General features: G+C 53.5%; 6 protein-coding genes across 11 annotated transcripts in view; 3 read left to right on the forward strand and 3 right to left on the reverse strand.

Annotated features, from left to right (window-relative positions):
• Positions 1-1198: 1198 nt before the first annotated feature.
• On the forward strand, positions 1199-65046 carry CLUAP1 (clusterin associated protein 1). 4 transcript variants are annotated; one of them, XM_054270659.1, is made up of 13 exons: positions 1199-1258; positions 1712-1823; positions 2986-3070; positions 8530-8709; positions 10476-10571; positions 21533-21616; positions 23200-23333; positions 24840-24981; positions 43094-43166; positions 54704-54808; positions 62546-62601; positions 64222-64263; positions 64542-65046. In XM_054270659.1, the coding sequence occupies exons 1-13, from the start codon at positions 1237-1239 to the stop codon at positions 64695-64697; spliced, it is 1287 nt and encodes a 428-aa protein (XP_054126634.1). In that variant the 5' UTR covers positions 1199-1236; the 3' UTR covers positions 64698-65046. The 4 variants fall into 4 exon arrangements, with proteins under 4 accessions (XP_054126634.1, XP_054126635.1, XP_054126632.1 ...); XM_054270660.1 differs by lacking the exon at positions 64222-64263; XM_054270657.1 differs by lacking the exon at positions 1199-1258 and having other exon boundaries at positions 1401-1823.
• Positions 65047-66854: 1808 nt separating this feature from the next.
• NLRC3 (NLR family CARD domain containing 3) lies at positions 66855-77901 on the reverse strand. Its single transcript, XM_054271160.1, has 17 exons — positions 77876-77901; positions 75189-76979; positions 74569-74655; positions 73806-73889; positions 73506-73589; positions 72600-72683; positions 72411-72494; positions 71508-71591; positions 70702-70785; positions 70208-70291; positions 70021-70104; positions 69705-69788; positions 68989-69072; positions 68797-68880; positions 67944-68027; positions 67703-67786; positions 66855-66945 (listed from the first exon to the last, which is right to left on the reverse strand). Exons 1-17 carry the CDS (start codon positions 77899-77901, stop codon positions 66855-66857), a joined length of 3087 nt encoding a protein of 1028 aa, XP_054127135.1.
• Positions 77902-85973: 8072 nt separating this feature from the next.
• Positions 85974-90083, forward strand: NMRAL1 (NmrA like redox sensor 1). Of its 2 annotated transcripts, XM_054270662.1 has the most exons (6): positions 85974-86022; positions 86217-86282; positions 86488-86726; positions 87463-87712; positions 88136-88326; positions 89141-90083. In XM_054270662.1, the coding sequence occupies exons 2-6, from the start codon at positions 86243-86245 to the stop codon at positions 89309-89311; spliced, it is 891 nt and encodes a 296-aa protein (XP_054126637.1). In that variant the 5' UTR covers positions 85974-86022; positions 86217-86242; the 3' UTR covers positions 89312-90083. The 2 variants fall into 2 exon arrangements, with proteins under 2 accessions (XP_054126637.1, XP_054126638.1); XM_054270663.1 differs by lacking the exon at positions 88136-88326 and having other exon boundaries at positions 89141-89222.
• A 100-nt stretch (positions 90084-90183) lies between these two features.
• DNAJA3 (DnaJ heat shock protein family (Hsp40) member A3) lies at positions 90184-100037 on the reverse strand. Its single transcript, XM_054271161.1, has 12 exons — positions 99821-100037; positions 99558-99691; positions 99098-99181; positions 98340-98552; positions 97448-97600; positions 96462-96609; positions 95809-95873; positions 94850-94978; positions 94336-94451; positions 93957-94054; positions 91918-92034; positions 90184-91237 (listed from the first exon to the last, which is right to left on the reverse strand). The coding sequence occupies exons 1-11, from the start codon at positions 100035-100037 to the stop codon at positions 91931-91933; spliced, it is 1461 nt and encodes a 486-aa protein (XP_054127136.1). The 3' UTR covers positions 90184-91237; positions 91918-91930.
• A 1072-nt stretch (positions 100038-101109) lies between these two features.
• LOC128933654 (mitochondrial import inner membrane translocase subunit TIM16-like) overlaps positions 101110-136743 on the forward strand; it is a 39467-nt gene continuing 3833 nt past the window's right edge. The window contains exons 1-28 of one of the 2 annotated variants that reach the window (XM_054270650.1): positions 101110-101215; positions 104099-104195; positions 104425-104499; positions 105871-105941; positions 106274-106457; positions 107117-107193; positions 108296-108346; positions 115625-115711; positions 115958-116040; positions 132057-132111; positions 132260-132317; positions 132409-132554; positions 132955-133050; positions 133126-133278; positions 133390-133522; positions 133600-133775; positions 134582-134690; positions 134783-134869; positions 134961-135103; positions 135175-135279; positions 135403-135488; positions 135562-135703; positions 135801-135890; positions 135968-136084; positions 136164-136299; positions 136394-136485; positions 136566-136652; positions 136730-136743. The exon at positions 136730-136743 is cut by the window's right edge and continues 75 nt beyond it. In XM_054270650.1, the coding sequence (XP_054126625.1) occupies positions 101156-101215; positions 104099-104195; positions 104425-104499; positions 105871-105941; positions 106274-106457; positions 107117-107193; positions 108296-108346; positions 115625-115711; positions 115958-116040; positions 132057-132111; positions 132260-132317; positions 132409-132554; positions 132955-133050; positions 133126-133278; positions 133390-133522; positions 133600-133775; positions 134582-134690; positions 134783-134869; positions 134961-135103; positions 135175-135279; positions 135403-135488; positions 135562-135703; positions 135801-135890; positions 135968-136084; positions 136164-136299; positions 136394-136485; positions 136566-136652; positions 136730-136735 (2802 nt within the window). In that variant the 5' untranslated portion in view covers positions 101110-101155 and the 3' untranslated portion in view covers positions 136736-136743. The remainder of the gene's footprint in view (positions 101216-104098; positions 104196-104424; positions 104500-105870; positions 105942-106273; positions 106458-107116; positions 107194-108295; positions 108347-115624; positions 115712-115957; positions 116041-132056; positions 132112-132259; positions 132318-132408; positions 132555-132954; positions 133051-133125; positions 133279-133389; positions 133523-133599; positions 133776-134581; positions 134691-134782; positions 134870-134960; positions 135104-135174; positions 135280-135402; positions 135489-135561; positions 135704-135800; positions 135891-135967; positions 136085-136163; positions 136300-136393; positions 136486-136565; positions 136653-136729) is intronic. The other variant, XM_054270653.1, reaches the window with a different exon arrangement.
• Positions 121964-128863, reverse strand: VASN (vasorin). The gene is made up of 2 exons (XM_054270654.1): positions 128751-128863; positions 121964-124464 (listed from the first exon to the last, which is right to left on the reverse strand). The coding sequence occupies exons 1-2, from the start codon at positions 128861-128863 to the stop codon at positions 122445-122447; spliced, it is 2133 nt and encodes a 710-aa protein (XP_054126629.1). The 3' UTR covers positions 121964-122444.

The raw sequence follows: 136743 nt of genomic DNA on the forward strand, positions 1-136743 counted from the left end.
GCCCAGCCTCGGCACGTCCTGAGCCGACTGTTACGAGCAGAAAAGTTTATTTTTAAAGGTTGCAGAGTTCACAGGTTGAGCCGCTTGCTGCCAGGGTAGAGTTCTAACTGTTTGTTGTTGTAATCACCTGTTGTTAATAGTTTTTCGTTAACTACCTGTTGTTGATGGTTGGGAATTCCCCTTTTTGTCGAGTAACACCCTGCTGCTTCCCGGAGGATGGCACCCGGACGGTGAAGAGGAGGGGACATCGGAGTTGGCATGTAAATGAAGAAGCCCCTCACCAAACCTAGCAAAAACCCCCGGAATTGAGGGATCGAAGTGATGTCTAGACGTGAGGAACAAAATCCAGTATCCACTAAGACCCTTTTTACCCCTCACCCTAACCTAAAAAGATGTCGGCTGGACAGAGGACCTCGAATGTCAAACCGAAAAACTGTGAATCTCCTGGTGCTCTCGTGAGGATGGAACCCCCAGCTCTGCCCACAGACCAGCGGACAAAGCTGCACTTTCTCCTCCTCCTCTGTGCTACTTCTGGAAGCAGCGGTGTGAGCGCGACCCGTCGGTTTCTAGTAAAGGCATTAAAAGGAGAAAGATGTTCTGCTCTATTTATTTCACGGAGGGGCTGAGGGAGCCTGGGGGACTCAGCCTGGAGGACGTGAGGGGGGACAGAGACACCTTCTCCCTCTCAGCACCTCCGTGCCCGGAGGGTACAGCCGGGGGAGTCTGGCTCTGCTACCAGCGAACAAGAGACAGGACAAGACACAGTCTTAAGTGCACCAGGCGAGGTTTAGATTGGACATTAAGAAGAATTTCTTCCCTGAAAGGGTGATGTGATATTAGAATGCACTGCTTATGCGTGTGGTGCATTCGCTGTGGCGGGAGGTGTTTAAGGAAAGCCTGGAAATGGCACTCAGTGCTGTGGTCTGGCTGGCGCTGTGAAATTATTGTCCAAATTACTCTAATTGTATTACTATTTTTTATAACCATTTTATTACTATTAAACTTTTAAAATTTTAAAGACAAGTGATTGGCGTTTTTCACACACACATTGCCTGTACGTACCTGACACGAAGCACAGCTTTGTATTTCACACTCTCACCCTCAGTTTATCCCGCCATGCCGTGATTCAGTGGCCGACGGCAGCGCCTTTCGCTTCCCGCGGGGTTTGTCCCCGCCGCGCCGCCGTAGCGCCCGCAGCGCGTTCCCTCAGAGCGGCGGCGGCCGCGGCTCCCGGCGATGTCGTTCCGCGATCTCCGCAGTGAGCGCGGCCGGGGCGGCGGGGCCGGGCCGGGCGGGACGCGGCACCCCCGGCTGGGCCTCCCGGGGGACCCCGCTGGGCCTCACGTGGAGCTGCGGGGATGCGGGGCTGAGCCCGCCGGTCCCTGCCGGGGAGGGGTCCCCGCTGCCGGGGGTGGCGCAGCCCTGCAGGGAGGGATTCCCCCGCCCGTAGGGAACAAATTAAATGCTGTGTGTGCAGGACAGGCTGTGTCTGCCTTGTTCCAGCTCAGGGAATCTCCTTAAAAACCCCTGTTTTCACTTGGGAGTGTTGTCTGTTGAAATGATAAGGATTTACATTAATTATTGAGGTTTAATTTTCTAAACAGTGCTTATATCGCACGGTAACTAAGCAGCACTCTGTGGGAGATGGCAATCTTAGCAAAGCCCTTATTGGCTCTAAAAGAAGAAATCCCTGCTCTTCCTCATTTTTCAGATTTTACTGAGATGATGAGGGCGCTGGGGTATCCTCGGCTGATATCCATGGAGAATTTCCACACCCCAAACTTCATGCTCGTGTCAGAGGTGTTGCTGTGGCTGGTGAAAAGGTCGGTGATGAGGCCAACAAATGTTGGGCTGATGCTGAGATGTGGGGAGTGTGCTTGGGAACTGATGGTGTGCTGAGAAATGAGGGAACTCAGTGATATTTATTATTCTATGAGCTCTGCTCTTTAAATACCAGACAGAAATGTGGTAGTTTGCAGAATTTTAGCTTAATGACACAGTCTGGAGTAGCAAACCTAGTGACTGCCAGAGGTTTCACCCTGACTGTGGGCACACTCATTTAAAAGTAGCCTTATTTCTCACATATTCTCCAAATTCCACAGCCATCCTGTCCAAACAGGGTGATCTGTTGTGGGAAATTCAGCAAAACCCAGCCAATTCTTGCCCTGTTGTTCAGCCTGATATTGTCCTGAATCCACAACATATTTAAAAGAAATAAAATGGTTTGGTTCTAACCTACTACTGTCCAGTTGCAGTTTTACACCCACTTAACCCATTGATAGACTGTGGTTAAATATGTCTGGATCTTGAAGTGTTATTTGAATTATACATTAACTTCTCTCTCCTGATTAAATGTAAAATTAAGAGGTTTTAAATGTAAAATTAAAGGGTTTTTTAAAGATTATAAGGTAGAACATTATAATTGAAACCAACATTGACCAGTTTTCCTGATTGCTGTTTTTTGGCCTGGGTTAATAATTAATATCCATTAAGTTGTTAGAAATTTGCAGAATTCTCTTGCAGTTGAAATTAAATAGGGATATACTCACAACCATTCAGAATTACTTGGATTAAGTTGCCTAAAGAGTCTTTCAAATGCTGCTGTCACTCTGAGGGTCCAAATCACTGAATTTCCTTTTATCCTTCCCTGGTTCCTGCAGCCTGGCCACTTCTAGCAGTTTCTGCATCTCACTGATGTTTTTTTTAAGCATTTCACTGATTTTGGTTTGTTTTTCCATAAATTTCCTTCACTTGTGAAAGGAGGATGTTGGAAATGATGCCTGGCTATGAACTGGTGCAGTGTGTCAGCTTTTACAGCTCCTGCAGTTTGTACACCCCCTGTGTGCACCCAGCTCTGGATGCCCCAGTCTGCAGCAGGAATTTATTTACACATTTATCCTCCAGCCTGTGCTTGCTTGGAGTTTGATTCTTGCCTCACAGATGTTGCCAGAAGCTTGTTCTGATCTCCAGCTGTTGTTTGCACAGGTATGAACCTCAGAGTGACATTCCTGGGGACGTGGACACAGAGCAGGACAGAGTTTTCTTCATTAAAGCCGTGGCTCAGTTCATGGTGAGTCTGCCCAGGAGCTGTGCTTGGGCTGAAACCCTGAAAATCTGAAACCCTGAAAATCTGAAATCCTGCTTCCATGGCAGCTTTAGAGCTTTCTCTTAACCCCACAGAGCTTCCCTGCAAGGGCTGGCTGAGTTTGTGTTGCATTTTCCTGCTGCTTTATCCCTGCAAGTGCCCAAGGCCAGGCTGGGCAGGGCTTGGAGCTGCCTGGGACAGTGGCAGCTGTCCATGCCCATGGCAGGGGTGGCACTGGATGAGTTTTGAGGTCCCTTCCAACCCAAACCATTCCATGATTTTGTGATCCTGTGTCTTGTGCTGCTGGAAATTTGAAGAGGCCAGGGCATGCTGTTACTGACATTCTGTACTTCTCTCTGCTGAGCTGGGATCTAAATATGATACTGGGATGTAAATACAATATTGGGATCTAAATTGGGATAGAAACCAATATTCATTCCAATATTCACTGGGATCTAAATACAATATTGGGATCTAAATTGGTATCTGAACCAATATTCATTCCAATATTCATTGAGTTCTAAATATGATATTGGGATCTAAATACAATATTGGGATCTAAACCAATGTTCATTCCAATATTCACTGGGATCTAAATATGATATTGATGATATTGGGATCTAAATACAATATTGGGATCTAAATTGAGATCTAAATCAATGTTCATTCCAATATTCACTGAAATCTAAATATGATATTGAGATCTAAATACAATATTGGGATCTAAATTGGGATAGAAACCAATATTCATTCCAGCATTCACTGGGATCTAAATATGATACTGGGATCTAAATACAATATTGGGATCTAAATTGGGATCTAAACCAATTTTCATTCCAGTATTCACTGGGATCTAAATACAATATTGGGATCTAAATTGGTATCTGAACCAATATTCATTCCAGTATTCACTGGGATTTAAATATGATATTGAGATCTAAATATAGTATTGGGATCTAAATTGGGATCTAAGCCAATGTTCATTCCAATATTCAGTGGGATCTAAATAAAATATTGGGATCTAAATTGCGTTCTAAACCAATGTTAATTCCAATATTCACTGGGATTTAATATGATACTGGGATCTGAATACAATATTGGGATCTAAATTGGGATCTAAACCAATATTCATTCCAATGTTAACTGGGATCTAAATACAGTATTGGGATCTAAATTGGGGTAGAAACCAATATTCATTCCAATATTTACTGGGTTGTAAATATGATATTGGGATGTAAATACAATATTGGGATCTAAACCAGTATTCATTCCAATATTCACTGGGATCTAAATGCAATATTGGGATCTAAATTGGGATATAAACCATTATTCATCTTTATCTCTCCTAATTTATAAAAGGTAACAGTGGAAGACCCAGCTGTAGATGGGAAATGTTTTTAAACCATTTAAATTGTTTTAGAAGAGATCCCACCTTGGTTATTGCTAACTTTGGATGCCTGATTCTTTTCTGTGCTTGACTTACCATAATTTCTGGTGTTATATTGGTTGTATGAGATTTCCCATAGATCAAGGCATGTGGTTTTTTTCTCAGATCAGTTTTTTTATGCATGAGCATATTTGGATTGGGCCATCAAATTTTTTAGACGTATGGAATAAAATAACATCGTCCTTCACAAAATTAATGTTATTTGGAAGCAGTGGGAGCCTTTGGTGTTATCACACATTTAGATTAACACTCTTCATTATGTGAAAAGAACTTTCTGGGGCTGCAGCTGGGTCTGGAAGCAATGGAAGTTTTTATGCTAATACCGAAGATGAATTACAGTACTTTAAAAAAAATCTTAAGCATATTAAAATGTCATTTTAACAACATTTCCCTTGTCATTTGTGAATAGTGTGCACCATCAATTCTCTTAATTTTGCCATGCTCAGAGCAGGGTACATTCCTGTACATATCAGAATGTACTTTTGAGCCTTGGAGCATCTTGAGATGGAGTGAGCAGGTCTGTTTTGTTTGGGAGGGTTTCCCCCTCCAAGCACAAGTCTGGAAGCAGAAATAATGTGATGCTTTTCAATAGCTGATTTCATGTCAGAAATCCCAGGGGTGTTGGAGAATTACATAATATGATTCAGAAAATGAAATGAATGGAAATTAGTCATCCTGTACTTAGTCTCAGTTAATATTACAGGTTAGTGTGGGGATTATTGAAGGTTTTCAGCATTTTCAGGATGAGAGAAGCTCGTAGACATTTCCTTAATAATTCACTGGCCATGCAATCCACAATTATCTTCCCCAGGAGTTAATGGCTTTATGCATCCGTGGGCAGATGGGAGATGTGGTGGAGACAGAATTGTCTCAGAAGAGAATGGCAGGACAGATCCATCACAGGGGATGTAGCTGCAGCTCTGCTCTGCCTTACTGAACAAGGACTGAGGAGGTGTTAATTTTCCACACAAATTAACTGCTGCTCTGTGCTCCTGGCAGTTTGAGAGCTTACCAAAAGTCTCCTTCCCAGACCCCAAAGTTCTGAAGTGCCTGCTAGGTGGCTTTAGGTGGGTTTTTAATCAATTCCCCCCCTAGAAGTGCCCTGATCAGTGGGGCTCAGTACCTGGCTCCTGCCTAAACCCACCTGGATGCAAATTTGAGGTACAGTGCAACAAAAAGCCTCCAATGAGTTCATCCCATAGAAATTCATTCATGAAAACAAACTCAGCAACCCAAGGGCACAAAACCTTTTGCAAGAGTCAGATATCACAGAAAATTTGGCTTTATGATATTAATTAAGCAGATTGTGAAGTTAAGCAAATTTTCTGGCTGTGGCTGCTATTCTTACTGAATATTTATATTTTTTGTTGCATTTTAACCATCTAATCTTCAGAATAAACAGCTGTGGTTTTAATAGTTCTGTAAAACTAAAACTGTTATATAATAAAACAGCAAATCAAATAGGCAACTCAAAGATGAAGTGATGGAGGTGACTTCCCAAACATGAAATTGTCTTCTTAACTCCACAGTGCCACTGTGCCAGTCTGAAAAATATATATATATACTTGTCTGTGTATTTTTTCTCTTTTTAAGTAGCCTTTGAATGAAAAACATTTTTTTTCCTCTTACTAGACATTGATTTTACTCTCTTGAGGGTGAATGAAGCTGAAATTAGAACCTCTGTCTCTAACAATATCTTTTATAATTTAGTGCATCAGTCCCCTTTGGATAGGGGATGTTTAACAGAGTCTGTCAATTTAATGACCACTTCTCCTGCAATGGAATACTTGCTGTTTCTGCAATTAATTTTTTAGATTGCTTCTACTGCAAGGGAATGGAGATGAACATACCTGGCTTTTCACTTTGTCTTGGCTCATTTGAGGTCATTCTGAGAGCAGCATTTCAAAAGCAGTTTGGGATTTTCTGTACTGTGGGTGTTGTATTCCCCTGGCTCAGGTGCACAACACCAGAAACCTGTTCTGGAAGTTTGGGCTTCAATTTTCAGGAGCCACAGAAGATCCTGAGCTGGGATCTGGAGCTCTGGCAGCCTTGGGGCTGTGCCCATTCCCTGGGGAGCCTGTCCAGTGCCCCAGCACCCTCTGGGGAAGGAGCTTTTCCTGAGATCCAGCCTGACCCTCTCCTAACACAGCTCCAGCCATTCCCTGTCTCGGCACACAGACGCAAAGAGTCATTTTCCTCTGCTGGGTTGAGATTTTGAGATGAGAGAGGCAAGAGGAAAATATTTATTGGGAATTAAAATCTGATTTTAAAGCCAGCATCCATTTGCTTTGTTTCTGTGGAAAAGCTGGAGCCAAATCCATGGTTTGAAGTGTGGTGCTTCCTCTCTTTAGTTTCACAGGATTTTTTCCTTCAGTCCATTATTCATTGAAGGTCAATGCAGAGTTTATAATGGTATTGTACCAAATATTTTCTGAGTCTCTTCCCCCAGCTTGAAGATCCTGCTCTGTCAGAGCCTGAGGAAATGTGAATTCCTTCCAGGAGCACTGAGAAACCAAAGCTGTGTAATAGCACCAGTGACTCATGGATAAGCTCTATCTGCTGCAGCATTCCCAAAGAAGAAGCATTTCAACAGAAGTTTCATCTTAAAAATACACTGAAAAGCAGATGTTAAGTCACTTTTGTACTTCAAGTGTCATTTTTAAGCTTCATTTTTGGATCCATAGATGGTGATCAATTTATTTTTTTTGCTTCCTTGTTTAGTTATGCCACCACAAAGACTCCCTCAAAGTTTAATCTGAAATTTGTGATTGGTTCCTTGAGGCTATTCATTTATAATATAAACTTACCAGGAATTTCAAGAACAACATTTGTGTCCTTTCTGTGACAGATAGTAATTTTCCCCTTTATTACTTTGAAGCACAAAAAGATAATATTAGAATTTTTTGTACTTTTTTCCTTATTGTTCTGTCTGTAGCTTTCAGAGATGGAAGGCAAGAGAATAAAATCACTAATATCATAGCAGGGAAAAAAATTGAGAGAAGCAATAAAACATTTGGAAGGTGCTGCTGGAAGAGAAGACAGTTAAATTAGGATAACTGATCTCATTCTTGCAACTCATTAAGGGTGAAATTTACCTCTCTGCAGCATCATCACAAGACCTGGGCAGCACTTACTTTCCACTTAAACTTAATTTGAATTTAAATGATGCATAGGGGTTTTGCTGATCTTTATTCAGGAAAGAAATGATGATAGTTTGAGGGTTTTTCTGCAAATGTTCTGACATGCAGAAAGAGCACAGCTTTCAGAAAAATTTCTTCTAGAAATACCAGTATTATGATGAGGGGTCCAAACAGGAGGAGTTACTCTGTACAGCAGAATAATTGGTGCCCCTAAAAAGAGCTTTGAGTGCAGATAACTGAGGATTTTTATCACTGGCTGGGGGTTCTGTACAAATCACAAACAGGACAAGACTGCTGGAACGTGCCTTGAGCTGTTTGATTTTTCAGCATCAGTCTCATTACATGGCTATGACAGTGGGAAAATGCCAGCAGCTCACACCCCAGGCAGCAGATCAAAAACTCAATGTTACAACTCACTTTAAAAGTTTTCTGCCCAATCACACAAAGCAGAAGCACATTGACAGTAGTTCTATCCAACCACTATAAGCACCCAAACCTTTGGTTAAACACTGCTTGCTTATTTTGGATACAATACCTGCTTAGAGCCTTAAAACACAATGCACAGAGCTCCATAATTAAGCTTAAAACTTCCTAACATCTCACTAGATAAACTTTTCTGCAGCTTAGGGAGTTATTCTAGACAAGCATTAATACACAGACCATTGTTCTATTTGTTCTTACTTTTCTAGTTTTTACATAATGTTTCTGCTGACCAATCTCATGGCTGCTGCTCAGCTCCAATCACAGTTCTGCTGTCTCTGAGGCTGCCTTTTGCAGCTTTCCCAAACCCCTCTGATTTTATGGATTCCCACAGATTTTGTTCTTTGTGAGTGCTGAATTGTTTCTTTCTTGCCCAGGCTACCAAGGCTCACATCAAGCTGAACACCAAGAAGCTGTACCAGGCTGATGGCCACGCTGTGAAGGAGCTGCTCAAGGTGACCTCAGTGCTCTACGGGGCCATGAACACCCAGGGAGGGGAGCGTGCTCAGCTCCCCGAGGAGGACAGCACCAAGTTCAAGTTTGATCTGGGCTCCAAAGTAAGCAAAAGTGCCACTCTTGTGTTCACTTGGGAAAACTCATCTGTTTGCTAGCTGGGATTTAAGTGGAGTGTTCTGGCAAGGGTTTTAAGTCAGACTTTCAGGAGGTGGGGTTATGTCACTCTGTGATTTGTTTTTAATCTGAATTCTCAACAAGAAGCATAATACAAAGTGTCTTGGTTTGGAAAGAGAGGTATCTGCTAAGGAAGGCAGGAGCCTCCCCTGCACTGGAAACTGTAACCCCCCTCCCTCCCAGTTGTTAAAAATTTGAAATTAAGGGGGACTCTCAGGCAAAAATATGGGAATAACAGTTCTTTTATTAGGGAGGAAAATAAAAAAAATAAAATAAACAATGCAGCAAATCAAAACAACTCTGACAGAGTCAGAATAGGCCCTGACACTATGGGTCAGGGTGTTGGCAGCAGTCCCATTGGAATTGTGGCTGCAGCCCTCCTGCAGTGTCAGGGGTGGTTCTGCTGGAGCAGGGATCCTGTAGAAGGGTGGAGTCTTCCTGTGAAGATCCAGTGGAAGAGGCAGCTGCTGTTCCTCTGGGAATGCAGTGGAAATGCTGTGCTGGTGTCCCAAGATCTCAGATTATATCCAGTTGGGAATGCTTGGCTCCTCCCTCTGGGCTCACATCTCCCAGTGGGATGCTGTAGTTCTTATCAGCCATGCAGGGACATTCAATAGGTGTTATCAGCAGGTGTCTCCTCTGAGGGAGGAGTGGTTGTGGAAGAGATAAGGAAAACTGCCCAATTAACAGAAGACAGCTGCCATATCTCTAACAGATGGTAAATAGAATACATACTGCTTGGCAATCTAGGACCCAAGGCAACAGTGGCAAAAAACTGGTTCTCTTTGTATTGAAATCTCTTGACACCATAGATATACTGGAGTAGGCTGGAATAAAGATTATTTTCTACCTACTAAACTTTTGCAGCAGGAGGAGCTTGCAAAACACTGACTGAAAGTTGATTTTCTGCATTGAAAGAAAGGGTAATCTTCCTGTGGCCCTAACAGACATCAAAGCTGTTCAAGCCCTTAAAATAAAAGCTGTCTCTAGATATTTTAAAAGCACCTTCTCTAAATATAAAAAAAAACCCAAAACCCCCCCCCCCCAAAAAAAAAAACAAACTAAAAAACAACCCAGCACTTTGCTAAATAAGAGGATTTTCTGTTACCAATTCTGTGGAAGATGTCCCTGCCCATGGCAGGAGTGGGACTGGATGGGCTTTAGAGTATCTTCCCACACAAAACTATTCTATGATTCTCTGTTCCTGTGGTTCTTGAGGAAATGGCAGACCCAGAAGTGATTTTCCTCTCTGTAAGTCTGATGTGTCTCTCTGAAAAAATAACAAAAAGCCACTTGGGAGATGCTCAAAAGTTCATTACATCCATTGCAGGCTGGTCCCATTCCTTTTAGTATATGAAGTTTTTACTTCTGCTCATGAAAAAGGAGATGTTTCCCTTTGTCCTGGGCAGCACATGAACCAACAGCTGGCTGAGCCACAGTTCTGAGGAGATTTGTGGGGTTTTTTTCCTTGGTCTGAAGTATTTGGGGTTCCCCTCAGAAACCTGTACCTGACAGAGCCTCACCTGGACTGTTTCAAGCCAAGGGAGACTCTGTCCACCCTGATTCTGGTGTGCAACCTCTGGCAGAGTTTAGACCTCCAGTGCAATTTTGACATCAGAATGAGAAATGCCATGGGTATTCTTTGTGATGTTGGGGATTCTCCTGCTATTCAGTGCTGTTGCTGTGTTCCCAGATTGCTGATTTGAAGGCAGCCAGACAGCTTGCTTCTGAAATCACCTCCAAAGGAGCAGTCCTGTATGACTTACTTGGCAAAGAGGTGGAGCTGAGGGTAAGTACACACTGCTGAGTGTGGAAAAACTTGTGTTCACTGGGTGCCTCAAAGGAAAAAGGGGGAAAAGTCTCAGTTCTTATTAATGCCTGCATCTGACATGAATTTTCCATGAGTTTGAAGGAATGGGCTTGACAGTTTGCATTTCCTTCCTACTCCTGTTCATGGCTGCACTGCAGGCAGCCTGAGAGAGCAGCCTGGCATTTTCTCCTAAGCAGAAAACTGAATTATTCCCTGTTTGGAAATACATGTGCAGGCTGTGCTGCTGGGGCTGGATATTCTAACAGATAAATGATGAGTGCTGTTAGTTTTCCAAGGGCAAGGCTCATTATTTCTGTGGCAGGAGCTGGAGGCATCACAGCCTGCAGGGTTCATGTTCTTCAGCTTAGCTGGAGAAGAAGGAAAATCAAAAACTGGTGTGTGAAGTCACTGCCAGGAAGTCTTGCCATTATTTTCTTCAGTGCCTTTATCTGCAGTGCTGGAGGTTCTTCATTTTCTGAAGAGGGACTTGAAAGGAGGGAGACCCTGCATGGTGTTGGAAGTGTTCAGATGTCTGAGCTGGAGGGAGTGCACCCTTCAGAGCTGTAAACTCTGATCCTCCACAATTAATGCTCCCACACCCTTGTGTGATGGAGTACGGGTGTTTCAAAGCCTGGGAAGTTCCTCCTTGGAACACTGCCTTTCCTGCTGGATCCATACATCTCTGTGCTGTGCAGGGTGTTCGTGCTTCAAAAGAGAGGGAGAAGTGATAATCCAGTTCGACTCAACATGCAGCACTGTCACAGAACTGTTAACCAGTTACTGCTCCTCTTGCACTCTGCCTGATTTCTTGGCTTTGAAGGAATTTTCACACAGCTGCTGTGTGATGTGTTAATATTTGCTTTAGTGGAGCATTGGACCCTTGTACTCTGAGTACAGCATCCCTGTAACTCTGCTAAAAGTCAAATATAGATCAGTTTAGGCATTTTTAAAAGTGTCAGGACCCAGGACATCCCTCTGGCTGACCTGAGCAGCCCAGACCCCTGCCAGGGGTCTCAGAGACCCTGGCACAGAGCCCAAAATGCCCCTGTGGTTTTGATTATGACCCATGGAGCAAATTGCCAGCCTTAGATGAAGATCTGCAAGCCACGACAAATTAAGTAGAATGACAGTGAATTTATCACAAGGTGAAAAAGCAGATTTTGGGGTTTTTAGAATGAGGATTCAGGGGGGTAAGATGGAAAGATCTGGGCATGTCCTGCCTTTCTCCTTCTTCTTCTTCTTGGCCTCCATCTTCTGCTGTGATGTTGGCACTTAACAGATTGGTTTAGAGTAGAAGCTCCCTGTCTAACACAGGTGATAGGTATTGGGAAGTAATGGTAAATATTGTATACACAGTTTTTAGTATAAAGACATAACAGGGGGCAGGCAGAGTGCCTCTGTCTGTTTTGCTGAATGGACCTTGGCAGGACAGGAGAAAGAATTTTATAGATAAACTATAAACAACCTTGAGACTGAGAAATGAAGAGCTCTGACTCCTTCTTTGAGCACTGGGCTGGGAAAAGAGACTTTTTAAAGTTTCTCAGGGTCACAGTGACCAGCTAGAGACCCCGATTCTCAAGCATTGGTTTGAATTTTTGGGTGTTGTTTAGTCACTTGAAATCAAGGCTTTGAGGACACTGAGTTTAGAACTGGGCCCTGGAAAAGGGCCAGGCACAAGTGGAGTGTGCTGAAAGCAAGAGCTGAAAAATGAGGAGATGAGAAAGTGCTTCAGTGCAGGCACTTGTCAGTGGGGCCATGAAGAGCTCTGGAGTGGGAGCCTGCTCAGAGGTGCCATTTCTGAAAGGATTGGATTTCTTAGAGAGAGCAGGGAGCAGTGGCTGAGCATAGAAGATGGGGCCAGCTGATCCTGTCCTGGTGCACAGGTTGTGTTTTGCAGAAAGGATTTGGTAGATGGAACTTGTTATCTTTAGGAAATGCTGTCCTGGGAAAGGTGACCTCCTGGCATGGGCAAATTCATTCTTCAGGTGAAAGGCAGATTTGGGGGATGATAATTAAAAATTACAAATTCCACTGCCAAACTGGTTCCTGCAACCTCCTGACTTTTAATCTGAAACCTGTTTGCTTTGCTACACACTCAAGTTTGTTGCATGTACCAAACTTGGCATTTAATACTGACAGCCAAAAATGCCATTAGCTCTGAGTGCATGGCCTAAAGGCAGCAGGTGACAGTGACAGCACAGGGAGAGCCTCCAGAGAGCTGCAGAAGGTGCTTTTGGGCTCTGTTCCTTATGATTTGGGGCTAGTTCCAAGGTTTTTCAGTAATTTGTTAAACCTAAAGGACCCATTTTTGGCTGAAGTGTTAAATGCCAAGTTTGGTACATGCAACAAACTTGAGTGTGTAGCAAAGCAAACAGGTTTCAGATTAAAAGTCAGGAGGCTGCAGGAACCAGTTTGGCAGTGGAATTTGCAATTTTTAATTATCATCCCCCAAATCTGCCTTTCACCTGAAGTATGAAATTTGCCCATGCCAGGAGAGGCTTGGAGCCAAACACTGCTGGGTTTTTCCATCACTGTTGGGTCTGAGCTTCTTGTCAGTGCTGAGGGCAGTCAGGAATTGCCCTTCCTCATCTTCCTCATCCTCCCTGGATCCTTCAGGGGGAGGATCAGGAGAGCTCAGCAATGGCATCCTCTGCCTGCCCTTCCCACCCCATTCCAGGTGGGGAACAATTGAAGCTCATTCTGGCTTTGGGTGGGGAGTAGAGCTTTGCTGGTACACACCAAATTAGTTGCCATTAAAATAAATATTACTTTATTGCTTTTTAATGTGCAGATTATTGATTTCCGTTGGTTATTTTCTTCTGGCAGTGCCTGGCTAATTAATGCTCACACTAATTAGCACTGCCAGAGGGTTTGTGCTGTTGGAGGGCAGGGGAGCAGTGGTTTAGTTTTTTTTATTCCATTTTATCTCCTGAAACCTGTTGCATGTGCCAGAATCTATCAACAGCTGTCATAGTGTTTAAAAGAATTTGAAAACATGGGAGTTTTATGTTCCTTGAACCTCTTTTCTCTTTCTTTTTCCAATCCATTAATTTCCAAATATTTAAATAAAAGCTCTTCCTACCTAAGCCTCAACAGGCTGATGATAAATCTTATTTCTATCCTAAGTGAAGATTTTCATTTTCCAGGAACTGTAAAGGAAATGCCAGCATTTGGCACTAATGGGTTGACTTGATCTGTTTTCAGAGTCTGAGCAGCTATTGGGGAAAGATCATTGGGGAAAAGTGAAGTAAAACTCATTATTTCCTTTGGAAATGTTGACTCTAATTTGCTCCACAACCTTTACCTTCTTTGTTGGAGTCTTTTTGTACATAATTTGGATAGAAACTGTGTAGAAGAAATTCATGCATTAGATAAATTTCACATTGCTCCTAGTCATGAAACACTTTTTTAAATAAATTACTTTCTGAATGAAAACAAATTTCAGCTAGAGAAGAATTTAGGGGAATGGTTCTGTTAGATTTATTGGAGGTAGAGAGTGCTGTAAATGTATGTACATATTTTTGGGGAAGAGTTGAGGTCTGATTTCTTGGAAATGTGGTTCTGTGCCTTTCTGAAGCTTTTGCAAATACCTTATTCCTTGACTGAATATACAGTTCTATATACTTAAACTGCTTCCCAAGTTAATCTGTAATGCTAAAAAAGAATCTTTCATTAACAACAGAGGAACAAAACCTACAGGGTTTGCTGAATTCAGATCATGGGAGAAAAAAATCCCAAACAGCCCCCAAAGCTGGATTGTCAGATGAAAACCCAAATATAATTATGAGTTCTGGGGGAGCTGTGTTGTTTCTAGCCCAGCTGTGGAGGAGCACAGTGCAGGTTATTGGTGTCCTGTGGCAGTGCTGGAGACACAGAATTTTTATTTAAAAGCACATTGAAGCATTACATTTGGAAGATAATTTGCAGCTTCCAGTCTTGCTGGTCCAATCCTGGAGCACAGGAATTGCAGCTGCGATTTGTGGAGTTTAGTGGAGCTGATGAATGAGCTTGGTACCACACAGTGAGATCCCTAAATGAAAAGCCAATTCCATGCAGATTCCATGCATGGTAAAATAAATCTTCATCTTTATTGTTTCCTTTCGTGCCAGGGGCACTTTCTCTGCATTTCATTGCTGTGTAACTTTAATTTTCAGAATATTTACAGTTACCTTTGCAAGAATAACCAGGCATGGTGAGATTTTGCATGGGGAAGGTGGGGTTGATTTGGATTTGATATGGGGATGAGAGATTTTGTTTGGATTTTTTTCTCTGTCTTCCTACACAGTACTAAATGAATGGAGAAAAGAAGCTGTTGAAAATACCAGTCTGTGATTAAGGCTGTCAAACCCCAAATCAAGAAAAGTAGCAAGGGAATTAATGTCAGCACTCAGGCAAAATGCAGCACTGCTTCCCTGTGCACTCCCTTCTCTGGGATTTACACAGCTGCCATTCTGCACATGGAAAAAGATGCTGGAAAAGCCAGTGGTGCTCTGTACCCTAAAAACATGGCAAGGTGGGGGAAATGGCCACATTAACCTTTGTGGGAAGGGAGGGGTGATGAGCTGCTCCAAATCATTTCAGCTCAAAATAAAGCATCAATGAGACTTTCAAGGGCAGTTGGCCCCAGCTGAGGAAGGGTTCTCTTGAATTATCCTATAATGGAAATTCCTGCCTGTTTTTAACTCTGAGTGCCTCCCACTCTGCTTCTGCCAGAGGTCCTGGCCACACTAGCAGGAGCCTGTCAGGGAGCTGCCCTGCTCACACTTGCTGAATTACTGGACATGGGAAGATAATGGAGCAAAAAATATTCCAAAAGAAAGCTGCCACTGTGCTGGTGGCAGGCAGAAAGATTTCTGACCTTCTCTGGCTTGTTTTCATTTTATTTACCTCTTAATTAGCTGGAGGCCCTGTAAAACTGAAGAAAAATGAAAATGTTTTCTTTTAAGGCTTTTAGCTTGTGCTGAAGATGAACGATGCAGTGGGTTTGTGTTCTAATGCTCCTCTTGGCACTTTTCCCACCTGTGCCCTTGAACAAAGTGTTTATTCCCTGTATCCACTCCTGTAAATACAGGAATTGCTGAATTTGGTGGGTTAAAGCTTTTAACAGCCATGTGAAGTGTTTGCCACTCTGTGGAGGATAAATTCTGGGCACTGCTCCCTGTTATTGTTATGGATGCCCACAGCACCAGCTTGTTCCCAGACTGATGGAGGACACTGAGAATCTTGTTACAGCTCAGCTGGGAAAGGCTGGAATTGAACTCTTCACAGAGCCTGAGGCATTTAGAGCCAGCTGGGGAACTGAGGCAGTGTTAGCTCAGCACCAGCCTTGCCACTGAGGACATTTCACTTGGATCTCTGTATTCCCACTTTTTGGATTAAAGAGCTTCTCCTTTTTCCCCTTTCCTTTTTCCCCTTTCCTTTTTCCTTTTTTCCTTTCCTTTTCCCTTTCCTTTTCCCTTTTTTCCTTTCCTTTTTCTTTTCTCTTCCCTGTTTTCCTTACCTTTTCCCTCTTTCCCCCTTTCCTTTCCTTTCCTTTCCTTTCCTTTCCTTTCCTTTCCTTTCCTTTCCTTTCCTTTCCTTTCCTTTCCTTTCCTTTCCGGAACCTTCCCAGAACCTTCCCTTCCCTTCCCCCTTTCCTTTCTCCTTCTTCTCCTTTTTCCTTTTTTTCCTCTCCTTTTCCCTCTCCTTTCCTCCCTTTCCCCTTCCCTTCTTCTTTCCCTTTTTCTTTCCTTTTTTCCCTCCTTCCTTCCCTCCTTCTTTCCCCCTCCCAGCCCAGCTGCTGGGGGCAGAGGGAGATGTGATTTCCGAGGTGGCTGCCTCACTCCCAGCTCTTTGGAACTGTACTGCAAAAACTCATTTATTGGGAATGTTGGAAGCATTTTCCTGCCTGCCAAATGTTCCTTCTGGGTATGAGACACTGCCTGAGGGAGGCTGATAAATGAATTTCTCTGATTTCCTGGCCTTTGCTTACAGAGCTGCCACACACACAACTTGTAGTGGAAATTTGTAACTTGAAATTGCCACAACTCTGGAGAATTACTTGGTTTTCTTCTGTTTTTTTGAACAGTCCTGCTTCTAACCCAAGCCTAACCCATCACTCTGAGGAAGAGGGCTTATTGCAAACTGGGAATCCAAAATTAACCCTTGCACCTGTGATCCAGTGTTGAATCAATGTAGCTTTAACTAGAACTGCAGTTGTGTGTGTGTATTTAAAGTCAGAAATCATTTTGTATTACCTTCCCAGGAGTATTTAGCTTGAAGAAATGGCATCAGCTGTAAAATAGTGGGTGGCACATTTCTCCTGGCATTTTGGGAATGTTTATGTCCAGTGGGAAGTGTCCCTGCCCATGGCAGGGAGCTGGAATCAGGTGAACTTTCAGTCTCTTCCAACCCTGCCCTTTTTTCCTTTGTGAACCAACCAAATGAGGCCATTTCTAGCTGATTGCATTTGGAATTTGTTTGGAATTTGGAATTTTGGAATTTAGTATTTGGAATTTCACTCACAGGCTTAGCTTCTGCTCTGGAACAAGAAGTTCCTTGTCACATTCCCACAGTCTGGAGGAGACATCCCAGGCCACCTCCTGGCCAAGGAGCCATGAAGTGACCTCATGTAGTGCTGAGGACTGATCCAAGCTCTGCCAGTGCAGTCTGCCCTCAAACCTTGCACAAAGTAAATGAAAGGTGAGGATTCTGAGGGTGTGGAAAGATCACAGGAGGCACATCCTGGGGTTTGTCAGCTGAGGGTGAATCAGTGGCATCAGCTCCAGAGCCAGAAGATGGATGGAGCTGGTGAGGGAGGGAACAGAGCAGTGTGAATTCATCCCTATCAGAAATCTTTTAAGTTCCATTTCCTGCCTCAGCAGAAGCACATGCAAGTTACTTCTGATTCTTTCTTATCCATTGAAAAATTACATTTTCCACTTGCTTCTCTCTCCCAGACCTCTTTGTGGCATGGGTTTTACCTGCTGGGATAGCTGAGGGTTTGGGGCACTGATTGAGGCCCTGCATTGCTGAGCAGGGAAATATCTTTGTGGACACCCTTTGGAGACTGCTGAGATGAGCTGGACACCAAGCAGCATAGTCTGGAAGCAGCAAAATTCTCATTTGCCATTATTTTAATGTCTTGAGGAGGCAGATGGGCTGTTGGAAGGGTCAGATTCCTTCAGAATGATGAATGTCCCTCATGAGCCTCCCTGTTCTGATACAACAGTGCCAAATCACCCCTGGATTGGCCAAATGTGATCCCAGCATGGGTGAGTGAACTCCCTGAGTAACAAAACCCTTTGTGGCCTGCAGGGACAGCTGGAATTGCCTGGGAGCAGGGGGTGTGGGGCTGCCTGGATTGAGGCTGAAGTGGCAGTGAGGAATGCACAAACTTCCTGTGTGCATCAGGCTTAGAACTCCTGGAAAGCAAAGATAGATTTAACCTGAACTCCTGGGAAACAAAGAAATATTTAAGCTGAAAAACTCAGAAAAAGAACCATGGAATGGTTGGGGTTGGAAGGGGCCTTGAAGATCACTCAGTTCCACCCCTGCCATGGGCAGGGACACCTTCCACTGTCCCAGGTGGCTCCAAGCCCTGTTCAACCTGGCCTTGGCACTTCCAGGGATGGGACAGGCACAGCAAGACCAGTCTGCTAGGAAAAAAAGCTTTATTTTCTGTTCATTACCACAAAAAATGTGATTAGAAACCTCTGCTAGACCTTGAGCACATCAGAACATGTTATTACACCACATTTATCATCAGTGACTTGCATGTTGGTCATGCCTAATTACTTCTCTTGGTCCCTTCCTGCAGTTTAGAGGAAGAGTGCATCCATTTTTCCATACATCAGGCACACTGAAGCTGCTTTATCAGCTTCTGGTTCATAAAATTGGAAATCCATTGTCAGTTGAAAATGCCTCCCTGGGCATATTTGCAGAAATAGTGGTTCTTCATTGTTAACTGGGAGTGAAGCTCTTGGGGAGGGATTCCCAGTAAGGGAAGTGGTGGGTGCATTTGCAAAGGGCTCTTCTTGAAAAGAGATATTAAAGATAAAACTTTCCTCTCTGAGTGTGTTCACAGGGTAACAGGAAATGGCCCAGTGACTGTTACCCAGGGAAGCTGTGACAGACACCCACAAAAATATCAGTGGTTTGATAGACTTAATATATATTTATGTTTCCATTGTATTTCCACTATATATTACTATTTTTCCATAATATTTAATATATTTTCCACTTATACTTGTTTCTCCAGAGAGTCAAAGTCAGGTGAGAGGCTGTGTTTTAACACTGAAGTTGCTCTGCCTATCCCAAGGCAGAGTTTTGGAGATGAGCTGTGTGCACAGAGGATTCTCCTCTCCATCTCTTGGGGTGGGAGGGGTTAATTGCCCTGAACTTCTCCTTTTCCAGGAGTCTGAAAATACAAATTCCAGCATTTCCACTGCTCTGCATTTCCCTGACAGATTTTTGCAGGCAGGTGTGGCTGGAGGACTGAACCTTGTAGAAAATGATGTGGATTTCTGTGCAAGGCTGTGGTGTGTGCATGGAACTTCAGGGTTCTTAGAGGGAAGGCAGAAGAAGGAAAGAAATTAAACTTGCATCAATTATTCCACCTCAAAGGGCAGATCCTCAAAGTTTCTCCAAACCCATCAGCTCCCTGCCCTGTGCATGTTTTGGGGTGTTTCACCAGGAGCTGCTCAGGGAGTTGTTTATGATTACACACTGCAGTCCTTGCTGTTCCTTTGACCTCTTTGCAAGTGGAGAGGACAAGAATTCTCATTCCTCTGCTGTTTTGTTTGAAATGTGTTTGCTCTGTGGCTCAAACCTTCTGAGCCCAGTTGGCAGGGCAGTGTGTGTGCACCAGGCTGGTCCTGGCAAGGGCCTCACAAATAAATGGGATTTTGCTGGTCCTGGCAAAAGCCTTACAAATAAACAGGGACTTTACTGGTCCTGGCATGGGCCTCACAAATAAATGGGATTTTGCTGGTCCTGGCAAAGGCCTCACAATTTATTTACAGGGATTTTACTGGTCCTGGCATGGGCCTCACAAATAAATGGGATTTTGCTGGTCCTGGCAAGGGCCTTACAAATAAAGAGGGATTTAACTGAGCTTCTGAAATGGTAAATGTTCCCAGACAACTGAGCTACATTATTCTTCCCCACCCTCCTCCAAAAACATTTATGTATGGAATTATTTGGGAATTTGTGTTGCACGTTTTGTATCTTACTGCTGCCCAAATAAACTTGCTGCTTTGGAGTTTGTTTTTCTCTGCACTTCACGAGGTCTTCAGGCACTGTGAGCAGTCACTGCCACCAACAGATGTACCTGCTGTCACTCTCCCCAGCAGAATGTTTGTTCTCCTCCTTTTCTCATGCCAGGAAAATGAGCCTTTGTGCAGCATGTGCTGGGGTTGCTCAGACACCTGATCCAGCAGAGGAATAAGCTGAGCACAAAAAGCTGCTTTTATTGTTTTGCTGGATGAGCTGCCAGGTTGGGTTCACCCTGCAGTTCCCTGGAGTTGGTGGGAAGGGATCAGGCTCTGCTGGAGCTGAGCTGTGCAATCTGGAGAGTCTGGCATGGCATCTTAGCAAAATTATTCAATCTGCTTCCAGAATTCGTCCTGTGGTGGGCTGGGTACAGCTTGTGGCAAAGTGCACAAAGCATTTTTAGGTTCTTAATCAGATATTTTCTAGAGAGATGCTTTCTCCATCTTTATCCACCTGTTACCAAGTGTTTTGCCAATGTAAGATTGTTTTATGGAGCTGCAAAATTCCCTCTCCTCCCTTCCAGTGCCAAGCTATTAATCAGAAGTTTTTATATAATGACCAGGTCAGTGTTTAACATCAATTAGACAAGTGCACAGCCAAACCCTTGTGTCCCCAAATCTGCTGAGAGGGATTTTTAAAATCCTTTAGGATCTAAACAAGGATCACTGGGGGGTTTTGAGGAGTCTGACTCACTCAGTTGTCAGAAGCAGAGATGCCCATAACATCTGCAGTGTGCAATTTTCACATGGGCATGGGAGGCACATGGAATCATGGGTGGGAAGGACCCACAGAGATTATTCAGTACAGGACACTCCATAATCCCAGCCTGTCCTGGGAGCATTGTCCAAAGGCTCCTGGAGCTCTGGCAGGGTCCGTGCTCAGTGTCCACCTGGGACAGTGTTCACAGGGGTTTTCAGATTGGGGATGAGATGAAGAACTGACTCCATGTTTCAGAAGGCTGATTTATTATTTTATTATATATATTATATTAAAACTATACTAAAAGAATAGAAGAAAAGGTTTCATCAGAAGGCTGGCTAAGAATAGAAAAAGAAGGAATGATAACAAAAGCTTCTGTCTCAGACGGAGAGTCCAAGCCAGCTGTGATTGGCCATTAATTAGAAACAACCACATGAGACCAATCCCAGATGCACCTGCTGCATTCCACAGCAGCAGATAATCATTGTTTACATTTTGTTTCTGAGTCCTTTCAGCTTCTCAGGAGGAAACATCCTAAGGAAAGGATTTTTCATAAAAGATGTCTGTGACATCCACCTGCCTGGCACAGTTTGGTGCCTTTGTAGTCCTTGTAGCTCCACACTTTTGGGACACTGAGCTCCTCCACCTGCACTGGTGTTTTCATGGGTTGTACAGGTGATGGAATCTTCTGTGCTCCCCATGTAAAATCACAGCAGTTGCCAAAAATCTGCCTTCAAGAATAGCTGCAGTCAGACACAGCACTCACCTCGTTTGGGAAAGATGCCTTGATTGCTCCCTCCTGCTCATCTCAACTCACTTTTTCATCATCTCCTGGTCTCTAAATCATCTCAGCCTCGGTGAATAAACACTAAATCCTACCCCATTTATTATGCAGATGATCCTATCATTGTTGCTTGATCACTCTCAGTTCTGCATAAATTAGTTCCTTTGTGTAGTGTTTAAATATATTGGTTCATTTTATTTCATAGGAAGCAAGGACAGAATCTCTTGGCAGACCTTTGGAGATAAATGAGGCTGAGAAGGTGATGAAAATTGCCATTAACAGCGTTCTGGTAAGCAAAATATCATTTATTTGATTGCAAAATTATAATTTTTCTGCTGCAAGAAGAAATTAGCTCTTTTTATCAACAGCCTGGGGTAAAGAGTGCCAAAGCCATCACCTGCAGCTGCAGTTGATGCATCTCAGAGCTGCTCCAAGCCCCTCTTGTGAGGGAAAACACATTGTAGTCACATTCCCTGCCTCTGTTAGGGGCTTCACTCCAAAGCAGGGCTTTTTATTTCCCTACAGGAGGGATAAAAATTGCCCAAATCAGCCCAGAAATTACACCCTGTACCTTGTGTGAGCCCTGTGACCTCTGCAGAGTCAGGGCTGCAGGCAGGGACCTCAGAGGTGCCTGGGCTGTGGGAGCAGCTGAGCTGGCCAGGGGTGGGTGAGAGCTGCACTGTGGCACTGAGATCTGCCAGGGCACCCTGAGCTGCTTGCTGGGAAGGGCTTTGTGTCTGTCCTGAATTTTCCAGCTCTGTCCTTGCTCCAGTGCCTGCCTTCCTGAAGTTCTGAGCCTTCAGCTGCACTCTGTGAGGACGGAGTCAATTAACTCCCAGTTAATGAACTCCCTCTCAATTATTTCACTGCAAACTGTATCCAGTCCAAGTGTTTGACTACAGGAATGGAGTTCCAGGTTTTAAACAACCAATGGATAACCAAGAGAGATTCCAGGAAATCTTCCCTTATGTTTTGCTCCTGCTCACAACCTGTGTGAATTATTAAATGTTGTTAATGTACATTTCTTATTCCTCTTCTCCATGAGAGAGGGACTGAATTCCTGGCACACAGCACTGGCACACACTCAGCTCATTAATCCTGGCCCAGTTCATGGAATGGCCTGTTGGAGCTGAGCAGCACCAACACTCACAGCTGGAATTCCAGCAGTGGAATCCTCTCTCTCCCTCAAAAGATGCTCATGGTTTCTTTTTCTTGAGCCTGAGCACACTGGATGTACTCAGCTCATTTGAATCAATTGGAATATTCCCATTTTACCTCCTGGTACTTGTAGCACATGCTGAAATGTTCAATATGGTTCCCAGATTTTGAAAGAAAAATATGGATAAAACAAAACTTAGGAAAGGATGAAGATATTCAGATATAGGAAGTTCTTTATAAAACTGATTTGTATTTTGAAGAGAAAAGAAACAAACTATGGAAGCTTAAAATTCCCTAAAATAGTACCAAGAAACAAATGCATTTCTCATCTGTTTATTCAGAGAGAATCATGGAATCATTAAGGTTGGAAACAACCTGAATGATTCCATTAAGATAAAATCCAAAAAGACCTTAATGATGCCAAAAGAGAGGCTTCTTCCTGCCTTCTGCTGCTTCCTCAGTGAGGAGGAAAACTCAAGTTACAGCTGTGGGGCTTTTCCTTCTTTAAGAATGTTGGCAAAAAAAAAAAAAAAATCAGGTATTTTACATTTGCAAATGTCCAGTTAATTCATTATCCTGGCCACAAAGAACTTTTGAATTTCCACTGCCTTCTTGAGTAAACACAGATGAGATTATCCAGAACAATGTTCAGCATCTGAAAGATAAATGTAATTATCCCAGTGCCAGCCATGGTTCACCATCCTTCTCTTTCAGGAAGAAGTCCAAAAGACCAAAGACATGTTGAATAATGTGGCTTTGGATGAAGCCAATCTGGAAGCCAAGATTGAAAAACGAAAATTGGAGCTGGAAAGGAGCCAGAAGAGGCTGCAGACCCTGCAGAGTGTTCGGTGAGATCATGAACTGTTGCCTACTGCAGGGAGGAGTACAGGGAACAGAAAGGGTGGAACTGATGCAAGCAGCCCCTCTGTGCCCACAGCCTTCTGGTCTTCACCACCAGTTTGGAAAATTCCTTCTGCAGCCCTTGTTAGGATCAGATCCTCTGGGCACTGCTACAGTCTGCCAGAAGATTCATAGAATGACAGAATCATGGAATGGTTTGGGCTGGGAGGGACCTTAAAGCCCATCCAGTGCCACCCCTGCCATGGCAGGGACACCTCCCACTGTCCCAGGCTGCTCCCAGCCCTGCCCAGCCTGGCCTTGGGCACTGCCAGGGATCCAGGGGCAGCCACAGCTGCTCTGGGCACCCTGTGCCAGGGCCTGCCCATCCTCACAGGGAGCAATTCCTAATTCCCAAAATCCACTCTAAACCTCTCCTTCACTTTGAACCCATTCCCCTTTGTCCTATCACTGCAGTCCCCTCATGCTGAATCCCTCTCCCTCCTTGCAATCCCCATTGGAGTGTTCAGGTTCACAGTTTGGGTTGATTTCTGGCCCTTAATTAACTTGCAGGTTTATACAATCTCCAATCTGACCCAATATTAAAAAAGAGGAACTATTAGGCAAGGGAGTGGTGGAAGGAATGACCTGGATTCACATCCCTGTTTTATCAGCACCACTCTGCAGGATGTGGATTGGGTGGGTGTGAAGCTCTGAGCAGCAGCAGTGGATTTTGGGGTGCATCACTCAGCTCTCGGGTGTAATGACACCATCACTTCATCATAATGTTTAATTAACCCTGTAGTGACCCAGGACACTTTTGTAGCAAGGAAGTCCCCAGCAAAATCTACACACTTAGTGCAGTTATGGAACAGCAGGATAAATAATCTAACATTGCCTTCTGAGGGGGCCAAAATGCTGCCTTTGTGCCTGTGTGAAAGGAAAAGGGAGTTGTACACAAAATCCTTCTCTTTGCTTCGTGTAATTCACAGGATTGTTTAGTGAGGGGCTTTTCTTGAGCTTTTATTCTCTGAAGCAGTGTGAAACCTTAAAAAAATGAGTTTTTTTGGTTTAGTGGATATGGAAGGGCAGCTGCAAAGCCAAAGTTAACCTTAAAAAAAAGGAGTTTTTTTGGTTTAGGGGATATGGAAGGGCAGCTGCAAAGCCAAAGTTAACCTTAAAAAAAGGAGTTTTTTTGGTTTAGTGGATATGGAAGGGCAGCTGCAAAACCAAAGTTAACCTTAAAAAAAGGAGTTTTTTTGGTTTAGTGGATATGGAAGGGCAGCTGCAAAGCTGAAATTGCATTTCAGAATTCTGTATTTCAGAGCAATATTTATAGAGCCCTAGAACCACTGAATGGCTTGGGCTGGAAGAGACCTTAAAGCTCCTCTCATCCCAAATCCTGCCATGGGACATCTCCCACTGTCCCAGGTTGCTGCAAGCCCCATAAAACCTGGCCCTGAGCTCTCCCAGGGATGGGGCAGATTTCACTGAGTCCCCTGTGCTTGCTCTCCCAGGCCTGCTTTCATGGATGAGTATGAGAAGATTGAGGAGCAGCTGCAGAGGCAGTACAGCACTTACCTGGAGAAGTTCAGGAATCTGACCTACATGGAGCAGCTCCTGGATGACCACAGACGGACAGAGCAGGAGATGTTTGAGGTAGGAAGGACACTTTGGGAATGCTCAGCAGGACTTAGAGCCTGCAGAGCAACAGAAAATGTTTTAATCTCCTTTTCCAAAGCTGCACATCAGGAGTTGATTGAGTCACTGGCAGGTGAGGGACAGTGCAGTGACTGTAGCTGCTCCTGGCCAAGCTCAGCTGCTCAAGTTAAAGTGAAACCAGTTAAACCAGTTCACTGATGGCTCTTGCCAGTCTCTGCCCCCTGACTCATTTTCAGCTGCTGGCTTTTGTTCATGAAGAATGTTTTCAGAATTTCTGATCTTCCTTTTGCTGCATACAATGGATGTTTACTCCTATTGTGTGCTGATGTACAAGGGTGTCTCAGCACAAGGCTCTTCAGTCTCCTCAAAGTATCAATAGAAACAGCCAAGAGCAACACTGAGGAAATCAGATGTGCTGGGATCTGCCCCCTCACAGACTTCACTCTTGTTTGGCAAAATTCTGCCTTCTCTTGACTTGCTGAGTAGTGTCAGGTCAGTGTCATTCTCCTCATGGATAATCTCATCTGTATCCTGTTTTGTTCCAGACTTTTCTTTGGGGTTTGCTGGACTGCAGTGCTCTCAGCTGGCTTTTCCTTCAGCTTCCAGCAGCTTCTTGTTTTATTTTCATCTTTCTCACAGTCATTACCCACTCTGTCTTCTGTTCTTCATTGAAAACACATCTGAGTGAACCCTCTCCCCTGGGATCTAATGCTGCTGGGTGTGCTGAACCTGAAATTACAGAATCACGGCATCCATGGGGTTGGAAAAGACCTCTGAGGCCACTGAATCCCACCTGGGACCCATCCCCACCTTGTCACCAGCCCAGAGCCCTGAGTGCCACATCCAGGCTTTCCCCAGGAATGGGGACCCTGCCACTCCCTGGGCAGCCCCTTCCAGTGTTTAACAACCTTTTCCACGAGGAAGTTCCTCCTGATGTCCAACCTGGACCTCCCCAGCACAGCTTGAGGCCATTTTGTCCTGTCCCTGTTCCCTGGGAGCAGAGCCTGACTCCCTCTGCTGTCCCCTCCTGTCAGGAGCTGTGCAGAGCCACAAGGTCTCCCCTGAGCCTCCTTTTCTCCAGGCTGAGCCCCTTCCCAGCTCCCTCAGGAATTCTCCAGACCCTTCTCCTTGTGCTGCAGACCCTTCCCCAGTGCCCCGGTCCCACTCCAGCCCCTCAATGTCCTTTCTGTGGTAAGAGGCCCACAACTGGACACAGCACTGAGCTGTGGCCTCATTAGTGCAGCCAATTAACCCATTGTTCATCCATGCTTCCTCATTCCACCACCACCTTTTGGATACAGGAAAAACCATCTGTTGAGAAGTCTCAAATATTTTGCTGCATTATTTGCTTGAGGGATAAAATATCTTTTCAAAGCTGGTGTGGGCATTTGGTACCTTGTTAATCCCTGTGAAGCAGTTTCCCATCAAGCCTCTCTTCACAAGCACTGGCTCTGTACAAGTTTTTTCATCTCCTATCTGAAGTCACTTCCAGCTCTCTGTTCCAGTTCTTCACCATATCCTTACCCCCCACTCAAAAAAAAGCCTTCAATTAAATCATAATTTTGAAGTGAAGCCTAAAATCTGATTTATCCCTTCTGTTCAAATGCCATTGAGACTTCACAGCCAGAGGAGAAATGCTTTGAACTGAGCTACCTGAAAGTGTTTATGAATTCAAGTGCAGAACTTTGTTAATGAGTTGGTGCTCAGCTCTTTGGGGATTTTTGTTAAAAGATAATAAGACAAAGAAAAAGCCTTTGTCATTCACGGCTGTGCCGTGATTAGAATATGGAGAGCACACTTTATTTCCCTTTTTTCTCCTTTCTCTGACACTCCTGGGACCCTACCCATATGGTTGGGCTTGTGGTTGCCTAGGATAAGCAGGGAACAATGCTTCAGTCTAGTGCAGAATTAAAAAGTATAAAAGCTGATGACAAAAAAACAATTGATTTGCTTTGCACATTTCTACCAGTTGTACCTAAAAATACTTGGAACATATAAAAGGATGAGACTGTGACCGTCTCTTTGTGGGCAGGAGCAGTGACTCAGGCAGCTTTTGCTGCAGAAGAAGAGGGGTGTGTGTGTCTCTGTGTGTGTGTGGGGGTGTGTGTGTGTGTGTGTGTGTGTGTGTGTGTGTGTGTGTGTGTGTGTGTTTGTGTGTTTGTGTGTGTGTGTGTGTGTGTGTCCCTCTTCCAGCCAAATATTCAGAAGTGCTGGAGTCCAAACTGGAATTTGAAGCCATTATGAGATGTCAGTTCTCAAAATCAAACTCCAGCACTTGGGGACTGAAAGAGGCTGAAGAATTTCATCTGGAGAAGAGAAAGCTCTAGGGAAACTTTAGAGCAGCCTCCAGGGCCTAAAGGGGCTCCAGGAGAGCTGCAGAGGGACTGGGGACAAGGGATGGAGGGACAGGACACAGGGAATGGCTCCCGCTGCCAGAGGGCAGGGATGGATGGGATATTGGGAATGAGGAATTGTTCCCTGTGAGGGTGGGCAGGCCCTGGCACAGGGTGCCCAGAGCAGCTGTGGCTGCCCCTGGATCCCTGGCAGTGCCCAAGGCCAGGCTGGGCAGGGCTGGGAGTGACCTGGGACAGTGGGAGGTGTCCCTGCCATGGCAGGGGTGGCACTGGGTGAGATTTAAGGTCCCTTCCAACCCAACCCATTCCATTATTCTAATTTGGGTCCCAACTAAACCAAGAGACTTGCTGGGGCACTTCCAAACCAGTGAGGGGATGCACTGTTTAATCCCTTTTGGGTTAATCTCTGGCCAGCCTGGAGCACAAGGATGTGTCTGTCACTTCTTTCAGTCTGGATCTGCTTTTCAGATTCTGCTTGGCTGCTTTATGGTGAAGAACTGTGGGTTATTACATGCTTAAAAAAATAGAACATTTTGCTCCAAAGCAATGCTTTGCTTGTTGTCCTACAGTTTATAATCTTGTGTCATTTTCAGCATCAACAGAGGAAAAAATAACAAGGATAATTACATTTAATCTATTTTAAAACACACTCACTCCAGCTGTCAGAAACACTGAAAATTATGTTGATTTTTTTTTCCCCAACCCTGATTTGTCTTTTGTTCCACCAAACAAATCTTAATTAACTTCTGCAGTAGCAGCATGAGGCAATTCTTTTATCATTGCTGTGTATTTGCTAAAGAGCTTGCCAGCAAAAAGCATCAGCAGAGTAATTAGATTAATCCAGCACTCCCTGTGCTGTTCTGAGCTCTGGTTTTGGGCCCCTCTCCTTGATTTAATCCACATTTTCAGGAGTTTTTGTTCTGATTGAGAGCCTGATGCTGTTGCTGAATAATGAGCCTGCTCTGTGCTGCAGTTGGACTCAGAGTGGTTGGGTATCCACAGCCACCAACCTGGGCCAGAGTGCAGCTCCCAATTAGCAAAGTGATTTCAAGATTTTAATTAAGTGCCACTGAGCAGTTGAGGCATCCCAGCCCCTCCAGAGCTGCTGGCTGTGTACATTTTCAAGGTGTTTTCTCCATGCTGTGTTGTCCAGCCCCATGTGGCTCCTGGTGTTGTCCTGAGCCTCCTGGTGCTTTGCCTGTCCCAGGGAGCAGTGGCTGGGGTGTGAGCAGTGGGAGGCTCCTGCCAGGCACTGGGCTGACAAATCTGTGCTAAAAGAACTGCCAGGCTGGTGGTGAGGCTGAGCCCAACAGTTCATTGGTGATGAAGCAGCTCCTGCTGAGCACCTGCCTGTCTGATGTGGCACCTGCTGAAATATAGGATTAAAAACCACAATTATTTGGCCATTATCACCTGGAGAAGGCAGCAGTCCACACATGATTTGTCTTTCCAGTGAGTTTCTCACACTTACTGACAGCTGCCATGCACAACTTACTCCTGGATCCAAGGAATTTAAACAAGGGCCTTTTGTCTTTGCAGTTTCCTTTGCCTCCTTTACCTTGTTTATTCTCCTTCTGTTTCTTGGTGCTGTTCATGGAATTGATCCATCTTCCTGCAGTTCTGTGCCAAGGTATGGATTTATGAGCTGTGCCTCCTCAAAGATTGGGTCTTATTTTTCTGCTTTGTAAAAAGATTCAGCACAGTTAATTCACTTTTACCTTGTTTCTAAGATGGAATTGTTTCAGTTGTTTAGACACAGAAGCTATTAGAACTTTGGCTGTTCTAAAAAACCCAATTTTCAGGGATTTTTCAGATTTGGGGGCTGAAATTCTCTCTGGATTATGAATGAATGCCTCTCTTTTAAAGGACAGCACAGGCTAATACAGTTCAAAAAGGTGGTTTTGGCATTAGCTTATGTAATGCCAGAATAACTTGGCAATTTCCTTCAGCATTTGCCTTTTCCCTGGAGAGAATGTGCTTATTCTTTCTTGTGCTTCTCAGAGGACACCCCAGAAGTACTTTCCTCTTCAGCTGCTTTCTCCTAAGGTATTTTCAGACTGTTTTTATGCTGCTTGTGTGTAATCTCAGCTGAGGAGTGCCATGAAGTGCTGGACACGGGGATGAGGATGTTCTTAGCCACTCAGTCCTTTATCTTTGGTTTGGGATTGCTTAAACTGCTTTTCTTTTCATCATTATGGAGTTTATAAGGGCATGTGGAGATAGAACAAGGGGGAATGGGTTCAAAGTGAAGGAGGAGAGGTTTAGGTGGGATATTGGGTGTGGTGGTGTTTGCTGGGGTCCCAGGATGAGGGAAGAGGCGAGAATGTTGACTCCATGTTTCAGAAGGTTTGATTTATTATTTTATGATACATAGCACATTAAAACTATACTAAAAGAATAGAATAAGGGATTTCATCAGAAGGCTAGCTAAGAATAGAAAAAGAAAGAATGATAACAAAGGCTTGTGACTGACCAAGACAGTCCGAGCCAGCTGACTGTGATTGGCCATTAATTAGAAACAACCACATGAGACCAATCACAGATGCACCTGTTGCATTCCACAGCAGCAGATAACCATTGTTTACATTTTTTTCCTGAGGCCTTTCAGCTTCTCAGGAGAAAAAATCCTAAGAAAAGGATTTTTAATAAAACATGTGTGTGACAATTGGGCAGGAATTGTTCCCTGTGAGGGTGGGCAGGCCCTGGCACAGGGTGCCCAGAGCAGCTGAGGCTGCCCCTGGATCCCTGGCAGTGCCCAAGGCCAGGCTGGGCAGGGCTGGGAGCAGCCTGGGACAGTGGGAGGTGTCCCTGCCATGGCAGGAGATGGAATGGGATGAGCTTTGAGATCCCTTCCAATTCAGACCATTCCATGATTGATTCTATGAATTATCAGTAAACAGGCCTTCATGACTAATCATGCAATTCTAAATAAACAGACTGTGTTGTGACTTACCCTTTGCAACCTGCCCTCCCCACATAAAATCCCCTTTTCATTAAACTCTTTTTAGCAGAGCTTCTAATATGCACATAATAGTAAATAGGGATATCAGATCTGCTCCACTCTGAGTCTGTGCTTCCTGCACTGAACTAAATTCACCATTCCCACTGTGACAGCTGCTTGCTGCAATAGCCAGCACAAGGTTAACATGACAAGCAGCTGGTTACAGTCTTTAATCTTCTAACTAATGTGCATTTGAATTATGACTGCTTTAAACATTTTACAGGTGCCAGGAGAGCACTCCTGGTGCAGCACTGCTGGGCTGTGTGGAATAGCAGATGTAAAATAAGCACAGGCTGTTGAATTGCTGGTTGCTTCTATTTTGGCCTTTAGTTCAGTGTGCAAGGGTGCCAATATTGGTGCACTGAGACACAGAAACCACTGGGGAAATGTGGAAAAAATAAGAGCAGGGGGAAGGGAATGCACAGAAGGAGAAGGGGTAGTGGAGCGTAGGAGAAAAGGACAAAAGAAATTATTGCCTGAGAAATGATGATCACAGAAAGGAGAAGTGGAGATAGGAGGTGGGAGGGTGTGTGGAGAGTGCATCAGGGAAGATGAAAAGGTTCTGTGTGCATTTATTCCACTGAAATAAAATTCTGCAGTGCCCTGCCAATACCATGGCAACTGCCCTGAGGCAGGTCATGCCTGCCTGCTCCTGGGGCTCTGTTGTTACTCTCTCCCATTAAAGCTGTGGGAGAACTTTTTGGGAAGTGCAAACAATTGAGATCAGTTCAATTATCTCAGTCAGATCGACTCAGTGCTCAAAGATCTGTGTTTTCATAGGGATTATCTGGATATCTGATGTGCCAGTGGGTGACAAACTTGCCTTAGGATCCCAGATTTAGGACTATTTGACTCACAGCTTCAAGCTCTTCACGTCTGACACGCTCCAGAGCTCATTTTATCACAGAGCTAGAGATTAAACAAGAGATTATTGAATCCCAAATCACTTACAGGCTTTTCTGAGCAATGGAAAAATTCATATTCTGCCTCCAGCAGCCCCTGAAGGGTAAAGAGGTTCCTTGAGCCTCAGGGCTTGGTGCTGTGGTTGGCTATGAGCCCTCTATAAAGGTTTCTCAGGCTGGTTCTTTCTTGCTGCTGTTATAAATCTCTGCTAATTCTTTTATAAATTAAATCCTCTGCACTTGGGGAAGGAACAGAGAGGATGGGCTGAGTTTTCAGGGTGAGTTTGTCATGAGAGCAGCTGTTTCTGTGAAGGGTGAGATGTAACAGCTCTCACTGACTGCATGGCTTGGAAATCCATGGATGACTGTCACAAAGAGAAATCAGAACTTTCTGATCTCTAATAAATTCAGTTCTTCACTTGTCTCACTGAATTTCTTGTGCAGTGACTCCAGAGGAGAAGCAGCAATGCATGAGAACAGTCTCCAGTGCATTCCAAAGTGCTGCTTTGTGGGTTTAAAATCTTCTTTTTATCCAGCTTCAGTTGGGAAGGAGATGAATAAGTGTCTGGTTCATATTATGGTCTTCCTGCCTTCCCTGCATTATCCTTTTGAATATTCACAAAGACTTTAGATGTCTGAATTATGTAACAAAAATCACTTGAAATTCACTCAGAATAGAGACAATCAGATTACTTGAAACAACACTGATCAAGAAGATCAATTTATATTTTTCCCCAGAGATCAACATTTAAATCACTGAGAAACATTTAAACAGGTTGAAAGAAAAAAGCTAAAATAACTCTTAATTTAGGATTGATGTTTGGTGCTTTGCACCAAATGACATAAGTGGGTAGTGTTAAAATGATGTACAGGAAATTGAGGAGGTTTATGCTCTGCTGCAGGTATTTAGTGGGGAAAAGGAGCTGAGAGTGGCATTTTGATTTGCATAAACATGCATAATCTGATCAGCTGCAAAACAGTGAGGTCTGAGTCTTTGAGCAGGAAAATAATTCTCAGTTTTCTGCCTGTGTGAGAGCAATTCCTCACTGAGTTCAGTGAGTTGTGGAAGTGGCACGCTGTGAAAGATGCGTCTCTGAGCTAAATGTGCTGGCAGCAGCCTTGGCAGGGGCTGGCAGTGCCCTGTGCAGTCCCTGCCTCTCCTCCCAGAGCTCTGGGATCCTTTGGAGAGGATCCTGATGTTGGGATAACCCACAGGCCCAGCTCTGCATTGCAGCAGGGTCACACATCAGGACCAAGGAAAGTAAAAAATCCCAGGACAAACTGCACCCCTTGCTGCCTGGGGGCTGGGATCACATTTATTCTGCTGGAAATCCACTTCCATTCCCATTTGGAATGGACTTTGCTTGAGCAGGAGGTAGTTCCAAAATCAATGGAAACCTCCATTATGAGACTCCCCTGTTTTTATTAAATTTGCTGACCTGTGAGTCTGAGTCTCCTCCTCAGGCTTTTTTTCCATCTGTGAGAGGACTGAGGAGGAACCTGCCCTCAAAGCAGGGTCTGAGTGCCCTTGGCAGTGCCACATTCCCTGGAAATCCCTGCTGGTGGCCACCTTCTACTGGGAAACTGCAGAGAGTGCATCCTGCATCTGCTCCTGCTCAGCACCAGGGTGTTTAAACCAACAGCTCCAGTTTCTTAATCCCTGGGGTAACCTGGAGTGGAGCTCTCCTGCTGTTCCATGGAGGAGAGCAGAGCATGGAAACCACAGAAGCAGGAGGTGAAACCTGCTGGTGTTGTCTATTCAGAAATTATTTACCTGCTCTTTTGTGTTAAAGAACTGATGGATGAACAGTCCTACAAACTGTGTTTGTCACCTCCTTGCTAAAGAGGTTTGTCTGCATCATTACTCACCTCCCTTCCTTCTCCAGCCCACCCCAGGGAGATGTTTGGAAATAGTTTTATTCCAGTCATTTTAGGAGTAGGTAGAGCATTGTCCTGGGGAGCAGGAAGTGGGAGTGCAAATGTTTTCAAGCTGGAGAAATGACAAAAAACAGGTCTGTGATTCCTCTCTGACAAGAGTTAGAGAGAGGCTGGATGGTGCTGCCACTTCATTTGGGTGGGAGATCAGGAATAAACTGAAGTGTGCCCCTCTTGAAGATGCTCTTGCTGTGGGAAATGGGGGTTGTACTGAGTGAATTATCTCTAGATAAAAGGCAGCAGAGCCCATTATCAGTTCCTGGAACCCTCAAGTCCACCACCAACAGCTGCCCTTTAATGTGGTAAACACTCTCCTTGAAAAGCCAGAGCCATCCTGACCCCCTTGAACACTTGAGCTTTGTGCCACAGGCAGGGATAATTCAGGAGCTGGAGTGTGGCAGGGATCAGGCAGTGACTGCTCTGTGCTGCTGAACAAGACACTGCTGTGCCTCCCAACTTCCAGTCAGTGTTAATTTGGACAATGATTTCTTCAGGCACTGCAAAGTGACCCCAGAATTGTACATTAATTCAAATAAATTACACATCCAAACAAGATCACTTGTAAGCTCACTACAATAAAGATGTAATCCATGAAGGGAATGTTCAATGAGCTGTTATTGAGCCATTAGAATTCATCCCTTCCACAAAAGCAAATAGGAGAAATGGAGAGTTGGCATTTGGGGAAATTTGCATTGCATGTAATGCTGGTACAGAACACATCTGATACACAGGATGAAGTCCAGCTTCTGCCATTTTATTTCAGGTAGTAATGAAGTTGTCTGTGTTATTGTTGACTTGAAGCTTCTTGTGTGAAAGGATTTTGAGTGAAAAATTCTGGGCAGAAAATGTTAACCTGGATCTCTTTTTTAACTTTTTTCCTTCTGTTTAGATTTCTCTCAGTGCTGGCAGATGATTGAAAGGCCTGTGCCCTGCCCTGGTCTCATGCAGCCTCTCCCAGTGCCTTCCCAATCCTTCTGCCTCCTGTGTCTGCCCTGCCAAGGGCACTCTCACAAATCCTCAGCAGGGAGTTCAGTGCTGTTCCCTTGGGTGTTCTGCTCCCTTGGCTCTCCCCTGTGGTTCCTGCATGGGCCAGGAGGATTTCTGACACCACAGAATGGTTTGGGTTGGGAGGGTGTAAGAGCCAAAATGAGGGATGAGGGACTCCAGGCAGCTCTGCAAAATGCAGTTTATTCCATCCAAGAGGTTACAGCAGTCCAGGGTTGTGGGTGACAGAGCCTGTGCCTACAGCTGTCAGCTCCAGCTGCAGGCAGGCCTGGAGACCCTTTGGTATTGGTTACATTGCATTATATATTTTTCTTTTGGTTACATTGCATTATTTACTTTTCTTTTGGTTACAATGCATTATTTACTTTTCTTTGCTGAGCATCTTCATACAGTAGAACCAATCTATACCTTAACTTTTACCTATAGCCTATCATAACTCCTATAATTACCATATTCATGTTACTGTTCTCCAATCACTAAAAGTCAGTACATTACAGTTTAAGCTAGAAGTTGTTTTTCAGTTTCCTTGCAGTGGAAAATTCAGAGACCTTTTTTCTACTTGCAACTTTGCTGCCTTGTTTGCCTGTGCTCTCTTTCTGCTTGGTAAAAACATCTTCTGTTTGGGGTGGGTTTATCCTTTGCTCTAAGCCATAAAACCCCTTCTAACTAACACACCCTTTGCCTCCTTGGTTATCCAGTGAGACTGGCTCAGCAATTCTTTTCTTCTATATCAAAACTTGCTTCCATCTCTATTCCTTCATCAGACTCTACATTTAAAAATCTCTCTGCTAAGCATACACATATCTGTGAGACTTCCTTGTCCAACTTTCAACCTTCCCAACAGGAGGGACCTTAGAGCTCACCCAGGGCCTTGGGCAAGGACACCTTCACCAGCCCAGGGTGCTCCAACCTGGCCTTGAAACCAGCACAAGCAGTGCAGAGAAGTATCTGAGGTGGAAAGTTTGGAGCTGGGCTTTGTTTGTTGTCTTTTGGGGCTTTTTTAATAGAAAATCAGTCAACTAAATCACTTTTAAACCTGCTTTCTTAGTCACTGACTGACACATTCATTCTGTCCCAAGCAAGGTCAGCTGTGGCATCAGATTTTATCCAGTCCAGTCCCCAGAGCCTCCAAGGACAGACTGTGCAGTCTCCTGGGGCCAGCTGTGCACTGTTTGATCATTCCAATAGAAAACATGCACTGTGCACAGTAAAATGGGCACAAAGGTTTAATATTGATTCAAAAGTCACTCCAGAATCATGCCAGGAGGAGAACTACTGGATTAAATGAGTAAATTACTCATTTACTGTGTGAGGACACGAGGGGAGAGCTTAGAGAGAGGCAAAGAGAGCTCACACAGAGCATGAGTTGATCCGGGTCAGCAAACACATCCCACAGGTGAGAACAAACAAGGAGAAGCTGCCATTCCTCACCCTGGGTGATCTCCTGTTGGGTTCCCAGTGGGAAGGTGCTGATGTCCAGGTTTTGGACATCTCCACTTCATCCATGGGTACTGCAGGGCTGGAGCTGGATGGAGTCAGGACTTGCCAAGCAATTCTGGGAGCTTGAAGTGTGTAAGAAATGTGAAACCAATCTGATTAACTGATTTTAGAACAGTTGCTGTGGGCTGGTTTTGAATGCACTTCACTGCCTGGCTCTGTGCAGCCTGAGCTGGTGTCTGAGAGCTGCACTGGTGTAAATCAGCCAAAAATCCCATTTTTCCCTGGCTCTGCCTTCTGCTACAAGTGTCACCCCATGTGAAGGCTCTGCTGGGCACCTTTGCCACACATCCCTGATGGAAGTTTTCCTTCCTGAAGACTTTCCCCCAAAACAAAGTCGTCATAGCTGGCAATAGGACAAAGGGAAATGGCCTCAGGTTGGATATCAGGGAAAATCTCTTCAGAGAAAGGCATGGGGACATGCACTGGTGGGGTCACCATCCTTGGAAACATTCAAAAAACAAGTGGATGTGGCATCTGGCTCATGGTTGACAAAAAATCCCCTTGATCTCAGAAGTATTTTCCAACCTTAATGATTTTGTGATTCTATGAAAACCCATGCTGGGTTTTTTTCACTCTGCTAGCTTTCCTTGATGAAACATTGGCCTCACATCAGAAAGCATTTGTGCTTTCCCCCTAATTTTCTTGATGGCATCAAAGATGCTCCATTAATTAACACATTTGTCCTTGAAAAAAAAGAACTTTTCAAGGAACTTCTGAGGTGTTTTGATGACTCCTCTTGATGAAAGTGCCCTTTAGCAGTGATCTAACAGGTCTAATTGATTATTTGGATAAATGTGAGTGCTGGAGCTGGTGTGTCACAATTTATTAGGAGACCCCTGTGGGATCACAGCTGATTCCTCCTTGTGTTCCCTACAATGGATGCAATTGTGTTCAGGCACATGAGGTGGGATCCCATTTGTTTTGCCTTCACAAGGAACATTCCAGAACCTGTTCACAGTGCCCTGTTTCTTGTCAGCATCACCATCACCATCATCATCATCATCACCATCATTCCCTGCCAGACTTCATTCAAGGCCCTGCTCACAGCTGAGCCAGCCTGATGGTGAAGGTTCTTCTGCCCCAGTGTTTCAGGTGGATCTTGTCTGTCTCCTAGCATTCCTCAGCAGAATAAAAAGGAACAAACCCTGCAGCACTGCAGCCAGATCTGGTCAAACATAATGAGAGCCATGGTCCCATTCAGAGCAGGAATTTTGGGGGAGGTATTTAACTGCAGTACAGCATCCAGGAAACATCATCTCAGCTCCAGGTGGGTTGGTACCTCCTGGTTCCAGGAGCTTCAGGCCCTTTCCTGTTGGCCTTGGCAGATTTCCTGTCACTGAGAGCTGCCACATTCTCATCAGGCTCCTCATGGTTTCTTGTCGCAGACATTTTTTCACAGAAATCCTTTCTTTGGGATTTGTGCATCTTCTGGGAAGCAAAGGCCCCAGAAGAAGAATGTAAACAATTGTTATCAGCTGCTGTGGCATGCAATAGGATGCACCTGTGATTGGTTCATGTTCCATGTTTATAATTAAGGGCCAATCACAGGGGCAAGCTGGGGACAGAGCCCCTGGATACAGAACTTTGTTATAGATTCTTTACTATTCTCTTCTTAGCTTAGCAGCTCTGCAACTTCTCTCTTTATTCCTATTAGTATAGTAATAATGTATTATATATCAATAAATCCAGCCTTCTGATCATCAAACAAGATTCTCATCCTTCTCTCACCCTGACGACCTCCTCAGGTCGCTGTAATAGTTTCTCCTCATCCTCTATCTCCCTCCTGCTGAAAGAGAGGCCACTCTCTTTCCAAAAGCAGCTGCCTCAGTGTGCAGGAGCTGATCTCAGGTGCTTTGCTCAGTCACAAAGCAGAGAGCAGCTGCCCAGATGAAGTCAAGGTGAGCTGAGCCCTTCAATCCAGCAGCAAATTGGTTTCCTTCCTTCAAGGGTACCCCAGAGCAATGGAAATCACTCCAGAAAAAAGCAGAAGGAAACATTGTTTTCCTTGCTGAGATGAAAACATTAGATACTGAGAGTTTTCTGGGACTGGGAGAGTGAGAACAAAAGGAATAGCTAAGGCAGAAATTGAAATGCTTGATCCAAATGCAGAAAGTCACTGAGCTCCAGGTGTTGTCCTGTGCTTTGGTACTTATTCCCTTCCTATTTCACCCACTCCTTTCCCTTTCCTCTCTCTTTAGTGGTAATTGTGTCTGCCAGCTGGCTGCAGGGCACAAATTCTTTATATTAAAAATCCTGCTGTTGTTTTTTTAAAAAACAACCAAAACTTTGAGGTTAGCTAAAGCAAAAAAAATAAAAATAAAAAAGGAAAAAGAGAAAAGAGAAAGCTGAGCTGTTTTAAATGGTCAAATACTGCATAATTTTATTCTTCCTGCTTTTGAGCTGCATCATTTTTATTCTTCCTGCTTTTGAGCTGTCAGACTTGCTGCTTTGCCATCTGCAGGGGCAGAGTTGTCTTCAGTCTCGTGATTTCTCATGAATTCCAGCTTGATGTTATGGTTTAACTCAGACCTCAGGAACATCAGGAGCACCATAAAGGACAGGGATGAGGGATTTGCAGTCATGTGGTTTATCTAAATCCTGCCTCACTGGCTTCAAAGCAAGTTTTCTGTGGGTCTCTTGCTGGGGGATGTTCTCCATGGGCTCTGTTTAAAAACAAAATCACCCCACCCACCCCTCCCAGCCCAGAGCCTGCACAATGGAACCCAAAACTGTTTTACTTGTGCAGAGAGCAATAGATCAGAGCACATTAAAACATTCTAACACAATTTATTGCAAATACTTACACAGTCAGATGGAAAATCATCTGCCAGTTGAAGAAGATGCAGAGTATCTGAATTATCTCATTCCAACTCCAGTCTACAAAACCCATTTATTTTGTGTACTGGGCAGGTAACATTTCCATAACAGCAGAAAATGGGCATGAAAAAAGCCCAGTTGATTGTAAACACAGGTGAAACTTATTTGATTCAGATTCTTTGTGTGTCTCAGAAGGGCTCTGCATTTCCTGCTGCTCTTGTCTGTGTGGGCTCTGTGTCACCAAGGGAGGGTGGGGACATCACTGGTGACCAAGGACACCCTTGTGCTGAGAGCAGGGACAGGTCATCAGCACTGAGAAGTCCTTCTGAGCTGCTGGGAGGAAACTTCTGCAGGTTGATCAGTCTCTCCCTTGGAGATCTTTAGGAGCCAATAAACTCCTGCCCTGAGGGATCTGATCCCACTGCTGGTCCTGCATGGAGCAGGAGGTTGGGCTGGGACTTTAAAAGGTCCCTTGGAGCCAAGGTTATTCAGGGGTCTCAGTGTCAGCCCTGCCTTGCTGCAAAAATTGGCAAAAATTCCTCCTTTGGGCAGATTTACACCCAGGAGAAACTGCTTAATGCATGGAGGAGAATTTCCATCTGTCTGTCCCTAAAGCAGGATTTTCAGCCCCGGTGATCCCTGGTACCCTGAAAGCCCTGGGAGTTGTGAAGGGGCAGATTTGTTTGGATTTTTGTTTGTTAATTGGTAGTTAAATTGTGTTGAGCTGACACTGTGATTCCCCAGTGGGAGCTGCCACTTCATTTGATAAAATTCACTGCAGAGGATGATCCAGAGAGGGTTTGCCTGCTGCTCTTTGCTTACTGCAGAGACTGAGCAGGGGGTTAAACAGTGCTTCCTTCCCATCCAGCATCCCAGGGCACTCAGGCTGTCCCTGCAGGAGCACAGGGACACTTCTGTGTTTTCATGGAGCTGTCACCCTGTCACTGCAGGGAGATGTGACACTTCAGCAGCCCTGGCGCAACCCTGTGTGTTCCAGGAGCACCTGCAGTGTTCCAGACCATCACCCCCAGCTCCTGTGCCTGCCACAGCTCTGGGTCACACTTGAGCCCAGCTCAAACAGAAACAGCTCTCATTTATGGCTGAGCTGCCAAAAATCACATCTGCTAAGGTGCTGTCACCATGGGAGGTGGGAGCTGCTCAGGCCCAAAAATGCAGCTTTGATGATTGCAGGCACTCAAAACCTTTAAATCATCAAGTGATAAATTTTGGTTGATGTCACTGTAGGATACGAAAGAACACAAACTCACACTGCTGTTCTCAAGGTGAAGAAAAAAGGGGAGTTTATTTTCTGACTCTAACATTTATAGTTTTCCAAGAGTGCCAGTGGATTGGAGGGTGACAGTGCCACCTCTCCAATGACACTGGACAAACCAACAGTCCATCAACTTTCTCCTCCTCCATAAAGAAATGCAAACCAATGAGTTATTTACAGCAAGTGTGTGAGAAAGTTCACTACAAGAATGTCAACAACAGAAGGCTTAGAAAATCTTAAAAAAACCAGGGTGACATGTTACTCTCTAGATTTTTGAATTGCCATCCCTTCTGCCCCCTCTTTGAAGATGTCACTTGCTGAGGACAGTAGCCAGCAGCTCACTGATGCTTTGGAGCTGCCCTTTTAACACATTCTCTGTGGCTGCAGGTTTTGATGAGCTCCTGCAGGATGTGGCAGGGATGGAGCCAGGGGAAGGGAGGATGCAAAGGCTCAGCAGGTCCCTTGGCCTGACAGTGGCATTTGCCCAGCTGTGCATTAAGTTATTCAGAAACCTAAACCAGCAGAAAAACAACATTTTTCCTGCCAGTTAAGTGTCTGGGCTGCCTTGCAATGAGATCAGCTGAGCTGCTGGCAGCAGGAAAGGCTGGAGGAAGGGGGAAAGTGGTTCATTTGTATGGGTAAACATTCTTTTAGCCTTCATTTCTCTCACAGTTTAAGTTCATAAACCCCATTTTCTTCACCCTGCTGTTTCCCCCACGGGTGCAGCATCCCATCCTCCAGTCAGGACCTTGGGTGGGCACATGCTGAGCTGCACTGGAGAATTTGCCTGCCTTAATTTTGTGTTGCTGGGTTGGTTTGCAGCAGGTTCCTTTTGTGTCACTGCACAAGTGCTTTTCTCAGAGCTGGAGAGTGGGAGAAGGGAAGGAGCAGGGCAGGGGAGCTCTCATTTGTCTAAATTGGAATTGCCAGCTTCAGCTGTCGTGTGTGTGCCTGGAATTGCAGTGCCAGGCAGTGATTATGTCTGTGCTGATTATTCCACTGCTCTGTGAACATTCTAAATGTGCTTCCTGGCTTATGAATCTGTCCCCATGACATTTGGAAAATGTCCTTTTCTTTTTGTGCTGGTTTTTCCTTTCTGGGGGCTGCAGCAGTGGGGTTGGGATCCAGGAGGGGGAGGATCCCTCAGGTATCCATTTGTCCTAGGGACAGAGCAGGGGGGAGGCTGCCTTGGGAATGGGGCAGGGGATTGTTTAAATCTCTGACCATATTTAAACCTTAGGGCTGGCTGGGAGGAAGAGGTAAAGAAAAAAAAAAAAAAACAGCAATTGTGAGGTTCAGTGAGGAAGTATTGGGACTTTCTGATGCAGAGGGAGACCTTGGAAACACTGACCAAAGGAAACACTGTTGGCTAGAGAACTCTGAACATTTTGCCTCAGCTCCACACACATTTGAATTTTGTTTATTTTCTCTTATCTGTTCCATTCTTTCTCTGACCTGCTGAGATCTGTCCAGCAGGTTGGGTTGTGGCACAGCCCCTGCCCTTGGGGTGGTGTTGGCTTTTTATAGCAAAAACTTTATTTACTTAATGTACTTTATTTACAATAATATTCCAATACCTATCACCTATGTTAGACAGTCTGTCTCTACTCTAAACCAATCAAAAAATGTCACCATCACAGCAGAAGATGGAGAAAAGAAGAAGAAGAAGAAGGAGGACAGGACATGCCCAGATTCCTCCATCTTGCCTCTTGAACCCCATTCTAAATCCCTAAAATTCTACTTTTTCACCCTGTGACAAATTACCCATCATTCTACTCAAACTCTTGTGACTTGTAAATCCTCAGACAAAGCTGGGAATTGTTTCCATGGGCTAAAATCAAAGGCACAGGTGGTTTTGGTGGTTTTGATTCTGTGCCAAGGTCTCTGAGCCCCTGCCAGGGTCTTGAGTGCTCCAGGGCAGCCAGAGGAATGTCCTGGGTTCTAACAGGGAGGAAATGATGAATCTGACTCCATGCTCTTAGGAGGATTCTATTCTATTCTATTCTATTCTATTCTATTCTATTCTATTCTATTCTATTCTATTCTATTATATTATACTAATATGCTGTACTAAACTATACTAAAGAATAGAGAAAAGATACTTACAAAAGGTTTAACAAGACACTAATGAAAAACCTGTGACTCCTCTCAGAGTCCCAACACAGCTGGCTGTGATTGGTCATTAATTTAAAACAATTCACATGAAACCAATCAAACAATGACCAGTTGGTAACCAATGTCCAGACCACATTCCAAAGCAGCAAACACAGGAGAAGCAATCAGATAATTATTTTCATTTTTCTCTGAGGCTTCTCAGCTTCCCAGGAGAGGAAATCCTGGCCAAGAGATTTTTCAGAAAATATGGCAGTGACAGGCCTTGGAGGTTCCTTTCTCAGCTTCTATACTTCTGGGAACACATTTCCACATGAAAGTGTGAAGAACTTGTGCTCCATTCTACATTTCATGCTCTTCTTGTTTGCTTCCCTCTGTCCCATGGATATTCCAGCTGGGTCCACATTTCCTTCCCTGTAAGTGTGGAGGTCTGATCACATCAGAGCAACTTTTAATTAGAATCATATTTTGCATGGAAAAATCAAAGGCTCAGAAAAATCTTATTTCAGTCTACAATTAATTAACTTTCCTCTGCCTGATGGAATTGAAGAGACTAAAATTAGCAAAATTTGTGAATAATCTTCTATCAGCTGTTGCCACCTGTTCTTGTTGTGGGTTCTGGCTGTGCGTGAATCTGTGCATTCCTATCTTACCTACTCCATCATGTTTAATTTGCTCTTCACCATTAGCATTTTCCAAATTTAGGCTAAATGTCATTAAAATGTGCTGGGAAGGTCCCATTCTGTGACTTTTTAGTGTCACTGACCTTCATTTGGTTGGTACAATAAATAATGGCTGTACTTTCCCAGCTCATTGGTAGGGTTGTTTGCTCCAGTTTGGTTTGGAGCTTGGGAAGGTGTGGATTTTCTGGTTTGGATGTGTGTCAGGAAGTGCAGTCATTTCACAAACCATCCTGGTGTTTAATGGACTGTTGGCTGAAAACAACCACCCAAGTCTGCTTTTCAAAGCAGCAGCAGGGATGCAACAAATAAACCAATTTTCCATGGGATAAGTGATGTTTTACCCAGTGGGGATGTAAGGTTGAATTTCAGTGCACTGCTTGACCTGGCCTTTATGTCCTGACCCTCACAAAGTGAGCAGGAGCTCCATGTTTCAAATCAGACCTGGTTTTCCATAAAACAGGAAATTTTAGGGCATTTTTTGGTCCCTGTGGCAGCTTTGCCAAGGCAGCTCTTTCCTCCTCTTGCAGGAAGCAGCCAACATGCTACGTCTGATCCAGAACAGGCTGAAGGAGGAGGAGCAGCACCTGCTCAAGAGTGGAGGTGAGTGGCATTTCCTTCAGCTCTTGTAGTAGCAGAGGAGTTGCTGAGTGCTGGCTGCTCCAGGTGGAAGTGCCCACTTCCAAGGGGATGTGGGGTGATGACAGAGTCAGCAGGCAGGGGCAGAACAAGTGGAATCGTGACAGCTTTAAAGGACAGCAGTGAAATGTTCCTCTGGGGAATGTTCCTCTGTGAGATGTTCATCCATGGAATGTTCCTGTGGGAAATGTTCTGGGAATATTCCCCTGGGAATGTTTATCTGGGAAATGTTCCTCTGTGGAATGTTCTTCTAGAAACGTTCCTCTGAGGAATGTCCCTCTGTGAGATATTCCTCTGTGAGATGTTCCTCTGGGGAATGTTTCTTGGGGAAATGTTCTTCTGGGAATGTTCCTGTGAGAAATGTTCTGGGGAATGTTCCTCTGTGGAGTGTTCCTGTGGGGAATGTTCCTCTGGGAAATGATCTGTGGAATGTTCCTCTGGGGAATGTTCTTCTGGGAGATGTTCTGGGGAATGTTCCTTTGTGGAGTGCTCCTCTGGGGAAATGTTCCTCTGGGGAATGTTCCTTTGTGAAATATTCCTGTGGGGAATGTTCCTCTGGGAAATGTTCCTCTGTGGAATGTTCGTGTGGGAATGTTCCTGTGGGAAATGTTCTGGGAATGTTCCCCTGGGAATGTTTATCTGGGAAATGTTCCTCTGTGGAATGTTCTCCTAGAAACGTTCCTCTGAGGAATGTCCCTCTGTGAGATATTCCTCTGTGAGATGTTCCTCTGGGGAATGTTTCTTGGGGAAATGTTCTTCTGGGAATGTTCCTGTGAGAAATGTTCTGGGGAACGTTCCTCTGTGGAATGTTCCTGTGGGAAATGTTCCACTGGGAAATGATCTGTGGAATGTTCTTCTGGGAATGTTCTTCTGGGAAATGTTCCTCTGGGAATGTTCATATAGGAATGTTCTGGGGAATGTTCCTTTGTGGAGTCCTCCTCTGGGGAATGTTCCTCTGTGAGATGTTCCTCTATGGAATGTTCCTCTGGGAACATTTTGAGTATTCTTCTGGGAATGTTCCTCTGGGGATTATTCTTATGGGAATGTTCCTCTGGGAAGTGTTCTGGGAGATGTTCCCCTGTGGAATGTTCCTGTGGGGAATCATTTCCCAGTTCCTCTGGGAAATGATCTACGGAATGTTCCTCTGGGGAATGTTCCTCTGTGGAATGTTCTTCTGTGAGATGTTCCTCTATGGAATGCTCCTCTGGGAAATGTTCTGTGGGATGTTCCTCTGTGAGATATTCCTCTATGGAATCTTCCTCTGGGAATGTTCCTGTGGGAGTATTCTTCTGGGAAATGTTCTGTGGGATGTTCCTCTGGGAAATGTTCTGTGGAATGCTCCTCTGCAGAATTCCTTTTATTCTTGGGGAAATGTTCCCCTGAGGAATGTTCCTCTGTGGAATGTTCCTGTGGGGAATGTTCTTCTGTGAGATGTTCCTCTATGGAACATTCCTCTGGGAATGTTCATATATGAATGTTCTGTGGAATGTTCCTCTGGGGAATGTTCCTCTATCGAATGTTCCTCTTTGGAGTGTTCCTCTGGGAAATTTCCTGTGGGAATGTTCTTCTGGGAAGAGTTCCTCTGGGGAAGGTTCCCCTGCCTTGCCAGTTCCCCCTGCAGAGCTGAGGGATGGCCACAGTCACCCACTGAGTGCTGGGCAATCCCAGGGCAGCTTTAGGCTTCATTTCCCTGCTCCCAGCCCTGCCTGGGCACACAGCCCTGTCCCAGCACAGGGCATTGCTGCCTTGAGAGCAGGCTTGGGCAGAGGATCCTTCTCAGCCAGCTGCAGGAGCTGAGGGGTCCTGCTGGCTGTGCCCCATCCCACACGTGCTGGGGTGTCCTAACAAACCAGAGGGTCCTTTCTGGCCCAGAATGATTCTTTCTGACACATCACAACTTTCACAGATGAAAACTCCCACCTTAAAATCCTCTCTACTATCATCAGTCTTCTCAACAGGATCCACATTTGCCTCCCTGCATTTCTTTGATTTAATGTACCTGCAAAAGGGGAATGCAATTAAAATTTGGGGTTTTTTTTCTTTTTTTTTCCCCTGAACTACTTCTTAATTAGGATCAGAAGGGAATTAATGACCTCTTGAGAGTGTAGAAAGCTCACAAACCAGATACTGCTCTTTTTGAGGCAAACACCAGCCAGAACTTGATCATGAACTACCCCTGGGAATTTAATATTGCAGGCTGAGCATTTTTATTTGATACTTGGAGAAACTAGGAGCAAAGTTAATTCTCAGGATCAGAGGGAGAGTTTATGAAAGCTGAAATTGAGTAATGACATAAAAGTTGCACCTCACACTTTGTTTGGTGACTGAGATTTTCAGAGCAAAGTTGTGAAAGAGGAAATCCACTGACTTCTGCCCATCTTTCATCTCATATCAATGAGGTAAGGAGTGAAGAATTTTCGGCTGAACTACAGGATTTGTTACGTAAATTACAAGAATATGGAATTATTTCAAGAATTTATTTCCATGAAAAGTCCAGGTCCTGCTGTCTGAGAATTTTTGGGGTAAAAAAGTTCAACAGGAGGTGGAAATCAGTCACCCGTAATTGGCAGAGTGAGGTATAACATGAAAATCTGCTGCCCTGCTTTGTCCTTGTCTGTGGATATTCAGCTGGAAAACTGTCACTTTCCATCTCTGAAATAAAAGGAACTTTACCTTTTAGTGACTGATTTAGCTGCCACCTAAGAATGTGATTATTACTTTTAATGACCTCAAATATTACCATAATACATCTTAATTCAAGTACCAAATTGTCATAATTAGCATTTATTCTAGTGAGAGGAGCACCAGGATCCTGCTTTCCAGAGCTGCTTCATTTATTGCCTGTCCCATCACCTTGGCAAATCCTCTCATCTCTGTCAGCTCCACCCTGGTTTTGTCTGTGAAACTCTGCAGGGGTGGAGCTGACAGGAAATTTGCCTCTCTGGGGCTGTTTTCCAGTCAGGAGCACAGAAGTTAATTAATTAATGTTTAAAGCTCCCCAAGAGCTCAGTCTGCTCACACTTAACAACCTGGGCTGTCCCCTGAGTGCAGACACCCCCACTCCTGTTGTAGTAATTAAAAGCTGCTCTTTAAACAATTTAAATCCCAGAGATTTGCAGTGGTGAGAGTGCAGGAGTTGGTGTCTGCCATGGCACAGTTTGTTTGCAGAGCAGCTGTGTTAATCCTCACACTGGGAAAATGCACATTTGGCACAAGAGGAAGCAAAGCCAGAGCAGCAGGATGGCTCAGCACCTGGGAGCAGCTTTGCCCAGCCTCCCCCAGGGTTGATCCTGCAGCTCACACCACAACAGGCATCACCTCAGGGATGAGAGCACTCCCAGGGACCTGCAGCTGCACCTGGCACTGATTTTATCAGTGAGGAAATGGTGAGATGTGCTGCAGCTTGAGCACTTCAGCCTTTCAGCCCCTTGGATTCTGGTGCTGCATGCTCCTGAGAGAGGAGCCAGGAAGGGAAGAGTAGAGAGGGACTTCCCCATCAGAAACATCTTTGTGAAGCAAGTTTTTGGAGGGAAAAATATTTCATAGAATCCCAGAGTGGTTTGGTGGGAAGGGGGCTTAAAGCTCATCCCACCCCTGCCATGGCAGGGACACCTCCCACTGTCCCAGGCTGCTCCAGCCCTGCCCAGCCTGGCCTTGGGCACTGCCAGGGATGCAGGGGCAGCCACAGCTGCTCTGGGCACCCTGTGCCAGGGCCTGCCCACCCTCACAGGGAACAGTTCCTCCCCAATTTCTTGTCTAAATTGACCTTCCTTCAGTTTAAAACAACTTTTAGCTTAAACTGTAATGTACTAACTTTTAGTGATTAAAGAATAGTAACATGAATATGGTAATTACAGTAGTTATGATAGGCTGTAGATAAAAGTTAAGGTATGGATTGGTTCTACTGTATTGAGATGCTCAGCAAAGAAAAGTAAATAATGCATTGTAACCAAAACCAAAGTTTTTGGAGCTGACAGCTGTGGGCACGGCTCTGTCACTGCTTGTCCTGTCACCACAGACCCTGCTGAACACTTCATTATTCCACTTTACATTTTTGAGTAATGCCCCCCACATAAAGCAAGGTGGTTTTATCCAAAGTTTTATTCCATCTTCAGTTTGTTTGGAGACTTAGGGCTTTGTAGTCTGGGCCTTCACCCAGCAGACACCAGGATGGTTGAAGTGGGCCCTGCTCTGCCTTCGTTTTGCTGACACAGCAGGGTCTGGAGGTGGAGGGATGAGCTCCTTCTGTGCTCAGTGCAGGGTGGGCAGCCTGGCCTGGCTCTCCAGGGCTCCCTGGCTGCTCCTGGAATGTTGGGATGGAGCAGTGGAAAGGTTCACTGCTTCCCCCCTCAGAGGGGCTGCAGGGCAGCTTCTCTCCTAAGAGCTTAAATGAGGGATGCAGGACTCCAGGCAGCTCTCTAAAATGCAGTTTATTGTATCCAGGACATTACAGCAGTCCAGGGTTGTGGGTGACAGAGCTGTGCCTACAGCTGTCAGCTCCAGCTGCAGGCAGGCCTGGAGACCCTTAGTTTAGTTTACAATGCATTATTTACTTTTCTTTTGGTTACAATGCATTATATACTTTTCTTTTGGTTACATTGCATTATTTACTTTTCTTTTGGTTACAATGCATTATAGACTTTTCTTTGCTGAGCATCTTCATACAGTAGAACCAATCTATACCTTAACTTTTATCTATAGCCTATCATAACTACTGTAATTACCATATTCATGTTACTGTTCTTTAATCACTAAAAGTCAGTACATTGCAGTTTAAACCAGAAGTTGTTTTTCAGTTTTCTTACAGTGGAAAATCCTGAGACTTTTTTCTACTTGCAACTTTGCTGCCTTGTTTGCCTGTGCTCTCTTTCTGCTTGGTAAAAACATCTTCTGTTTGGGGTGGGTTTATCCTTTGCTCTAAGCCATAAAAACCCTTTCTAACTAACACACCCTTTGCCTCCTTGGTTATCCAGTAATTCTTTTCTTCTATATCAAAACTTGCTTCCATCTCTATTCCTTCATCAGACTCTACATTGAAAAATCTTTCTGTTAAGCACACACATATCTGTGAGACTTTCTTGTCAAACTTTCATCCTTCCCAACACTCTCCCTCTGGTAACACTTAATGAGCCTTTCCCAACAGTGTGGGCTGTGGGTGGTGATAAATTTGTTGCCATTAATTGAAAAAAGTCATCATCCTCTCTGCCCTGTGAGCTCTGTTACTCTCACCTACCCACAGCATCGATCAGCTCTGCATTGGCTGGGTCCCCTGACCTTATCTCCTGCTAATTTGGTAAGAAGGGTTCCAAATTAACACCTCAGTTCTCTCTGCAGTGAAGCTGCAGGAGTTTTGGACAGCTCTCAGTTGAGTTTCTGGCTGAGAAGCCTAAATTCTGTTTCTCATAAAGGGGAGCTGTGGGATGGAGGTTGAGTTGTGCAGGTCTGTGTTAAGAATAAAAAAAGCCCATGGATATGGTGGTCACATAAAACTGGCAAAATTGTTTAGGGTTATTGATCAAAAGTCTGGTGGGTTTTTTTTGTGGGCTTTTTTTTGTGGTTTTTTTGGGGGGGGGGGAAAGGTTTGGGGTCTTTTTGGGGGGATTGGGGGTTTTTTGGGGGGTTTTTTTTGTGTTTTGGGTTTTTTTGGGGTTGGTTTGTTTGTTTGTTGGTTTGGTTTGGTTTGGTTTAGTTTGTTTTTTTTTGCTTCCACACATGTCAAATCAGCTTTTGTCTCTGACAGAGCAGCTCCATAAAACCACTGCACCAAAAAAAAACCCCAAAAAAACAAAACAAAAAAACCCCCACTAAATTATCTGAAATACTGTTCTTAAACAACATAAAGATTTTGAACTCTTGCTACAGATCAGCCTCTGAGAATTATCTGCCTGATGAAATTACACCTAATTAAGTATTTGCAGCAGTATAAAAATGAAAAATGTCTTTTGTGCTGAGCAGGGAGGAAGTTGTTGTTATTGTTCTGATCTTTGCTTGGCAGGAGATGCTCTGGGAGAGGCTGATCCAGGCAGGGATGTCTCACCCATCTGCTGGCCCTGTGCCACATCAGGGCTGCTGCCATGTCACAAATCCAATTGCCTGAGACTCAGGGCTTGGTTTCCTTGTTAATGTCAAAGTGACACCTGGAGCAGTGTATCAGACCCTGCTTGGGGAAGGCTGGAGGTGGCTCTGCTGTCAGGTGTGGGTATTGGATGCTCTGGTGCTGGATTGTGTGAGAGGAGAGGCCAGGCAAAGTCACTGACTGCAGCAGAAATTCAATTTATTTCCTCAGGTTTATCCAAAATTGCAAAAACTTTGTTGAGCAAAAAGGAGCAACTTGGATTGTTTCTAGACTGAAATAATTTTTCAGACTCTTCAGCTTATTGCATTTACGGATATTTTTCACTTTTTTACACACTTCTTCTAATGCATTTTCTCACATTCTTCAAGAGCTTTTTATCAATTTAAAACAAGACCATGCAGAATCCCAGAATGGTTTGGGCTGGAAGGGACCTTAAAGCCCACCCAGTGCCACCCCTGCCATGGCAGGGACACCTCCCACTGTCCCAGGCTGCTCCCAGCCCTGCCCAGCCTGGCCTTGGGCACTGCCAGGGATCCAGGGGCAGCCACAGCTGCTCTGGGCACCCTGTGCCAGGGCCTGCCCACCCTCACAGGGAACAATTCCTCATTCCCAATATTCCATCCAGCCCTGCCCTCTGGCAGTGGGAGCCATTCCCTGTGTCCTCTCCCTCCATCCCTTGTCCAAAGTCTCTCTCCACCTTTCTTGTAGGAATATATATGAACTATATTTTTAAAAAACTTATATATTTTATTATGAAAGTGTAAAACCAGAAACACTTTGAATTTCTCAAGATATTTCCTTTATTTCTTTTGACCACTGCTGTGCCCAGGATTCATTTAAATATGGGGAAGTATTTGCTGTAAAACTGAAATTTTCACTGACTCTGCCACTTTCTGATATGCTGCTCCAGTCAGCCCACCCTGCATCCGCTTGCTTGTGGAATAAATAAACATTGATTTTCCCCAGCATTTGGAAATCTGCACTACTGGAATCTTGTTCAGCAATAACCATAGGATTTAACTGATCCTCCTGGTTGCACCTTTCTGCTCCAGAGCTGATGCTTTAAAATCTTCCAGCAGACCAACAAAAAGCCCCATTGAGCAGCTGTGGGGTTGGAAGGTGACTCCTGGATGATTCCTGGATGATATTGCTGGTGCTGGGCCATCCATCTTCTTGTGAGAGACACTTGGAACTGCTCCACAGGAGCTTTGTGTGGTGCTTGGTGGGTAATTGCAAATTCATGAGCTAATTTAATAGTGATTGGATGGATTTTTGGCTTGTAAGCCTGTTAGAAATAGTTCTGGTCACCAAATATGACCTCTTGATCAAATGGGCCCAGAAATAACCTGACTGCTCACTGCTGCTAAAACTCCAAATCCCAGTTTAAGTGGAGCTTGTCATCCTGAGTTCATTTTAATTATTTCAAGTGGCTGACACCTATTGGTTCCTCAGGCAGTGGTTAATCATCCTCCCTGATAAATTGGGAGTTTGGATTCTGTGGATGGACCGGGCTGGATGGACTTGGAGCAGCCTGGCTTACGGGGAAGGTGTCAATAAAGTCCCTTGCAATCCAAATTATTCCATAATTCTGTGACCTTAAAATGACCATGCAAGGTAAATAAATGCACTCAGAGCTACCTCTCCAACCTTGTTCTCTATGTTGCTGTTACTGCCCAGTTTTTGGCTGCATAGCTCTGAACATCCAAGTTTTCCGTGGAATTCCTAGGAGTTACATCTCAGTACCTGGCTGAATTCTTCTCAGAGATGGGTGAGAGATCTCAGTTTTGTGCTAAGGACAAAGGACCTTCCCTCCAAATATATTTTCTATGTGAGCTTTTCTGTCCAAGCCTTTCTTTCCCTTCATCCTGCAGAGCTGTGGGTTTAGGAGTGTGGGTTTGGTGTGACAGTAGGATGGGTTTGGCAGAGCTGAGGCTTTCAGTGGGCACTGGGCTTCACTCTCCTTCAAAACACATCAGAAACCCCAATCCCACCCCTTTGCTTGTTGCTGTTCCCTTGTTTCATGCTATTTATTCCATTTGGGATCAAGTGGCTGTCAGTTGCCCATTTGATTGTTCTCATGATATTTTCTCCCCCAAAGCAGCATCCTGCTGGCTGCAGTAATTGCTGAGGAGCAGTGCCTGTGCTTGCAAGGCAGTGATTTTCTGAAATTGGACCCACTGCACAGCACTTAGAGCTAATTCCAGAACATATCAATAAACAATGGCCACTGTGCTCATTATCCTCACCACAGTAACTTCTTATTTTACAGCTGGATACCTTTACTTGAATATTGATGCAAACTACCAAATCTGCACTGAAATCACTGCTAAGTTATTAAATCATGCTGCTTTTCCTTCAAGCATTGCAAATTACCAGAAATTAAATCATTTCAATGTAATATTATCTGTCCAGGTATCAGCTCTGGATTTTTTTCTGGGAGCAGGAACAGAAATCCCACCTTTGGAGATCAGTGGAACCAGGGTGTATTTTTTGTGGCTGGACAGTTTTAAAGGCAACTAATTTAGTTGACTGAAACCCATGTTTATGAAATAGAAATGTTGAAATGAAAGGCAAGTGGGGTTTAAAATCCCAATATTTCCTCTCTCAGGCTGATATTTGGAGTGTTTTCTGTGCAGCAGAGGCAATCACAGCAGTGGGGAGATGGGCCCAGCACAATTTACAGACTTGTTCTGCTGATTACCTTTTCATAATAAAAATACAAGACCTGCTTAAAACCTCAGTCTGGAGCTTCTGCAAGCTGCCAGCTTGGCCTCAATTGGGGCACATGGATTGCTGAATAATAATAAATAAGTCTGTTGTGAGAATTCCAATAATCCTCATGTAAACCCATATAAACCTCATAAGCCAGCTCCATTCAGTGAGTTCTCTACTCCATGTACAAGCACATGTCAATTTGTGGTTGATTATTTTCATTGCTTTATGCTGATCCTGAGAAAAATCTGGGTTTTTTCATAAGGAATGTTCCTTGTCTCTTCAGAATTGATTGTAGTTGTCTGTGCAGTGATACACAAATGAGACTGTGGCTTCTTTAGGCAATATGTCTTTTTGCATGGGGTTAAGTGAAACTTTCTGAGTTGTCACTTTTTATGAATACTTTCTAAGAATTTAAGAATATTTTGGTGGGAGCTGGGCACACTGGGTGTAGAGTGAGGGGTTGGTGTGGAACACTGCTTAGAACAGGTCCCACTGGGCTGGTGTTTCATTTAATCCTGATAAAAAGCCTGTACTCAGCTTCTCTTTGTCTTGTATATTTGAAAACTTTCTTAGTGTTTAATTTAATCCTGATAAAAAGCCTGTACTCAGCTTGTTTTTGTCTTGTATATTTGAATACTTTCTTAGCACTGTCCTCTGGTTCTGTGTCCTTGGGATTTAGGCTCAGCACAATTCAGCTCAGCTGATAATTCAGATTATACATGGGCAGAGCTTGGTGATAGCAGCCCTTGGGGTGGACTGGAGCAGTAGATTTGGTTTTGGGGAGTGGAAAAGGTGCTTGGTGTCATTTCAAGAGGGAGCAGGAGGTTTGGAGGCAGGAATTTGGATATTGCTGAACTTGCAGCTGTCACTCCTCTGAGCCCCTGGCAGGAGTTCAGGGCAGTGATGCTCTGAGCTCTGTGCTCCAGGATTGCAGCCAGGCTGGTCAAGGAAAAGCCAAACTCTTGCCATGGGTCCATAACAGGATTTATTTCAAAGTCACAACTCAGCAGGAAAAGTGCTGTACTGGGAAGGAATTGTTCCCTGTGAGGGTGGGCAGGCCCTGGCACAGGGTGCCCAGAGCAGCTGTGGCTGCCCCTGGATCCCTGGCAGTGCCCAAGGCCAGGCTGGGCAGGGCTGGAGCAGCCTGGGACAGTGGGAGGTGTCCCTGCCATGGCAGGGGTGGCACTGGTGGCTTTGAGGTCTTTTCCAAGCCAGGCCATTCCATGACATGCTGGGAGTTCAGGTGATAAATTTCTATTTCCATTTGGCTGGAAAGGCAATCCAGGCTTTTTAAAGGCCCAGGGAAGAGTTTGTTCCCCCTGTCCCATCCCACCCTGCTCTCTGGCAGTGGGAAGCTGCAGCTCCCTGCTCAGCTGGCACCTCATGCTCAGGAAATCCCAGACAGGAGCAGAAAGCACAAATGGGTATGGAATGGGAGAGCTTTGGCCAAGAGATCCCTGCAGCATCCTCAGCTTGTCCCAGTGCTGCTGCCTAACAGGAATGACACAGCCTGAAAGGGAGAAATTGCAGCTAAAAATAAAATAAATAACCAAGAAGGAAGGAAAAATCCCCACAAAATAAGAATGAGGGCATTATAGTAGCAGTAAAAGCCATGACAGATATGATAAATTCATTCTTTAATATACTGAGCACAAACTTGAATCCTTTCTGGAATCTCCACATGGCTCCTCCCAAGGAGTTTGCCCATGCAGGGCTGAACAAAACCTCAGTTTCCTAAATGCCAGGCAAACAGAAGCAGCATCCAGCTCACACAGCAGTGAGTGATTCCCTCACTTGCCAAAGAAGAGAGTGCAAATAGAAATTGTAGCTAACTCTGCTGGAGCCTTGTAATCTTACCAGGCTGGCAGATACTCCCCTTGCCATTATTATTTTCTCATTAACTTAATATTGCAGTGAAAAAGAGGATGGGGAAATGTCAAATATTTGTATATTGTCTGATAATTAAATACTGCAAAGATGTGTCAGCTCATTACTAATCCTAATTAAAGTAGTTATTTCCATTTTCAGCTTGGACATGTGTGTAATTAAATGTACCTGGGAAAGAATTGCCTATTTTCTCTAAATAATCAGCAGCAAATGTTGCTGTGCTGGGTCCTCCCATGGGGTCCTGTTGGGTTTCCTGGACTGGGAGCTCTGCTTTGGATGGGGAGAAGGAAACAAAGGCAGATAATGAAAATATCTGAAGAAGTTCCTGTTCTTTGGAAGCTTCCCTGTCTCTCCAGCATCTTGGGTTTGGCTGGAGCTGCATTCCTTTATCTGGGGATGTGGAACTGTGCTTATCTAGAATTAAATGAGAGACAAATAGTCCCAGGAGATGGGTTTTGACATTGCTGGTGTCAGGGTAAAACCTGGATAATAAAAACACACTTCCAAATGCTTCTCAAAGAGTTTTATCTTTAAATCACTTGCTGAAGTAGCAGCTGCTCCTCATGCCAGAGGGGATGTTTGAGCAGCACCTTTGTGGTACAGCCTGGGATTGTCCCAAGGCTCCTGTTTCCTGTGGGTGCTGCCTTGGCTCTCCCTTGCTGAAGGATTTCTCCTCAGGATGTGGAGATTGGCCATTTCCCTGTGCAGGAATTCTCAATTCCTCTCGGGCTTGAGCAAAGTTAGAACTGCTGCTGTCTCCTGTATCCCCCTGGGCTGGGGTTGCTGTGGGTGGTTTTAACCAGCTGCCTCTGTTTTTCACCAGGTAATGATGACTCTGACATAGAAATCCAGGAGGATGAAGGCTCTGACAGCGAGGGGGATTTGCAGATCACGAGGCACCACATCAGCACAGAACCTCTGCTGCCAGGTATCCTCACCCCTCCTGAGCTGCCCTGAGCCACAGGCATGGGCTGCAGTTACCTGAGTGGCTGCAAATGTGACAAGACCCTGTCACCCTTCAGGGTCTTGGCACTGCTCAGCTCTCAGGAGCTGCAGGAGGGTTAAAGCCCTGTGGGAACAACAGTGCTTCCAGGGCAGCAAATGCAGGATTATTTACTGGGAAAAACAATGGCTGTGTGGGGAAAATCCTGCCTTGGTATTGCCCTCCACATTCCTGAAGCAATTCTGTGCAAAGCCTTAGGGAGGCAATCCCATTTCTCTCTGCAAAACATTTATTTCCCTGTAGCTCTTGCACCTGTTTCAGCTGGGAGACCTTCAGTGAGTCAGTAAAGCCACGTGCACTCCTTGGCACAGGTGTGGCACACCTGAGCTGCTGCTCCAGGGAGGGATTCTGTCCTTCTGTCCTTCTGTCCTGCTTCCTGGGCAGTGCAACTGCAGCTCTGCTCCCACTGCTCACAGGAATTGCTGGGTGAGGGTCTGTGGTTCACCCAGGTGGGAAAAGAAATGTTCTGCTCAGTCTGGACTGGAGCAAAACCCAGCCAGGAAATCAGAATAGTTCTGTTTGTTAGCAGTGAGGGATTGTGAGCACAAACCTCTCTGGGCTCTGCAGGAGGTGCCTGTGTGGGGTTTCTTGTGCCACCACTCCTCTGGCAGCTGTTCCTTAGATAAACTGCAAACATCTGGGGTCTTGTGAGTGCAATTTTGCTTTCCCCTCTCTGACTGACACCAGGGACAGAAGCTGACATTCTCAAATCAGTGCAATTTTAGCAATTTTATCCTCCCTTCCTCTGTTTCTCTTGAAAATTGATAAGTCTTGTTAAGTTCTAGGAACACTGATACTCTCTAAGGAATACTTTACATTGGCATTTCTCAGGAAAGGTTTGTACACAGGTTTTAGAGCTTTGGAAGTGACCCTGTGGCTGTCTGTGATGCTTCATCTCAGAGAACACCATAACCTGAGTCCCTGCTGCTCTTAAGAGCAGTTTTAGAGTTTTACTCTAAAAGTTATAGATTTTGCTGGCAGTAGATTCTTTTTTCTAGGAAGACCTTTGCTATCATTAATTACCCTTAATGGAAGTTCAGTTCATCAGACTTTAAGACCTGAGATAAATGTCAGAAGCAGCAGCAGCTTCTTTAGAAAACCAGGGTTGAATGTTTGCTATTAAACACACCACAGATCTGCTGGTATTCAGCAATTTGCATTTAAGATGCACTTAATGATCAAGGCAGCATAACAAGAACATTATTTCTATTAATTATTGCTTTTTAAATTGACTCAATTTAAGATATTTCAATCACTTTCTTTTGAAGCTTTGTGTTTTCTTACATGGTGATGCTGCTGAGCCACGTTTGCTCTCAAGCTGAGGAGAAAGAGCCCACTGTGCTCAGTCCCTGTGCCTCCTGGGGTGCACTTTTATATCTTTTTTACGTTCCAATTTCCATCTTTTACATCTCTAATTCCCAAGCTATCAGTGCTGGGAGATAAGGCTTCCTCCCTCTCTCTGTGGTGGGCAGATATTCCAGTGTGTTTTGCCATTATAGAGGCAGGATTCTCAGGGAGAGATAATCCCTCTTTTTAGGCCACTTGGGATAATTGAGAAAAATCAGCACACTCACCCTCAAGAGCCCTTTCATCAGCTCTGTCTACATGCAGCAAAACTCAGACTAAATGCAGGTTTGACAATATGGCTCCTGAATTTATTCTTTCAGCCATTTAAAACACTTGAATTATAGGATTTGGTTTCCCCTGGCGCAGCAAAGAGGGAGCTGGGGGAGATTTGTGTGGTGCAGAGAGAAAATCAGCCCCTTCCTCAGGTGCAGAGAGGGAGACGCAGGAGCAGCTGAAGAAGGGAGCTGGAATGGGCTCTGGAGCTGTGACCTCAGTGCTGCTGGGTCAGCAAATGGGGCAAAAGCTGAATTAGGGATGCAGGAAGGGCTCTGGTCCAGGAGGGAGCAGGGAGGGGAGAGCTCCTGGCTGGGGGAGGCTGCAGCTGCTTTATTGTCACAGTGTCACACTGACAGGAAAATCCCCTCCTTAAAGGGGGGTGTTGTAATAAACCCACATGTCACTGATCATTTGATTTTGTAGATTAGAGATTACACTGATTTATCACAGGATCACACACTGCTTTGGGTGGGAAGGAGCTTCAAGTTCATCTCATCCCACCCCTGCCATGGCAGGGACACCTCCCACTGTCCCAGGCTGCTCCCAGCCCTGCCCAGCCTGGCCTTGGGCACTGCCAGGGATGCAGGGGCAGCCACAGCTGCTCTGGGCACCCTGTGCCAGGGCCTGCCCACCCTCACAGGGAACAATTCCTCATTCCCAATATCCCATCCAGCCCTGCCCTCTGGCAGTGGGAGCCATTCCCTGTGTCCTGTCCCTCCATCCCTTGTCCCCAGTCCCTCTGCAGCTCTCCTGGAGCCCCTTCACGCCCTGGCAGGGGCTCTGAGGTGTCCCTGGAGCTTCTCCTCTCCAGGTGAGCACCCCCAGCTCTGTCAGCCTGGCTCCAGCCCTTGGAGCATCCTGTGCCTCCTCTGGACTCTTTCCAACAGCTCCAGGTCCTTCCTGTGCTGGGGATGCCAGAACTGGAGGCACTCTGATCTCTACATTTTCATTTTAGCATTGTCAACGTGAATAAAATTTCACATCCATTTTTATTCTGTCTGGCAATAGATCTGTGAGGCTGTGACAAATACAATGGACTTCCCTGAATTTGTGGTGCCACTTGCAGTAAGACTCTTGTTTTGTCAGAGTGCCAAAGGAAAAGAAATTCTTTAACCATTTGCAGTGTGGAGAACCCTCTTACCTGAATGAGTTGTTTGCAGCAGGATGGTGTTTCATGTGCAGCTGGGGTGGATATGAACAAAAATGGTCCTGAAATGCATTGTAGTATCCAGCCTGGTCTGTCCCCAGCCCTGGCTGAAAGAAAATGTCTGGGGAAGCACCTGGAGCTTCCCTCAGCCTCCCTGGGGCTCTCAGGCTGTTCCAGCCCCATCACTTGTGGCTGGCACAGATTTAAGCTAACCCTCAGTACACTGATTTTCTCCTAAGAACCTGTCCAGTCTCTCCTTGAACTGAATAGACTTTTGTCACCCACACCATCAGAAGTGACAGATTTTGAGGTGATGTTCTGATTCCATGTGCAGATCCATCTTTTCAAGTCACTTGGAGCAGAGTTCTGAAATGCATTGTGGCATCATGAGGACCTTTCCCCTCCCAGAGGTGGCAGCCTGGGACACACTGTGCTGTGACAATGCTGAATGAAGCTGAAATAGTCCCTCCCTGTGGAGCTGTGCCTGGAAATCACCTTTTATTCCACACTGCCAGGCTGTTTCAGCTCCTCTGAACCATTCCTGCCTGTGCTGTAGCTCATTTCCTTTGATAGCATTGGTGTTAAGGGCTGGCTTTGTCCTGGCCAGACCTCAGAAACCATTTCACCACTGAGACAGGAACAACTCCAGCCCCATTTGATCTTTTCTGTGAGAAGACAGCTTTATAAAACCCTGGGTTTTTAGCAGACAATCAGTGCAGAGTCACACAGTGAGAGCAGCTCTCCTGGAGCCCTTTCCTGGGCAGAGCTGGCCCAGAGGATCAGGGTTTATGATGGGCTGGCAGAGGGCATTGCTGCTGAGTGCCTGTGCCACCCTCCATGCTGGGGGAAGCTGCAGAGCCTGGATTATCCCTCATTTTTTTCAGTCCTGTAGGGAAAAGGCGAGTTTTGACGTGCAAATCTTCTCAGGTGAGCCTCCACAGTCCTGATTCCAATCCTTCCTTACCAGGAAGGTGCTGTTCTCATTGGGAATTGTCACTCTGCTTGTGGAATTTCTCTCTCCAGCTTGTGGCCATGTTCAGATTTCTGCTATGGGACTTCTAGAATGTTTTCCTTCCCTCTCAGCCTCCCCAGGTGTGCCCCATCCCAACATCAGAATGAAGAAGGAGGAGAGGCTGTAGGTCTGAAATGTGGGAGCAGCTCCGTCATCTCCTGGCAGATTTCCTTTTCATGGAGGTGTCAGAAATAAACCAAAGTGTGCTCCCCATGCAGCAGCTGGGCTGTGCTTCATCAGTCCCTGGATTTTGGCAATGCCTGGAAGATGCTGCTGGGATCAGGGTCCTGCTCTAAGGGAGGGGATTGCTCTGCTCTGCCCTCACCTCAGCTCTGGGGCAGGTGTGGGTGCCACAATATCAGAAGGATCTGAAGCTGTTGGAGTGTCCAGAGGAGGGACCTGGGCATGGGGAGAGTCTGAGGAGCAGCTGAGGGCACTTGGATTGTTCAGCTGGAGGAGGAGACTGAGGGCAGAGCTTGAGGGGCTGCAGCTCCTCCCCAGGGGCAGCTCTGATCCCTGGGACAGGGACAGGGAATGGCTGGAGCTGGGCAGGGCAGGGCCAGGCTGGATTTTGGTTCTTCCCCCAGAGGGTGCTGGCACTGCCCAGGCTCCCCAGGGAATGGGCACAGCCCCGGGGCTGCCAGAGCTCCAGGAGAGCTTGGACAGTGCCCAGGCACAGGGTGGGAGTGCTGGGGGGTCTGTGCAGGGCCAGGGGTGGGACTGGGTGATCCCTGGGGGTCTCTTCCCACTCAGGAAATTCCATCACTCTGTGATTGGGAGCACAGTGCACACAGGGCCACAGTTCAGAAGGATCAGGCAGAAGATTCATCCCACATTTCTGTGTGGAAGGGAATGTGATGCAGAGGGAGGAGAGGTGTCCTCTGCAAGCTCATGCTTTGAGTTCACATTAAACCCTGGAGACTGACTGCAGATCTCCAGGCTGGGAGCAAAGTGTGCCCAAACCCACCTGCCCCCCTCCCAGGCTGCCCAGACCCTCAGCTTGTGTGTCACTCCTTGCTGTGAGGCACAGGGTTAACCTGTACCCACTGCTGCCTGAGGAGCTGGGAATCATCCCAGCCCTGTGGCTCCTTCCTGGGCAGCTGCACAGCTTGGGAAAATGGGGAACGCCACACAGAGGGAAAATGGCAACAGCTCACAGCTCCACATCAGGGGTACACATTGCCTTCTGCTCTCTGAGGTGCCTACAAACCATGGCCATGCACAGGGAGGGAGATTTGACTCCAAAGGTGCAGTGAGTCACAGCCTGTTCATCACCAGCATCTTCCCTGATCACTGCTGTGTGCAGCCTGTCCCAGCTGGAGCCACATTTGCTGGGAGGAGGCACCGCAGGCTCCTCCTGGCAGCTGTGTGAGCCCAGCTGAACTGAGCCCAGCAAACCAAGTGACAACATCCAGCTGTCCCTGTGCCATGCTGGGCACTCCTCTGTTTGCTGCCTGCCCCAGCACACACAGGAACACCCCAGGGCCATCCCCACACAGGGAAATGTGGGGTGTATGGGCTGGGGGTGACAACAATGCTCCATGGAAAACCTGATTTATCTCCTCCTTACAGTTGAGTGCTCAGGTAAAATCCCAGCCCTTCTGGATGCTGGGAGAGTCTCAGGGTTTGCTGCAGCCCCTCTGCATCCTGAGGGTCTCCCAGGGTTTGCTGCAGCCCTTCTCCATGCTGGGGTCTCTCCTGGGAGAGTCCCAGGGTTTGCTGCAGCCCCTCTGCATCCTTGGAGAGTCTCAGGGTTTGCTGCAGACCCTCTGGATGCTGGGAGAGTCCCAGGGTTTGCTGCAGACCCTCTGCATCCTGGGGTGTCTCTTGGGAGTCTCTCACAGTTTGCTGCAGCCCTTCTCCATGCTGGGGTCTCTCCTGGGAGAGTCCCAGGGCTTTCTGCAGGACCTGACCCAGTTGCTGGTTCAGAGAGCTGCTCCTGGCTTAGACAATGCAGGATCCAAGTCCAGGCAATAGCAGATGCTGGAGTTCCCCCAGGTGTGAGCAGGTTTGTGTCCACGGGATGTGTGCACTGCTGCCACTGAGGGAGGAGCAGCACCTGCACTCCTCCTGGGAGCATTCTCTGCATGGCATCTTGAACTGTCCTATTCCATCAGCTCTCCTTATCTGATAGTTTTATTCTCTTTTCTATTCAGAATCTCTCTCAGTTTTGTCTTCTTTTAGCAGCTCCCTGCAGCTTTCTCTTTTTTGAGGTAGTAATTCCCAATTTTACACGTCATGTTGAGCCTTCTACAGAGTAAAATTGCAGTTAAACTCAATGGTCATTTGTAGGCTGGGCAAAAATGGGGTTCTGTTGTCATCTAAGGATGTCAGGTGTAATCACCCCCAAATTTATATCATTTAGTGTTGCATAAATTAGAGCAAAAGTCTCCAAAGCCTGAAGACAGATCTTTCCAGAAATCTTTTAATTCCATCTCCACTTCCTGTGTTACCAGCAACTGCTGCATAGAGGCCACTGCTTTTTATATAAAGACATAAAATCCTTTTAGTGATCTGCCTTGGTACAACAGAGGTTTTTTGGTGAGCTGTGGATGAGTTAGGAGCTTTTTCCCACCACTAACTCAGCTCAAACTGCGTGGGACAAAGGGGACCTGTCATCTTTTGTGCTTTGGGAAGTAGAAAAAACAGAGGTTTGCCAGGGTATATTTTAAAGCTTTGTTTTCAAGCTAAAAACAGCACAGATTGGATTGTTCTGGATTGGAACAATCCATATTTGGCATGGAGGAAGCTGGTGATGGCAGGAAATGAACAATTGGTGAGATGGGATGGACACAGCAGGGCTGGAAATAGGATCCAGTGTGGAGTGGGTTCTGTGGCTGCAGGAGCAGGGCTGAGCCACCCAGGCAGCCCCCAGGAGCTTCTCCCTGCTCCCAGCTCTGCTCTCCCCATTCCCAGCACTCCCAGGCTCCCTCCCCAGCAAGGGACACCTGCCAGCATTCCCCATGGCCTCAGGGTGGCCAAAGCCAGGCAAGCAGGGACACTGTGTGCTCCCATCAGGAAATTCTTGAGGTTTGCCTGGGTTTCCTGTGAGATTCAATCCATCCTGGAATATCAGAAAGGGTCTGAGCTCTCTAAAGGAAAAAGGGTTCATTCACCACATGGAAAAAACAAGCTTTTGTTCTCTGTGTACCAAAGCAGAGGAAGAAATGTGTCAGTTCATGGATTTTTTTGGGTTGGAAGGACTTCTCAAGATGATGTAGAGCAGCCTCTCTGATCTAACAGAAGGTTTGAGCTGCTTGTTCAGGACCACATCCAGTTTGGGTTTGAGTGTCTCCATGGATGGAGACTCCTAAACTTCTCCTAGCAGCCTTGTCCCAGTGTTTGGCTGCCCCCACATAATAAAAGGTTTCTTGGTTAGATAGCATTTCCTGTTTCTTAATGTGCCCATTGCCTCTTGTCCTGCCAGAGCCATCATGCTGGAATGAGGTAGCTCTGGAAATAGCAGAAATAGTCCCTGACTGGAACTAGAATGATAGAATCAGTAATGTTGGAGAGAAACTCCAAGATCATTGAGTCCAATATTAATTACTGTCAGTATTACCCCTCCTACCCTCTCCTGAGCAATGAGGCTTAACAGAGGGGATGATGCATGGATTGGGATCTCATCTTCTCCTGAGGGGTGAACCCTGAGCTTTGCCCTTCCTCCTCCCTCCCTGTGACCATGAGCTGGTTTGAGGGGGATTCTCTTGGCTCCTGTGACACCAGCCAGGTTTGATGGGATTCTCTTTGCTCCTGGGACCATGATCCAGGTTTGATTTGGGCTCTCTTTGCTCCTGTGACGCCAGTCAGGTTTGATGGGGGTTCTCTTTGCTGCTATGACCATGATCCAGGTTTGATGGGATTCTCTTTGCTCCTGCAGGAAGAGTTGGCACACGGATCGTGGGATCAATGCAAGGTGGAGACACGGAGGAGGATGTGAGTAACCAGCTCATGTGTCTGCAGAGCTTCTCTGACAGGGCTTTATATGCCAGCTGGACAGACACCTTTTTACCTGCTGAATCCTCACACCCCAGGCCTGCTTTTCCCCTCCTTTCCAATGGCTGACTCCTTTCCTTGGCATAGGCATATATTTCCTTATTTTTCCTTTGTTTTTGGAGTTTGTGTGCTCCATGTGCTTTCACCCCATCCTGCAGTGCAGAACTAGTGGCACACAGGCTGCAGGAATGCTCTGGTGAGCTGTGGGGCAGATTTTTGGGAAGAGGAACCAGTGCAGCTGTTAAATATATGGACCTAATTCCCTTTCACTGCTCTAAAGTCACTCCTTGGAGCCCTGTGCTGGCAGCATCAGTGCCCTGGAGGATGGGGCGGGGATGAGAGCAGGACTGGGAGCTGTGCCCGTGGGATTCCTGCTGCCCCAGGGCTCCTGGCCTTGCCCTTGGTTGTGGTTTCCATGTGAGTGGGCTCACACAGCTTTTTAAAAGGCACAGGAGGCATTTGCTCTGTGTCTGTGCCCAGCCCTTGGCACCCATGGGCAGCATTTCTGTGCCTTTGGGCACACCTGAGTGGCCACATCTGCACCAGAGCCAGCTGCTGGGATGTGCTTGGCATTTGCAGTTATCTCTCCCCACCATCCCAAAAAGCTGCTGCCATGTCAGGGGCAGTGGGGCTGTTTTCCCCAGTGATGCTGGAGCATTGTTTTGGAGAGGGCAAGGAACTAGTACAGCTGTGGTGCCTGTGGGACTGTGTTTGAGCCTGTGCTGCTGTTAATTCCCAGTGTGGGTGGAACCTTTCTGTCTCAATCCAGCAGACACCCCTCAGGGAGAGGAGTTCAGACATTTCTGGGAATCCCAGAACAGTTTGAGGTGGAAGGGACCTTAAAACCCATCTTGTTCCACCCAGAGACACATGCCACTACACCAGGCTGCTGCAAGCCCCATCCGGGCTGACTTAAAACAATTCAGGGGTGGGGCAGCCACAGCTTTTGGGTCTGGGAGAGGAACTTGCAGTCCTTGCTCTGCTCTTTGCTCCTGCCAGAATGGGTTGTTGCCTCCTGCACATCCAGCCCCATTTCTGGGAAGGGCAGAGTGCTGGGCTGTGGGTGAAGATGTCACTGTAGTCCCAGTGCTGCCTGATTCTCCTTGGCCACATTAGTGACAGGTTTGGATGGTCACCCTCTGTGATTTCTGTTCCCTTCAGACTCCCTGCTGGCAGCTCTGTCCCTGCTGGCACAGCCCCAGCACACCCAGGGATGGAAAGCCAAGGCCTCCAGCCTGTGACTTCCCTCAGCTGCAGCCTCTGCAGTTGTCTCATGGCTCTGCCCTCTGCCTGCAGCTTCTCAGAGCTCAGGGATCTCTGCAGGCTCTGCTGGTGTGTCCCAGCCCAGGGATTGAGGCTGCTTTGAGCCCCTCCAGGAACTCCTGGAGTCAGGAAGAGCCAGTGCTGAGTGCCCAGCCCCTGTCTGCTGAGATACCTGAGCTGTGCCTGCCTTTGCTGCCTTCTCCCCTGCTCCAGCCTGGGTACTTTCTGGTCTCTTTTATGTTCTTGTACTTTTTTTTCCTGCTCTGCCTCTGGTGTTCCTCCACTCTGGCTCTCCAGGGGACCCCAGCCCCGGCACGGCCAGGCCGGCGCAAGGCTCAGGTGGGTTCCTCTCCTGGGTTCCTCTCCTGGGTTCCTCTCCTGGGCCTCCTTCTCTTCCACTCCCCTCCACTCTGTGGGCTCACAGCAGCTGGCACCTCAATGTTGAACAGCCCAGAGCCAGCAGAAGTCAGGGAATTTGTGTTCCTGAGCCCCGTGGGTGGGGAAGGAGGTTTGCAATCCATTGGGAGTGCAAGGGAAGCCAGCACTGCCATCCCTCACGTTGGGCTGGCAAAGGGCAGAGCTGAGCTGGTCATGGATTCCTGTTCCCTGTCCTGCAGGACGACTCAGGGGATAGTGAGATTGACCTGGATGAAGATGAAGATGAGGAGGAGGAGGATGATCTGGAAGATGACAGCATGGAAATCACCCCAGGCAAATCCAGTCTCCGAGCCAGGAAGCCAGAGCCACTGGAGCAAAGTGATAATGACTTCTGACCCTTCAGGAGCAGGAGGCCTCTTGAAGCACCCATTTTGGAGAGGCCAGGAGCTAATAGCCTGCTGTCTGAAAAGTGTGTGTCAGTGTGAACTCAGGAGTTGGTAAATAATGTTCATTAAACCTGAAAATTAAACTTGGATTGCCAGGTTTGTGAATCTCAAAGCATGAGCAGTTTATCCATAATGAGAATCACAGTAATGTGCACTTATTTCCATAATTGCACTAAACTGGCTCTTGTGCACTGCAGTGCCAGAAGCCTCACTCCAGTGAGCATCATGTGCCTGATTTCCCTGCATTTTATTATGTCCAAATAGATTTCTTTGGCTTAATAAAACTGGATGAAAAGCTGCTCTGGGAATGCATCTCAATTGGTTTTAAATCTGGCTTAAATCTATTTATCCTAAACATATCCTTTACTTAATCAAGGGCTTGTCTGCACAAAGAGCAGCACCAGGGAGACTGAAGGAGTTAAAACTGGAGAAATCTCCAGGGAGACCTTGCAGGGCCTGAAGGGGCTCCAGGAGAGCTGGAGAGGGACTGGGGACAAGGGATGGAGGGACAGGACACAGGGAATGGCTCCCACTGCCAGAGGGCAGGGATGGATGGGATATTGGGAATGAGGAATTGTTCCCTGTGAGGGTGGGCAGGCCCTGGCACAGGGTGCCCAGAGCAGCTGGGGCTGCCCCTGGATCCCTGGCAGTGCCCAAGGCCAGGCTGGGCAGGGCCTGGAGCAGCCTGGGATGGTGGGAGGTGTCCCTGCCATGGCAGGGGTGGGAATGGATGAGCTTTGAGATTCCTTCCAATCCAAACCATTCTGTGATGATCTGACCCCTGAGAGCAGGGCTGCAGTTTGAGTCACAGTTTTCTATTTCCTGTAGATGAAAAAGTGACTCCACAGCTGGTGTGCACAGAGGCAGAGCCTCTCTCTCCAGGCAGCAGTGCCACCTAGCCTCCAGCACAGCCAGCAGGCAGGTGGCAGAGCCCTGCTGGTGCCAGGCAGCAGCAGCAGCCCCTGTGCCAGAGAACTGAGCTCTCAGCCTGGGCAGGGAAGCACAGCCCGTCCCAAATGTCCTGCAGTGCAAGAGCAAGGCTGCAAGAGGCATCTTCTCATCCAGAAATGAATTTATTCCCAAGCATTTACATCTCCAGAGCTCAGCCCAGTGTCTGTGGATCAGCCCCAGGTCCCTGCAGCAGCCACTGGCTGCCCTGAGTGTGGCAGAGTGTGCTCACAGGGGACAGTGGCTTCAGGGACTCTGAGGGTTCACAGTTTGGCTGCTGGGTCACCTGCAAACCTGGCACCTCTGGGAGTCACTGGGTCCCTGCCACACACACAAAGGCACCACCTCTGCTCTCCTGGTCAGAAGGTGACCTGCAAGGGACAGACCCTGCAGCTGAGACATCAGGAGGATGTGTCACAAGGTCACAGAACACCATGAGAGCAGCAGGAGGTCCAAGAGCTCCAGCCTGAAGCTGAGAGGCAGCAGTTTGAGCTGAGGCAGTCCTGGTGTAGCACCAAGAGGTACTGGAGACATCCCATCCTCAGGTAGTGCAGTTCCTCTTCCATTCCCCTTCTTACTCCTCCATTTTCCTGAGGACTCTTTATTTTCCAGGATGGTTCTACTCCTATGCCTTGGGTTACCTCTTCTTGTTAGAGAACAGCTCTGCCAAACACTGCAGGTGTGTCTGGCCAGCACCAGCCTGTTACTGAGGGCACAGCACCAGCCAGGACCTGCTGGAGTGCCAGGTGCACAGCATCACTCCCATCTGAGCAAGGCAGCAGCAAATCTCTTGTGTCCAGCTGGGATTTCAGAGGACCCTGCTGGACTGGGCTGGTTTTAGCCAGGGGTGACAAGGCACAGGAGGAGTTGCTGCCACCAGCAGATAAATCCCCCACAAAAACAAGGTCTGGCTGTGGCATCTGCCCCTCCTCACTCCTATTTGCATTTCCCCCATTCCCTGAAGCTTCCCCAGGGCCACATCCCTCAGCTTGCAACGCGAGTCTTGACCCTCCTGCACTCCTGATCCAATGCCCTCGGTCCTCCTGGGCTGTTCCAGGAGCTCAGGAGCTGTCCTTGCCCAGTTCTCATCCCTGAGATGGGCACCCTGCAGTCACCCAGGGCAGGGGCACCCCAGTGCCCTCTCTGCAGCCAGGTCCCTCACACATCCACCACACAGTCGGGCGCGTTGCTCCGGATGGTGTCCGCGATCATCCTGGCTCCCGAGTGCCCGATGAGGTTCCCCTGCAGGCTGGGAGAGAGAGAGCCCAGGCTGGGACATGAGGCACAGCAGGATCCTTGGGGACAGCAGATGGTGCCCAGCTTTGCACCAGCATCTGGTGTCACCCTGATTTTTTAAGATTCTCTAAGCCTTCTGATGAGTATTGCAGCCCCAGGAGCCCATTGCATTCTTGTAATGGACTTTCTTACACACTTCCTGTAAATAACTCATTGTTTTGCATTCTTTTATGGAGGAGGAGAAATTTGATGGATTGTTGGTTTGTCCAGTGTCATTAGAGAGGTGGCACTGTCACCCTCCAATCCACTGGCACTTTTGGGAATCTATAAATGTTGGAGTCAGAAAAGAAACTTCCCTTTTTCACCTTGAGAACAGCAGTGTGTGCACGTTGTGTTGTTTCATGTCCTCCGGTGACAATCTGGCGTCACCTGTGCCCACCCCACCCTGTGCAGGAGGACCCTGCTGGTTTGAGAACCCTGAGGCAGCCAAGGGAGGAGCTGGCACAGCCCTGGGCAGCTGGAGGGGCTGAGCCCCTTCTCCCCTGGCTTTGGCGAGGATTTCTCTTTTGAGGTGGTTCTCTGGCCCAGAGGCATCCCTGGAGGGGAGCTGAGGCTCTGGAGCTGTGTGGGGATGGTGGTTTCACACTGGGAGGAGCACGGGATGCCCCTGCCCTGTGGGGAAGCCAGGAGAGGGCAGGGCTGGCAGGGAGAAGGTCCCTGCATGGTTCCATGGTCTCCCCATCCCTGCCTTCCCTGCAGCAGCCACTTACTTGACATAGGTGAGGCCGTGGTTGCCCTTGAGGGCCGTGGCGATGCAGATGGCTCCGTCCATGCCCACGGCGTTTTCCTGCAGGCTGCAGGAGGCAGGAGGGTCAGACAGCGCCAGCACGTGGGGAGGGAATGCACGCACTGCCACCTGCTCAGGGTCTGTCCTTCTGGGAGCCTGGCTTGGCCATCCCCGCTGTTCCCAAGGGAATGCCTGCCCGGGCTGTCTGGGGATGCGATACTCACTTGAGCCAGCGGAGGCTGCGGTTCACCTTGAGCGCGTTGGCCACGGCCTTGGCCCCTGCTGGGCCCAGGGAGTTCCCCCGGAGGCTGCAAACAGGGGAGAGGTGAGGAAGGACAGAGGACAGCCCGCAGGGTGCAAACAAGGGAAAGGGGAGGAAGGACAGCCCGGAGGGCACAGACCAGAGGAGCGGTGAGGAAGGACAGCCCGCAGGCTGCAAACAAAGGAGCCCCTCAAGAACTATTCCCTGTCGTACTGGCCACAAAAGTCCTGCTCTTATCAGCAGGATTCCTATGAATCCGCGCCTCTTACCCACAATTCTGATACGACCAGTTAATACACCTACTATGACAAATTTCCTGCCACTCACACTAGCCCTGTGCCTTTGACATACCAGCATACCAATTTGCTATGTGGGCCTACCTCCTTACCTGAGGCCCTACTGGAAATGTGCCTGAACACTAAGGCATGTTCACTATGATAAAGTGAACATGGAGGTAGGTATACCAGCCCTCTCATTCCTAGTACTTAGAAAAGCAGGAATCGAACCTACACTAGAGGAATCAAAACCCTCCATACTTCCTTTATATTACTTTCTAGTAGGGTCAGCTAAACAACCACAGGCTGCAAACAAGGGAAAGGTGAGGAAGGACAGAGGACAGCCCGCAGGATGCAAACACAGGAGCGGTGAGGAAGGACAGCCTGACAGCCCGGGGGGCACAGATGAGAGGAGATGGAGAAGTGACACCCAGGGACAGCTCTGGGAGATCACAGAGGGCAGGAGCAGTGCTAAGCCAAGGGTTCTCACACACCCAGGGACCCGTGGCACAGCCCTGGGTGCTTGGTGGCCCCACTTACTCCAGGACCTGCAGGCTCTTGTTGACCATCAAGGCTTCTGCCAGGGCTTGGGCACCGGCCGCGCCAACTGAAGCCACCTGCAGGCTGCAAGGGAACACAGGGACCCTTCAGCACTGTCCTGAGTGGCCATGGGGTGTTGATGAGGGTAACTGGGCTGTGACAGCAGGGCCCTGCTGCAGCCTGGGTACTCACTGCAGATCTGCCAGCGTGGTGTTCACCTTCAGTGCAGCCGAGAGCGCGGCCATGCCCTCGTCTCCGATGGTGTTCTCCTGCAGGCTGGGACAGAACGGCTGGGTGTGCCCGTGGTCTGGAACCAGGGCAGGGACAGGGACAGGGCCAGCACAGGGCCCAGCATCCCCAAATGGCTTGGGAGAGCTCCTGGACTACAAGGCATTTAGAGCATCCCCAGCAAGGGGACACAGCAGATTTGCAGGGCCTAAAGGGACTCCAGGAGAGATGCAGACGGACCTGGGACAAGGATCTGCAGAGATTCATTCCAAGATGTGGCTGAATGAATATTGTCCCAAAGGGAGAAAGATAAACACAGAAGCTCCTCACAGCTGGAGGAGGGACCAAAGCTGCTTTCAGCATCTCAGAGCACTTGGGAAACAAACCAGGCACAAGGACAGGGGTTTGCAGCACAAGAGGGAATGGCTTCCCACTGCCAGAGGGCAGGGATGGATGGGATATTGGGAATGAGGAATTGTTCCCTGTGAGGGTGGGCAGGCCCTGGCACAGGGTGCTCAGAGCAGCTGTGGCTGCCCCTGGATCCCTGGCAGTGCCCAAGGCCAGGCTGGGCAGGGCTGGGAGCAGCCTGGGACAGTGGGAGGTGTCCCTGCCATGGCAGGGGTGGCACTGGATGAGCTATCAATAGGACCCAAAACCCATCCAGCTGTGTCCCCACTTACTCAAGGCTGACCAGGCTGCTGTTGGACTGTAGTGCTTGTGCCAGGGCCGTGGCTGTTTTGGCCTGGATGAAGTTCCACTGCAAGCTGCAAGCAGGAGACAATGAGAGGTGGAGCCTTGGGCTGTGAGCGTGCCCTGATCCAGCCAGGCTCCACAGCCATCCACACCCACCCAGGGATGTGCAGGACCGCGTGGGCCCATCCAGGCTGTCACAGCACAGCTCCCAGGGTGCCATGTCCCAGCCTGGCAGGGCTGGGGGCCAGGAGCAGTGTCCCTGCCCGTGTCCATGCCGGGGTTTGAGGGCCCAGGGACACTCACTGGAGGGAGGTGAGAGCCCGGTTCTCTCCGATGGCCAAAGCGATGGCCTGGCCCCCGTCGTCACACAGCAGGTTGGCCGCCAGGCTGCAGGGACACAGGGCTCAGGTCACACAGGAGAAACTGAGGACAGCTCCAGGGACAGCACAGGGTGCTCTGGGTGTCCTCCTGGGGCCCCCATGGGACTTACTCCAGCTTCCTGAGGGTGCTGTTGCTGCGCAGGGCGCGGGCGATGGCCGGGCCCCCCTCCCTGCTGATGGAGTTCTCCCTGAGGCTGGGGAGAGACACAGAGCTGGGGAGGGGCAGCCAGGGCAGGGCAGGGCAGGGTCAGCTGCTCCCCCTGAGCCCCTTCCCCTCCTGCTCTGGGCTGAGGCCATGGACTGAGCAGAGCAGTTTGTCTGAGACCACCCCCATCAGCTCCTGCAGCTCCATCCCCTGTGTTCCCATCCGGGCTCTTTGCCAGCCTCCCATCCCTGCTGCCATCCTGTCATTCCAAAGACATGGCTAAATTAATATTGTCCCAAAGGGAGAAAGATAAAGATGGAGAGAAGTTCTCACAGCTGGAGGAGAAACCAAAGCTGCTTTCAGCATCTCAGAGCTGGAAACAACCAGGCACAAGCTCTGAGAAGCTCCCAGGTCCCAGCCCAGCCTTTGGCCAGGGTGGCTGCAGGGACTGTCACTCACTTGAGACTGAGGAGTCCCCTGTTGGAGCAGAGAGCTGCAGTCAGCGCTGTCACCCCTGCACTGCTGATGGAGTTGCTCTGGAGACTGAGACAAACAGGGGAGGTGTGAGGATGGGCCAGTCCTGGCATCACAGCTGGGCTGCAGGGCCATGGCTGGAGTGGACAGTGCCCATTTCACCAAGAAAAGGGCCTCTCCCAGCCACAGGGAACAGGGAAACCAAGGCAGAAGGAGCAGCCCTGGGAGCATCCAGGGTGGGATCAGCCATTCCTGCTGGCCACAGCAGCCCCAGCCCCAGCAAGCACAGGGGACAGGGTTTGCAGCACTTTGGGCCACCCTTGTCACTGTGGCTGCTGGCTCAGCTGGGCACGTGGCTCCCACGGGTTTGGGATCCTGGTCACAGGGACAGCACCAGGGCACAGCCACTCATCAGCAGGAGCCACCAGCCCTCCTGTCCAGGGGCTGTTCCCATGGGGAGTGAAGGTGGCACCATTCCAGCCTGACTCTGCCAGGCCCCAGCCATTCCCTCCCTCCTCAGCCAATTCCCATCACTTTTGAGAGAGAACACCCAAAGGTGCTGATTTCCTCCAAGCCACAATAAAAAGTCACCACTGGGTTTTGATTCTGCCAGAGTCCCTTCAGCCCGGCTGCTGCTGGAGCTGCCACATCATGTCCAGCCTGCACACCCAGGGAATGTGCAGTGGCACAGACATGGGGAGGGCCTGAGGGCTTGAGGGGTGGCAGATTCTGCTGGCAGGACGAGGCTGGGCTCTGCTGTCAAGGAGTCCAGGTAGGGAGGGGAAACTTACTCCAGGCATTGCAGGCTGTGGTTCACCCTCAGAGCTTCAGCCAGGGCAATGGAGCCGCTGTCTCCCACCGAGTTGCTTGAGAGTCTGAGACAGAAGAGGAAGGGTCACAGACATCTTTTATGAAAAATCCTTTTTTTGGGATTTTTCCTCTTAAGAAGCCAAGAGGCCTCAGGAACAAAATGTAAACAATGATTATCTGCTGCTGTGGAATGCAAGAGGTGCATCTGTGATTGGTCTCATGTGGTTGTTTCTAATTAATGGCCAATCACAGTCAGCTAGCTCAGACCCTCTGTCCGAGACACAAGCCTTTGTTATCATTCTTTCTTTTTCTATTCTTAGCCAGCCTTCTGATGAAATCCTTTCTTCTATTCATTTAGTATAGTTTTAATATATATCATAAAATAATAAATCAGCCTTCTGAAACATGGAGTCAGATCCTCGTCTCTTCCCTCATCCTCAGACCCCTGTGAACACTGTCACAATGAAGCTTGGAGCTGCCAGCAATGGATTCACCTCCCCCAGGCCCTTCCTGCTGCAGCAGTGAGCATGAACTCGCTGCCACCTCACTCCCCACCTACACACACCTCTGTTCTCAGGGCTGCTTTGAGCTGGAATAGCTATTAATGTTTCCTCAGGGCCTGCAGCCCTGCCGCTTCCCTCTGCCAGAGGGGAGACAGCTTCTCCTTCCTTCACGTGGCTCCTGCATGCCTGGAGGTGCAGACAGCATCCCCACAGCGCTGCTCCCAAGGCTCTGCTCTCTCCATCCCCACCAGCCCCGCTGGGCAGAGCCAGCAGTGTCCCTGCTGCCTTGCACACAGCCCTGCCCCTTTCCTGCCCTTCCTGCCCACAGATCCAGGGGATGTGGCCCTGGCAGTCCTATCCCTGCCCTCATGCCCTGCTCACATCAGCTCCCTCAGGCTGCAGTTCTGCTTCAGCGCCTCGGCCATGGTCCGGGCTCCCTGGGCTCCCACGGCGTTCTTCTGCAGGCTGCAAAGGCAGGAGGCTCCTGAGAATGGCAGAGCCACGTCCCCATGGGTGGCACCCGCCCTGCTGGGGGGCTGGAGGGGGGGACACCACGTCTGGGTCACTCACTGCAGGGTCAGCAGCCGGTGGTTGGTCAGCAGGGCCTCGGCCAGGAAGGCGGCGCCGTCCTCCTTGATGGAGTTGTGCTGGAGGCTGTGGGACACAGAGTGAGGCCAGGATGCTCCCACAGCAGGGCCAGGGGCTGTGGCCACCTGCCCTGGGGTTTGCTTGCCCTGAGAAAGGGGTCTGGCTCCCAAGCATCCCTGACCAGGAGTCTCCTTCCCTCCTCTGTTACAGACATCTTTTATGGAAAATCCTTTACTTAGGATTTTTCCTCCTGAGAAGCTAAGAGGCCTCAGGAACAAAATGTAAACAATGATTATCTGCTGCTGTGGAATGCAACAGGTGCATCTGTGATTGCCCCATTGATTGTTTCTAATTAATGGCCAATCACAGTCAGCTGGCTCAGACAGGGAGCCAAGCCACAAACCTTTGTTATCATTCTTTGCTATTCTATTCTTAGCCAGCCTTCTGATGAAATCCTTTCTTCTATTCTTTTAGTATAGTTTTAATGTAATATATATCATAAATAATGAATCAGCCTTCTGAAACATGGAGTCAGATCCTCATCTCTTCCCTCAACCTGAGAGCCCTGTGAACACCCTCACACTCCTCTCCCATGGGATTTTCCTTCTTCCACCAAACAGCACCTGGGAGCTCCCATGCACAGAGAGTACCTCGACCTGGACTGCAGCCCCAGCCCCTCCCTTCACTGCCCCAAGAAGCAGGAGAACCCCAAATTTCTGCCCCAGATCTGCCCCAGTCCCTGGGTCTGTGCCAGCTGCACTCGTGCGTGCCCAGGCTGTCCCCATGTGCTGCCCTGGGAGCTTGGCAAAACCCCAGGGCACAGAAGAGGCCTGGAAGGGCCCTGCCCTGGGGATCTGCCCAGGAGATGCTCCAGAGGTTGAGACTCACTTCAGGGAGAGCAGGATCTGGTTTTTTTTCAGGGCATCAGCCAGGGCTTTGGCTCCGGTGGGGCCGATGGCGTTGCTCCGCAGGCTGGGGCGGGACAGCAGAAAAGCCAAGGTTAGCAAAGCCAGACTGGCACAGGCCCAGCTTGAGCCAGATGCCTCCACATGGCACTGCTGGGGTGGGACATGAGGCCAGCAGCTCGTGGTGGTGGCTTTAGGGGGTGGGATCCAGCCCAGCCATGGGCAGGGAATGGTTCCCAGAGGGAATGGGGGCACCACAGGGGCTGGACAGGGGGACACTTACTCCAGCACCATCAGGCTCCTGTTCACCAGCAGAGACCTGGCCAGAGCTTTGGCTCCCTTGTTGCTGATCTGATTCTCTGCCAAGCTGCCCAAAAAAAAGGAAAATAGGGTGTTTTTCCAGAGGAGAAAGAGACTGGCACAAAGCCTGGCATGTCCCAGGAGGCAGCTGGGATGGGTGAACAGGGAAGAGCCATGGGGAGCATTTGGGTCATGGTACAACCAAAGTGATGGATGTTCTGCTGGGGTGGACACCAGGCAGGGACTGCAAGGACACCATTTCTGGACATAAAATTTGTTTGTGTCCCATAAAGGAGCTTGGATGGCAGCATGGAGAACCCTCTGCAGCCTTGAGGAAGAGAAGGAGATGGGCAAAGTGGGAGCCCATCTGTCTGGGATGAGGCACCTCCCTGTACAGGGATCAGGAGCCTGTCCCCTCCCTGCAGCAGGTGCTCCATGCAGAGCTTCAAGTGTCCAGGGATCTGCTGTGACCTTGGAAAGTGGTTTGTTAGGATAACCCATGGATTTACTGACATGTTTTAGGAACAGTGAGGAGGCAGCAGTTCCAGGAAGACTGGGCAAGACAATTTTGGGGTAAGGTGACTGTGCCTGGGTGCAGGGGATCGTGTGGGGCTGTCCTTGTCCTTGGGCTCCCTGGGGAGCCAGGGGGAGACACATTCCTGGGGGACCCTCATCCTGGCTTTGTGGTGCCCCCAGCTCCACGCTGCATCCCCAGGACATCCTGTGTGCCCTGGGCCAGGTCCTACCTGAGCCTCTGGATCTGGCAGTCCTTCCCACTCAGCACACTGCCCAGCAGCTCCATCACATCGTCCTTAAACTGGTTATTGTCCAGCCTGCAGGACACACAAGGAAAGAGCAAGAGCAAGGGTTTGGAGAACAAAGTGGAGAAAGGATGATCCTCCCATGACATCTGCCTGTCCCAGGTGGAGAAGCTCAAGGACAGAAGCAGAGCTGACCCAGTGCCACCCCTTCTGCAGGTGGACAGCATTTGCTGGACCCAAGTCTCCATTGAGACCTGGGGTTGCGAGTCACAGGGGAGAGAGAACTCATTGCAGCCTCCAGTACTTAGAGGGGACTTACAACAGGGAGGAGGTTTAAACTAAAAGAGGAGAGAATTAGATTAGAATTTAGGATTAAATTCTTCACTGTTAGGGTGGGCAGAGAAGCTGTGGCTGCCCCTGGATCCCTGGCAGTGCCCAAGGCCAGGCTGGACAGGGCTTGGAGCAGCCTGGGACAGTGGAAGGTGTCCCTGCCCATGGAACTGATGGGTTTTAAGTTCCCTTCCAACCCAACCCAATCTGTGACTGCACAGTCACAGCCTGGCACCTCTCCTCACACCTCCCGGTGCAATCCCAGCAGGACCCACCTGAGGCTGTGGCAGAAGAGGAGCTGGGACAGCAGCCTCTTACACACATTGTAGGTGAGGCAGTTGGACAGGTTCACCTCCTCCAGGCACACATCAGACACCTGCAGGAGGTAAGCCAGGGCAGAGCAGTTGATGGGGGTGAGCATGCCGGCCAGGGTGCCGCTCCTCAGGGCCTCCTCCACGGCCTGGGCGGTGTCGGTGTGCTGCAGCTCCTGCAGGCAGCGCATGGCGTTGACGGCGCGCCAGGACACGGCGTGCTCGGCCTGCAGGCAGCCCTGCAGGGCATCCACGGCCTGGCTGCGCCACCCTTCCTGCTCGTCCTGCAGCAGCAGCCAGCCCGAGAGCAGCCGGTTCACTGGCGGGGACAGCAGCCCCGAGAGGAAGCGCACGAAGACGTCCAGCTGTCCGTCCGCGGCCTGCAGCGCCCTCTGCGCCGCGTTCCTGAAGTGGCTGAGGAAGCCCAGCTTGGGCCAGGACACGCCGCTCTCCACAAAGAGATCGAAGATGGCCCGCTTGGCCGCCGTGTAGTAATAGAGAGCTGCCAGGAACTCCTGGATGGTCAAGTGGGAGAAGTAGTAGGCTGTGGAGGCCGGCAGGTCCTCCTTGAGCAGGAGGCGGGTGCAGAGGCAGCTGTGCAGCAGGGAGAGGTCGATGCCGTGGGCCTTCATGTCCTGCTCGTAGAACACGTGCTTCCTCCGCAGCAGCCCGTAGAAGGCCAGCCTGCCCAGGCTGCCCACCAGCTTCTTGCTGGTGTTCACAGCCTGCTCGATCCTGAGGGCTTCTCTCGGCTTTTCCAGCCAGTCACCACTCAGAGCCATTTTAAAGTAATAGGAGTAGATTTCTGACAGGGTCCTGGGGACCACGGGCGCTTCTTGGGATTGATCACTGCTGTGTTTGAGGAAATAAGCGATTGAGGAACCAGCAATCCTGCAAAATCCAGGAATGGTGCACAGGACGTGGAGCGACCTGTTAGCCCTGATGTGCTGCAGGACTTGGCTGGACAGATCTCTGTTGTCCAGGAACATGTGGTCCAAGAAGTCCTTCATCTCTGCAGCCCCAAAGCCCCGGATCTCCGTCATGCGGTCCACCAGCCCGCTGGGGATCTGCCCGGCCGCCGCCGGCCGCGCCGTCACCCACACGGAGGCCTCCTGCAGCAGGTTCCCCCTTATGATGTTGGTGATCAGGTTGTCCACTTGGATCTCCTTCTTGGGATCGGTGCAAACCGCTGCGTTGGAGAAATCCAAGGGCGTCTTGAACTCATCGAGGCCGTCGAGGATGAGCAGGGTGCGGGCGGCCCCGGCCGGGGTGTGGGGGCAGGCCGAGCTCAGGAGGCGCTCAGCAGAGAGCTTCTCGTGCGTGTTGAGCTCCTTAAAGGTGAGGGGCAGCACGAACAGGATGTCCCTGCTGATCTCCCCCTTTGCCCAGCTGCACACAAACAGCTTCACCAGAGTGCTCTTGCCGATGCCGGCCACGCCGACGGTGACGGAGATCCGAGGGGGGATGCTGAGCTTGGAGAGAGGCAGGAACAGCTTCTCCAGGGGGATGCTCTTGGACGTGCTGGGCAGGCCCTTGGTGGTCTCCACCTGCAGGATGTCGTGCTCCTTCTGCTGGATGTCGGTCAGGCCTTCCACCAGCAGCAGGTTGGTGAGGCGCTGCAGGGCTCCTGTCTCCAGGCCATTCCCACAGGAGCTCTGGAGGCTCTCCAGGTGCTTCTGCACCATGGGCTCTGCACAGAGGAGTGAAACAGGGGTGAGGAGGAAGAGGAGGAAGCACAAAGGCAAAGGACAGAAGCTGCTTCACTTTTCTGCCATGCCCATGCAGAGGGAAACCTCATGGAGCCCTTACATTCTGGTGGGAAGGGTGGCAGGGCTCAGAGGGCACCAACAGGCCTGGTCAGCCTCACAGTCAGTCCAAGAGCCCGTTTAAGCTCAGCCCTGGGCCTTCAGCCTCAACTAAAGATGTGTTGTAGGAGTTAGATCTTGGACCTCATCGTTCTGACATTGCCTGGTGGCCCCTGGGCTATGGCTGAACCTGGTTGCCCTTGCTGGGCCTGATCTTGACCTCTCGATTGAGTTCCCACCTTGGCTTCATCCCTGCCTCATTGCCATGGACTTCCCTGGACTTTCCCTGCTTTCCCTCCTGCCTGGAAGGCTCCAACCTCAGCCCTGAATCTCTCACACCATCATTCCCTGCCTGTCCAGCCTTTCCTGGGGGTTTAATTTCACTGTGCTACCTGAGCCAGGTGAGCAGGACAGGGCCAGAGGTGGCCACCAGGTTCAGCCAGGAGTGCAGCTCATCAGAGAGTCCATGGCAGTGAGGCAGGGATGAAGTCAAGGTGGGAATCAATCGAGAGGTCAGGGTCAGGCCCAGCTGGAGCCCCCCAGAGTGCCCTGCCCAATCCCTCCTTGCAATGGTGCCATCCCAAAGCCCTGGGAGCTGCTGGGTGAGGGCAGCAGCTACTGAAACTGGAGCCAAGGAGACTGAAGAGCACAACCATGAAATGGTGTTTTCTCCTGGGATCCAAAGCCATGCAGAGAACAAAGCCTGAGCAGGATCATGTCCCTCCAGAGGCCGCCATTCCCCAGTGCGGCCCTGCCTTGGACCTGCCCACACCCTGGTGCCTCCCTCACCCCATTTCTGACCCCAGCACCCCCCCAGGGTGGCAGATCTGCCCAAGCAGCACTCACCTTCCATCAGAAGCCTCCTGTGGCATGGGTGGTGCCAGGGTGAGGAGCACTGTGGTGGCAGCAGTGTCCCGTGGGCCACCCCGTGTCCCTTGGCCACTCACAGCCCCACCCGGGGCTCCTCAGCCTCTCTCCATGGCCCTGGGGAGGAAGAGGAGAAGATCAGGAGCAGTGTGGGAGGGAGCCTGCTCTGAGCTGCCTGTGGGTCAGCCAGGGGGTCACTCATCAGCCTTTGCCTGGCACAGAGCCCCCTTCAGTGTCAGGGGCACAGCTGGGCCCAGAGCTCCAGTGGCACACATGTGGTGTCGCAGACATCTTTTTATGAAAATCTTTTCCTGAGGATTTTTTTCTCCTGAGAAGCTGAGAGGCCTCAAAAACAATTGTAGACAATGATTATCTGCTGCTGTGGAATGCAACAGGTGCATCTGTGATTGGTCTCATGTGGTTGTTTCTAATTAATGGCCAATCACAGTCAGCTGCCTCAGACAGAGAGTCTGAGGCAGCTGCCTTTGTTATCATTCTTTTCCTTTCTTTCTTAGCTTAGCCAGTCTTCTGAGATGAAACCTTTTCTTCTATTCTTTTAGTATAGTTTCAATGTAATATATATCATAAAATAATGAATCAAGCCTTCTGAAACATGGAGTCAGATCCTCATCTCTTCCCTCATCCAAAGACCCCTGTGAACACGTGGTGCCTTCACCACCAGCACCACCTTCCTCAAGCACAGAGGGGCATGACCTGCCCTGGCAATGCCCCTGTGCCCTCTGTGGGTCACCCCAGTGCCACCACTGCCATCAGGGCTGGGAGCTGTTGCACATTCTCCTCTGTCCTGTGAAGGAAGCTGTGGGGCAGCAGGCAGTGATGATGAAGGGCCTGCTTTGGTTTCAAACCCACCTTGGGCCCATCCAGAGCCTCTGTCAGGTCTTGCTGAGCAGGGCCAGCACCACATCCTGTGCTCTGAGGATGCTCTGAATCATCAGCTGCTCCCTCCCCCTCGCTGCTGCCACACCACGCTCGGGGCTTGGTGGTTATTTTTGAGAGGTGTATCTGCTCAGAGCCCTGCTGCTCTTCAAGCAGAGGCAGAGAGGGGAAATCTCCATGGCTGAGGAGCTCCAGCTGTGCTACAGGCACTGTGCTGTGGCCTCTGCACCAGCCCCAAAGTCATCTCCAGACACTGGAAATTAACTCCTGAGCCCCAGGGGATGTCTGATTGCAGCAGCAATGCACAAACAGTGTCTCAAGGCCTGTGTCTGCTATCTTTCCTCCCCTCCAGGTGCCCTACAGGGTGTTTTGGATCCATGTGAACACCTCCATGCTGGTCAGAGGCTCTGCAATGGTTACTGCACACAAACAGCCTTGCCTTTGTCCAGCCCACCCCTGAGGGGGACGTGGGCACTGTGAGGGCTCTGGTGCAGCCTCACCAACAGGTAACACTCCTGTCCTTGGTCACAGCAACATTAACACTCCTTTCCTTGGTCACACCAACAGGTAACACTCCTTTCCTTGGTCACACCAACATTAACACTCCTTTCCTTGGTCACACCAACAGGTAACACTCCTTTCCTTGGTTACACCAACAGGTAACAGTCCTTTCCTTGGTCACACCTCCTCTAGGGACAAAGCACAGATGCAGCTGGACCAGCCAAACCTGGCAGAGCTTCTGGTCTGTGGTGCAAGGCCAAGGTGCTTGGAGCTTCTCCTGTTCCTGCTCCCTCCAAGGGGTCCATGTGGGGTTTGTTTCTCCCACCAGAAGCACAAGAGGGACCTGGCAGTGTCACAGGGCTGGGTCCCTCACACACCTGGGTCTCCCACAGACACAAGGGGCATGTCCCAGTTGCTGAGGAGCCTTTGCAGGGATGGGAGGTGCTGCTGGGCAGGGTCTGAGCCCACTGCTCTTCCCTTCAGGATGGAACCTGGCTGAGCCCCTGGTGCCAGTGGTGCCAGAGCTCCACGAGCCCCTGGCACTGGTGGTGATATCCAGCAAATCCCTTTTCTCCACATTGGGAACAGCAGCAGCTCTTACTCATCACCCCCCAGGCAGTGGCCTGGTCAATGAAGACGCCATCAATTAAAGGAGCTCAGTGAGCAATTCACAGCTAAATGTTCACCCTTTGATGTGCTCTTGTCTCTAACGGGCCTGGAAGGCTCAATTAAGCCTTTGCAGTCCCAGGGTCTGTCTCTGGTCCTTGCTGCACTGTCAGGATGGATGGAAGGGGCTCCTGCTGCAGGTGTTCCCTGCAGGGATGGAAGGGATTTTGCTGCAGGTGTTCCCTGCAGGGATAAAGGGATTTTGCTGCAGGTGTTCCCTGCAGCCCTGCCTCTGAAACGGGACCTTTTTTGGGGGAAACCTGCTCCAGCACTAGAGAGGGTTTGATGTGTCCTCTGCTGCTCCTTCACAAAGCAGAGGCACCTCACCAGGATAAAGCAGCAGTAGGGATAATGCAGGGAGGGCTGTGAGTTTTCCTGGTTCCAGGAGCCTCAGGTGCAGCTCTGGGAGCACAGGGGCTGCAGGAGGCTGGCCTGGGGCTGGAGGAGTCCCCAGCTCCCACAGGAGCTGTCTGAAGGGTAAGGGCTGGCCAAAGCCAAGCTCCATAACCCCTACAGACACCCAGGTGTGTCCAGGATGGGACCCAGCTCATTCCAGAGCCCTGCCCGAGGTGTCCATCCTGCACATCCCAGCTTTGCCCAGCCAGGACCCAGCAGGGACAGGTCCCCCTGGCAGCCAGAGGAGCAGGGATGCAGCTTTGTGTCTGCCCTGCCCTGCCTGTGTCCCCAGGGAGGTGGGATCAGGGGCTGGAGGCTGCCCAGCCAAACTGAGTGGCACCTGCAAGCCCCAGGGAGAGAATTTGGGATTTTCTCGGCAAGAATTTGGCATTAACACTTTGGTTTTTCCTTAGTGCGGTCCAAAGGTCCAGCCTAGGAGAAAATTCTTCCCTCTAAGGATGCTTAGACAACACTGATGTGCTCTTCCAGCAGCTCCAATCCCACTATTCCTATGAACCACCATCCCCACGTCCCACCTGAGTGTCCCTGCCCAAAACCCAGCGGTGCTGGGAGCCACAAGGGCTGTGCTGGCAGGTCCCCACCATGGTCACAGCCAGCCCTCTGCCACACAGCTGCTGTGCTTTCACTGTGTCTGTTCCAGGATTCCTGACACCAACCCCAGAGAACCCTGGATATAGCTCCTGCTCATCTCTGCCTCTAATTTTAATGTGCAGCCTCTAATTATGTACAGTGTCACCCCTGGCAGTCCAACACCACCAGAGCAGCATCCAGGGAGTCTGGGATGGAGGGACAGCCCTGAGGTGGCCAAAGCAGGGAGCATTCACTGCCTCCAGCCCTTCCTGCTGCCCCAGACAGCCCCACCACCCTCAGGAACCTGCTGGGGACCAGGCCAGGAGCTGTCCCAGCACCACCAGCGCTGCACCAGGGGACAGCCAGCAGTGAAATCTGTGTTTGTCCCCTGCAGGTTCATCAGTGTGGGGAGAGGGGGTGGTTGGCACCTCCAGGGGCATTTCCCAGCTCCCAGCACAGCCCTGGGCATCCGACCTGCTGCCAGGGCCGGGCTGGGGTTACACCAAAGGGCTGGGCAAGAGCTCCTGCATGGTGCAGCACCCACAGATGGAAAACATGGAAAATGATCTGCAGCATTTAAATCAAGTTAAAAGCTTCTTACATGACCTTTGCATGGTCATGCCCAGGTGGGAAGTGCCCAGCCCAGCTCACTCCATCCCCAAACACACCAAAACCTCAGCCTGGCCATCTCCATGTCCCTGTGCCCCCATGGGAATGAAAACATTTCCCAGGCCAGCAGCTCCAGCTGCTCCCTGAGCTGAGCGAATCCCAAAGCCAGGATGCAGGCTGCCACCTTTTGGCAGCATGGAAGAGACTTCACATCGTTAACTTCTGCTGATTAAACGAGGCAATAAAATACCTTCTGCATTATTACTCAATTAGGAGGCTTGCAGACTGGCAAGTAACTCAGATATCTAATTTACATATTAAATTTTAAATTTAAATTTAGAATTTAATATGTTTAGTCATTTTAAACTTAAATTTAAAGTTTAATAAATTTTAGACTTAAATTTTTTGGTCTGGGTTTAATGCCAGCAAAATTGATTGGCAAATTAAATGTATTTTATGCCAAATTTAATCTCTTCCAGGTTTGAGTTTTGGTTTCTTGTTTCCTTGAGCCCCAACTCCTATAACAGGGCCCAGACAGAGAAGGGGTTAAACACGAGGTGAGGGAACATGAATGCCAGCAGTGCCAATCCCAAATCTCACCAGAAAAAAAGGAAAAATCAATGTATAAGTGATTCCAAACACCTAAAAATGAAGCTAATTTTGGAGAGCAGGTCCCTTGCAGGGCACTGCTGCACCTCACAAGCTGCAGAGTGAAGGCTGATGCATTTCCTCAGCTGGCCGTGCCCTGAGGATGCTTCACCACAGCTGTGCAAGCTGATTGAACAGCAGATGCTCCCAGCAAACAGCTCCTGCCCTTCCCAGCCATGGGATCTCAGGATATCAGCAGGGAAACTGCTGCCAGCCCATCCCTGTGCCCCCCACAGCCCAGGGATGCCGGGATGCTGGCAGATGTGGTACCCAGCCAGCCTTCCTGGGCTTGCAGAGCACCCCAGAGCAGCTGCAAGCTCTGCAGGAAGAAATTTCTGTGCAACATGAACAACCCGAGTGGGAGGTGTCCCCTGGCTCCCCTGTCTGGCTTTGGGTAACTCTTCCATGTGGTGGCCAAACGCTGAGTGAGGGTGACACCCCAGGGGTGACAGCAGCCAGCCTGTCCCCACCAGCCCCACATTTATGGCCACACAGTGCCCAAAGGGGCCTCAATAACAGCAGGGTTGGGTCTGATGCCCTGAGGCAGCCCAGGGTGCCCAGCTGGGTGCAGGGCTGGGCTCCAGCCCCTCAAATTGCTCCTGTGACACCCCCAGGTTCCTGCCCCCCCTTTGGTGCAGTTGTGCCACAGGTGAGTGTGTCACTAATATCTTCCTTTTCTGTTTGTGGTACATCTCGGGGGTTATTTTGGATTATTTTGAAGTTAATTAGCTCAGCAGATGACATTGAGGGGGGAAAGCCTCCCCAAGGCTCTGGGCAGGCAGGAGAGCCCGGCTGAGGCTCCTTTGTGCCCTGGCAGGCAGAGCAGGCAAGGGGACAGGATTTGTGACAAGTGCCAGCTTCCCTGTGGGGTGCCACGCTCATCTCCATCACTGTGGGCTCCACCCCCTCCTGCCATGCCATTCCATGCCGTGCCATGCTGTGCCATGCCGTGCCATGCCGTGCCGTGCCAGGGACCTCTGCCCATCACTCCCTGCCCTGCTGCCTTGGTGCAGCGACTCTTGTTCACATGGCCATCACATCACGAGCTCTGCAGCAGTTTGTCCCCACTCGGGAGAGCCAAGTGACACCTCCCCTTCTCCCCACATCCCTCCAAGCCCCCTCAAGCCCCTACCTTGGCCTCGGGCCCCTTGCCCGGCTCGCTGTGTCAGCAGGGCAGTGGCGAGAGCATCCTCATGGCCCGGGAGGATGCAGCCGCTCCGTGTCCCGCTCAGCTCCTTGTCCCCAGCTGTTTCTAATCTTGGGGGATGCTCCAGTCGGAGGCAGAAGCCACCCTGCCCGCTGGTGTCCCCCGATGCCACCGGGGCCGGGGGATGCTCGGGCAGCACCTGGGCAAGGTGGGTCCGCCTTGCCCCGCCGCTTCCAGCCCGGTGGTTTCTGTCTCTTTCCGTTCTCTCCGCGCCCCTTCCTGCCCTGGGTCTCGCAGATCTTCCTTCCTGTCAGCGTGGGGCTGCCGGCAATGCAAATGGGGCTGAGGGATCGCCAAAACCCGCCCGAGCCCCGCAGCCACACTGGGGCTGCCCCATGGGATGCTCCGTGCAGGGACACTTCCCCCGCTGCCGACTCTTTGTCCCAAAAGCCACAAAACCGCCCCAAATAACGCCCAGAGTGCTGCGAATTCACTTGGAGCAAATCCGTGAGCTCGCCCCGGCCTGGGAGAGCCGAGGGTTTGGCTGCACAGCCCCAGCCCCGGCCAGGAGCGATGGGAATGTCCCAAGGGAGAGGCTGGAATGGCAGCAGCTCTGCCCTTCGGAATAATTCCAGGAGTAAATGGAAGTTGTGCTTTGAAAGAGTGGGATAAAGGGGTGGAATAGCCTCCCTTTCCTCCAAAGCCGTTCTCCTGCCCTTGCCAAATGCTTCCTGAATTAGGATTTGTCTGGGAAGAGCTGGATCCCATCCCAGCCAAGAGCCAGAGCTACCAGAGCAGCGGCACCGGCGGGATCTCCCCTCCCCACTCTCCATTCCCCGCCCTCCAGGTGGGCTCGGTGATGATTTCCCATTATTATTCCACAAAACCCTCCATTTGTAAATCCTATAAAAAATTTCCCTGGCATTCAGGGCAATGGTGGCTGATGGAGCTGGTGGGGTCAGGGTGGGCTCGTGGCCACGGAGCTGTGTTTGGGGAGTGTGAAAAATGTGTATTTTATGATTGGCTTTTCGCAAATATTACAGAATATTATATGTGTTGTTTTAGAAAGTAATGTTGTATTAATTCTCTTAAGCAGTGTGTTAAATACAGTTTTAGGTTATAAAAATTGTTAAAATAGAAACTGTTCTTTGTAGGATATTTTTTTTTAAAGAAAGGACTCGCAGCGAGATAGCAGCCACAGGACACCTGAATCTTTCAGAGAAAAAGAATTTATGGCCCTCTTATCAGAAGAAATGAACTTCTTCCTGCCTCAAAGGCACTGTCAGGATTCAGAGGAAGAAGCTGAGGATGACCAGACAGAATCCTGCGTTTGAATGGAATTTATGCATAATGTATGAGGTGTATGAATATACAACAGGCTGTTGCTTTTAAGGGTTAATACTTTGTTAACGTGGGTCCTTTTTCAGGCTCAAGCTGCCCAGAAAAAGGTACCTGGACTGTCTGTAACTCTTTGTCTCTATTGTCTCATATTGTACTAATTCAAATTGTCCAAATTATTATTACTCTAATTGTATTGCTATTTTCATAACCATTTTATTACTATTAAACTTTTAAAATTTTAAGAAAAAGTGATTGGCGTTTTTCACAGGGAGGAGAGGTGGGGGCAAGCAGGAATTGGGAGCTCCAGCCACCACTTTGGGCCAGCCTCGCTCTCTGCCCACCCCAGGCTGTGCCCTGTAAAGGGTTAAATCCTTTTCTCTGCTCTGTTGGTAATTTCCCCGTCTGGAGGAGGGTTTCAAGAGGAGCTGGCACCTGGTAATTCCCAGCAGCCAATCTGTAGCTGAAATTCCTCACATCCAAAATGACTGTGCAGAAACCCCGGTCAGGGCTGCACCTCCTCCTGCTTTCACAATTCATCATTGATCTGAATTACACATCTGAAATATCTCTTCGCCACTGTGTGTTACACATGCTTGACGGATTTTCTGGGTCATTTACCAGACTCAACCCCAAAATTCTCAATGTATTCATTCACTAAACCCAACCTACAGAGTTCCCGGCAGTGTGGGTTTGCCCGCAGCCCCTCCGGAGCTGGCAGGAGAGGAGAGGAAAGGTCCAGGGTGACTCTGTTTGTTGATTCGAGCGGTTACTTGGCACAGGGTGCTCGGGGACAGCTCCTCGGTCACACCTGCCCACAGTCGCCTGCCTGGGGACAATAAACTGTCCCAGCTCCAGAGCGAGCAGCAGGACCAGCCTGGGGAACAGCCTGGCTTCCACACCAAGGAAACCTCACTAGTCTGGGATGCTCGGGGGGGACCCGGGGAGGAAGGGACACAACCCCCGGCCACCTGCCAGAGGTGACGCGGTGGTTTTTGGGTTTTAAGCCGGTTTCGTGGGCAAGGAGCAGGCGGCTGGGCCAAGGGATGGGATGGGATTGGGGATGGGGATGTGAATAAGGATTGGGGATGGGGGCGGAGCCTCATGCCGGTAATGGGCGTGGTCTGTCATTGGTGGGCGTGGCCTAACTGTGATTGACATCTGAGCCCCGCCCAGACGGGCGTGGCCGAGCGCAGTTGGGTGAAGCCGAACACAATCGGGTCACGCCGAACAGACGAACGCACGCAACTCCAGCTCAGCCGAACGGAGCCGAACGGAGCCGGGAGGAGCCGATTGGACCGAACCGAGCCGGGCAGAGCCGATTGGAGCCGAGGTGAGGAGCCGTGTGAGGGAAGACGCGCCCGCTGCCCCGCGGGACCAGCGATGGCTCCTCAGCCGCTCCGCTTCCTGCCCGCTCCCTGCTCTTCGGGACCGGCGATGGCTCCTCAGCCGCCCCGCTCCCTGCCCTCCTCCCTCTCTCCCTCCCTCCCGGGACCGGTGCGACCTCGCTGCTTCTCGCCCTGCCAGAGCCCCGGGACCGCCCGCGCTGCTGCATGGCCGGGAAGAAGCTGATCGTGGTGTTCGGGGCCACCGGTGAGTGCGCGGGGAGAGGCCCGGGCTGTGCCCTGAGGCCAGTGAGGGCCGGAGGTGCCGGTGATGCCCGAGCGGCCGGGGTGGGTGAGGAGGGTGAGCGGTGCGGGCAGCGAGCGGCGCTCGGCGCTTGTGGCGGTCGGGCCGCTCCGTCCCAGCGCATCCCGGAGCCCCGGGGCCCGCCCTGACCGGCTGCTCCCGGCTGCAGGGGCCCAGGGCGGCGGCGTGGCCCGGGCGCTGCTGGACGATGGGAGCTTCAAGGTGCGCGCCGTGACGCGGAGCCCCAGGAAGAAGGAGGCGGAGGAGCTGAGGCGCAGGGGAGCCGAGCTGGTGAAGGCAGATCAGGACGATGAGGCGTCGCTGGAGCGGGCCTTGGCCGGTGCCTACGGAGCCTTTATTGTCACCAACTTCTGGGAGCACTGCAGCAAGGAGAAGGAAATCGAGCAGGTACCTGTCCTCACATTAACTAGGACTATGTGTGGAATGATCTGGCAGGGGAGACAAAGTGGAGACTGCTCCTGGAGCATCTGTGGCAGCCTTGATGTTTTGAATAGCCAGTCCAGAAGACCCCAAGGCCTCCCAAACAACAGGTCCCAGTTCTTGCAAAGCCAGGACTTGTTCTCTGTTCCCTCACAGTTGCATACCTCCAGGGTCTGGTGCCTCCAGGAGTTGATAAATTTATTATGGAGAGCATTTCCCAGGAGTTGGAGTAGCAGGAGTGGGAACACTTGGCTCCTCAGAGCCTTCAGGGGCAGAGGTGGGACAATCACTGCCTGCAGACCTGTAGCTCTCTGTGCTTGCAGCTTTGGGGCCAAAACCCTGCAGTATCAGAGATCCCAAGGGTGGTGCTCACACCAGTACAGATACTGCAAGGTGGCAGAGTGGCCACGCCTGGATAGCAACAAACAAAAGATAAAATAGTTTAGGGCAGGTATGTCGGCCAGGCAGGTTCTTTATGCTGGTGCTTGCATGTTTGGTGGAGCAGCAAGCTCCAAAGCTGGAGGGTGTGTGTGGTCTTTCTGAAGTAGGATGTGGTAAGGAGAGAATTCAGCTCCACCTGGACAGCTCACTGTGCTCCCAGCTGAGGGCTGGTGGGAGTTGGATCCTCCCCAGAGGGAAGGGGGTGTGGGGATGATGGGGGTGTCCCATTCCTCTGTTCATGGCTGGTTCCCCCTTGGCCCAGGGACGGCGTCTGGCTGATCTGTCCAAGCGCCAGGGCCTGCAGCACGTGGTGTTCAGCGGGCTGGAGAATGTGCAGCAGCTGACAGGGGGCCGGCTGGAGGTGCTGCACTTCGATGGCAAAGGCGTGGTGGAGGAGCACTTCCAGAAAATCGGGGTTCCCACCACCATCATCCGCCTGCCCTTCTACTTTGAGAACTTCCTCTCCATCTTCAAGCCACAGAAGGCCCCGCAGGGAGACGCCCTTGTGCTGGGTAAGCTGTGGGTCACTGTGCTGTGACTGTCCCACTGTGCCAGGGACAGGCTGCCAGGGCTCTGGGCTGCTAGGGTGAAGAGGCCTCTCCCAGCTTGACCACAGCAAGCTGCATGATGGTCTTCAGACCTCTTTGGTGGCCTGCAGGAAATCCCCAGGATGCTGGGCCTGTTTGTGGTGCTGAGGGCTGTTCTGCAGATCCCAGAGCAGCTCTGAACACACACCCCAAGTGCCTGCACTTGGGATGGTGGAGGTTATGATGCAACTCATGGTGCTGCTCTGCTGTCAAGGTCTCTTAGCTCAGCCCTGCTGTCCTGCCTTGCCATGCTCTCATCCCTCCCTCACCTCATATCCAGAGACTGAAAACTGCTGTACCTGCTCAGAGCTGGGCTGCACTGCAGCTGGGATCAATCTCTCCATACAGAGCTGCCCATGGGGGACACCCCCATGGATGGGATGGCTGTGGAGGACCTTGGGCCCGTTGTACTCTCCCTGCTGAAGTCCCCAGGGGAGTACATTGGCCAGGTGATAGGACTCAGCACGGGCAAGCTCACCGAGGCAGAGTATGCTGCCATCCTCTCCCAGCAGACGGGCAAGACTGTGACAGCCAGCAAGGTAGGAAGTGTCCCTTGGTGTAGGTGATGTTCCTGGGGGACCCACAGCTCCTTTTGGTACAGCCCAGCAGCGACACTGCCCTGTTGGCATTGTCACTGAGCACACAGATGTGCCTGGGCAGGTCTGGGCCTGGCTCTGAGGGTAACTGGGCTGGGAGGTCTCCAGGGGAGCCAGGGATGGGCACTTACACAACAGGTTTCTGCTGGGTGCCCTTCCCTTGAGCAGGGCTTCCCCCAGGGCTTTGCTGTGTCACCATTACACCAGACCTGGCCTCTGTGCTGTGTCACTGTTAACAACACCCTGACCACTCCCTGTCCCTTCGTGACTTATTTGTAATCTTTGTTTGCAGTTCAGTTGTGCCTCAGGCAGCCAATACAATGGATGAGGGGTGTGGTAAAGTGCATTTCATTAGAAACAAAGCCTCTCCAATGCTCTCTGCAGGTTGTGCCCTCTCAGAAGTGCAGTGAACCAAACCCTCTGATTCAGGCAGGGAAGAATGTTTTGGGGTGCCAGGTGCCAACCTGAGTTGCCTCCTGGACCACCCAGTTTCTGGAACCCCTCAGGCATAGCTCTGGTGTGAGGAAGGGCTCCCTCATGGCTGCTCCAGCCAATGCCAGCTGTGCCAGAGCTGGGGGTGGCCCTAGGCTGGCTGAGCTGTTCCTTTGCCCAACCCCAAAGTGCCCTGCAGAGTCCTCCGCACCAGGGACAATGCTGTGACAGGCTGCTGTAACAGAACCCTCATCACATCCCCTCACAGGCTGAGGGGAAGCCCAGCAGGCTCTGAGACAGTTTTTTCCCCCAATTCTGTTGGCAGATCTCCCCTGAGGAGTACGAGAAGCGGGACTTCCCTGGGGCCAAGGAGTTGGCTGCCATGTTCCGTTTCTACGCCCTGAGGCCCGACCGCAGCGTGGCCCTGACCATGAAGCTGAACCCCAGGGCCCGCACCTTCCAGCAGTGGGTGGGGGACAAGAAGAACGCCTTCTGAGCCTCCCCTCCCTCCTCTGCCTCCCTGCTTTCTGCAGCAGTAGGGGGACCTGGCTGTGATGAGGTGTGCTGCCTTCCCAGCAGTGCCTCGGGGAGAGGCTGATCTGCCCCAGCTGGGCAGAGCTCAGCCCATTGCTGGTCCATTGTGTGCTCCTGCAGTGTGGTTGGGGCTATTTAGGCAGCTAGAACAAGAGCAAGGGCTGCACAGCACAGGCAGAGGGGTGGCAGAAGCGCTGCCTTTGCACTCTGTGCTCAGGGAGGTGTTGCTTTAGTCATTGTGGGTGTTTTAGGGTGGTGGGGGCTTGTTTTCTCAGGATCACCTCCTTTCCCAGGCAGCTCTGAGCATTTGGCACCATGTGGGAGGCTGAAGGTGTGTACCCAAAGGCAGTGGCTCTGGGGCAGGTATCCATTGCTGCAGGCTCCTAAGCAAACAGCAGACAGGGATTTCTCCATGGATCTGGTTTGGGCCCTGCAGGTGAGCCACTGGAGAGATGGAGGCTTAGTGTCACCCCAGAAGGAGGGACTGCAGTGACTTCCTGTGAGTGTAACACCAAAGCTGAGCCTGATTTCTCATCATACAGCTCTGGTGCTGGTCCTTGGGCTTCTGGAGCTAATTTCAGTCACTGTCCCAAGGAGCTGAGATAAAACTCAGCTTTTTCTAGACTGTCCAAGGTTCAGTGGAAAAGCCCCTTCCCCCTCATGTGCCTAAAGTACTGCTCAGCTTTGTGTTTAAAGTCAATCGCAGCCCCTAGCACTGCTTGAGCCATCCAACCCTGTCCCCTCCTTGTCCCAGAGACCTTCATTCCTTTTGTGAGGGGAGGGAAAGGGGGTGACAGAGCAGGTGGAAGAGTAGACAAGGCAGCAAGGCACAGCACGTGTTAAATATCTTTATGAAGTCCATCTTATTTACATGGGTACAGAATCACTTTACAGAAGTTTAATCAGGAGGCAACGCGTGCTTTATTTCAGCAAATTAAGAAGGGCAAGACTACAGCATGTCCCTGCTGAACTGGTGTTGAACTGATTAGTATGTGGCTGATGGTACCTGCACAGTATCACAAACACAGCAGGCTACAGTAACCATGGAATACTCACTGCAAGAGCTCAGCTCCATGTGGAAGGAGTGATCCACCTCACTTGCACTCTCACACAAGTAAAACAACGATGCTTTGACCAATCCTTTACGCTACGGGTGTTGCACTAAAGTAATAAAAGATTTTTGTCCCCAGCTGGCAAAGGGTTCAGTGATCGACTTGCACCAGTCCAGAAGCAACAGCAGTTGTGTGGTAACTTTGTTATTTGGGGGATAAACTTGAGGCAAAGTGCAGATTCCATCACTGCTCTGTTCAGGCAATCAGCAGGATAGAGAAAGCCCAGGGCTGTGAGGGAGCCAGGCCAGCTGGGCTCAGACAACACCCAGCCACAGGGAGATTCCACTTGGAGCTGTGCAGGGCTGTCATGAAGACAAGGTTAGACCTTCCTGATCCACTAAGTCTCCTGGAGAGTTCACCAAGCACACCTGGCATTCCAAAGGGCACCTGAGTGAGCAGCTGGTGGGCTTGGCCTCCATACAGCAAACTGCTGCTCTGTGCTGGACTATTTATTTCACATTTCCTCTGGTTTGGATTCTAAATAATACTTCAACTTTAGCTTTTACCAAATAAGCTTCCAGCAGCAGTAGGGTTGTGGAGCAGCCTCCAGAGAGCCACACTTGCTAAGCTGTTTTTTTCCTTCACTGCCATTTATTGGGACAGTGGGTGGGGTTTGTGTTGGTGCCTCGGTGGTCCATGGCCTCTCCAGCTGGGATTCTTGCTGTGCTGCTGACTGACATCCTGTGTTCTCCAGAGCCTGGCTGCCACAAAGATTCACCCCCAACTGCACGGATGACCTGCTGCTGCTGGCTCCTAGTTCCCAGTAGAACGCTTTCCTGCAGTTGGAGAGAGAGGAAGGTTACAATTTCCTGGCTGTATCAGCACACAGCCCACTCTGGGAGCACCTCCCCTCCTGGCCTGCTGTCACACTGTCACCCCTACAGCAGAGCCAGTTTGAAGCCTGCAAAGATGCACAGCTGAGCCCCTGGAATCCCAGACTGTGTCTGACATAGATGATTCCAAGTCTTGGTGCTCCCTCATAAGAGGTCAGCACCAGCTGAAGCACTGGAGTTGCACTGCAGTGATGCATGGTGGGCTTTGCTGTGCTCTGTGACAAAGGCTGGCTCCTCCTGGTGCTGTAAGCCCATGGCAGGGGTGAATCCAGCCCCAGTGTGCCAGCACCAGCTCTGCAGCCCAGATTTGTGTGGCAGAACCTGGTCCCAGTGGGACCAGCTCATGGGAACACACTCAGTGCTTGGAACTGGGCACAGGTCCAGCAGCAGAGCTGCAGGGGAGGCCAGCCACCTTCCCAAGCATGCACCCAGCATCTGTGCTGCTCTTTGCTGCAGCAACAATGCACTTTAATCCCTGGCTTGTTGCTCCAGGTCCCAGGGGACAGCTAGGGCTGAAAGGCCTGAGGCTAAGTGAGAAGCAGCGCTGTGCTATTGTGCTTCCACCTCCCAAGAAGTGCTCAGTGTGGGGGAAAGACAACAGTGAAACACAAGAGACCTCCTACCTCGGATGGGGTGTCAGGAGGTAAACATTTTCTTAAGTTTGGAAAGGAATCCCTCCTTGTTCTCCTGAGCCTCAGGCCTATCCCCGCCTGCGTCAGCGCTAGCCGTGGCCCTGCCACCTGGACACAAACAGCAAAGGGCTGCAGTCAGACACATCTCCCAGCAGGACCAGGGGGCTCTTTTGGACAGGGAATGGCCAGGAGAAAGCAGCTGCTTGTGCTGCTCCCTCCTGTCCAGGGCTGCACCTGGCAGCAAGACACAGGACTGGAGCCCTTGCAGTGGAAGCACTGGAGAGCCTGGATCCCAGGAGTGGAAAAGCCAACCATGAGCTCACATGCTGAGCTGCTCCCTTCCCCTCTCCCCAGCCCTCCAACTGGCAAGGGAATTCTCGTGCTGCACAATTGAGTCAGGCACCCCATAGGCTTTGGAAACAAGTACTTGGTGGTGAACTCAATCACAGCCAGCCAGGACTTTCCAGGGTTAAAAGATCTATGCTGGTGGTCCCTGAAACAGGTTCTGCCAGTTTCAAGGTTGTGTCCTTGCAAAGCAGTGCAAAACCACACCAGGAGGTTGATTTGAGTCACTGCAAGCAATGCTCAGACAGTATCAAGCAGAAAATTAACTCAAGTGAAAAAGGTTGCAAGTATTTCAGACTGACTGCCCAGATAAGGAATATTAAAATTGTCCTGTATGAACAGCTCCTGAGAATGTTTGTCCTTCTGAAGTGGCTATAAATGAGAACAAAGGAGACCTATTTGCTAATCTGCTTTTTTCTACAGTAAAACCATCAACAACAAGATCTAAACGCCCCCTTGAGCTTTCTTTGTGCACAGAGAACTCGGAGCCTGGTGCTCCCCAGCCTCCCCGAGCTCGGACTGATGCAATGGGATGAAATCCCGAGGCAGGACACGCCTCCCTCAGCACAGCCTGTCTCCACACTGCAACCTACTGGCGTTGTTTTAACTCACCTTGCTGCTTCATCATGGTAAAAACTGGCAGGTTTGCTTTTTAAAAAATTAGTTTGAAAAGATTATTTTTGCTCTGTGGCACACAAATGCCTTTAAAAAGATGGAATGGAAATTTAGTGCTCAGAGCTCTCTGCCCTTCCCCCAGGGCTGACTGTAATATAGGAAAGACATATTTTCTGTATGTATAATTACCATAAAACAGAACACTGGGAAGTATTTGGCAGATCCTGCACTTAAGGGTATATTCCTCACACTTTGGCAGATCCTGGGATCATTCAGCAGCTCCAAAAGGCTCTCACCTTTGCCTAGTCATAAATGCCCTGTTTGGTTTCAAATCAAAACCAAAATCCAACAGGCTTTAAGAAGTTAATTGTTTCAATTAAGCAAAGAAAAAACTGCTTTCCAGTAGTGAGAGACAAAGCTCCTTCCTTGCTATGTTACCATGTGTTGTGCCTTTAGCTGCTGCCTCTTCCAAGCACCTCATCCCTGAAACTTAGAACACACTTGCTGAATCCCAGTTTTCCATCTGGAGCTGGAGAGCAGCTCCACAAAGCTCCCAGCTGCCTTCACCCCTCCATCATGCTGGACCCTGTCCACTGATCAGAGCTGCCACTGCCACCAATGAACACTCCCAGCCCAGGTTTCCCCACACACCCAGAGCTCAGCCCAACAGAAACCGCTGTCAGCATTCCAGAAGCAGCCCTGCTGTGCTCACAAGCACACTGGATTGGGATCACACAGGAAATTTGCTTGAAGCACATTTGCTTTCCTGCCTCAAGGCAAGTCCTGGCACAGGGGAAGCAGGGAGCAGGAGGCATTCATCAGCACAGCTTGTCTGCACCCTGGAGTACTCAGTGCCTGCTCTCTGTTCACACATTTGCCCAGTAAGTACTGGAACAGAGCTTCCTGGGAAGAGGCTGCCTCCCTGCTGAGTGCTACAGCCTGTTAATATCACAGCAGAACTGCTTCTGTTAACCAGGCTGTGCTGCCACACAGGTTCACCCCGCTGCCCAGGGAACACTCTGCACTCCCACAGCAGCTGCCCAGGAAGGGGCAGCAGTGTCCCTGCTCACCTGAGGCTGTGTTGGTGACCCCGTTCACGGTGCCCTCCACGTCGGCCTCGTCCTCGGCGTAGCTCATCATTAAGGCTCGCTGGCGATCCGTCAGCCTCCTGTGGCACCAGGACACGGGCTCAGGGATGGCCTGGGCCTCCACAGCCTCCCAAACCCCCCAGCAGCACCCACGGGGGGCAGGGACTGGAGCACATTGTGTATGAATACACCAGGAATCCATGTGCTCTTTAAATGAGCCATCTGTAAGGAACGATCCCCAGTGGAAGAGGGGACATAGAGCCCACTGCATTTCACCTCATGGAATTTTCACAACTATTAAACAACATTTTTTGTGAAAAATTCTTAAGATTTCACAGAAACTTGTTTTAGCTCTACTTACTGAGGAACTTTTATCTTTATGTGGATGTAGTGGTCTCCGTAGCCATAGCTGTTGACCTTGGGAATGCCTTTCCCACTCATTCGAATCCTCTGGTCTGGCTGGATACCAGGGGGTATCTATAAACACAAAGGTGTTACATTTATTACTCTAATTAAACATTTAGATAATAATTACACAGCTATAAAAATTATCTGCTTCTTCAACAAGCTCTAAAGTAGGATAGGAGAGTTCTCATATGCAATGGACACATCCCAAAGCTAAGCCAGTAAGGATGGAAAAGCTTTTGTAGGAATCAGTAAAGAACCTGACACAGCCTGTAGCCCTGTAGTTTGGGGTTTGTCCAGCAATCTCTTTCTTTCCCTGTCCCTACACAGCAACAGGAAAGAAGCTGTGACCAGGCAGGTCACAAACTACCCAAGGCTCAATCCTGAAGGAGCCTGAAACGAAATACTGGCAGACTTGGGAGATTTTGCCCACCTTTGCAGTGCCCCATGCCCAGAGCAGTGGCACTCACCGTGATGTTGATTGTCTCATACAAGCCCTGACACCGGGCAGTGCCTCCCAGCACAGCCTGGGCTATGGAGATGGGGAGATCCGAGTGGATATCGGCTCCGTTTCGTCGGAACACAGAGCTCTTCTGAACCTGCAGGGCAGCAAAGTCCCAAAATGCAGTGAGCACACCATGTTCTCCTGCTAAACTGCTCCCAAGAGTCTCAGGAAAAAATACAGCATCCCAAACTGCATGGCTAAGAACTGTGAGTTAATATTTGGTGTCCCAGTAAAATACAGATCTCAACATAACAGAATTAGCCAAAGGATTGGAAGGATCCCTGCTTCCTGCCTCAGGAACTCCCTCCCTAATCCTGCTGTTAGTTTATCTATGTCACTATGTCAGCACTCTGAACAGGGGAAAGCCAAAAGTGAGAAGGAAATGAACCACCTTTGCAGTGGCCTCACAAGCTGGAACAGAATTAAACCCTCTTGCACCATGAAAGAGGTGATGAAAAAAATTTTCTCCTCAACAGGGATGTGTGTGGCAGGAGAGGACACCCAGCAACAGCACAGGTGCACAGCAGCCCTGAAGGTGGATCTGCAGAGGGACACTTCACCAGGCAGCCTCCTGCAGCACCTCCCACAGCTCTCCTCAGCTCTGCCACCCCTGCCAGCAGGCAGCTTCCTCACATTTCCAAGTCAAAAACTGGAGGCATGAAAAGCCTACTCTGCATTTTGATTCACCCTATCCTAAGGGCCTGGTCCTGGAACAAGCAGCGATTCTTTATGAACAGATTCAAAGTTACCCTCCTTGCTACAATGCAGATCTCCTGCTGTCCCACAAAGTTCACAGGGATCATGTTACCTCAGCTGTTCCAAAGGATCACTGGCTCTTCCTCCTCTGCCCATTCTGCAGTCCTTTCCCAGGCAGTTGAGAAGGGAACAACCAACTTACATCATAAACCAGCTTGGGATACATACCCTGAACGTAATGAAAATTTCTTTCTTCCCCACAGGCATCCGAACTGTCTGCCCATCCTCAACACCTGCAATCAGAACAGGAGGGAATGTGACCTTGGGTTATGACATGGATGCCTACAACTCTTGCCAATCCCAAGAGCTGGCTACCACAGCCCAAAGCAGGAGGGGTCAGCACATGTTTGTACCTCTGAGGTGATCCCTATGCCCCCAACATGTTTGTTACTTCAGTATCTACAGAATTTTGTATAGAAATGCACTGGATTAAGGAACACTGCAGCCTCCACAAGCTGCAGGAAAATTACAGGCTGCTCACCCAGGGTGGTCTCAAAGAATCAAGTCTTAGTCCCACCACTGAATTCTCCCCTCTGGTGAGGAAGGCAATCAGCACACCCATGGCAACAAAACCTTTGGAGATTCACTCTTCAAAACCTGCCTAGGATTACCCAGGCAAGAACCAAAGCTGAGGAAGGGCAGAGCAAACACTCATATCCATGGCCAGAAGGTCCATCTCATCACTGGCCCTTGTCATTGCCGAGCTCTCGACTTGCTTTGCTTTAAAAAAGGTCTTGCCCTGCTCCCCCATTTGCACCTAGCAGTGGCAGTAAATAACTACAGCTCTTTAAGAGAGAGCAGCAGACAGGTACAACACTGACCAGCTGGCACAGGAACCATCACTGTCTTCTTCTGCTTGGTCTGCCCCGTGCCCCGGCACACGACGCAGGGCGTGGTGATGATGGAGCCGCGGCCGCCGCAGCGCCGGCATGTGGAGCGCATCACGAACGGGCCCGTGTTCATCGTCTCCTGGGGAGAGCAAACACACCTTGGGAAATGAGGAGTGCTCACATGGGGCTTCTCACACAGCACCTCTGAGCTCTGATCACACACACACCCTGTCAGGACACAGATACCCTTCAGACACTGGCTCTGAAATCCGCTCGCCATCACATGCTGATTTCCACTGAACAGCACCACTACTCCCAGTGTCAGGTGCTGAGGGCAAGGGAAACACAGAAACACCCTCAAAGTCTGGGCTTTGATGTACAAGGAGGAACAAAGCTCCTTACAGTGCTACAAACGTCTGTGTTCTGATGAATCCAAGGACAATCCATTTACATGGATTACTGCCAGTGTCCAAGGAAACCTCATGGTGACTAAGCCCTGGACTGAAGCACTGAAGCACACAAGGAATCAGCTGCGTGGTAACCAAAGCCTGCAGCTCCATCATTACCTGCATCTTCTTATTTTATGATTACCCTTGGGTTTTCACCACCTTCCTCCACCCCTCAAATCAAAAGATACCCATTTATTGCCTGAGGAATTTCAGAGCTATGTTATATTCATTCATACATATACATTACATTCAGAGTACATACATATACATTACATTCAGAGTTACATTATATTCATATGGTTTGTGGGATGTGCAGCAGCAGAGGATCCAGCCTGAAGGCTCATGCTTTCAGCTGGGCACAGCACTTTACACAAAGAAAATCTTCCTAGTGCCTATTAGCATCAAGCTGACATGAACTCAGCTTTGCCTGAGATAAGCTGATGAGCGTGGTGAGAATGTTTCCCCATGGAATGAAGTGACTCTCCCCAGGGAGGGAAAGCACAGAGGTGGTGTCTGCTCAGCACTTACCATGCCCGTGCCATTGCAGTAGTGACAGCGCTGAGCTTTGGTGCCAGGTTCGTGTCCTTTGCCATCACAGCGCACACAGGAGTCCTGGATGTTCACCACAATCTCCTTGTTGACACCTTTTGCAGCTTGGGTGAATGTCAAATCCATGATGTACTGCACAGGAAACATGGATATAGAGCCATGACTGAGGTGTGATAGAGTCTTAAAGAGACTGAGAACAGTTCAGGCTAAATACCAAACATTTAAATGCTTAAAACAGAAATTCTCAGTAAAGATGACTGATCAAAAGAGGAAATTCTCCTCATATGAAAAATGTCATTTTTAGTAAAACCAGGAGTACCAAACACCAAACATTTCTGAAGACAACACATGAACCATCAACACTTAAAGGAGCATTTAGCTGCAACACAAAGAACAAGACAGATTTTATTATGGGCCTCACTGCAACATGAAGCTAATTAAGTTGCAAAATTAGGCCAATTAAGCAGCCAAACATATTGCTGGAAGGCCTGGTTTATAGTTACAAGGTATTTTGTGGGTTTTACCATTACTGATCAAAGCAGGCATAGGTAAATAAGCTGCAGCAGACACTATGCCTCTCCAGCAATGGAACCGCTTGGCAGTACTGGGTGGTGTCAGCAAACCCCAGAGAAGTAGCTCTGAAAAAATATTCTGAAAAAGCCCAGAAAAAACATTCTGTCTGGAGCTGTGGGGTGTGTTCCTGCACAGCTTAGCTAAACTATGAGACTCTGCCCATGCCATGGGACAGTCACACACTGACATCCCCAGAAACAACTCCTTGCTGAAGCTCCCACAGCGCTCTGTGACAGAAGCTGCAGAGAAACACTGCTTTGACTTTCTCATTTCATTCCTAAATAAAGGCACCTCCTACCTCCTGTGGCTGGTCAAAAACACTCTGAAAATCGCCGAAAGGGGATCCTGAGAACTCCCCGAAGATCTTCCTGAAGAGCTCCTCGGGGTCGATGGAGGGGCCGCTGCTCCAGTACTGCCGCCCCGCACCGGCCCCGGCCCCAGCGGCGCCGGCCTCGAAGCTCGCGGTGCCGTAGGCATCGTACTGCTTCCTCTTCACCTCGTCACTCAGCACCTGCGGGCAAGAACGGGCACTGCAGGAGCCAGGAGAATCCCTGGCTCCGGGCTCACACCCTCCATCAAGGTCTCACCCAGCTCTCAGCACTTCGGGAGTGAGGGACAAGCTGCTGCTTCCCTGGTGATTCTTGGCTTTCGGATTCACCCGAAAAATGACAAGATCTTGCTCATTTATAAAAAGCAGAAATAATTTCTATTAAACAGCTGATCATTGTTATATCAGCTGGAATCAAAAAACAGGGTTGGGGGGAGCACAGTGAAAGTCCCTCTGCCTCAAAACCCTGCTGACAGGTTTTTTCTTTGATTATTTAAACTGACAATAATTCCATGGAAATGACATCCGTGCCAGTCACTGCTAAGGAAGGGGAAAACTGAAAAAGCTCAAAGCAGCTAAATCAGATACTTGGACCAAGGAATTTCTTGGGACAGAGATGGCCCAGATTGAAGTGCATCAAAAACCAGCCATGGTTTTACAGGAAATGTTTGCCCTCATCCACGCTCTAGTCTTTCCTCCTTCTCATCACAACAAAATCCTGCTATTACCTCGTAGGCTTCTGCCAGCTGAGAGAACTTCTCCTTCGCTTTGGGGTCGTCCTTGTTTGTGTCAGGGTGGTATTTCTTTGCCAACTAAAAAGCAAAAGCCAACTCTTAGGGACAGGCAGGAGTTATTTACTTAAGCATATCTCACATGCCAGGATAAAACACACCAGGCAGAGCCTGGCATTCACTGGCTGCATTCCCAGGAACTAAAACCCCTTAATTTTCATTTATCAGCCCAAAATCAGGAACTACAGGATCTGCTGCTGATCTCCTGAGCAATCTCAGATCCTTCTGGAAGGAGACAAGCAATGACAGCACAGACAGTCCATGGTTTGGAAGCGATCCCCAAGGCCATGTGCTGAGCTTCCCCAGTGCCTCCTCCCGTTGTCTGCAGCGGTTCCGAGCACGGGGCTGGATTCGTTCCGTGCCCCGGCGGAGGGGCAGCGCTGGGGCCCCGCCGCACCTGGTAATAGGCCTTCTTGATCTCCTTCTGCGTGGCGGTGCGGGGCACCCCCAGCACCTGGTAATAATCCTCCTTGGCGCGGGCCGCGCTGCTGTGGAAGGCGGCGGAGGCGACGGCGGCAGCGTGTTTCGTCCCTGCGGGAGAGGAGGGAGAGGAGCCGCCGTGAGGGCAGGGCCGGGCCGGCTGGAGGAAGGGACACGGCCGGGGGAAAAGACTCGCGCCCCACCGTCCCGGCCCGGCCCGCCCGGCCCCGGCGCGCTCACCGGCGGCGCAGAGCCCGGCACGGAGCAGCAGGAGGCGGCGCGGGGCGCGGGCGGGCGGGGCGCGGAGCCCGCGGAGCAGCAGCAGCAGCGGCGGCCGCGCGTTCCCCGCCCCGCGCCCCGCGGCCGCCCCGACCCAGCGCGACGCGCTCCCGGCCGCCATCTTGGCCCGCGCGCGGCGCTGCGCCTGCGCACCCTTCGGCGGGGACGGGCCGCGCATGCGCACGGGGCAGCGGCCGTGGCTGCGCCGTGGTTACGCATGCGCGGGACTCGGCGGGGCCGCGGGGATGGCGGCGGGCGGGGGGGGAGCGGAGCGGTGGCGGGGCCCGGGGGCGCCGGGCAGGGAGCGCGCGGGGACACGGCCGGGACAGCCGGGCACTGCCCCGTGACAGCCTCGTGCGGCGGGTCCGAACCCTGCCCTCTGCTCAGCCCTCTTCCTCTCCCCTAGCGGGTGACATATCTCTCAGGATGGAATAAAGGCTCTGAAAGCGCAGCGGGTGCAGTGCCACACGCCCACGCTCCCGCGGCACAGCAGCCTGGCACGGCACCCACGGCAGGCAGCACAGCAGCTTTACTCTGCAGAGGGGGAGCACGATTCGTGCCAGGCGCGTCTGTCTCCCGCCCTCGGCACCGGGGCTGGCGCCTCCGAGCGCTGCTCAGCACAGGCTCGGGGCTGCGGCGCGGGGGAGGCCCCGCCGGGCTGAGCGGGGACGGGGCCGCGCCGCTCCCGCTGCCCACACGGGCCCTGTCCCCGCTGTCCTAGCCCGGGTCAAAGCAGGGCAGGAGGCCTGGCCTCCAGCGGTGGGGGTCACACCCGGGCTCCACAGGGCTCAGCGGGCTGACATCCAGCGCTCCCTCCTCCTCCTCCCTCCCCGCAGCCGTGAGCACACGAAGGTCTCTGTTCACCGCCGGCTGCCGGCCGAGGAGGAGACGATCACGCCGGGCCCACGGCACTGCAAACCTCCCGTCCTCCTGGCCAGAGCCCGACGGAACCGCTGCCCTTGTGCGGGAGGAGAGCTGGGTACCAGCCGGGGGCACAGAGAGCCTCGGGGGAAGGGGCCGGGATCCCCGGACCGCGGCTCAGTCACCCCAGGGCTGGCTCCGGTGCCGGGGTTGGAGGCTCTGGCGGGGATCCGAGCAGCCAGGGCTGGGGTCTGTGCCCCGCTCACGGTGACAGCGGACACACGGGCAGACGGGACACACGTGGGGAGTCCGGCGGGGCCGGCCCAGGGGCGGAGCCGGTCCGGGGCGGGGCTCGGGGCGGGCGGAGCGGCGGGGCCGAGCCGGGCCGGGCCGGGCAGGGCTGGGCACGGCTCGGAGCGGTACAGCCGGAGCACCATGAACCGCTTCAAGGCGTCCAAGTTCCGGCACACCGAGGCGCGGCTGCCCCGCAGGGAGGTGAGCGCTGCGGGACCCGCCGGTACCGGGGGATGGCGGGGGCGGCGGGGCCGGGGCTGCGGGCGGGCAGGGACGGGCACGGGGCAGGGCCGGCCCCGCCCCGCGGCACCGGCAGGGCGCGGTCCGGGCCCCGCGGCATCCCCGGTGCGGCGGGGCCGTGCCCGGGGCTCCCGGCCGCGGTGCGGGTGCGCTGCCCGGGCGGCCCCTCCTTGGCACCCGGTGCTGCTCATGCCGGTGTCGGCGGAGCATCCCGGCCCTGGGGCGCTCCGCAGGTGGGGCTGGAGGGGAGCCCCAGCCCTATCCTGGGTCGGTGCAGCCCCCCTGGCTGGCATGGGGTGCCCGTCCTGCGGTGCCTGCTGCCCTCCTGCCGCTGGGCACGGCTGGCACACGGTGCATCCCCGGTCCCTGCTGCCCGCTGCCGTTTGGTATCTCACCCTCCTGGTCTGTGCCAGCCGGGGAACCAAGCACCGAGTGTGAAACGCTGGGCCTCGCTCCTGCCACCCCTCTGTGTCACCCCTCTGTGCCACCCTGCTGTGCCACCCCGCTTCCGTAGGCACGGAGGAAGGGCAGGGCCCCACGGGTGCCACTGAGCCCCATCTCCCTGGCCATGAGCTGTGGAGCTCGGCATCGCTGGGGCCAGGCAGCTCTGGGAGTCCCGTGGGCAGCACAGAGCCATGTGGTGCCCAGCTCTGGCCTCTGCTCCATGAATAACCAGCCCCAGTCATGCCAAGTGTCACAATCCATCCTGGCACGGTGGGTAGCCCTGCCCTGCTGTCCCCCAAACCACAGAGCTGGGCTGGGGCAATCTCCCAGGTCCCTGTCCCTACAGATTTGGCAGGGCAGGGGCAGAGATGCAGGACCAGGGCTGGGTGAGTCACATGGGGGGCATTACCAGCACACACAGCCCTTTTGGGGGCTCCCTGAGCTGGGTACCCTGCACGCAGCACCCCCTCAGCACCGTGGCCATGAGTGAGGCTGCTGCTGCTCCCAGCCCTTGGGTGTGCACACACTCCCTGTCTGTAACTTCCCAGCCCAGCTGTCCTTGCACGCACCCATGGCCTGTGCTCACACGCCTCTACAAATCCAGCAAGCACCCAAAACATCCTCTGAGCTTCAGCTGTGGGAGGGGACACGGTGCCCCCATGCCCATGGCGTGCCAGCCTCCGTGTGGCTCTGGTCACTGAAATCTCTGTGGGATGAATGTTTGTGAATTCCAGGGTTCAGATGAGTCACTGGCAGTGGGGAGTGTGGCTGTGCAGGACATGGCATCCTGCAGGCAGGGACATCCCATCATTGCTGTCCTGGTGCTGGTTCCATGGTGGAGGAGCTCTGAGGGGCAGCGTGCCCTCACTGTGTGCAGGATCTGCTCTGCAAGGCCTTTCCAAAAGCCTTTTGCCATCCAGGCATGAAACATATCCCTGGAACTGAGGCCACGCACTCCCCGTAGGGCAGCAGGTGGAGAAGAAACTCTTGTCACCAAGCCCATCTCAGGTGTCACAGCGGGAAGCTGTGCTGTGTCCCCAGCCGAGCAGCTGTTTATGGAGGCACAAGAGACACCCGACCTGGCTGGATCAGGAAGCGCAGTGTAAACATCAGGGATCACATCTGATGCTGCTCTTCAGGCAGCATCTGCAGGGCTCTGCTGCCAGATGGCCCTTGAGAGCTCACAGTTTGTTCCAGGGATGTAGCCAGGATGGTTTCATGTGCTTTCCTGGCCGTGCTGCCACGCTGCAGGGAGGATCACTGCCTTGAGGGCTGCTGCCTGTGTCTGGGGAAACTGTGGGGTCAGCACGGAGCAGCTCTGTGAAACCTCACTGCAGGGATCCTGCTGGCACTCCTGGCTGCTGGGGGCCACATGTGGCTGCTGTCACATCTGGGGGCCCAGTGCAGGGTGATGGGATGCAGATAGTGAGGCCCTTATTTCAGGGTCCTGCTCATGCTCCTGCCGTATTCCCCATCCCCAGTGCACCCCCTGCCCACATGCTGGGTGTGGGGACAGAAACCGGCCTTTGGCAGGGGAAGGGTTAACAGGTCTGCACAGCTGTCAAGGGAGGAAGTGCTGCAGGAGCCAGTGCTCCCTGTCAGGCCTCAAACGGAAGTTGTGCAAGCAGAGGAAACCTGGGGCTCGTGGTTTCCCTTCCCTACCCAGGTATCTGTGCAGTTTGTGGGGTATCCGCTGCTGCTGACACCCACTGCAGCTCCAGGGGCTGCTGTGGGCACACAGACGTGGTGCCAGCCATAAAACACCTGCCATTGCCACTGTCAAGGGTTGGACTTGGCCCTGGGAGTGCCAGGGAGCTCATGGCCCCTTGAGGTGGGGTGTCTGTGTCGCCTGGAGTGGGGCTGGCTGATGGAGGCTGTCCCAGGGCCCCATGAGTGCAGTGCTCAGCCCTGGGACACACTGCAGAGTAGGAGTTTGGTTTTAGGGCTGTAATGCAGCTCCTTGGCTGTGTGTCCGTGTGAGAAGTGTGCTGCTGGAGGTGTTTATTGGCCCCAGTCAGCCACAGCTTGACCCTGTGGTGCTTCACAGCCCAAGAGCTTTTATCCCATCCAGATTCTCTGGCACCAATTTATTGCAAAGACCTCTGAGCGCTTCCCACAGTGGGACAGCCCAGAGATGGCACAGTCTGGGAGCTGGGGTGCTCCTGTGTCCCACCCTCCAGCCCCAGTGAGGGGCTGGGCTCTGTGGCAGGAGCAGGAGCAGCCACATTGCCCCGGGACACCCCAGAGGTCGGGATAATCCCACTGGCATTGCCAGTCTCCATCTCTCCATGGGCATGGCAGCTCCTCTGGGGCTGGGGGCTCTGCCCATGCTGTGCCAATGCTCCTGCAGCCCTGCCATAACAAGCAGCCCCTGATGAGGTTTTTCCCTCTGTATTCCAGGCCTGGATCAGTGGTATCCGAGCAGGCTCTGTCCCCTCCTGTGGCAGCCATGTCAAGGCCAGCTGCCGCTGGATCGCCTGCAGCGCCGAGGCCGCCGGTGAGGCACAGGGGTCCCAGCACTGCCTGGGGGGTGGGATGGGTTTGTCCCAGGGGTCTGGGTGGTGGGTGAGTCCCCCCAACCCCAGGGTGAGTGGAGGAGGCTTTCCCTCAGATCCCCCAAAGTGCTGGCAGCCCCACACCTCGTGGCTGGCAGTGCAAAGCTGGGTGCCCCTCATGTGTACCAGGCTGAGGGGATTCCTGACCTGCCCCTGTGCCCTCTCCTGCAGGTGTGCTGGGCATTGTGCCCCTGGAGTGCCAGGATGGGGGCAAGAGGACCATATCTCAGCTCTGCTGCCACTCAGGTGGGTGTCAGTGCCACCTCCCACCTCCACAGGACGTGTTTGGCCCTGGGGCCTGAGTCCAAGCCTGGCAGGCTGTGGTGGGCTGTCTGCCAGGCAAGGGACATGGGGACCTGCCAGGGACCATCACCTGGGGGCAGGGTGACGCACTAAGGGGCTCTGCTAGGCTGGAATCAATCCCTGTTCCTTCATCTCTCAGGCTGCAGTGAGACCTGAACACGTAGCTCTTCCTCTCCCCCTTCCAGCCCAGCCTTTCCACATTACTCATAGCACACCCTGAAATTCCCAGTACACCCAGTGCCAGGCTGGAGCTGGCATCACTGGGGCATCACCACCTTCAGAGGCAGGAGGAACAGGCTGGACCAGCAGCTCTGATGTGGGCAGTGAGTGTGGCAGGGAAGAGGCAGTGGCAGCATCACTGTGGCAGAGGAGCAGGGCTGTGAAACACTCTGGTGGGCACAGGGAGCGGTGGTGCCACCTCAGGGTGCCCCTCTCATGGTGTTGGAGCAGCAGTGGCAGCCTGAGGGTCACTGAGCACCCATTTCCCCAGAATTACACCAGAGCAGCAAGATGGGGGCTGGTTCCAGCACTGCCTCCCTGTGTGTGAGCCTTGGCACCAGGAGGGTGCCCAGCCCGTGCCACCCCAGCCCCTGGCACCCGGAGCTCCCTCGGGCTGGAAAAGCAGGCAGTGTGAGTTCTTCTGCTCCCTGGGGATGCCAGAGGGGCGCACGGGAGGCAGCGCCATCCCACGGCTTCCTAATGGGATCAGCAGGATCCTTTGAAGCGGCTGTGCTGGAGCAATGCCTCCTCCCGTGGCAGGAATGGATTTTCTCTCCTCCCGGGTGGATACAGCCGAGCGAGCTGCCTGCTCTTCATGCCTCCGGGGCCTGTCTCCTGGAAGCAGAAAAGTACACAGTGACCTACTTTTCTGAGCGTGCCAAATGCATCCGAGGGGCTGCTGCTGCTGCTGCTGGTGCCAGCCCTCCTCCCGCCGGGCCGGAGCATCCCTGCCGCTGGCATGCCAGCCCGGGGTGACAAAGGAGCCTTGTCACCAGCGTGGCTCCAGCAGGACATGGCACAGACACCCTGGGGCTGTCCCTGCTGTGCCCTGTGCCCTGTGGGGGTGTCAGTGCATGGATCAGACAGGGGGATGCCCCTCCAGGGTTCCTACCCCTGCCAAAGGGGTGCAAGGCCCTGAGGGACAGAGTGGAGGGGGTCAGGCACTCACAGCAAAGCTCTAAAACACCTGGATAGGGCTGAAACTGCCCCCCACTGCTGAGTGTGTAGGGAAGGAATCAGGCTGGGAAGAGCAGAGGGACAGACACACTGTCTGCAGGGGAAGGTGGAGACAAATTTCTACCATTCTCCTTCCAGATGTGGTCACAGACTTTGACTTCTCCCCCTTTGATCAGCTCCTGCTGGCCACAGGCTCTGCTGATGAGACGGTGAGTGCTCAGTGACAGGGGGGACAGACACCTTGTGACCTCCAGGGTGTCTCTGGGAGTCACTGCAGGGCTGGAGTGATGGGAGTGAGAGGAGCATGGGGTGGAGGGTGCCAGCTTTGGGAGAGCAGAGTGGGACATCCCCAGGGAGGGGGACAGAGCACATGGTCAAGGATCAGCCTCCTCCCATCTGGGAGCTCATCCCACCAAACTGCAATCACCTGGGAATGCTCAGGGACCTCAGGGACCAAACCCTGGGCAAGCAGCGAGCCCAGGCGGGCCAGGGTCCTGCTCACCTGCCCTGGCACTGATCCCCCTCTCTCCTGGGGCTGCAGGTGAAGGTGTGGCGCCTCCCCGAGGGTGGCCAGGACATTCCCAGTGGCGCAGGGCTGACCCTGGGGCCCGGGGGGGCTCCAGTGGACACTCTGCAGTTCCACCCCACGGCAGACGCTGTCCTGGCCAGTGGTGCAGGGAAGAGAGTCACTGTGTGGGACCTGGGCCAGCAGCAGCCCCTGACAGGTAGGCAGGGCTGTGACTGCCCATGACACGTGTCCTCCAGTGTGTCTCTCCCCATGTGTCCTCCCCTTGTGTCCTCCTGTGTGTCTTCCCCGTGTGTCCTCACCGTGTGTCCTCCCCTTGTGTCCTCCTTGTGTGTCTGTTCCATGTGTCCTCACCATGCCAGTGCCTGGGCTCGAGGCCTGACCTCAGTGTCACCAAACAGGCAGCTCAGGTGGCTTTTTAGGCAGGGCACCACAGCCCCTTGTGCCCCTGCACTCTGATGCAGAGGTGTGAAACACTCTGGTGCTGCCCAAGTGTCCACAGGAGCTCTGCTGGGGATCCCCTGGGTGACAGGTCCCCCTCTCTGCATGCCCAGGGCATGGGTGGATGTGGGTGCTTGCTGACCAGCCTGGCCCAGACCTCAGCCACCCTGAGGGGGAGAGGAGATGGGTGGCAGCATGGCTCTGTGGCTTTCCCAGTGCTCCTGCTCTTTGTTTACAGCTGCCAGCAGCACAGGAATGAACGCTCCCTGCACAGACACAGCAGTGTCCCACTGCATCCTGCTGCCACCCACATCATTTCTCCTGGGAAATATTCTGGCTAGGAGAGTGATGGCTCCTGCCCTGCCTGCAGGGGGGACCCTGCTTGATCCTGGCCCTGACTGTGCTTTATCCCCACAGTCCTGGATTCCCACGGGGACCAGCTGCAGAGCCTGACCTGGAAGCGAGATGGGCACCTCCTGGGCACCTCCTGCAAGGTGAGCAGTGCCAGGGGGCACCTCGGGGTGGCACGGCAGGGATGGGCTGGATGCACCCTGATCCTGGGGGGCACCCGTTCCACAGGATCCCACAATGGCTTGGGTTGGAAGGGACCTTAAAGCTCGTCTCGTTCAGGGACACCTTACCTTAGCCCGGGGTGCTCGGAGCTCCACCCAGTCTGGCCTGGAACACTTGCAGGCACGGGGAGCGTGGAGGGACGGGAAGTTTTGGTGTGGAGAGGGGCAGGAGCGGGGTCAGCGAGCCCGCGGGGAGGCGGGACGGGAGCAGCGCTAGATGGCGCCGGCCGCTCGCTGCGGGACGCGCCGGGAACGGCGGCGGGGCGGGCGTGCAAGGAGTGTGCGGGGGCAGTGTGTAAGGGCAGTGTGCGAGGGGAGTGTGCAAGGGCAGTGTGCAAGCCACAAGCCTCCCCAGGCCGTGCCGGAGGCTCAGCAGGCCGCTCTGAGCGCACAGCCCCAGCCCCAGAGCTGGGGAGGGAGGGAGAGCGAAGGGTACGCGGGAGGAGCCGGAGCCCGGCCTGGCGTGCAGGGATGAGCCGGAGTCCCAGCGCATGGATGGAGCCCCGTGCCCATGTGCGAGCTGGGCACAGGGGGTGCAAGCCCAAGCCGTGCGGGCTGGGCTGTGGATCTGCCCCTGTGGCTCTGGCTGGGGGTGGATCTGCCCCTGTGGCTGTGGCTGGCACAATGCGTGCTCCCCAAACAGCACCCCGGCACCTGGGCACCCCCTCGCTGCCCTGCCTCTGTGCCCTGCCCGTTTGGCAGAGGGGTGCCAGGCAGGAAGGGGCTCGTTCTCCCGCAGCACTGTCAGGATGGCATCTGAGGGTCAGGCTCCAGCCCTGGCCCTGCTTGGGAGGCTCCTTCCTTTTCTGGGAGCAGTTTTGAGTGTGTTGGGGTTCTGGGGGTGCCCCCTGCCCACGATGTGGGAGGACACAGTGCAAGCCATCCACAGGGATAGGCACTGCAGGCAGGAGAGTGATGGGCAGGAAGGGGAGGGCTGCTCGCTCCAGCCTTCTGCCTTTTGCATCCTGACATCCCGCTGGCCCCAAGGTCCTTAACCCTCCTCTGTTTTCTTTTATCTCACCAGGACAAGAAACTGAGGATCTTTGACCCCCGAGCAGGCCCAGCTGCCTCCCAGGTATGTCCCCTCTGGATGTGCTGCAGGCAGCCCTGCCCAGGCTGCAGGGGGGTGAGCTTTGGTCCCCCAAACCATGCCAGCCCTGGCTGGGAGATGCCAGGAGCTGAGGCCAGGGGAAATAGGGCTGTCCCCTTAACCCTGGTGGGGTTCAGCAGGGGCGCCCTGCCCTCCCTGCAGTGGCACATGCCCCCTATGTGTGTGAGGTCTCTGGGCTCTGAAGGCTCCTGGGCTCTGCCCTGCCCTGTGGGAGCTGGACCAAAGGCTCTTGGGCACAAGGACCCACCAAGGGCAAGGGCTGGGCAGCTGGATCTGCACAACTCAGCAAATAACAGTGATTAGGAAATAAGGAGAGAATTCAAGCCCTGACGTCAAGTTCAAACAGCCTCTTATTAGAGGTTTCCTGTGGCTTGGGGGCTCTGGCTGCAGAAGGGGCTGGAAGCCCTTGGGAAGGGAGGGATGCAGTGGAGAGCAGGGTGGGATGGCTGCAGTGGGCTCTGTCATTCATGGTGGGCTCAGGAGCCGATGGCTCTGGTGACAGTGCCCAGGCACAGTGATGGGAGGGAGCCAGAGCTCCAGGGCTGCACCAGGACTTTCCACCTGCTCCTGCACATAACCCAGGTGCCGAGCTCCCCAAAGGCCCCTGGGTGCTTCCTGCAGTACAAATGATGCCCTGACCCTTCAGGCAGCCTTATAAACACCCCAGCACAAAAAATAAACACAGACCCAGCGGTGACACGTGCGGACGAGCCGGGGCAAAGTGCTCCCAGCGCTCCAGCGGCTGCCACAACCCTGTCCCGCTCCAGTTGCCTCAGCATGGCTGGAAGATCCCATTCTCTACTCCAAAATTTATCCACTGCTGGCCTCAGTGCTCCCCTCCCCTCGTGGCCCCCCTTCTCCCCCTGCCAGACCTGTCGGCTTGTCTGATGGCGGAGCTGTGAGTGCGATGGGCTCGAGCCAAGTCTCCTGGGGAGGGTGGACTCTGTCTCGCTGAGCTATTAAAAATAACGTGTGAATGATGGTGGCTGTTCAAAGCAGGCAGTTCACTTCCCTCCACTGCTGTCTGATCCAGCCCGGGGCCGGCACTCTGTGTTTGCCAAGAGAAATATTCACCTTCACTGCCGTGGCCCTGCCCGGCCGCCTCGCAGCGCATGGAGATGTTTAGTCTTGGAGAGAAGTGCTCTGCTGAAGGGGAAAACTTTAAAATGCCATAAATCCTCTGGAAGTTTGCGCAGGGCTCGCTTAGCCAAGAAGAATAACGCTCCTGGGTTTTGTTCTTTTCTTTTTTCCCCATGGCTGGAGGGCTGGGTTGGTTGGAAGGTCTCCTTCTCCCCCGGGTGATGCCGGGGCCGTGCCAGCACCTCGCAGGCTCCTGGCTTTGAAGTTGCCTGGTTTTTTTGCAGAGGTGAGCTGCAGGATGGGTTTCCCAGCTGTGCTGGCCCCTGCAGCACCGTGGGCTGGGTTTCCTCACAGCCAGCACAGGGTCCTGCTCACCCTGGGCTCTCTGTGGAGCTGAGAGCCAGCCCCAGGCTGCTCCTCCGGCTGGATTTCTTAATTTGCCAAGCCTGCCTCATTAAACATTCCTTTGTTTAGAGCAGGGGAAAAGAATTGAGAAGGAGCTAAAATAAGCTCGGGGAGGAGTGGTCGCTCCTAATACCTGCTGCTCTCTCAGGCACCATGGATGTGGCACAATGGGGTTGGGGACCGAGGGTGGGTGACAGGGAGGGTGACTGGCAGGCTGCCCACACCCTGTGGCCGTATCCCCGCCAGGTCCTGACCCCCCATTCCCTGCTATGCCTTTAGCAGCTATTTTGAGCCTATCCCAGCAGCGGGCAGACGCGTGTGACGCAGCGTGGCCGGGGGCTGGCTGACCCCGTGGGGTGCCTGGTATGTACCCGGGGCCATCATTTCCCTTGGGAGAGCAGTGGCCTCATCCTGCTGGATCCCCATCCTTTGTTGCAGCCCCTTTGTGAGCATCAGGGCTGTGCTCACACCCTATTGCTGCTCTCTGTGCCTCAAAGTGTCATTGGAGATGCCTGGGCTGCCCTGGGTCCTGCCTTGCCACCCCATGGGGCCACGCTCCTGCTGCTGGCTGGGTCCAGATCCAAGCACCACTGTCCTTCCAGAGAATTCTGTGAGTTCTGTGCTCTGCCTTATCCCCTCCCAAGGCCACGCTGCCCTGTCCTCCCCTCCCACGGGGCGGTGGTCGCTCTCCTCGCCTTGACCCTCGCCCAGGAAGCGAGTCACATCCTCTCCCTTGGCTGCAGCCCTGCCGGGGCTCTGTGTCGCTGGTCCTGCCTTCACCTCCTGCAATCCCCGTGCAAACCCTGCCAAAGGTCCCTCACCTTGGTGGGACAGGGGACACAAGGCTGAGCAGGGAAGCTCCATACCCATACCCATACCCATACCCATACCCATACCCATACCCATACCCATACCTACCCAGCTCATGCCTCAGGTGGGTCACCAGCAGTGTGGGGCACTGATTCAGATATGCCCTGGGCTACCAGGTGGCATCTCTGCTTGCCCACTGCTGCGGCCACCCGCCCTGGGTACAGAGCCCATGGGCCACATCCTGCTGCCCCCTGCGAGGGGCTGTGTGTGCATCTGGCCAGCACCTGGGACAGGCCTGGACAGGCGCCGTCCGTGTGGAGCTGGGGGCAGCCGCTGAGTGGGATGAGAGGAGCCGGCTCCGTTCTCACGAGAAACTTCCTCCGCCGGCGTTTGGGCAGGGCCGGGGGCGAGGGAACGGCCCCGCACCGGGCCAGGCCCGCCCCGCTCGCCTCGGGATGAGCCGCGCTAATGAGCGGGGCCGGGGCTGAGGGCGCCCGGGGACAGCTGCGACAGTGTCCCTGGGGGCTGTCCCCGCCGGGGTTTGTCCCCGCAGGCTGGGCCGGGGCGCAGTTCAGTGATGGGCAGCAGCCGGGGCTCACAGTCTGAGCACAGCCGGGGCTGTCCCAACCCTGCTCAAGGTTCTGGGGGGAAGAGGGACTCCAGCCCCTGCCCCAAACCATGGCCACCATCCCATCAGCTGTGCCCCGGTGGGAGACACGCTATGGAGAGGGTCCTGTGGTGGCAGGGTGATGCTGTGCAGGGTGGAGATCCAGGTTTGGGGTGATCTGACCCACAACCAGAACTCCAAGAACCCTGACATGTCACCTCTGCCCAGGATCCAGCTGTCAGCCCGGGGCTGGCTGGGGACCCCTTGTCATCATCAGGACGTAGAGAGACTCCAGCCTTCCTCCCACTGCCCCATCACCACGGCGTCCCACGCTGGGGTCACCCCGGGGGTACCTGACTCCCAGCCTCGGCAGCAGCTTCCTCCGGGCTGGGGGAAGGTCCACAGCATCCCACATTCCCAAGGAGACCGTGGGAAGCTATGAAAAAGTTGGCCTGACTCTGGGCAGCCTATTTATAGCAGCGCACGCTCGGCGCTCTCATGCTCCTGTTCCCCAGCGTAGCTGCACGGGACTGTTTATATTTCCTCTGCTCCGCTTCCCCCAGCCCGTCCTTCCCAGGAATGCTGCTTGGAATGGCAGACATGGGGAAGTCGAGGAGGATCTGGAACGAGCCCGAGGCATCTCAGGGGTGTGGGTGTGTGTGGTGGCACTGGCTCGCCCTGGCCTGGGTGCCCGTCCCTCCCACTGGGAATGGCCTCAGCAGCTGAGGCCCACACAGGCTGGCAGCTCCATTTCTGGGGCTCCTCGTGGTATTTCAGGAGCCTCAGCTGGGACTGACCTGGGACTCCTGGCAGGCAGCTCTCCAGAGGGCAAAGGTGTTTTGGGATTTGATGGCGTCATAGCAGGGCTGGTGGGGCTGCTGGCTGCAGGAGGAGGGGAGAGGCAGCACAGGAGGGCTGGCTGCTGGCTGCTGGCTGCTGCAGCTGCCCACCACCCTGGCCAGCAAATCCCCCTCTCCTGCCCTACCCCAGCCTCGTGGTGTCTGTGCCCACCAAGAGCCAACCCATCTTCTGCCCTCGCTGTGCCCACAGCATCCTCTGGGACATGGCCTTGGCCTCACCGAGGGCAGGAGGGTTGGATGGAGCAGGGGGGCCATGCTGGTGGTGGGGGGACAGGCAGAGCCTGGTGGTGCCCAGTTCCCCAGGGCACAGGGGGCTCACAGCAGTGCTGCTCTGGCCCATGGGATTGGGGAGGTGGCAGCAGGGGACTGTCCTGGTCCCTGCCCTGTGTCACACACACACACCACACACCTGGCAGAGTGATGGCTGCTGGGGCAACCCCCCAGCTCTGTGGGATCCCTGCAGTCCCCTGGGGCAGGTGACAGCTCCTGGGCTCCTTGAGCTCCAGGCAGGGACCAGGAGTGGGGCTGGCCTGGGAGAGGCTGCTCTGTTCTCCTGGTTACCTCTGGAGTAGCTGGGATTTGGCAAGGGAAGGACATCACTCACATTCCTGTTCGGAGAGGAGGATTCGGTGCGTGGTTAACCCTTTCAGCTCCAGGGGAGCGTTCCTCCTGCTGCCCACAGCCTCGTGGGTGTGCAAGGAACAGCAGCTTCCCCAAGTGCATGGACCATGGCTGGGTGTCTGTCCCCAGAGTCCCCCACAGTGCCCTGGCCAGGGGAGACCCCTCCTGCCCTGGCATCCCTTGGCAAAGGGGCAGCTCAGCCTGGCACTGGAGCCTCCTGTGCCCACGCAGATCCCAGATCCCGCTGCTGGGGTTGCTTCCCACGGGGATCAGATGTCCGTGGGCTGTTAGCCATGCCCATGGGCTGTTAGCCACGGGCAGGGCTGAGCTGTCCCAGCCCTGCCAGCCACGGGGCTCTGCCAAAAGCAGAGCTCTGACCCCCCCGGCCACCTCCCGCCCATCCAGCCCCGGGGCTCTGCCCCGGGCTCCCACCTCCGGCTCTCCCTGCCCTGCATCCGGCTCAGGGTGACGGCTCCCGGGGAAACAGGGATCGCCTGGGAGCCGGAGCAGCCCTGGCTTTGTGTGGGGCTCTCGCAGGCAGCCGGAGCGGCCGCTCCCTGCGGGCAGCTGTTCCCAGCTCCCGAGCCCGCCCAGCGCTGCCAACAGCTGCGCCCGAGCCCTGGGCCCCCGCAGCCCCGGGGCTGCACCAGGAGAGGGGCTGGGACCCCCACGGAAACCAGCACCTCACCCCAGCCTGCCCAGGAGGGATCGGCTGGGACTGGGAGGGGGACGGTGCTGGAAATTCTCCCCATGCAGCCGATCCGGCTCTGAGGAGGGGGCACAGGCTCCCCCCAGCCTGGGCTGCCCAAAACCGGCAGGGTTGGATCCGTGCAATGAGCTGGGCACTCTCAGGGAGCTGGGAAGCATCCTTGGCCCAGGGCTGGTGGGCTCCTTGCAGCTGCCAGGGGGACAAGGCACAGGAGGGACACCCGTCCCTTGGGCTGTCCCTGGTTCCCTGCTCCAGGGGTTCCAGCATCACTCCAGGAAGGGTGCCAGGGTCTCTGCCCAGCTCTGCCAGCCCCAGGGGTGCACAGCAGCCCCACGGGTGCCCCAGGGCTGAGCCACACCAGTGTCCACCCTCAGTGCCAGCCCACACCGCCCCGTCCCTGCCAGGACCCTCTGCACCGGGGGAGCTGCTGTCCGCACGCTCACCTCTGGCAACATCCGCACAGGCTGAGCACGGAGCAGCCCAGCCTCCCGCATACTTGCTGCCATACGTACAGCTCAGCCGGGATGGAACTAATGCAGAAAACATGGCCCTGAGCCGCAGCCGGGGGCTGGGAGCACCGCGGCATCACCCTGCCCTCCCAAACCCTGCCACCGCCGCCAGGGGCTCCCGGGCACTGCCACCGCCCTGGGCACTGCCGGCACCGCCAGGGGCTCCGGGGCACCCGCGGGACCCAGGGCTGCCGAGCCGGCGCCGTCACTCGGTTATGGGATCTGCAGATGTTGGGCCACACGGCTCAGGTGCAGAAGTGCTCTCCTGGCTGACGCGCGGGCTGGCCCCAGCTCCTGGAGTTTCCATCCCTCTTGGCAGCGATCCTGGGACACGTTCCCTTCTCCAGGTCCTTTCCCTGCTGGGTTCACTGCCAGCGTGCTGGCGCTGGGGGCCCGGAGCTCCTGCCCCACATCCTGGCCTGTGGCTGGGAGCTCCGGGCTGGGCTGGGCCAGCGCTGCCTCTCCAAGGGAGCCGTGTTTGTGCTGGCAGGGCAGCTGCTGTGACGGAGCCAGGGCACGACAGCCTTGGCACCGCGCCCCTGCTCCCACCCGGGCTCTCTCCAGAGAGTGGCATCTCTCTGGGGTGGAGGCTGCTCCAGCAGAGCTTCTCCAGCGAGGTGTGACCCCTCCATGGCCCCTCTCTGGCTGCTGTGGTGGCAGAGCCTCGCTGGTGGTCGCAGTGCAGTCATGGCCAGTGGTCACAGTGCTCACACCAAGGGGGACACAGCTCATGGCTCCTCCTGCCCCCAGGCCTGGTGCCCCTGCCCTGCACAGAGGTCCTGGAAGCGCCGTGCCAGGTTTGGCTCTGGCAGAGCCCTGCACTTTCCCTGCCAGCTCTGAACTCGTTAGCAGCCAGTTCTTGGCACTGCTCAATGAGAGCGAGGGGCTGTGAGTGCTGCCTGTGCCGCGGGCCAGGGCTGCCTGCAGCTCCCACTGGGGTGCCTGAACCGCAGGGCCCATCTGGGCACCACATGGGAGCTGGGAAACACATGCTGACAGCCCCTTGGAAGCTCTTCCCCTCCTGTCTGCAGCAGGACCAGGATGGGGACAGGATGTGGGCTGGGGGTCCCACCCCACAGGGAGCCAGGGGAGAGGTGAAGCAGGGTGCAGGGGATGAGAGCACTCTGCTGAACGTGGCCAGGCTCAGCTTGCCGTGTTTCAGTAGCATCCGGGCACACATGGGGCACCCAGCTCCAGGAGCCAGGATTCAGCATGGATAAAGAGCCCGGGGATGCTGCCGGGGAAGTAAGTGCCTCTGTCATCATCACCATGGCAGAACCTCCTCTTGTGTGTGTGGCACGGAGCAGCTTCCTCGCAGCACTCTGTCCCCCTCACCCGGGTGATCTGGTGTGGGGAGAGCCCTGGGGACACGGGAGCCATTGTCACACTCACCTTACCTGCTCCCACCCTCCGCTCCTTGCTGGGAGCTGGGCCAGCTGCTCCACAAGGCAACCACGCTGGCACGGGGGGCAGTCAGGGCTGTCACTGCTTGCAGGCTGTCCCCACCGCACTGTCCCCAAGGCAGCTCTCAGCAGGGCCAGCGCTCGCTCCACGTGCTCAGGCTGGTGAAGCACACGTCCCCTCAGCGTGTCCAGCAAGGCTGGCAGCAGTTCTGACAGCCCTGTCTCCTGTGCCTTGCAGAGTGTCCTGGGACACGACAACAACAAGGACTCCCGGCTGCTCTGGATGGGCTCCAGCGATTGCCTCATCTCCGTGGGGTTCAGCCAGGTACAGTCCCTGCCAGGAGGTGGCCCTGGCACCTCTGGGATGTTCCAGCCCTACTCCCTGTGGCTGCTGTGCCAAAGCACCCCAGGTGCTTTTTGGGTGGCCTGTCCCCCATGAGAGCAGGAAGTCCCCTCTCCAGGTGCCCTAGCCCTTGCTGGGGTGGTGGAAGGTGACTGGTGAAGGTGGTGGCACCATGGGGCCACCCAGGCAGCCCCAGTGCCCACTGACGCTGTGTCTGTGTCCCTGCAGATGCGGGAGCGGGAGGTGAAGCTGTGGGACACGCGGAGGCTCAGCGGGGCGACGCTCACCATGGCTCTGGACACCTCACCTGGGTAGGGATGGGCACTCAGCATGGGCTGGGACGGAGAGCAGTGCAAATGTCATGGTCAGGGACCCATCAGGGGGGTGGTGGTGGAGCAGGAGCTGGCAGAGAGCTCTTGGAACCAGCAGCACGAGGGTGGGGACAAAGCCGGGGGCCGTGCAGCTGCGTCCCCATCGCCATTTGGGGGAGATGAGAGGCAGAGGCAGTGCTGGCGAGGGCAGAGAGGTGTGCTGTAGTGCCGTGGTGGGTGGTGGCGCTGCTGGGGACAGCGTCAGAGGTGGCTGCTGGGTGGGCTTGTTCACTGGGGCAGCATCACAAGATGCTGCAGGCGAGTGAATCCCTTTGGCGCTGCTGGAGCGGCTCAGCCCTGGCCTCCCGCTCCCGCCGTGCTCTGTGCCGCCCCCGCCGTGCTCTGTGCCGCCGTGCCCGCCCAGCCGTGGCCAGCCCCGCTCACCGGGCACCCCGGGAAGTGGAGAAGGAGCCTTGGCCGTGTAAGGGGTCAGCGCCCCCTGTCACGGCACGATGGAGCCGTGTCTGTCTGCGGGGCGCTGCCAGGGCTGGAAACCCTCCAGCTAGAGCCGGCCTGGCCTCTCCCACGCTGCCCAGAGAGCTGGCCTGGCGTCACCATGGGGCAAGAAAGTGGGAGGAGGAGGAGGAGGAGGAGGAGGCTGTGCTTTCATCCCATAGGGTGATGGGGCTGGGGGCATAGTTGGGATGCACTGGAGGCCACCAACTCTTCCCAGGGCTGCAGGCAAAGCCCTGGGACCCTCTCTGTGTGCCGAACTGGCTCTGTGATGGGCCAGGATGCTGGGGCAGGCCGGGGGAACGGGGCCAATCCCGGGCTCTGGTGAGGGGCTGAGTGTGCTGTGACAGCCCCTGCCAGCATCCCCCACACCCGTGCCAGCTCCAGGACAGTGCTGGGGGCGGCCAGGACAGACAGGAGGGGAGAGGAGAGGACCTGCATGGGCACGGTGGGGTGAGGTTGGTGTGGAGAGGCTGCCTGAGCATCCCTGTGCCTCCTGCCAGCTGCCAGAGGAGCAGCTCCCGGCTCTCCTGCTCAGTTCAGTGAGCAAAGGCCATCACCAGTGTCCAGTGAACGCTCTCAGGGAGGCTGGGGCTGCTGCAAGGGGACACCTTGGGGTCCATTATTGCTCTTGGCAGAGAATCCAGCGGGAATTACCCCGAATCCTCGCCGGGCCGGGCCGAGCCAGCCGGGTAAATGGGATGCAGGCGCTGCTGTGCTCGGCCCCCTGAGCACAGGCTGCAGTTATTTTGGCTGCCGGGTTTATCGGCTCAGGAATGCGGCTGGCGGGCGCTGCCTGCGCGTCACTCCGGGGCCCTCCGGCCCGCGGCTGCGTGCGGGGCCCGCCGAGAGGGGCCAGGGGCGGCGGGGGCGAGCGGAGAGCCCCCCTTGGTGCTGGGGAGGCGCTGCTTTGAGGCCACCGCGCTTCCAGCCCTGAGCGCTGCCGCCTGTAAATCTGGCGGGGATGACAAATGGCGGAGGGGATTTGGGCTGGCTCCCGGCGGAGGTGCCGGGCGGGGGCCGAGCTCCCCCTCCGGCAGAGCCATCCCCAGCACGGCCGCGACACTGCGGAGCCGCGGAGCCGCGGCAGGGGCACGGGGTGGATGCTCTTGGGGTCGCCGGATCACCAGATGTGCTTGGGGCAGGGTTGGAACGGGGGGACCGGGACTGAGCCCCGGGGATGGCTGTTGTGATATGTGTTAGATCATTTATAACACTGTGGATCTGTGGCCGTGGTGCCCGGTGCGGGGCACGGAGGTGTGCTGGGCAGTGCAGCAGTGCCGGCCGGGAGCGGGGCGTGGGGAACTGCAGCAGCAGCAGCAGCAGCAGCAGCTCGTTGAAGCTCTTTGAGGAAGCAATCAGTGGGCGGGCAGGAAACTCATACCATTCATTACTGACGCCAGGCCGGCAGGAAGGGGAGCCCGCATCCCCACCGCGCCCGCCGAGCCGGCACCGCGCGTCCCTACGGCACCCCAAAGCAGGGCCACGGCGAGCCCCAAGGTGGGGGACACCCCCAGTGTGCTCACCCCAACACCCCCAGTGTGCCCACAGCAACCCCAAACCCTTCAGGCTGGTTGTGCCCTATCCAGCGTCCCTGAGAGAGGGCAGGGAGTGGGAGGCACCGGCCCCATGGACCTCCACATCAGCATGTGCCTTTAGGGGGCTCTCTTTCCCAAATCCTGAGCAGGTGAGATATTTCTGACCACACAAATATCATTTTCAAAGCATGTCAGGGCCATGCTTAAGAGCTGACCCCATCAATTTCCAGACCCTGGGGGAACAGGAGGTGAGAGGTGTGGGTGGCCATGGCCCCTCTCCGCATCCTGGTCCTCAGTGTGCCACCCCTGGGTACCTGCTGTTCCTTCAGCTCGGGTTTTGTCCCCGCCTGGCCCCCTTTAATTAGATCAAGGAGCAGCAGGGCAGGAGCCAGGAAGGGGCCTCAATAGGTTATTGTTGCCCTAAATTGTAACCAGCACCAGCGGGGTTGGGTTACCGGCGCTGACTTGGGGTCACCGAGCAGACCCCGCTGCACGCCCGGCAGGCAGCACAGCACTGCCCGGGGACAGTGCTGTCACCACCGTGGTGACAGGAGAACAGCGCCTTCCTTGCATCAATGTCCTGAAAATGTCCCCAGGGAGGGTGGGGTGCCACGGCCGGCTCAGGGCTGGGGCTGGATCAGTAGGGATGAGATCTGGGGTCAGCAGAGGTGCCTGTGGGGTGTTCCAGCAGTGGGCATGTCCCTGCAGGGCAGGATGGTGGTGGGGCTGAGGGATGGGGACAGCTGGATCCCCACCACCCTTCATGGCGCAAAGTCTGACAGAGCTGGGACCTGTGTGTAGCAGGGAGTTGGCACAGCAGGATGTTTGTGGAGGGATTTGGGGCTGTTTGGCTCCCCCAGGCTGGAGCAGGACATGGAGGGGCCCAGGTGGTTGCCTGGGGGCACTGCCAGGGGGGCTCAGTCTGTAACACCCACACTCTGCCAAGGCCTGTGGCTGAGCCAGCTCCTGGGGCCAGGCTTGCAGCCCTGGCATCTCCCAGCACCAGGGCACCCAACCCCACTGAGGCACATGTTCCCACTGTCACCCTGCCACCTCTCCCCAGATACCAGCTGGGATGGGACCTGCTCTTGTCCTGCCTGGCACCCTCTGCACTGGTCTTTCCTGGGCCATTTTGGGTGATGGTAGGTGTTTTGGGGCTCTCTGAAAAAACCCATCCCAGCAGGAAGAACCCTGAGCAGGACAGGTCCCTTGCTGTCCCCATGCCCCTGCAGATCCCAGAGATGCCTGGCTTGACACGTGCTTGCCATCAGTGGGAAAGGGGTTTTTCCTGCCCCAGCTCGGCTGCCACCCTCCGACACAAGGAAGGGGAGAGGCCGCCCCACCCCATCAGGTGTCACCCCAGCGGGACCCATCCCCACGGGCAGCCACATGAAGGGGTTAAGGCGGGGCAGCCACCCAGCCCATGTGGCCTGTCCCGTAATTCCACTCGGTAAAAATAGCCCAGCGCTGGGGCGGGATGGCAGCGCCCAAATCACTCCCAGATGAGCCACAGCCTCAGTGGCCACACGGTGCTCCTGGCCTCCCCAGCTCTGCGGGAAGATGATGAGCTCCAAAGCTCTTCCTGGCAGCACTGGGCTCTGTGTGATGGGCACGCGCCTGTCCTCCCTCCAGAGATTGGGCATCCAGACCCCTGGCACCGAGCCATGACCCTTCGGGGCTCTGCTGCAGACCTGGGGGACACAGGGGACCTCTCTTTGGTTTCTGTGGGGCCATGCCTGGAACCAGGGGTGATTTTTGGGAGACCAGAGCCCCTCCAGCCCTGCCACATCAGGGTGCAGGCAGGATCTGCCCCGGTGAAGCTCCTCCCGTTGTGGCTCCCCGCCGAGCCCCCATCCTGCCGGTGGCTCTGCCCGGGGCTGTCGCTCACCGGCCCCGCCGGATCGCACAGAGAGAGGGAGATTGTTTTTGGGTCCATTTCAGGGGGTTTTGCAATCCTTGTCGGCGCTGATTCAGCTCGCAGGAATTAGCAGCGCTGCACGATGTGCTGCTCTTGGAGCGGCTCTTGGCGCGCGCGACGGGGCTGGCACTGGCCAGGGGAATTTTGTGCTGGGATTCAGGATTCAGGAAGCCACAGGGGCTGGACAGCCCCACTTCGGGCACTGCTGCTCTCCCGCAGGGCTGCCCGGGTGCAGATGTGGGTGTGGGCCAAGCCCCGTCCTGGCTACAGTGTCTCCATCACCTCCGTGCCAAGGCTGAGCCCTGCTGCCCCCCTTGTGCAGCTGGCACCCCAAAATCTTTGGCTCGGCGTGTCTCAGGGGTGCTGCACCTGCCAAAGCTGAGCCCTAACTTTGCTTCTGCCCTCCTGGCCTCTCCACTGGAGCTCCCTCACTCTGGAGCTGCTGGAAGCTGCTGGAAGGGCAGTGGGATCAGCTGAAGTGCCAAGGGGTCCCCAGTAGACGCTTGGCATTGGGGGGGGTGCCCTGCAAACCTTCGGCTACTTACAAGTGGGGGAATCGGCTTCTTTAGGGGAAGGGCCCACCATGGAGGCAAAGGAGGGGGGACGTGAGGGGCCAGGAGGGGCTGGAGGGCTCCTGGGGCCGGGGACACGCCGGGGGCTGGCCGGGCCCGGGGGGCTGTGGCGGCGGCCGGCCGGGGGCACCCGGCGCGAGGCCGCGGCTCCGCCAGGGACTTTTCTTCTCTCCTCCTCGCGAGGCTGGAAAATATACAAAGCTCGCAGTGAAAATATTTACACAGCAGCAATTTTGGGAGGAATTTGGGATGTTAATTTGAAAAATCTGTGGGGAGAGGACCACAATGGGCCCTTTGAGCGGGCGAGCGTGGCCATCGCAGCGAGCCGCCCGCGCCGGCGAGGGGCCCCTGCTGCCGCTGCGCCGGCCCTAATGGGAGCCAGCCCTGCCGGAAGCCCACCTGGGAGCCGGGGGGCTGCGCCAGACGGCCCCGCCGACGCCCCGCGCCCCTAATTGCATCCAGAGGCGCTCCCTGCCCCGGGCGAGCGGCACCGAGGGGCCGCGGGTCAGGGCCGTGCCCTGCGGCGGAGCGGCGGGCCCGGAGCGCACGGCGCTGACCCCCGCTGCAGCCCCGCGCTGCGCTCATTCTCTCCAAATCAAACATACCTCGGCGGGCAGGGCCCCAACCTGGAAAATTCCAGGCCCAAAGATAAAGGATTGGAAAACGATTAAAACCAGAGGGTTGGAGCAGAAAGCACTTGGCAGCGGGAACCTGCCGAGCGTCGGCTCCCAGCCCACCCCGTGCACAAAACCGGCTGTTGTGGGGCCGGGCAGCGGGGGCTCTGGCGGCGCCCCCGGGCTGGGGGCCACGCAGGCTGACACTTGTCACGGGCCATTTGGGGGTCCCGGTGCCGCCGCGGGTGACGGCAGGAGGCTGGGCTGGGCTGTTTGTCCCGCAGCTGGCCCCGCAGCCATCTGGCAGGCGGGGAGGGATGAAGTCAGGCTGGATGATGCGCAGGGCAGGGGCTGATTTGAACCCCGTGGCCTCTGTTTTGGGAACACCCCCTCAGCGCCCGAGGTGGGGGGCAGCGCCCTAGGGGTAAAAACGCCCAGAGTCAGGAAAACTCCCCCCTCCCTTGCCCTGACTCATCCCGGTGCTCGCCAACAACAACGGGAGGACACGGCTGACCTTCCCGCTCCTCTGCAGGGGACACGCCACACTGCCCACACCCCTGCCTGTGACGGGCAGTGCCTGCCGAGGTACTCAGGGCTGCACAAAACTTTTTGTTGTTGTTATTTTAATCATTTTGAGGTTTTTTTTTTTTTTTTTTTTACAAAAAGACACCCTCTTCTGATCTGCCTTACAAAAGAGATGTACACAAACCTGTACTAAAAAAAGTTTTCCCAGAAGAAATGGGAAATAACGATGTATAAATATTCTCTCTGAGTTCTTAAAGCTTCAATTCCCGGTTTGCCTGCTCGGCACTTCCTTTGGCCCGGGGGGTCCCGAGGGTCCCAGCACCTCGGCCGGGCCGTATTGCTCACATCAGCTTCCAGGGAGTCGAGTCACGGGCCGTGCTCCACTGAAGGACCCTTGTTACCAGCACGTGGGCATCCCTCAGCCCAGTCACAGCAGCTTTGTCTTTAGCAGGAGCTAAAAAAGCCCCCCAACCCCCAAATTAACCCCCCTTCTCTTCTGCTGCACACGTTCTAGGTAGAGTCACAGAAATCAAGGCACAGAGCAGTAAAATTCGTGTGTCCTCCTGAAGCATGGCAGCCTCTGGGAAATTGCACATTGTGGGATGAGGGGGTTCTGCCTCAGTTCAGTCAGCTCCTTGGCAATCTGTATCCCAGAGGGACATGGCCAGGTGCTGCCTCTGGAGCTCAGCCCTCCTGTGTCCAAGGCTCTGGAAGCCCTGTGGGTTCAGAAGTAGGAGGGTTTGAGCCCTGGGGTGTTGTTGTTGCTGGGGTAGTGCGACTGCATGAGCGGCACCTCGCACTCGGAGCCGCCAGAAAGCATGGCCGCCTCTGGCACCTTGCAGCCGTGGCTGCTCAAATCCCCGTTTTCCAGGCAGGCTTTCACCCCTTCCAGCTCCAGCGGGCCGGTGTCCACCCCAGCGCCAGCACGGGCCTTGGCGCGGCGGTGCCGGCAGTAGTACATGGCGGCCGTCACCACCACCAGCAGCAGCAGCATGGCAGCCAGCGCAGGGACCAGGATCAGGGCGAGGTTGGGGTCCTGGCTCTGGGTGACAGGGGAGTGCTGCTGCAGGCTGAGGGGCAGGGTGTGTGCCTCGGCGCAGTGCTCCTCCTTGGGCGCCTCGCCCAGCGCCCCGATGCACACGCGGTAGGTGCAGTTGGGTTTCAGCGCCCGCACCGTGTACTCGGAGAGCGAGGCCGGCAGGCGCAGCATCACCGCCCGCTTGTCCGGCCCCGACAGGTTGCGGTAGCTCAGGCGGATTCCCTTCAGCTGCGCCTTGGACTGGATGTAGCTGTGCAGGTCCACTTTGAGGGAGGTGCTGCCCACCTGGGCGATGCTGACCCGCTGGGCAGGGGGCAGGGCCGGCGTGCCCGGGGCCGCCGTCGTTCCCCTGGCCTCCACCTCGCAGTACACGCCAGCGAAGCCCACGGGGCACAGGCACTCCAGGAGGTTCTGGGCGCCAAGGTGGCAGGTGCCGCCGTTCAGGCACGTGCGGGGGGGACAGATGGGCGCTGGGGGGCTGGTGGGGGCCGGGGTGCCGCTGAAGGGCACCAGCGTGGAGCTGCCCTGGGGCTCTCTGGGCCTCGGGGTGGGCGCGGCGGTGCTGGGGGGCGGCGGCGGGCGGTGGGTGCTGGGCAGCGGCGTGGGCGGTGGCAGCGTGGTGGTGCGGGCCGTGGTGGGCGTGGGCGTGGTGGTGGGGCAGCCAAAGTCGGTGTACTGCAGGTGGTGCAGGAGCTTGCCCGAGTTTTTGGGGGGGAAGTGGCAGCGCGTCTCCTCGGGGCGCCGCAGGAGCACGCCGCTGGTGTTCACCCACTGCACCAGCCAGCTCATCTGGCAGATACAGTTGAAGGGGTTGCCGGCAGCCGTCACGGCCCGCAGCCTGGGGAAGAAGCCGGAGAAATCCCGAGGGATGGTGTTGATGTTGAGGTTGCTGATGTCCAGCTCCTGGAGGTTGTGGAGGCTCTGGAAGTCCTCAGCTGGCAGCTGGGAGATGCGGGCGTTGCCGGCCAGGCTGAGCCTGGTGAGGCTGCCCAGGCGCCGCAGCACGGCCGGGACGCGCTCCAGCAGGTTGTCAGAGATGTCCAGCTCGTGGAGGTTGTTTTGGACCTGGAAGAGCTCCTCGTTTAAGCTCGTCAGGCCCAGCCCTGCGATCTTCAGGGACTCAATGCTGACGGCATGGAAAGCCCCTGGTGCAATGGCAGGGATCTTGTTCCAGCTGATGTCCAGCAGCAGGAGGTTGGGCAGATCGAGGGGGGGCACAGCCCTGAGCTGGTTGTGCTGCAGCTTTAGCTCCAGCAGATTCTCCAGCGTGTCAAAGGCAGCAGCGTGGATGTGCTGGATCCTGTTCGTCTGCAGGTAGAGCCGTTCCAACAGGCGCAGCCCATGGAAGGTCTCATTGGTGATCTCCTGCAGCTGGTTGGAGGACAGGTCCAAGTTGACGAGCTCCGTCAGGGGCTGGAAGATGTTTCTCTGGATGCTGGTGATCTTATTTTGTGAGAGATCCAGGAGCTGGAGGGCAGGCAGCCCTGCAAAGCTGTCCTCGCTGAGCGTTGTGATGCCGTTCTCAAAGACGTAGAGGGACAGGGTGCTGGGGGGCAGCCCCTGGGGCACCGTCTGGCCCCGCCTGGCTGCACACAGGATGGTCTTGGTGTCATGGCACTGGCAGCCTGCAGGACATGCCCTGGCCGGCTCCCCACGGGCCAAGAGGAGCAGGGTGCAAAGGATCAGCTGCTTCATGGTGTCAGCTCTGCAGAGACACAAGCACAGCCAGGGTGAGGGGATGGGCCCTGCTGGGGGGTACCCAGGGGTGGGGGGCATCTCTGAACCCCGCTCAGCCTCCAGGGCTGGCCACCCCAGCTCCATGCTCCCCCCCTCCCAGACCCCCAGGATTTGGGGATGCGGTACCTTTGCACACCCCAGGCTCTCCCACTGGTATTGGGGCTGTCTTCGGTGGAGCACAGAGACCTTTCCCAGTACTCACAAGGGCCCCAACCTCCCCAGCTGCTCAGCAGGGTGCAAATCAAACACAGGGGATGTGGAGAATCAGAGCACCGGGAAGGGGTGGGAGCCTGGCCGGCCTCCCCTGCGTAGAGCTCAGCTTAACCCTTTGCTTGTGCTGCCATTGCAGCAGCTGCACCCTCAGGGGCTGCTCCTGCCCGGATCACCAGCAACAGCAGCCCCTCTTGGGGACAGGGGCACACAGTGTGGGGCTGGAGGAGCCATTTGTGTCCCCACAGAGTCCAGGGGCTCATCCAGCCCCACCCAGCCCCTGTCCCCACAGGTCACCTTGCTGTTCCCCTCACTGTTAAACTCCAGGGACTCAACTACGTGGGCTGTGTCCCTGTCCCTTAAGGGCTGGGATGGAGGGAGGAGGCTCTAGGGTGACCAAGGCTGTAACCACCCCAACCCCAGCTCCCCATGGATGCCTTGGCCAATGTCACAAACGCTGTCTGTGTCCCACAGGGCTCTTCTTTCAGCCCCTTTAATGACACTAGGCCGGACCAGAGACTCACAGTCTCCTGCCACTCCATCTCAGGGTCGGGGGGAGGTGGCAGAGTGGGATCCCTGGACAAGGAAGAGGCGAACCCTTCCCCAGCCCCATCTGTTGCCACCTCCCCCCTGCTCAGAGCTGTGGGAGCTCCAGGCAAACGCCCCCCCCGTGGCTCACAAGGGGCCCCGCTGTGTGTGGGGGGCTGCAGGTCACTCAGCAGCACGTGCCGCCTGCCCCTGCAGCAGTGCAGGGACAACACATCCCGAGCCAGGAGGGGCTGGAGCCGTGCTGTGTCCCCTTGTCCCCTGCCGGGGGGTTGGACAGGGTTAACACCGCGGGCAGCTCTGTGCTCGCCTCTTCCCGAGCCGCCCCCCCCAGGGTGGGGTGAGCCCACGGCTGGGCAGGGTCACCACAAGCGCCTGAGTCACTTGGCCTGGCCAGCCCTGCCCTGACAGTGACCTGTGCCGTCAGCCTGACACTGGGGAGGAGCTGTGCCACATCCCAGAGGTCACTGTCACCCATCACTGTGTCCCCTCCCCAGCAAGGCCAGCTCAGCCCCCTCAGCAGTGTCGGGTGTCCCTGCACCCCACATCACAGCCAGGCTGCCAGCAGAGTTAAAAGCACAACATGGAGACCCTGTGAAGAGCTGTTTGGGGCAGACCCAGCACCCCTCGAGGTGGCTCCAGCATCCAAAGCGTGCTGACTGGTGGGAGAGCCCTGGGTTCAGGGTGCTGGCCTGCCAGCGGTGCCACGGCCGTGCCAGCCCGCCCGGGTGGGCAGCGCCGCATCGGGGCCAGGCCTGCGGGATGCTGGCGAGGCCGGGGCTGGTTTTGCAATGCCAGGGTCGGGTTTCGCTGACGTGTCCCGCGCTGCAACCAGCTGCTGACTCCAAGTCTCTCTCGTCCCTTTAATTACGCTGGCATTTCCTCCCCGTCTGCCAGGCTCCCCGCTCCGGGCAGGTTCGGCCAGCCCGGCCACGGCCGCGCATCCGCGCCTGGCCACGAGCACCGGGCACGGCCCCGCCGCCGCCCCCGGCATCGCCCGCTCCGCCGGCACACGCCGACACCCCGTCCGCGCCCCGCCTGCCGCGCGGTGCTGCTGCGGGGCACAGAGGGGTTCCCGCAGCCCGGGACGGCCCCAGGAACGGGGGACAGGGAACAGCCGCCCCAGGTCCTGGCAGGGTCCCCAAGGGCGGAGAGGGGGCCCCGTTTCTGCCGGAGGTGTTGGGGCCGCCCTGCCAGCGGCCTGCTGCTGCCTTGGCTGGGCTCCCCCGCGCCTGCACCGCAGATATTTGCCGAATTATTCATATTTTCCGGCTGCGGGGAGGATCTGGGCTCAGATTCCCCCAGTCCCGGCTCAGCCTTTCCCTGCCAGCCTGCCGGGGTGGGAGTGCCGTGTCACCCCCGTTCCCCGCCTGCAGCCCCCGGGCTGGGCCACCCCCGGCACTCGGCAGGGATGGATGCCCTGCTTTGCACCCGCCTCCCGTTTTTAAGGACGAGGCCATGTCCTTGTGCCGCAGGGTGACACCTGTGCAGGACAGGCTGGAGGAGCTGCAGAGTCCCTGCCTTTCCCCTCTGCTTGGGGACCCCAGGGAAGCAATCACAACCGGGATGTTCCTTCCCGCACCGGCAAGCACAGCCAAACAAAGCCAGCGTTGTTGCCGGCCCGTGGGCTGCCACCTTGGCCGGTGGCACCAGAGCAGGAAGGACGGGGGCCCTGCAGTGTGCGGTGACAGGGAGGTGACACGGTGCCTCTGCCAGGCGGGATGCAGACGCTGCTCCCCTTGCCTTACACCCCTCAAAACAAGGCGATGTCAGCACGGGCCCCCTCCCCGAGCCAGCCGGGGGGGATGTGCAGGATTAAACCCTTAATCCTCCTCCCCTTCAACCCACCCTGCGCCGGCCGCCGCAGCTCCCACCTCCTCCCGCTCCCCTCCCTATTTAATTAAAGTTTCCGCAGCAGCCCCGCAGGAATGCAGGCCTGGTTATTGCATTCCCCGAGCGCTCGCCAGCCCCTCCATCCCGCTCCTGCCCCTTTGACCCGGCCGCGCTCCCCATCTCAGGTGCCGGCAAGGAGAAAAACCAGCAGAGCCGCTTCGCCGGCAGCCAAAGCGCCTCGGGAGGAGCCGGAACGCCGGCGGAGGGTGGGAGGAGGCGGGCGAGGGTGCCACGCGTGGCCCGGGCGGCACGGGCAGATTCCTCCGCAGTGACTGGGGCGGCCGCGGTGTCCCCGAGCGCTTCCCCGTGCCGGCAGAGCCAGCCGGGCAGGCGGCGCTTGCGTCAGGGCCACCCGGCCGGGCTCGGCGTGGCGCGGGGGAAAACAGTAATTAGTGTCATCCCTGATGGCGGCACTGCCCCGGCCGTGTGGGCAGCGGCACAGCTGGGTCAGCGCAGTCCGGCCGCCCCAGCCTCGGCAGGGTGAGGGCGTGGGGCACGCTGGCACGGGGAGGTGTATGGGGGGACAGCACTGGGGGGTTTGAGCCTCAGAACTGGAGCATCTCTGCTGGCATGTGTTGGCTCCTGTGGCCGTTGTCAGGCTGGGAGGGAGCCAGGCATGGAAAGGGACATTTACACCACGGTGACCCAAAGAGGTGACACCCAAAGACAAAGAGGTGACACCCAAAGAGGGTGACAGGCGCCAGCACCCTCCGAACTCATGCCAGGTGACAATGAAGTGTGTGCGGAGCTGGTGGCAGGAGAAGCGTTGGGGTATCCCTGCCTCTCAGTGCCAGGCTGGGCAGTGGCCGTGCTGGCACCCATCCCTCTGTGCCAGCCAGAGAAAAACCCTTGTCAGCACTGCATGGGGACCCGCAGCAGGTCAGTGACCCAGGACTGCGGCCCCTGAGGACAAGCAGAACGAGGGCAGCCGAACCCCACCCCAGCCAAGCCCTCCACTGAGCAGGGTGGTGGTGGACACTGCTGCCAGCAGTTCCCACCTCTGTCTGACCCCAGCTGTCACATCTGCCGGGACAGAGCAAGCAAGGGATGGGCCCAAGACTACGCTGGTCCCGTGTGGGTCTGGAGCGCTTCACTGCCACTCGGCCATGCCGGATGGAGCTGTGCTCCATGTCAGCCCCAAATACATCCCTCCCCTTGCCTGCAATGAATGCAGCACCAGAGCAGGATCCCAGGGCCAGACCCCAGCACATCCCATGGCAAAACAGGCACAGGCAGAGACAGGGAAGCGAAAGCCCTCCGTGATCCCCTGTCCCAGCCCTCTGCAGTGCCACCGCCCCAGCCCAGCCGAGGCCCTACCACCAGCCGGGGCAGGGGCCAGCCGGATGCCTCGGGCTCAGCTGAGGCCTCGCAGGGAGCAGGGCATGCCGACCCTCAGCCGAGCCCCAGTGACACCGTGTCACTCTGGGTGCCCAGGCCACACCGGGCGTCCCACGGCCCGGCCCGGACCCACCAGGGCCCCCCGGGCCCTACCGCCCCCTGAGCCGCGGATGCCCGGCAGAGCCCCCTCCCGCCCGTGGGCTGCCACCCCACAGAGCCGCGGTGGCCGTGTGGAGGGTCGGGCGGTGCGGCGGCCGCGGGACTCACCGTGGCGGGCGGTGCGGGGCCGTGCGGGGCGGGCGGTCAGTCCATGGCGGCAGCGCAGCGGCGGCCGAGCGAGCGCTACCCTCTCTGGCGGCGCCGGGCGCGGGGGGCGGCATTTAAACAAAGGGGGCGGGGCCTGGCCTCCCGCCGGGCACCCATTGGCTGAGAGCACGGAGGGGGTGGGGCTGGGCACGGCCTCCATGGAGGCTCCGCCCCCGCTCACCTGGGGCCCGACGGGGGCGGCACCGCGGGGACCCCCGGGACCCCCAGAACCGCGGGGACATCCGGAACACCCGGGACATCCCTGGAGTCACAGGGACCCCCGGGACCCCCAGAACCGCGGGGACATCCAGGACCACAGGGACCCCCGGGACATCCAGCACCTCTGTGACCCTGGATTCACAGGGACCCCCGGGACAACCAGGACCTCTGGGACCCTGGAGTCACAGGGACCCACGGGACCCCCAGAACCGCGGGGACACCCGGGACCACAGGGACCCCCGGGACATCCGGGACCACAGGGACACCCGGGACATCCAGGACCACAGGGACCCCGGAGTCACAGGGACCCCCCGAGCCGCGGGGACATCCAGTACCTCTGGGACCCTGGAGTCACAGGGATCGTCGGGACACCAGAGGCACAATGTCCCCGGGACATTCAGGACCTCTGAGTCACAGGGACCCCCAGGACCCTCAGGACCTCTGGGACTTTACAGTTAGAGGGACCCTCGGGATATCCAGGATCTCTGATTCACAGGGACCCCTGGGATGCCCAGGACATGTGGGACCTCAGAGTCACAGGGACCATCGGGGCACCCAGGATCTCCAGGACCTCTGGGACCTGGGAGTCACAAGGATCCCAGAGGCCTCCACAGAGACCTCCAGACCCCGTGACCTCCCAGAGCCACAGGGACCTTGAGATTTCAGGAGCCTCCAGAGTCACAAGGACCTCTGGGACCCCGTGGGAGCTCCATGTGACCTCAGGGCTCCCCAGATTCACAAGGACCCCCAGGACCCACAGGACCTTTGGAAGTTCCCAGACCTTCCAAAGCCTCCAGGGCCCCCCAGGACCTTCAGCATCCCTGGGGCCGGGGTCCCTGGGACCCCAGCACCCCTGGTGTGTGTACACACAGGTATAGGGCTAGATGCAGGTACAGGTATCTCCCTCGTATTGCCAGCACCCATGGGACCCCTGGCAACCCTGGTAACAAAAAAGGCTGGGTTAGGTGTCCTTGGCACACCCAGGGACCTCCACATCCAGTGTGCCCAGGGTAACCAGGGACTCTGGCACCAATGAGCCCCAATGCCCTGGGGTTCCAATCCCTCCATGCCCCTGGTGTCCACAAAGCTCCTGCCACTGTGTGCCAGGGGACAGGGGGACAGTGGGTGGCCCTTGCAGGGCTGTGCCATGCCCCTGTGACAGCAGAGCAATGCTCCCTGTTTGGCATGGTGAGGGTGGCATGGGTTGGGCTGGGACACTCAGGGTGCCCTTGTCCTGCACCACTGTGGTGGTGGCAGTGCTGGTGGCTGTGGTGACAGCAGGGCAGGGGATCCCAGTGCCTGCCCCAGCATCCTGGCAGTGTTTATTGTGCCAACAGTCCTGAGGCAGGAGCATGCCATACCAGCTATCCTTCATGGCACGGGATGGCATGGAGCAGCTCCCTCCCCTTGGCACAGCCACAGACACCTCACCTGAAAGTGATAGATTGTTCCTTTGGTCTCTGCCCGCGGCGCTCCCTCCTCCACCCCTGCCAGGGAAGGCACAGAGTGCCTCTGTGCTGCTGTCACCACTGTCCCCTCCTGCCACCGAGCATTCCCTGTGCTCCCCTCCTGCCATCGAGCATTCCCTGTGCTCCCCTCCTGCCACCGAGCATCCCCTAGCTGCGGTGTGGGACAGGGGGCAGGACAGGGAGCAGGGACACGCTCCAGCTGGCACAGCCGGCCCGCAGGGCACTTCCGGGGCTGGCCGGCTCCACGGGTGAGCCGGGAGTGCCACACGCCCGCCCCGAACCGGCCCAGCCGGCCCGGCTGCCCTGGGGGCCACCCCACGGGTGCCCGAGGCTTCCCCGGGTGCCACGGCCGGGCACGGGGAGCAGGGCAGGGAGCAGGGCAGGGAGCAGGATGCCCCACGGCTGTGCTGGAAGCAGGTGGCAGTGACATCCTGCTGCCAAGCTGTCAGCACAGGCTGGGCAATGAGGGTTGTACTCCCTGGCACGGCACTGCCCTCCCATCACAGCACAGCGTTATCCTGCCCCACGCTTCCCCAGGATGGGGTTTGGGGTGTGTGTGCACCAGTGGGGGAACAGGACCCAGCCCCACATCCATGGGGTGCTGTGCCCATGGGGAAGCTGTGCCCATGGGGATGCTGTGCCCTTGGAGGTGCTGTGCCCATGGGAATGCTGTGCCCATGGGGTGCTGTGCCCTTGGGGGTGCTGTGCCCATGGGGAAGCTGTGCCCATGGGGATGCTGTGCCCATGAGGGTGCTGTGCCCATGGGGATGCTGTGCCCATGGGGGTGCTGTGCCCTTGGGGGTGCTGTGCCCTTGGAGGTGCTGTGCCCACGGGGGTGCTGTGCCCATAGGGGTGCTGTGCCCTTGGGGGTGCTGTGCCCTTGGGGGTGCTGTGCCCATGGGGATGCTGTGCCCATAGGGGTGCTGTGCCCTTGGGGGTGCTGTGCCCATGGGGGTGCTGTGCCCTTGGAGGTGCTGTGCCCACGGGGGTGCTGTGCCCTTGGGGGTGCTGTGCCCACGGGGGTGCTGTGCCCATGGGGATGCTGTGCCCATGGAGGTGCTGTGCCCTTGGGGGTGCTGTGCCCTTGGAGGTGCTGTGCCCACGGGGGTGCTGTGCCCATAGGGGTGCTGTGCCCTTGGGGGTGCTGTGCCCTTGGGGGTGCTGTGCCCATGGGGATGCTGTGCCCATAGGGGTGCTGTGCCCTTGGGGGTGCTGTGCCCATGGGGGTGCTGTACCCTTGGAGGTGCTGTGCCCATGGGGGTGCAGTGCCCATTGGGATGCTGTGCCCTTGGGAATGCTGTGCCCATGGGGGTGCTGTGCCCATGGGGGTGCTGTACCCTTGGAGGTGCTGTGCCCATGGGGGTGCAGTGCCCATTGGGATGCTGTGCCCATAGGGGTGCTGTGCCCTTGGGGGTGCTGTGCCCTTGGAGGTGCTGTGCCCATGGGGGTGCTGTGCCCATGGGGAAGCTGTGCCTATGGGGGTGCTGTGCCCTTGGGGGTGCTGTGCCAATGGGGGTCCAGTGCCCATGGGGGTGCTGTGCCCATGAGTGCCCTGGCTCAGCACCCCCTTCCCTTGCAGGGTGACTATCCCTCTGTACGACGCCGACACGGGGCTGCTGGTTCTGGCAGGGAAGGTGAGCTCCCATGGATGGGGGTGCAGGGAGGCACTGGGAGGACAGGAGGATGCAGGGGGTGTAGTGAGGTGCAGCTTGGTGCATGTGGGTGCAGTGGGGTGCTTCCTACAGCCCTGCTCATTCCCTGTCCCCACCATGTCTCTTCCAGGGAGAAAACCTCCTGTACTGCTTCGAGGTGGCCCCTGCACAGCCAGCACTCACCCAGGGTAAGCAGGTCCCCTCCCACCCGTATCTCCCCCAGAGGGGGGCTCACTGCTGCCCGGCCACCCAGCCCAGGGCCACCCTCCTGTCCCACAGTGACCCAGTGCAGGACAGAGGGCAGCACAAGGGGCCTGGGCGCCGTGCCACGCCTGGCCCTGGATGTCATGGCCTGCGAGGTGCTCCGTGTCCTGCAGCTCACCGACACCGCCCTCGTCCCCGTCAGCTACGTGGTGCCACGCAAGGTGAGGGGACCCTGGGGGTGGCACTGTCTCCTAGGTGCCTGGTGTCCTCTCATGGGTGACACCTCCCCAGCACTGGGTGACAAAAACGACCCGGCTGCAGTGAGACCCCAGTCCCCAGCCTGGGGAGAGCAGGAGAGGAGGTCCAGCCTGGATGCTGGTGGTGGGTTGTAGAGTCTGGGTGCTGGATTTGGGAAGCTGGGTGCTGCCTGCTGGAGAGTGGATGCTGACAGCTGGGTGCCACCTGCTGGGTGCAGTGGGTGCAGTGGGTGCTGGGCACTTCAAGCTGCTGAAGTTTGGGTGCTGGAAGTGTCTGGGGGTGCCCAGGGGTGCCCCAGCTGCAGCAGGACAGAGGCTGTGGGATTTTAGGAACACCCATCTCACCCCCTCCCCTCTCCCCCAGTCTGTGCAGGAGTTCCACGAGGATCTGTTCCCTGACTGCACAGGGACGCTGCCAGCCACCGATGCCCAAGGCTGGTGGGCAGGGGACAGCCAGCAGGTCAGTGTCATCTGGGGGGGTGTCCTTGCTGGTGGCATTGCCACTGCCCCATGCTCACCGTTGTGCTCGGTGCAGGTGGGGAGGGTAAGCCTGCACCCTGCCCGGAGACCCACAGAGACCTTCACATCCCCCATCATTGCTGGCACTGTCTCCACCAACGCTGGACACACGGACACCGACACCGGCCACGCCGACACCGACATTGGCCATGCCGATGCTGACCAGAGTGTGAGCATGGGGTGCTGCAAAAGTGCACTGAGTGCTGAAGGGGTGGGGTCCCTGCTGCCCTCATCCCACAAGACAAACCAGCACCCCCTGCCTGGCCTCTCTCTCCCGTAGGAAGCCAGTGGCTACTCCTCGCCATCCTCGCTGGCCTCCCCAGGCAGCGCGGCCACCTCGCTCTCAGCCAGCACCGGCCCCTCCAGCGGCTTTGCCAGCAGCCCCAGCCAGAAGTCCCTGCAGAGCATTTTGGGTGAGCGGGCAGTGGGGTGGCTCGGGGTGCCCCCCTTGGGGGATTTGGGGTGCTCACCCAGCCCGTGCCCGCTGCAGGGCCCAGCTCCCGCTTCAGGCACACCCAGGGCCGGGTGCTGCACCGGGACCTGCACCTGACCAACCTGCGGGGGCTCAGCCTCACCACGCCGGGCGAGAGCGATGGATTCTGCGCCAATCTGCAGCGTGTGGCACTGCCCCTGCTCTCTGCCGGCGGCCAGATCGCCGTGCTCGAGGTACCTGGGGAGATGTGGGGCTGGCACGGTGCCGTGTGTGCCATGTGTGCTGTGTGTGCCATGTGTGTGCCCTGTGTGCCGTGTGTGTTGTGCTTGAGGTACCCGGGGAGGTGTGGGGGCCAGCACGGTGCTGTGTGTGCCATGCTTGAGGTGCCTAGGGAGGTGTGGAGGCTGGCATAGTGCCATGTGTGCCCGTGTGTGCTGCGTGTGCCGTGCTCGAGGTACCCGGGGAGGTGTTGAGGCCAGCACAGCGCCGTGTGTGCCCTGTGTGCCCTGTGTCCCCTGTGTGCCATGTGTGCCCTGTGTCCCCTGTGTGCCCTGTGTGCCGTGTGTGCCCTGTGTACCCTGTGTGCCCTGTGTCCCCTGTGTGCCGTGTGTGTCCTGTGTGCCCTGTGTCCCCTATGTGCCCTGGGTGCCGTGGGTGCCGTGGGTGCCGTGTGTGCCGTGTGTCCTGTGTGTACCCTGTGTCCTGTGTGTGTCCTGTGTGCCCTGTGTCCCCTATGTGCCCTGGGTGCCATGGGTGCCGTGTGTCCTGTGCGTACCCTGTGTCCTGTGTGTACCCTGTGTGCCATGTGCGCCATGTGTGCCGTGTGTACCCTGTGTGCCCTGTGTGCCCTGTGTCCTGTGCGTACCCTGTGTCCTCTGTGTACCCTGTGTGCCATGTGTGTCCTGTGTGCCCTGTGTCCCCTATGTGCCCTGGGTGCCCTGGGTGCCGTGTGTCCTGTGCGTACCCTGTGTCCTGTGTGTGCCCTGTGTGCCCTGTGTGCCCTGTGTGCCATGCCACTGACCCTGGCTCTCGCCCACAGCTCTCCAAGCCCGGCCGCCTCCCCGACGTGGCCGTCCCCACCATCCAGAACGGCGCGGCTGTGGCCGACCTCACCTGGGACCCCTTCGACCCGCGGCGCCTCGCTGTGGGTACGTGCGTGCCAGCCCTGCCCTGAGAGTCCCCCAGGGCTCCAGGCATGCCAGCCCACCCCATTAAACACTGCCCATCCCTCCTGGCACAGCGGGTGAGGACGCCAAGATCCGGCTGTGGCGCATCCCTGAGGGAGGGCTGCAGGAGATTCTGCAGGAGCCTGAAGCTGTTCTCCGAGGTGAGGGGACCACTGAGCACCCCACACTGGGGACAAACAGCCCGGTGGCACCCACAGCTGGGGACAGCCATGCACTGCTGAACCTCATCAGGTCACACGGAGAAGATTTACTCCATCCGCTTCCACCCCACGGCATCCGATCTCCTGGTCTCCTCCTCCTACGACATGACCGTGCGGATCTGGGAGCTGAGCACAGGGCAGGAAGTCTTGTGCCTGCAGGGACACACGGATCAGGTAAGGGATGACAAATCCAGGGACACCCGAGAGGCAGCTTTGGGACATTTGCACAACATCTGTCTCTCCAGATTTTCAGCATGGCTTGGAGCCCGGATGGGAAGAAGCTGGCAACGGTGAGCAAAGATGGACGGATACGGCTCTACGAGCCACGGCGCAGCTCTCAGCCTCAACAGGTACAATCCCAGCACTGGGGACGGGCTGGAGAGCTGGGGTGTGGGCAGGAAACCCTCCCCACGTGCACATGACTGCGCCCCCAGCTCTCTCAGAGCAGGCAGGGTGACCTTCATCCCACACAGGAGGGCCCAGGTCCCGAGGGGGGACGTGGAGCGCGCCTGGTTTGGGTGTGTGGTGGTGACTACATCCTGGTGTCCGGCTTTGACAGGTAAGGAGGGGGACACAGAGAAGGGCAGGGCAACACGAGGGCACTGCTTGCTCTCACTGTCACCTCCCCACAGCCGCAGCGAGAGGAGGATCCTCCTGTACCGGGCACAGGCCCTGTCTGAAGGACCCTTGTCTGTCCTTGGTCTGGACGTGGCCCCTTCCACCCTCCTGCCCTTTTACGATGAGGACACCAGCGTTGTCTTCCTCACCGGCAAGGTGAGGGCTTGCCCTCCAAAAAACTGTGGGGTTCCCTGCCTACAGCACCCCACAGTGTCCATGTCCCCTGACAGCCCGTGTCTCGCTCCATCCCCAGGGTGACACCAGAGTCTTCCTCTATGAAGTGAGCCCCGAGCCCCCCTATTTCCTCGAGTGCAACAGCTTCACCTCCAATGAACCCCACAAGGTAGAGGGGGGATATGCTGCCTGTCCCTGACCCCCTACCTGTGCTGCCAGACCCCACTCACACCTGCACCCCTCCAGGGCTTCGTCTTCCTGCCCAAAACGGCGTGCGAGGTGCGGGATGTGGAGTTTGCGCGGGCGCTGCGCCTGGGGCAGAGCAGCCTGGAGCCCGTGGCTTTCCACGTGCCACGCGTCAAGGTGGGTGACGGGGGGGCTGGCCGTGTTTGGGGATGGGACAGGAGGGACAACACCCCCTGAGCGCCCCTTGTCCCCGCAGAAGGAGTATTTCCAGGACGATCTGTACCCACCCACCCGCGTGTGGTGGGAGCCAGCGCTGAGTGCGGGTGCGTGGCTGGACGGGCAGGACGGGCAGCAGCGCCGTGCCAGCCTGCGGCCCGCAGACATGGTGCCAGGTGGGTACGGGGCTGGGCATGGACCCCCTGCCCTCAGGGGGCTTTGGTCAATGGGGTGGAGCCCTCCTGCCCCGCGGTGACACCGCTCTCGCAGTGAGTGAGGCCCCCAAAGAGGCTCCGGCTCGCAAGTTCGTCCCTGCCTCCGTGTACCTGGAGGAGAAGACTGATGAGCAGAAGAAGGAGGAGGTGGGTTCTGGGCTCAGCACCCCGCGCCGGGCCCGGGGTGATGCCCTGCGCCCCACGGCCCTGCCCGGCTCTCCCCACAGCTCCTCAGCGCCATGGTGGCCCGGCTGGGCAACAGGGACGACCCGCTGCCGCAGGACTCCTTCGAGGGCGTGGACGAGGACGAGTGGGTGAGTGCTGGACGGGACACCCGAACCCGGCTGGGTCCGCCCGGCCCCGCCGCGCCCTCACCCCCGGCCTCCCGCAGGACTAGGCCGGACC

Source organism: Melozone crissalis, unplaced genomic scaffold (genome assembly GCF_028551555.1).
Source record: "Melozone crissalis strain CALT ecotype California unplaced genomic scaffold, PUWL_Pcris_2 ptg000012l_1, whole genome shotgun sequence".
Classification (NCBI taxonomy): Eukaryota; Metazoa; Chordata; class Aves; order Passeriformes; family Passerellidae; genus Melozone; species Melozone crissalis.

Bases quoted from the DNA above. Each gene is read 5' to 3' on its own strand.
- NLRC3 (XM_054271160.1), bottom strand. From the start codon at position 77,901: ATGCCACAGGAGGCTTCTGATGGAAG. The intron at 71,592-72,410 runs GTGAGCAGGGCA...CTTCTGTCTCAG, and splicing joins TGCAGCCTGAGGGAGCTGAT to ACTCTCAAGCAACTCGGTGG. The intron at 70,105-70,207 runs GTAAGTCCCATG...GTGTCCCTGCAG, and splicing joins AGCACCCTCAGGAAGCTGGA to CCTGGCGGCCAACCTGCTGT.
- DNAJA3 (XM_054271161.1), bottom strand. From the start codon at position 100,037: ATGCGCGGCCCGTCCCCGCCGAAGGGTGCGCAGGCGCAGCGCCGCGCG. The intron at 99,692-99,820 runs GTGAGCGCGCCG...CCTCTCCCGCAG, and splicing joins TGCCGGGCTCTGCGCCGCCG to GGACGAAACACGCTGCCGCC. The intron at 92,035-93,956 runs GTGAGCAGGGAC...GTTTGTGTCCAG, and splicing joins GGTCACCAACACAGCCTCAG to GTGGCAGGGCCACGGCTAGC.
- CLUAP1 (XM_054270657.1), top strand. From the start codon at position 1,645: ATGGCAATCTTAGCAAAGCCCTTATTGGCTCTAAAAGAAGAAATCCCT. The intron at 3,071-8,529 runs GTGAGTCTGCCC...TTTCTTGCCCAG, and splicing joins AAGCCGTGGCTCAGTTCATG to GCTACCAAGGCTCACATCAA. The intron at 54,809-62,545 runs GTATCCTCACCC...TTGCTCCTGCAG, and splicing joins CACAGAACCTCTGCTGCCAG to GAAGAGTTGGCACACGGATC.
- NMRAL1 (XM_054270662.1), top strand. From the start codon at position 86,243: ATGGCCGGGAAGAAGCTGATCGTGGTGTTCGGGGCCACCG. The intron at 86,727-87,462 runs GTACCTGTCCTC...CCCTTGGCCCAG, and splicing joins AGGAGAAGGAAATCGAGCAG to GGACGGCGTCTGGCTGATCT. The intron at 87,713-88,135 runs GTAAGCTGTGGG...CTCTCCATACAG, and splicing joins GGGAGACGCCCTTGTGCTGG to AGCTGCCCATGGGGGACACC.
- VASN (XM_054270654.1), bottom strand. From the start codon at position 128,863: ATGCCGCCCCCCGCGCCCGGCGCCGCCAGAGAGGGTAGCGCTCGCTCG. The intron at 124,465-128,750 runs GTGAGTCCCGCG...GTGTCTCTGCAG, and splicing joins GCCCCGCACCGCCCGCCACG to AGCTGACACCATGAAGCAGC.